We start from the raw sequence: 121,896 nt of genomic DNA on the forward strand, positions 1-121,896 counted from the left end.
GAAACCACACCAGTTGGATTTATTTTTCACGTATCACCCGAATCAGACCAGCAACATCAGTCAAATGACTAATGGCACAAAGATGTCGTGGCTCACATGGATGAACTTCATGGGATATGTCATTATTGTGGAAGCCTGTATAGTGTGCTGTTGGTGCCTACTGCGGAGTATTCTGCATTTTGGCGCCATTTGCATGAACAGAAATGTGCGAGCATTACCTCCTATTCTTTACGCGTATTCCACTCATTGCCATTCTGTTTTATTCTAACATGGTCATCTGAACGTTTTATGATCTACTTCAGTGTGTGTGCTATTTAGTTAAGAAAGCCTGTAAGTGCGCCGCGTGCTGCTGGTGCCAATCATGGTGCATGATATTTGCATTACAAAATACGCAACCCCCCCCCAGTCTGATCGAGCATCTGTGGGGTGTGCTGAGAAAACAAGGCCGATCCATGGAGGGCCCCCCTCACAAGTTACAGGACTTAACGGATCTGCTGCTGACGTCTTGGTGCCAGATACCAGAGGACACCTTCAGAGGTCTTGGGGAGTCCGTGCCTCTAAGGGTCAGAGCTGTTCTGACGGCATGAGGGGGACCTACACAGTATTAGGCAGGCAGGGGTTTTTAATGTTTTGGCTGATTGGTGTTATGTCCATGCAAGCTATTTTATGTTGTATTCTGTGGGACACAAGTTTTCTTACATTAGGATAGAATGCTACCTACTTAAAGCAGCTAATGTCAGCCTTTACACCAGCTTTCCAACTGGAACAAAGCCAATTTAATTACCAATTTGTATCTGGATCGCTAAAAGGACAGTTTTTAGATGGTTTCTAGATGTTTTCTGATATGATCAAGCCGAAGCAGTGGAGAAGGGTCTCTTGTCTTACACATTGCCATCGCCTTGCTGCAAGTGAGGAGGATAAACGTTCCTCAAGGAGAGTTGGATATGGATTTGGTTATACTCTTGGTAGAAAATGATTATGATTTTGAACTAGTTTATTTTGAATGAGTTGGTCATTCATATTTTTTTTAACTTATTTCAGGGCTGTGCAGGGCTTACCTAAAAGCAAACTTAAGGTACAGTATTATCATTGTGTTGGCAAATCATTGAAACAGTACAGATAGATTAATGTAATGTAATTTATTCTAAACCTAACATTAACGTATCTGTCATCGGCCAGTAAATCTTGGCGACTGCAGATATTCAGAATAAATAGTTGTCACAGTATTTGTATGTATTGATATTATTATTGCTATTATTGCACAGTTAAATTTTTTATATTAATCTTAAATCTTCCTTCCTTGCAGGGCTGTGTTTGGGCTTGACACTGTTTCTGGATCAAGCAGAACTGCACTTAGGGTAATATGGAGGGGAATTGGGCTTACAGTCAGCGGAGCAATGTGAGAAGACAAGCAGTGAAAAAAGTTCAAGAACCAATAGAATCAGTAGAAAATGAGTAGGACAGTGCAGAATGTGATGAAAATGTGGAAGAAGGCTTAAATATTGAAGCATCAGGCCGTTGTGAAGAGATGCAAGCTGATGGTGATGGAGAGAGTGATTACGGTCTAAATATGGAGGCAGAACATGGGTTTGATGAGTTTGATGAGATGGATATGGATCATGCCGATGCATGCGGTGAGAGCATTAGTGATTTAAGGGGTTCTCTGGCAGACTAGGCCATTGAGTTTGGCATTTACCTGATTGCTCTATCAGCCCTGCTCTCCATCCTGAAACTTCACCATCCTTTCCTGCCCAAAGATGGATGAACATTACTCAGAACAAAAACAACATTCAAAATTGAGGCTTTAGCAGGTGGAATATTTCACTATTTTGGAAGACTGAATGCATTTCATAAGATTATGGATGTGTAGTCTGTTCTCCCAAATAGACATGCCTTTAGACTACAGCTGAATATTGATGGTCTGCCTCTTTTTAAGAGCACAGGCTAGTAATTAATGAGCGTTGGTGACAGGCACAAGTTTTGGCTCTGACCTGGAATTTTTGTCTCTGATCTTAAAAACCTGTCTGGAGACAGGAAAATCAGGGCTAAAATTGTGTAGTCTGCAGTTGACATTAATGATGAAGCAGAGCTGACCAGAGGAGGCGCTAGTGCAGTGACCAGGACACATACCAACGTCTGGCTTCCCACCCGCAGACACGGCCAATTGTGTCTGTAGGGACGCCGACCAAGCCGGAGGTCATATAGTTCAACAGCCAGTTTAACCTAATAACAGTTAAACTTAATAACAATCATTGCTACACACACACACACACATACAAACACACACACCAGGTTTAACTGGCTTTAGAACTATATATGACCCATGTCTTTAGCCTCTGTCTTTCTGTTGCATGTAACTTCACCATGCCGGCCAAATGTAAATGAATCTGGTGAAACCTCATTAAAACATGTGTCAACTGGGTCGCTCACAGTCACTGGTGTCCCAATGAGAAGCTGTTTCACCAACTGACAAGATGGCATGAAACCTGATTTATTTTTTCCAAGATGGACGCAACACTTACTCAAACCATTTTCATTTGTCATGCAATGTCAATAATTCATGCGAATTAATAATTTACTTGGATCAAAATCTTTTTCCTCAGATGTTAACCTGACAAATACCAATGACACATTTAAAGGCCACACATGAAATTAATAGATGTGTAAAATGTATTTTTTTGTACTATTTTATTATTATTTTATTATTTATCCTAGGATGCCTAACAACATCAGGCAAAGGGACTGCCGATGGAAACTAGCCTTTTAGCTAACTCGGGTACTTTTACATTTGTTTCAAATTTTGATTAATGTACTTTGTCCCTTCCTAAATAAACGTTTAAATGGAAATAAAAAAGTGAGTGGTCCCTCTTTTCTCTGAGCAAAAAAGATCTTTTTAGGGGATTTGGTTGATTTCAATAGAAGGGCTTTTTTGCAGGGTAACACCAGTGACATGAAATTGAGGGACAAGTTTTTTGTTTTTTTTTTGCAAATTGTTCATCCTATTTGACAGTTATTTGATTTTTCTATTTTTTAGATCTTTCACTCATTTTAATGATTTCACTCAATTTTAATGACACATTTTATTCAATTTTGATGTCATGACAATCAGTGAGAATTTTTTTTTTGCATTTGTGCACGTCACTGAAGTGCTAAACATGGCTTGAAGCACATACAGTTTTTTGTACAAACAACATTTGCAATATTGAGAAAAAAATCTAAATCATGAAGGCATCAAACTTGTTTTTTTTACATTTAACAACATAGAAATTAATGCAAAGGTGTGAGTTAAGTGTGGTCATTTGCGAAATTAATATTTTATCACACCTGTAAAGGAATGGAAATTGCCCACATGCTCAGAGAATGGCCAAGCCTGATTCAGAAATCTATATTTTTTTCTTCAAACCTCTTCTACAAGCTAAAGCTAAATAACCCCAGGAGGTTGTAAGAAACACTTGCCATCATCATCGCAAGACTACACTATCAGGTTGCCACACAAGATTTATTTTAACTCTCAGAGCACTTGACATTCATAGTTTCAGTATAAGAAATATAATAAAAAAATACTTCTGAACATACAGGCCACAGGTGTATGCTTTGAATACATATGCCATTTGAATAAACAAAGCAAATGTGTTTTGAATAGTTAGTCTGCCCACGTGAAGGATTTTCACAGGTCTGAGTCATCTTGTTTGTTCAAAATCATTTCCCATCACTGAGAAATTCTCCTGTTGACCCACAAATTTTTAATATTCATAAGGCCCAATCAGAGCTGTTTACTGCCTCTCAGATAAGAACAGGAAATGTAATTGTCTACAACATGATGGCTGTCACAGATAGTAGCTAGCTCTTCTCAGTAGTGCATCCATTTAAGCTTATATCTACTTTTATCAAAGGGTGTTCTTTACTGTAATTATGGATCTGATAATGTCATAACCTGTGCTCATGCAGGATACACCTGCACAAGTGGGTTGACATGGGGTTATCACCAATAGTGTGTGTGTGTGTGTGTGTGTGTGTGTGTGTGTGAGAGAGAGAGAGAGAGAGAGAGAGAGAGAGAGAGAGAGAGAGAGAGAGAGAGAGAGAGAGAGAGAGAGAGAGAGAGAGAGAGAGAGAGAGAGAGAGAGAGAGAGAGCGAGCGAGAGGGGGGGAGAGATGAGGGGGGGGCATGAAAGGCGATCCGATCACTGGAAAACTGGTGTCCAAAGAGCTTCAACATCATGTTTAATGTTGACAACACATGCCAGGACACAGGTATTGCTTATTCAAACAGCAGCTCAGCTTGGCCTCCCTCCAGTCTCCTTTTAAGGCTGTACTGATGAGGCCAGATGCTCGATTATTGAGCCCAGATAGGCTGTGCTCCATCTCCGCTGTTCGCTGTTTCTATTATGATGATGTAGGCATCCCTTGCTGAACTAGGTATGCTTTACCAGAATTGTTAGCATGGTTGCACCATGTCTTTGCTGCTCAATTTGTTTGGCCTGAACTATTTGTTTCACAACACACTACAGTATCAACAAGCTTTCTGTTTCACAGGGACCTGCTGTAAAGATATTGCATGATCTTATCATTACTGATGGATACTAAACCCAAGACTCTTTTTGTGGCCATACAATATGACACCTTCACCAAATAAGCCAAATTTACTAAAATCCTAGTAAAGCACTAGTGATCTCCTTTCAGCATTTGAAACTCTTCTTGAAGTATGATTAAATTAAAGTTTTCAATAATATCCTTTGATATTTACAATTTACAATTTCATTTAGCAGGAGCTTTTATCCAAAGTGACGTACATCTGAGAGCTGATACTACACAAGCAAGGAGCTTAGCAGGAGTGAACCACACGAGTAAGTGCCATAAATAAATTCAAGTCGGATAGTACGTGGGTGCCACAGGCAGTGCACAGAGGCAATGCGATACATTCATGAATTCCCCTTCGGGGATGAATAAGGGTTTTCTTATCTTATCACAGAGTACATAGAATGCATAGAAGCAGATTTTTTTCTTTCTTTTTTCTTTCATTTTTTCAGTCTATCAAGTGCCGAGGTGTTTGTGAAAGAGCTGGGTCTTTAGTCTTTTCTTAAAGATTGAGAGGGACTCTGCCGATCAAACAGAGTTTGGTAACTTGTTCCACTACTGCGGAACTACAGAATCAGGAATCAGGGACATTTATTTGTCATTTCATACACTTGCATCCATGAAATGAAACGAAATATAATTTCCCCCAGCCCACAGCAGTGCAACACAAAGACAAAAATACATATCCAAACTAAAAGAACACATATATCCAAGCTACAAAAAACTTCAAAAACTACAAAACTATAAAAACATATATATCCCACATATCCGGGGGGTAAAAATCGCTGTCCAAGAGAGTGAATGCCAGCCAGGATGACTGTCGGAACTGCCGGTCTGTATGGGCTAGCAGTTAGCTTAGCCTGCCCTGCTTCTGCATCCTGTCAGACTGCCTGCGGTGCTTCCTTATTGGGCACAGCACCAGGCAAGGCCGTGGTCCTTGGGCCCACAGGACGTAGTAGACCAGGCTCCCCCAGCCGATCCAACACCAGCTCTCCCAGCCAGACACTACACTCCACACGACGACTCCAAAAACACAGTCAACACCAGGCGAGGCCGTCGCCAGATTGCCCTCGGTGTTATCGGAACTGCCGGTCTGCATGTGTAGCCTGCTCCACTTCCACATCCTGTCAGAAAGCCCTCAGTGCTTCCTCTTCGGGCACAGATCTGAACAGGGCCGTGATCTCTGGGCCCACAGGACACAGCAGACCAAGCTCTCCCAGCCGATCCAGCGCCAGCTCTCCCAGCCATCAAACGAAGACAACTTAGACACAGACATGGACAAAGACACTGCATGGATGGTACTGGGTGAGGCCACCGCAAACGTAAGTTTGTGCTGCTATCTTCCCACAAGAGTACTGGGTGAGTTCACGTCACCATTTTCCCACACCAGAAGCAGGAGAATGCAGTGAAGAAGAATGAATGAAGCAGAAGAGTCTAGCTAGTGACTTAAGGCCCTGTTGTGATGGTAGTACCAAGGGTCTTTCATTGGTAGAGCGTAGTGAGTGGGACTGAGTGTAGACCTGAATGATGGAGTTCAGATAGGTGGGAGCTGTTTTAGTTGCTGTTTTGTAAGCATGTCAGGGTTTTGATTTGGATGTGGGCAGCGACTGAGAGCCAGTGAAGGGAAATGAACAGTGGGGGGTATGTGCTCTTTTGGGTTGGTTGAGGACCAGATGTGGTGCTGCGTTTTGGATCATCTGCAGAGGTTTGAACATACACATGGGGAGGCCAGCCAGTAAAGAGTTGCAGTAGTCAATGTATGATATTACAAGAGCCTGTACCAGGAGTTGTGCTGCATGCTCAGACAGGTAGGGTGTTATCTTCCTGATGTTGTATAGGGCAAACCGACATGACTGAGCCATTGAGGCCACGTGAACCTTAAATGTTAGTTGGTCATCAATCATGACACCCAAGTTTTGGGCAGACTTTGTGGGCATGAGTTTTGTTGATTCAAGCTGGATTCTGATCTCTTGTTGTAAAGAGGGACTGGCTGAGATGACAAGGAGCTCAGTCTTAGAGAGGTTAAGTTGTTAAGTTGAAGGTGGCATTCTTTCATCCATGCTGATACATCAGCAAGGCATGACGAGATGTGAGCCGAGACTGTGTGGTCTTCCGGTGGGAATGACGAGAAGAGCTGGGTATCATCAGCATAGAAATGGTATGAGAAACAATGGGAGTGGATGATTGCACCAAGTGAGGTGGTGTATACTGAGAAGAAAAGGGGACCGAGCACTGACCCTTGAGGAACCCCTGTAGATAAGCCATGCTGTTTGGACACTTCTCCCTTCCAATTTTTTCTCCCTGTTAAAGGTTTTTTTTTTTTAAGGGAGTTGTTCCTTATCCAATGAGAGGGTCTCAGGACAGGATGTTGTGTTGCTGTTAAGCCCACTGAGGCAAATACGTATGTATTTTGTATAGGCTCCAGCATCCCTGCGACCCCGATTGGGATAAGCGGCTTGGATGATGGATGGATGGATGAATATTGGGCTATACAAATAAAATTGACTTGATTTGACTTGACTTCCAAGATACTCTAAAATATCTCTTTGACAGGAAGGATATGAGCCAATGAAGGGCAGTTCCTAAGATACCAAGCTCAGTGAGTGTGGAGAGGAGGATTTGGTGGTTAACCATGTCAAAGGCAGCTGACAGATCTAGCAGCAATAGAGCTGAGGACTGACCAGCAGCTCTAGCTGAACGCAGTGAATGACAGCCAGCGACAGCGACACAGCAACTAGCTGCAGCCAGCAACAGCGACTAGCTGCAGCCAGCAACAGTGACTTGGTGAGATACAGCGATAAAAGTTGTTGCCGGTGTGAGCGCAGTGTAACGGGAACCTTCAGAGAAATGTAGCGTAGTCAACAGTACAATATTTTTCTTTCAAATGTAGTGGATAAAAGTCCTAAGTTTCCACAAAAAAAAAAAATATAGTGGATAAAAGTCCTAAGTTTCCACAAAAAAAAAAAATACTCAAGTAATGCACAGCTACTTGAAAAATGTACTTAAGTACAGTACTCAAGTAAATGTACTTCGTTACTGTCCACCTCTGGTAGTAAAAGAGGAGCAGCTAGTAGAAGGTTGCTTTTAAGTAAGTTTAGTGTCAAAGTTAAGTAATTTACAGTGTCACATAGAAATCTAGGGTTGTGTTCATTGATATTAATTAAGCGAGAAAAAATGTGCTGATTTAGCTGGCCACGCAAAGTGAAAGACTTCAAGTTTGGATTCATGACATTTACAGTCGACTTTCCTACATGCCAGTTTAAGAGCACGCATCTCATGATTAAACCAAGGTGTTGATTTCATTTGGTGTCTAAATTTGGCAGTTAGGGGTGTCACGGACTCGAAGAGATTAGAAATAGTTGCCTTTAGGTCAAAGTAAATCTGTTGACAGAACCAATAAATACAATGATTGGAGCCAGGACCTCTGGCAATCTATCACCAAGTGCTCCCAGGGTTGATGAGGCAATATGACGGGAGCTGAACACGTCGGTGCCACAGCTGCGACAAGGAAGTGCTGCCTGAAATTTAATATGACCGTGGTCTGACATAACAGATGTAAGAGGAGACAGTCGGATCAGAAACAGCTAAACCATGTGCTAGAATCAGATCAAGAGTGTTGCCACTGTGATAGGTGGCTTGAGTCATTGCCGTTTTAGTTCGTTTTATTGAAATTTGATTTACTTATGAGAAAAAAACCCCTGCTAGAGGACAGTTAAAAGTATGCAGTGGGATCAGACAAGTATGGCCTGCTAGCTAAACGGCACCTACCATCATGATGTTTCTCTTCATCATGATTGTAGCGGCCGAACCCAATTCATATCATAAATCAACAAGCAAATTCAACCAATTATTGAAAAGTAACAACATAGGCTAAATTCTTACCCTTCCCTCTCTTTTGGAAAAATCCAAAAAGATTTTTTTCCCTGCACGCTTTGCCATTTCTCCTCTACTCGTCACTCAGCACTGATCAGACCCCCCCCCCCCACACACACACACACACACAGTTAGTTTAGACTTTAGAGACCTGCATTTATTTTGACAGGCTGTTATGCTACGAAGACTATTGGACATTCACACACGTTTTTGTCGGGCTTCACATAGGTTTAATTTTAAAATTAAGCTACACTCAAAACGTTCGGGGCTTAAAGCCCCAGCAAAATGACCTGGCGACGCCGATGTCCGATGCCTTATTCAGATGGATGTTGGAATCAGCAAGGATTAAGTCATTGTTATCATGAATAAAAAGGTCTGACATGCATTCTGTGAAATCGTCTAAAAATTGGGAAAAGGGCCCACATGGCCAGTAGAGTACAACAAGGTAAAATGAACTTGATTGATTGACTGACAGAAGTCCATTTCCCTGGATGGAGCTGTTCACGGCTGTTGCAGAGGGACACGTGACTAGCACTTCAAAAGGTTCGAATTAAGTGTCAAATTTAGAGGTAAGATTGAAGATGGAGTTATAAATTAGGGCAACTCCCCGCCTTGTTTGGTAGCTCGAGCAGCATGAGCGCTCGTAGAGTCGGGCAGTGAGGCATGATTTAATGGCAGGAAAACATTGGGTTTTAGCCAAGTTTCACATAAGCCAAGCACATAGAAACCATGCTGCAAGATCAAGTCATTTACCAGCACCACTTTGCAAGACAGTGATCTGATATTGATAAAGCCAATTTTCAGGAGTTGTGTAACTGCTAGAGTTTGCTGGGATAAAGAAAACTTGCAAGTGACACAGCAGGGGAGAGAAGCAGTCTCAATCTGGTTCACTACACTACCAATCTGAAAAACTGAGGTGAAGTGAAGCGTGTATGTCATCCTTCACTGATCAGACAAGTAGGCCTAAGCTGACTCAACTCAAGTTGCTGCAAAAGAAGGTGCTTGAAGCAGCACCGGATGCAAAACTATTTATGCTCCCTTAAATTGTTTCCCTGTCAAACTGACAAGACCAATTGAAAAACGACGGCATAATAATTCTAAAATATAGCTTGTCTGATGGGTGCCCTGCCCAAAGAAGTTACAAAAAAAAAAAGCTGTTGTACTTCCCCTCTTTTCCAACAGAAGTCAAGTTATTTCAATTTTATTTGTGTAGCCCTTTGCCACAAATTACAAATTTGCCTCGGTGGACTTTACAGCAACACAACATCCTGTTGGTTAAAGGTTGTCCTTAAAGGTTTCTTTTAGGGAGTTGTTCCTTATGTGATGTGAGAGTCTAACAGAGAGAACTATATATATATATATATATATATATATATATATATGGGAAATCAAAGGCTATATAGGCTTATAGAAGTGACAAAGAACTAGGAAAGTGATGAATCTATTGCAACCTAACAGTTATCCCACTGTACATGAATCCTTCCATCCATTAACCGAACTGCTTATCCTGCTCTCAGGGTCGTGGGGACACTGAGCTTATCCCAGCAGTCATTGGGTGGCAGGTGGGGAGACACCCTGGACAGGCCGCCAGGCCATCAGACAGGGCTGACACACACACACACACACACACACACACACACACACACACACACACACACACACACACACACACACACACACACACACACACACACACACAGCCAGTGATATAGCAGCCAAATAAGAGGTAGGCCTAGTTCAGGGGTGGCTAACCATGTGCGATGCAGAGCCATGTGTATGCAGGTTTTCATTCCAACCCGAATCCACACCAGGTGATTTCGCTGATTAGCAACCCTTCAACCAAAGAGGAAGAATGTATCAGTGAAATCACCTGGCGTGGAGTTGGGTTGGAATGAAAACCTGCATACACATGGCTCTCCATAGCACATGGTTAGCCACCGCTGGTCTGGTTCAACCATGACCTTTCAAATGGTGAATAAGTGTTTGTTAAAAATAAATGAAACATCTAACTCAAGTAGTTCGGCTATTTAAACATCTAACTCAAAATAGATTGGCTATTTAGTGTTATGATGTATTCTATGATAAATCTTGATTAAGACTTACATTAACCTTAAATGGAGGTGTATTGTGTTTGCAAATTTTAAAAAAAGTTGACAAACATGAGTCTTGATTCTGTATTGAGGGGCCTGTCACTCTCTAAATGATGGTAACCCTGCAGTAGGGTTGCCAATCATTCCTTAAAATAAGGAATCGTTCCTTATTATATATAAAATATATATATGAATAATATATACATATGTGTGTATGTGTGTATAGTGTAAGGCACATTATATTTGTTATGCCCGCGCCGCCCCGTCCATCCAACCCCCGTCCCTGCCCCCTGTTCCTTAGTTCCATTTCAAGGAGTTGGCAACTCTGCCCTGCAGGGACCCACTAGAAATGCCACTCACACTATCAAGCAAACTCTATCAAACTGTCTAAGTCAACAGCTGTCAAAATGAACACAAAAAAAATCCACGTTTGCCTAAATGTTGTCCTCTACGTCTATTTCGATGTGCATCTTTTTTACAATTTTCACTGCATCCATTGATTTTTACTTGCACTGTTGTTCCTTTTCAGCGTCATGGGGGATGATTCCTATCTCAGCACACATTCAGCAGAAGGCAGGGAGACATGCTGCATAGGTCGCTAGCCCCATAAGCAGAGATACACCCACTCACATTCCCATTCATACATACATGCGGTTTAAGACTGGACCGTGGCAGGAAACCACCCAGAGGAAAGCGACGCAAATAGGGGGAGAAAATGTCAACTCCACCAAGAAGGCCCATCCGCCTTCAATGTGGGGCAGCAGTGCTAACAACTAAGTCGCTTTGCTGCCTCTTACCTTTTACAGCTGTGGTGTAGTACGACTGCTGTGGAGCTTGCACTGGGGAGTAAGGATGGTCTGCAGAAGGGAAAAGCTGGGCAGATCAGCCCTCAGCCATCTTTGAAGAATAAACCTAATGGAGATGCATGACGGAAAAGTGATTTCCCCCAGAATGAGGTAATGACAGTTGGATAATGAAATCTATGCTTCCGGAGGCCTTCTCATTTTAACCTGTACATCCATCACAACAGCAAAGGAGGCCAGTGGCCTTCTTGAGGCTTGAGTATAACTGATTCATACCCACTTGAAAAATGCCATATGCTATTGTGGCATTTATCCGTGCTGGAGAATAGCTACATCTAGAGGTGATGTTGCATCTGAATCATTTTCCCTATTCGCCAAGGCTACAGAATGAAATACTTGCAGCTTGTTAAACCATAGCTTTTAATTTTTTTAAATCCCTGCAGACGGGACACAAAGAGGTTGATGGAAGGTCTCTTCGACTCACTGAGACATCATTTACCTCACTCGGCCAGCACAGAATCCTGTTCCATATGTTAGTTCACCAATCCAACTGATTGCGTACGATCGGTAGCTTGGCCAAAATGGATGGATAGCAGCGAACAGCGTTTATTGCTTTTGACGCATTTCCTCGCCGAGAGAATAGAGATTAGGGCCATTTCATTTCAAATATGCGGACCGTGAGGATAATACCTGCCATCAGTGGTTCACTGCTGGAAATGTGAAAGTGGTGATGAAGAAGTGAGATGTTCTAAGCCAGCTTTCAGTCCCCAGTGGCCTGGCCTTGCATGTCTCTCTCTCTCTCCTGCATTTCTCTCTCTCTCTCCTTATCTCCTGCCTCTCATTTACCCCTCCTGTCTTTTTCCCTTGCCATGAATATTCAACAGTAGTTCCAGTCTAGACAATTCTGACAGGCTCTGTTAAGACTATCGCTGGCACGGACCTTATATTGTAACCCGGAGCATAGTAAAGAGGAGTGGCCTTTCTCCGTCTTTCTTTCACTCTTTTATTTAGTTATTTATTTATTTATTTTCCTGTACCATTTACTGTCTTTGTCTCTGAGCCAGCCTGTCTCTCCTGCACAGCAAACAAAGCCACCCCTGTTCGGACCCTTGAGATGAGCTCCTTTTTTGAGTCCGCAGAATTTTTCACTGAGATTCAAATTCACAATTTACTTTTTAAGCTAGCTGACACGAGAGCCTCCTCTTTTTTCTTTTTTTTTTTTGAGGGGTGGATCTACTCTCTGTGAACAGGGACTCACCAAATTCTTCTTCCTACAGGCTCCCCGTTAGTGCTCCTCGCCGTGTAGATTAGAATGGGGAAGTCAGCGTTCCCCATCAGCTTTGCCAACACGGCATTGATGCAGGACAATGAGACCCTTTCTGGCACGGTTTACTTTGTCTTTCGCCTAAATAGGCTGTAGCCGTCTACTGGGCCAGGGTATTGCATTTACTTTTGCCTTTGGGTAACAGAATGAGGGAGAGCGAGCGGGCAGAATGGGGAGAGAATGAGAGAGGGAGGCGAAGATGGAGGAACAAGAAGTGTGAGAGAGGATGAGCCTGCCTTGCAGTAAATCACCACCTGAAGCTCGTGTTCAATCTCTCTAAAACTAGAGGGTGCAACCCGTAAAGTGGTCCCATTTTTCTTACCCGAGCGCTTCGTTGTCCCGCTTTCAATCTTTCGGCAATCTTAGCTTCAGCGTTGAACCGCCTGCCTTTTGTTGGGTGGCTATAAAGTTTTGGAATGAAGTTCTTCAATTAGACATGCGGAGGTATTACTTTATTATGCAAATTGTCAAATGCACATGCACATATAACATATCCCATCCCATCCCATCCCACCCCAGCCCAGCACACACACACACACACACACACACACACACACACACACAGAGCCAGTGATATAGTAGCCAAATAAGAGGTAGGCCTAGTTCAGGGGTTGCTAACCATGTGTGATGGAGAGCCATGTGTATGCAGGTTTTCATTCCAACCCGAATCCACACCAGGTGATTTCGCTGATTAGCAATCCCTCAACCAAAGAGGAAGAATGTATTAGTGAAATCACCTGGCGTGGAGTGAAATGAAATGAATGAAAATGAAATGAAAACCTGCATACACATGGCTCTCGATAGCACATGGTTAGCCACCGCTGGCCTGGTTCAACCATGACCTTTCCAATGGTGAATAAGTGTTTGTTAAAAGTAAATGAAACATCTAACTCAAGTAGTTCGGCTATTTAAACATCTAACTCAAAATGCTCACATGTTTCGTATTGATTTATTTTCCCCAGAACAAGGCAAGTAAATGTAATTTAAATGAGGTAAGAATATGTTCCTGTTGTTTCTGATGCTCAATATGCTCCCTCGGCGCTCTAAATGTAGGCCCGCTGCCAGTGTGCCCTAGTGCCATTGTCTTCCAGAATAAACCATTTGCCCCAGTCACCATCTAAGCCCATGTGCCACCCTTGTCTTGGTTTCTATGGAGACCCCTTCCTCCACACCAAGCATGCGGAGGCGACCCCCCCTCCGGCGGAAGGAGGTGGAATAACATTGTGGCAAGGCAATCATATACCAACCTCATTTGCATATCCAAACATGAACCATGGACCGTAATGTACTCTGTTTGCTCGCTAAACCTTTCACATTATTTGATTAAACTGAGCTGGAAAAGTGGTAGGATGTATTATATATTCCACCATGTTAATTCCAGAATACACACTTCAATACAAGGAAACCAGTTTAGAAAAAAATGAAAGAAAACACAAAGTTTTTATGCATGAATAAGTTAAAACTTTATTTTATTTTTTTAGCAGAATTTATTTTTGCACAATACATATCATATTTCTTCATATGCTGGACGCTTGTGCCTTGGTTGATATGGTTTTGCTAGAACTCTTCCAGATGGGGACGCTGTCATAACCAACTGTCAGTCTACAGTAGTGTTGGTCCTGTGGTACTACTAGTCGATGATAAGTCTTACCTCTTCGAGAAGCGTACTGCCGTTAGATGAAGTCTAGTGTCTCTGACCTTGACTGAGCGTTGCCACCACTGAGGCTGCTGTGGTCAGCAATAAAAGAAAATATCATCGCATCACCTCGAGACTGTGAACTCTGTAGCCTCGAGGTAAGAACATAGACAACAGAAAGAGGGACAGGGGTGATTTGGTTGCATGACTGATTCTCATGACAAATAGTGTCAGGGGCTTTTGAACACTTTATAACAATATAACACTTTATAACAATATAACACTTTATAACAATAGCTTTTATTGCTGCACTATTATGATTTTTTGTGCAGCACGGTGGTTAGCACTGTTGCCTCACAACAAGAGAGTCCTGGGTTCGAACCCCAGGCCATCCCATGTCCTTTCTGTGTGGAGTTTGCATGTTCTCCCCGTGTCTGCTGTGGGTTTCCTCCGGGTGCTCCGGTTTCCTCCCACCATCAAAAAGACATGCATGTTAGGGTTAATACTCCTGCCTGTGCCCCTGAGCAAAGCAGTGGAAAGAAGAACTGGAGTTGGTCCCCGGGTGCTGCGGCTGCCCACTGCTCCTATACAATAGGATGGGTTAAATGCAGAAGACAAATTTATTGCAACTGAAAAACTGTACAACGACAAAATAAAGTGGCTTTCTTCTTATGTCCACTCCTTTTAGTAAGCTTGTTTTATATAAATACAGTCAGACTTGACTTTCCTTGAGTGATGGGATTTTCAATTTTTTTTTCTTTCATATATCGTTTGCTTTTCCATTTTGTCTTACTGTTGCTTTTTCTGACGGGACTCCCTTGAAAATTACATGATATCACAAAGGAATGAGCAGATTATGCCTAAATAACAGAGTTTTACAGAAAAGCATCGTTTTCCAAACTGCTTTTTAAGTACAACAGACAAAACAAGAGACTAACTTCAGGTCCTGGCTAGTATAATGTATTCTGACACACAGAAAAATTAACATTTTGCAAGTTACATTATAACAGAAAGAAGGACAGGGCTGACCTTATTACCCCGTGAGGCTAGTCATTGTCATTCTTACGGAGACTGTTGCTATAGTGGTGACTGACTGCCATACGGTCCCTATGCTGTCCCATTATTAAGCTGCATAGCATCAGAAATACCGTGAAGAATCACACCCGAGCAACTCACCAAGTAGGACCTACTTCCAACAATAAGCAGATGTCGAAAAAAAAAATCTTGCCGCTTCTGTAAAACCTGAGGATGTGAGAAACGTGACAGAGAAATCCGTGTTGTCGCTGTCCTCCGGTTGCTTGAAGACATAATGACAAAACTGTCGTTTTTTGGTAAAGCAAGTCATTATTCAAGATCATGTCACTTGTTTAAACATGATGCAGAAATGTAATGTTTCATGCAACATCATTTAATTTGTGACGGTTTGGAGGTCATTTGAGCAGCAGTGGGACTACGCCTGATTTTATCTCATCTCATTTGAATGAACGAAGAAAATATAAGCTTTAGGCCTGAATCAAAGATTAAACGACTTGCTTAGTTATATATACTTTGCAGCACAATGGAGTTGTCCATAGAGCCATTTGCCAACTAATCACATCTAAATTCCCTCCAAAGTTAAAACAAACCCAGTTTGTTTCCAAAGAAGAAGAAGTAAGACCAACTTACCATGGTCTGCCAAGAGAAACTCCGAAAACCTCACACAGCTTGGCTCAAGCCTGACAAGTTTACTATCGTAATTGGCCTCAGTGGGCAGAGCATCAAATGTGCGAATAATTTTTGTCTGGAATCGGCCTATTCTATCTTTGGCTGTCTTGGCCAGCTCTGTTTGGCTTGTTTTTGTTGTGAATAGAAAACAGTCCCCAGTGTAATAGCATCCTGTGATTCCTGGGGGCACATATTGTGTTATCCTGAACATAACTACTTTAAATGTGGTAATGAAATACCAATGCACAATCACAGCACCACAAATCTCTTCACAACGCTTTAAGAAGATTACTGTGATATTTACAGGAAATTGCTGGCAGCTAGTGGCCAGAAAGATACTGTCATTGAGTTCACTGGTATGTTGTGATATAATTACAGTACCATTTGTATTACTGTAATATCTAACACACGTTTGTACTGTACTCTCAAACCAGTAAATCTGTACTGAAAGTGCAGTAAATCCACTGTAAAAAAAAAAATGCTGTGAAATCTGGCATCCGGGTAGTATAGCGGTCTACTCTGTTGCCTACCAACACGGGGATCACCAGTTCGAATCCCCATGTTACCTCCGGCTTGGTCAGGCATCCCTACAGACACAATTGGCTGTGTCTGCGGGTGGGAAGCCGCAGCGCCTCCTCTGGTCAGTCGGGGCACCTGTTCAAAGGGGGGGGTGGAACTGGGGGGAATAGCGTGATCCTCCCACGTGCTACGTCCCCCTGGTGAAACTCCTCACTGTCAGGTGAAAAGATGTGGCTGGTGACTCCACATGTATTGGAGGAGGCATGTGGTAGTCTGCAGCCCCCCCCCCCCCCGGATCGGCAGAGGGGGTGGAGTAGTGACCAGGATGGCTCGGAAGAGTGGGGTAATTGGACGGGTACAACTGGGCAGAAAAAGGGGGGGAAAATCCCCCCAAAAAAATGCTGTGAAATTTACAGCATTTTACTGGTAGCTAGTTGCCAGTAAGTTACTGTAACTATACTTACAGTAGATTACTGTATTTTTAATTACAGTACTGTCATCATTGTTTTGTACAATTTGTTAATTGTTTTTAGAGTTTCTAAAAACCTTCTCTTTTCTTTCTCTCCGTCCTCCTTGTTTTGACTTTCTGCCCTACCTATGGAATTAACATGTGCCATATCCAGTTCTTTCTCCGTGTCTTGTTTATTGTACACATTTTAACAGACGCAGAAAAGCTGCCGTCTTTGGACGTGTGCATTTTTAAAAACAACGGTAACAATGAAATTCATTATCTTTAGATTTATTACCATTACCTATAATCGAAACCTCACCTGCACCTAGTCCTTCTGCCAACTGAAGTCCCTGATAAAGTCCTATATGAAGGAGATGGCACGAGGGTTCATAGCTGAGGTCTTCTGCTGAACCATCCTGCCAGTCTTGTGGCTCATTTGTGCCTTGGCACCGCACTTGCTGGAATCAGGAGTAATCCTGACTGGGAACCCATTAAATATGAGACGTTAATATGAATATGTATAAACACGTATCGTCTTTGGATGTGCACATCGAGATCAGCCACTCGTAGGCTGAGGAACGATAAGCCACTTGATCAGCGCAGGGCCAAACTGGTCTTTTAAAGGCTCGGACCAACACAGAAGTTCTAATATCTATAATAAGGGCGGTATCTCTTCATTTGAAATCTTAACCCTACTGAAGGATGTAAAAATCAACTAAATATTGGTCAGGGACATGTTCACGAGGCCTAATAGGAGGCAAATGCCAACTGTGTGACATCATACCCACCTCATCACATAAGTGGTATGACGTGCATAGTCTCATCTACTCAATGAGAAAAAACAACAACAACAACATTACAAACAAACATAGCTTCCTAATCTGAATTTCAGGCACATTCCACTCTGTTAGGTCTTTGTGCATTCTGGCCTGAAGGTGGGTGAAGTTATTGTGTACTCCCTGAAACGCTTCAGTTAAGGTCTGAATTACACTGGCTGGTAAAAGCATTTTAGCCTGCATTCCAAAAACACAAAACAAAACAAAACAAAACATGGCAAGATTCTTCATGAAATCATTACCGTACGCTTCATCGTTTGAGTTTTTATTCCCATCACCCAAGTCTGTCTCAGATTTAACAAGTTTAACTGTTTATGGAACGACTCACGCCTGTGTTGCAGCAGAAAACAAAAACCCCGCTTTATTTTGTTATTGTACAGGTTAGAGTGAATTTGTTTTCTGCATTTAACCCATCCTATTGTATAGGAGCAGTGGGCAGCTGCAGCGCCCGGGGACCAACTCCAGTTCTTCTTTCCATTGCCTTGCTCAGGGGCACAGACAGGAGTAGTAACCCTAACATGCATGTCTTTTTGATGGTGGGAGGAAACTGGAGCACCCGGAGGAAACCCACACAGACACGGGGAGAACATGCAAACGCCACACAGAAAGGACCTGGGACGGCCTGGGGTTCGAACCCAGGACCTACTTGCTACGAGGCCACCAATGCTAACCCCTGGGCTACCGTGCTGGCAGTGCTACTAGAGGCATGGCGCCCACATGGGGGATAAGGAGATGTGCTTTTGTGCTTCCTGCTCAAGTGTGAGGAAAAATATGATCGTACACGGAAATACTTTGAATACAGGCATGAAGCTTTTCTTCCATCTCTAATATGCCACTGAAAATGCTCATATAAGGTTGAAAAAACTGCCGACACAAAACTACATTCATCAGTTCTGTAGGCCAAGTCAACCCCTTCGATGTGCATTTGGTTTTATGTTACCTGTCCCCTTGTGGGATTGGTACATGTACAACTTAAGTTCACAAAGTGACACACACGTAGTAGGGCATTTTGCTATCCCACATGGAAGTCTAAAGTTTGCAAGATCTCTGTGTATGTTAGCCTATCAAGCAAATTAGAGCTGCATAATAAAAAACATTTTGATAGAGTTTAATGCTGGGTTGCCAATTAACTATCACCAGCTAGCTAACATTAGCTGGATAATTTATGATCAAGGGAGACTATAGAACTCATTCAAAGTTAATGTTATAGTGAAGCAAAGTGGTTTAGCTTGGACTATACAGTACTTACAGATTTCCTGGCTCGCAATGATGTTGGAATACCTTCGTCTGTGCAACACTCAACCCTGATAAGCCGCCGTACGGTGTGCAGGATTCCCCAGGGAGCAGAGCTCTTCCATGCCACGAAAACTGCTGAGGCATGGCAGAGCTGCACTGTACAATAAGTTACTGTCCACAACACAGTAACTTATGGTGGATTTAACAGATATTTGTTACAGTGAACCCTGCATGTCTCAACTGGGGTAACAAATTAAAGATGGGCTCAAGCTTGGGTTTCAGTGCATTCTGGGGATTTTGATTTGAAGGACAAGGTTGCCCATATTAGGGGCAAAATTCGTAACGGGTTACGGTGTCCCGTTGGCTAAATAAGCCTTGTGGTATTTGTTGGAAATATCTTGCATCACACATTTCAGCTTTACCTACAGTATGCCACCTTGATGGTCCACAACGGCCACCCCACAAGCCTTACATAGCAACAGCTGATCACTTTTCTACTTAATTATGCACATGCCTGGGCACCCCAGTAGCTCACCTGGTGGAGCGCGTACCACATATCAAGGCTGAGTCCTTACCGCAGTGGCCTGGGTTGGAATCCAGCCTGGGCTCTTTGCTGCATGTCATCCTCTCTCAGAAATGCCAAAAAATAACCTTTAAAAAGAAAAATGATGCACATACCTACACATACAAGGACCCAAAAAAAAAAAACAGCCTAAATTTACCATCATAGTACTGACACATGCCAATAGTGTGTGGCTAAATTGATCTAAGCTGTTTGCTTTAGGTGGCGGTTGCGTTGTGAGCTGATTGGTGAGCAGCTGGTAGTTTGTGTTCATTATGTCATGGCAGCTGCGGCGAAACACTGGAGAATTGCAGTACAGGAGAATTACAGCAGGACCACAACCATGTAGAATGCAGCAACGCTATTAGCTTTCCAATCCGATCACATGATCCACTGGTCCAGAAATTTGTTTCAATCAGACTACTGGGAAATGCATACCCCGTTTCATTTCATCAGTTCAAATCAATCTCTTTTTCCCCTCAGCATTAAATGAATACACTCGGGGCAAATGACAAGTCACACAGAATGTCATTACCAGAGGAAATCCCTTTATTTTTCACGCCTTTACAATTGTAATGTGTTCCTCCTCATGTGACAGACAATGAAATGCTGTATTGTGACACACTATTCGTTTCGGGGAAGGAAAAAAAAGAAGCTTCTTGATATTCAACAGCCAATTTTTTTAGGGGTTGCAGACACTTCACTCATCCTCTCTGTTTTTGTCGTCAAGCGAAACAGTGGGAAAAGCAAGGGAGATTCAGCAGAGGAAGCACTGGAGGGATTTGAACCTACAACAGGCTGGTTAAGGAGTATGTGTGGCCCCAGAAGCGCCGAGTTAACTATCTAAAAGAATATTTTATACACATTTAAGCAATGCAAGTGATTCAACCTTCAGTGAAGCATATTGAAAATGACTCATGACTTAAACAACAGCCTATATGCTTATTTGCTTGTAAATATCATTTTGCACAAGTATATGACAATTTTTGTATGGCTAGAGTCTAGATTCCTATCTTTTGAAAAACAAGGTAGCAAGCTGTTTTATTGCTACTGCCATATTAAAGTGTAATAAATACCAGCTGTGTTGCACATGTGCATTTCCAGGAGAGGATATTAACTCAGTCTGACCAGCGAAAGCTTGCACCTCTGTATGTTTTTCCTCCCCGGCCCAACATGCACCAGGGTATGCAGGATGTACAGTACACGAGGATGCTGTGGGTGTCAGTGATGCTGCGAGCGCTGTGCAGAGCGAGTCTTTGTCTGCTCCAGGAAGGCTGGGCTCCAGCTGGCTCCCACTATATGTTTGTATGCGAAAGTCAGCAGGTCCCTCAGCACATGGTGCAGGAGGCAAGCTGATTGACTGGGATGCACACACCCCACCCTTTCCTTGTTCACTCCCCCTCCCCTGTTCTTGCTCAGGGAGCACATGGGCCATCCCTGGTCTCCATTTTTATCCAGACCTGCTCTCCCCTCACAAGCATTCATGTGGCCGTGCTGGCCCACGCATGGGTTTGCATACACATTGGTGCCTGTGCATGCTCACAAATGTTTTCTCATCAGCATGTGTAGACACACACATGATATCGATCCTGCTTAGATGGCACAGATGCAGTATCTTTAGTAAATGAACTGTCAAAGCACGCTATTTGTGTGTTAAAATCTGTGCACCGAACGTTTTGTGTTTTTGTTTTTGTTCTTTCTTTCTTCTTCTGTCAACCCCTTGTAAAATTGCTTATTAGAAGGCGGGGTAAGCAACGTTCTGAGTGAATTCTGAGAAAAGGAAAAGGGGGTGTAAGGAACTAAACGTCCTTTTGGGCAGATGCTTTTGTGAGAGGGTTTGCACCACGTCCACTTTCGGGCTGGGGGCTTAAGAGTTTACTGAAAAGCGTGGAGCTGAACAAAAATAAGAGAGGAAGGGGTGTGTTTGCCACAGCTTTTCAGGGCTTCACTCGAAACTTAAAAGCAAACCAAGCCTGTGCCTGGTAAATGTGTGCATGTATGTATGTGTCCGCGAATAAATAAATAAATAAATATACATAGACACACATGTATCTATCTATCTATCTATCTATCTATCTATCTATCTATCTATCTATCTATCTATCTATCTATCTATCTATCTATCTATCTATCTATCTATCTATCTATCTATCTATCTATCTATCTATCTATCTATATATATATATATATATATATATCACACACATATAAATATATATGTGTGTGTGCGCGCGCGACTGCCAGTGCACGCGCATATGCGTAGTGTGTGTGCACGTGCATGTGTGTATCAGAAGCTAACACACACAACATTCGCCCACAACATGGCGATGAAGCGTCGAGAGACACGACAGCTTTCCCCCGAATAATGCGACCTCATTGTTAGGAAACACAGGGGACCACAATCAGAGAGACCCGAACCCTGGAAAAGACTTCTTTACGCACCGGCGGAGACAATAGCGAATTCAGGCATATGCATGTCACTATAACGGTATAGCTGGCTGCACAGACACACGCACACACACGCTGCTTACCCCTCTGGTGGAAATCAAAGGCTTTTCATGGCGGTGGAGAGTACTATCTGGCTGTTCTGTCTACTTTCGCTGGCATACTGTGGTCCGTTCACGCAAGGTAAATCTCCTTTACTTGGCTTTAATACGTCTGCTCGCTTTGCCGAGAAGTGTGCAGGTCGCTCAAGTGAGCGACTTGTTCGCCTATAAAGTGCAGCTAATCCGTACGTGCACCTGGGTCGTGATCGTATAATTGGTGGGATATTCATTTGGGGGAAACGTTCACCTTGCCTCGCTCGGTGCAATATGCTCCCGCATGTGGGTTCACCTTGTGCAGCCCCTCCGGTCCCGGCCGGAGGGGCTGCGAGTCGTTTCTTCTTTGCGGTCATTTTTCGGTCAGGACGCGCTTTGTTTGTAAGTTGCACGGTTATTGCCAAGTGTGGTATCCCGTGCAGCGGTGGAGGCAGCGGCGCATGACCGTTGTTGCAGCGGGGGCGGCCGGAGGTCCTCGAACGGACCGGGGGAAGCGATCCAGCCGGGGGGGACCGGAGACTGTTAAGTGTTGGGGTCTCCTCTTTGTTGTTCTGGTGGAATTGAGTGACCCGCCGCCGGCTCAATTAAAATGTGGTGAATGAAACGTAAGAACTTTTTTTTCTTTTTTTCTTTTTGTAACAGTTAAAACAGCGCAGGCAGATCGCGTGCATATGCATGCAATATATTCTCATTTTTACTAACTGGCTATAAAAACAAACAAACCAATGGGATAAGCCTGTGCAGATACTATATTAAATGTCACCCAGAATTATGCTGGGTTTTTTTGGGACCAGTTATTTATTACCACATGATTGGGACAGACTAGTTGCTGGCCATGTGACCTGGGGGTGAGCTGCGGCTGCTAAAAGCGGTTCAGTCTCACAGACGTTGCGGTGGGCTCTCGGTCCAGAAGGGAAACGGAGACGGCCCACACACAGGCGAAGACGAGTGGGTGAGAGACTACCCACAGCATTTACATGACATAGAGTCTGGGAGACGAGCCGGAGTGTCAGTGTACACTAGGTAGAACACTCTGCCGGAGCCCTCAGGGCAGAGACAGGGTATTTTGCACCGTGTTGAGGCGATTTAGGCTCTTGTTAGTCTATCAAGAGCCAACATACGTTGTACATACATAGGATAAATAAGATGTATGCAGAAGTTATGGGTGGCTTGTCTTTGCATATGATCTCTCTGTGGTAATAAGTTGGAATCTGTCAACATATAGTATGCGGCCACATCTTGATTTGTTCTCTAGATGCAAAACACTGGTAAATACACCAAGCTTCATCACTGCATTAACATACTGGTATTTATCAAGTGTAATTACTTGACCGTGACTGCTATTTTCATTATCATTTTCTGAAGGCTATAAAACAAGACTATGGGAAGTCACTGTGTGTGTGTGTGTGTGTTAGCGAGAGCGAGAGGGAGAGAGAGAGAGAGAGAGAGAGAGAGAGAGAGAGAGAGAGAGAGAGAGAGAGAGAGAGAGAGAGAGAGAGAGAGAGAGAGAGAGAGAGAGAGAGAGAGAGAGAGAGAGAGAGAGAGAGAGAGAGAGAGAGATGAAGAAAGTGTGTGCTGGAAGGTATGGAAATTGAGAGAGAGAGAGACCGAGAGAGAGAGCGAGACGGAGAGAGAAGGGGGGAAGAGAGAGAGAGAGAGAGAGAGAGAGAGAGAGAGAGAGAGAGAGAGAGAGAGAGAGAGAGAGAGAGAGAGATAGAGAGAGAGAGAGAGAGAGAGAGAGAGAGAGAGAGAGAGAGAGAGAGAGACCGTGACTCCACCCACCAGCTCCTGACCACCAGCCCCTCCTCCTCTGCCTCAGCAGGGGCCCGGGCCTCTGCACAACTGCCCACCTTAGAGGCCCCCTCCTCCCCTACCACAATGACGACTCTCTCCATCCTGGAGAGGGACGTTAACAGGCTGTTCAAGAGACATAACCCTCGCAAAGCAGCTGGACCAGACCCTGTCTCCCCCTCCATCCTGAAGCACTGTGCCGATCAGCTGTCTCCGGTGTTCACAGACATTTTTAACACCTCACTGGAGACATACCACATACCAGCCTGCTTCAAGACCTCTAGCGTCATCCCCCCCCAAAAAAAACAAGGACCACAGGAGTCAATGACTACAGACCTGTTGCGCTGACCTCTGTGGTGATTAAGTCTTTTGAGCGCTTTGTACTGTCCCACCTTAAAACCATCACTGACCCACTCCTGGACCCGCCGCAGATCACCTCCTGAGCCAACGGGTCTCTGGATGATGCAGTAAGCATGGTGCTCCACTTCATCCTCCAGTACCTGAACTCTGCAGGAACCAAAAGCAGATTATTGTTTTTGAATTTCAGCACTGCCTTCAGCACCATCATCCGGATCTGCTGCAGGATAAACTCTCCCAGCTGCATGTGCCTGACTCCACCTGCAGGTGGATTATCGACTTCCTATCTGACAGGAAGCAGCACAAGAAGCTGGGGAAACATGTCTCTGACTCCGGGACCATCAGCACTGGTTCCCGTCAAGGCTGTGTCCTTTTCCACTCTACTCTTCTCCCCGTGTACAAACAGCTATACCCCGAGTCACCAGTCAGTCAAGCTCCTGAAGTTTGCTGATGACACCACCTTCACTGGGCTCATTTCTGGTAGGGATGAGTCTGCCTACAGGTGGGAGACTGACCATCTGGTGTCCTGGTGCAGCCAAAACAACTTTGAGTTCAATGCTCTAAAGACAATGGAGATGGTTGTGAACTTCAGAAAGAACTTAGCCCCACCCACCCCCATCACCCTGTGTGTCTCTGCAGTTGACACTTTGGAAACCTTCAGCTTCCTGGGCACCATCAACACCCAGGACCTCAAGTGGGAGTTGAACATCAGCTCCCTCACCAAGAAGTAACAGCAGAGGTTGTACTTCCTGCGGCAGCTGAAGAAGTTCAACCTGCCAGAACCAATGATGGTGCAATTTCACACTCTCCTCCTCCATCACTATCTGGTATGCTGCTGCCACTGCCAAGGATAAGGGCAGACTACAGCACATCATTCACTCTGCTGAGATGCTGCAACCTGCTAACCCTCCAGGACCTGTACGCCTCAAGGACACTGAGGCGAGCAGGAAAGATCATGGTCGACTCTTCCTAGCCAGGTCACGGTCTCTTCAAAAAACTCCCCTCTGGCAAGAGGCTAAGGTCTATAAAAAACCACAACCTCGCGCCACAAGAACAGCTTCTTCCCTACAGCAGTAGGCCTTTCCAACAAGCCCCCAGACACCCACAGATACTCACACTGCCCCCCCTCACCCCCTTTGTTCCTCTCTCCACATCACACCAAAACATGACACACACTTACACACATGCACACACGCTCACATGCACAAACAGTGCAATATAAATATCTATATCCATCTGCCCTTTTGTGCCCTTTGTACATGGACACTTCTGCATAAAGCCCGCACTACTCTGTAAATAATTCTTATTCCACCAATGACTTTATTCTGTAGATAAATTATTATTTAAAATTCTCATTTAACATTTTGTAGAGTACTTGTCATATTCCTAGTGTTTCCCCATTATTGCACCTTATTGCACCTTATTTTTATTTATTTTTTATTTTATCTTGTACAGATATTTTACCATTCTTTTAACTTTTATCTTTACTATATACCATTAATTTTCCCTCTTGCACCAACATACCAAGAACAATTCCTATCTTCTTGAACTACTTGGCAATAAATTTGAATCTGATTTTGAGAGAGAGAGAGAGAGAGAGAGAGAGAGAGAGAGAGAGAGAGAGAGAGAGAGAGAGAGAGAGAGAGAGAGAGAGAGAGAGAGAGAGAGAGAGAGAGAGAGAGAGAGTGAGTGTATGTATGTGTGTGTGTCTAGGACAGGAGGAAAACTTTTGTCATTAGTCTATTTGATTATCATCTCCATATCATCTTCATCATATCCTCTTTTGTGATTTTTGCAAGGTTGCATTCAAATTGTCATTTCAAATTCAAATGGCCTCTTGAGGACAATGTGGCACTAGACTGACCTCAAAAGAAGATGAATTGTAGGAAAGCAATTTGTGTGTGTGTGTGTGTTGCTCATTTGGTGTATACTCAGGCATTCTTTTGTGCATTTTTAGCACTCGCTAATATCAAGGACCTCAATGAGTCTCCTTCTGCTGCCTACTGTGGAGTAGGCTAGTGTTGAGTTTACACAGAACAAGCCATGAGTTATGCGTCAGTTGGTAGAAGTGGGTGTGTTTCATGAGAAGTGTTGCAAATTGTGTCTGACATGCACAAATAGAATATGTCATATCTGTTGGGATAGCTTTCAAGGTATTTTTACCAGGACTTTTTTTTAATCATTTTAAAAGGATTTACAAATAAATAAAATGGATAACCATGGAGCTAATAGTCATGACAAGGTAGCGCATGTAAGGTCGAGCGTGTTAACACCGTGCTAACCCTGAATAGCCATAATGGCATGTTGTGTTATACATAAACAAAAATAGAAACAATGCCCCTGCAGAAGTGGGCCCTCCCTTCCCTTTGCATATGTGTTACTACACAAATAGGTAGGTGCATGCAACAGCAACTCCATTTTCCCACTTGCTGAAAGGGTAATAGAGAATGGGTTTAAAGCATGATGTAACCAAATTTGAAAAAGGCATGATTGTGGGTGCTAGAGAGCGGGATTGAAGCATTGCCAAGACTGAAGGGTTGCTGGGCTTTCTGAAGGCAGCAATCTCAAAGGTGTACAATGAATGGATAATAGCACTAGACACTCAGGCATTTGCAGCGGGCTAAGAAACATCGCTTGACTGTTGATCACTGGAAAAAGGCTGTCTGGTCTGATGGATCGTGGTTCCAACACTACCACGATGATGGTAGACTCGGGGTATGGCGTGAACAACATGAGGCGATCATGGCCCATCATCCAGAGGTGGAGGTGTAATAGATTGGGGGGGGGGCACTCAGCTAGCATACACTGGGGCCATTAATACATGTAGATTGATGCCTTGATACTAGATTATACCTTAGCATCATAGCACAGCAGATTCATCCATTCATGGCCATCATGTACCCCCAAAGAGTTGAGTATTTTCAAGAAGATCTTGCTCCTTCTTATCATGCAAGAATCATCATGTAATGCCTCAAGGAACATTCAGATGAAATTACATTAATGACCTGGCCCTACAGTCTCAGATATCAGTCCCACTGAGCACCTTTGAGATGAACTCGAGCACAGCAGTTGCAGAAGGCATTATCAACAGTCCGTGTACATAGGCGCCTTAATACAAAATCCCCTATTTGGGATGGAACCGGTATGTGGAAGGACCTAAATGAAGTAATTTGTCATCTTTGCAAACGAAAGATTCTAACACTGCCAATTTGCCCGTGTATTAATGTGAAAATCTAATTTCTGAAACAATAAAGCCTATAGGCTACTCTTCTTCAATTAAACAAAATAAATCACCTTGAGATCTTTTCTAAGCAATACGCTGCAAAGACAGGCTGAACTGCTGCCTGACACGATGTGACAAAAAAAAGAAAAGAAAAATCTGATTGTGCCAGAGAGGAACGCCTCCGCTTGCAGCCTCCAAATGAACAAACAGGTGCTATGCTATTAAATGATCAGGGTGCACAACTGCACATACAGTTTTGAGTTCTAGTTCTCTTATGATTTATGAATTTATGTTGTTTTTCAGCACCAATCGATCGGACAGCAACCACTAAAGATGTCTTAATTGTCATTTAGTCATTGCCCTGTTTTATGAAACTTGTCTGAAATCAGTGCAACAAGAACATGCATATGACCCAACTCCATCTGCCAGTTCCTATTTGTACTTGCTTTGAATTGCGCTTCGCAGGTTATTATTTACCGAGTTGAATTTCCAAGGACGCAGACCATTATCATTAGCAGAATAAAAAGGACGAAAATTGCACCAAAAAAAAAGCCCCAAAAAACCACCTGCTGATTGGACTCAGCCGTGTAAAAGCACATCACCAAGCGGGCTCTGACAACCCACTTGGGAAAACGTGTCTCGTGAGGTCCTTGGTCCTTGGTCAGAGCCCGGGGCCCGGGGACTTAAGCCCGTGCATTAAGGCTCCCATATCCGTGTATAAAATGATCATACAAAATGTGTTTGGTGAAGAGAACTGAATTTTTTTCTAACATAGAGATATTCGGGGTTTTTTTTCTCTCAGTTTTTCAGGCTTCAATTGAAAAATACATGTCAATGTCAACTGCTGATTGACAGCTGATTAGAGCTGGCTGACATGATGGAAAGAAGAAAGGTAGGCATACTGTGTGTGCAAGAGACCAGGTGGAAGGGGAGTAAGGCCAGGAGTATCGGAGGTGGGTTCAAACTCTTCTACCATGGTGTGAATGGGAGGAGAAATGGGGTAGGGGTAATTCTGAAGGAAGAGTATGTCAAGAGCGTGCTGGAGGTGAAGAGAGTGTCAGACAGAGTGATGAGTATGAAGTATGAGAGATGAAGAAAGTAGACAGGAGTACAAGGAGATGCAGCGTAAAGCAAAGAGAGAGGTGGCAAAGGCAAAGGAAAATGCGTATGGTGAGTTGTATGACAGATTAGACACTAAGGAAGGAGAAAAGGACTTGTACCGATTGGCTAGACAGAGGGACCAAGCTGCAAAGGATGTGCAGCAAGTTAGGGCGATCAAGGATAGAGATGGAAAAGTGCTGACAAGCGAGGAGAGTGTGCTAAGAAGGTGGAAGGAATACTTTGAGGGGCTGATGAATGAAGAAAATGAGAGAGAGAGAAGGTTGGATGATGTAGGGATAGTGAATCAGGAAGTTCAGCGGATTAGCAAGGAGGAAGTGAGGGCAGCTATGAAGAGGATGAAGAATGGAAAGGCAGTTGGTCCTGATGACATACCTGTGGAGGCATGGAGATGTTTAGGAGAGATGGCAGTGGAGTTTCTAACTAGATTGTTTAACACAATCCTGGAAAGTGAGAGGATGCCTGAGGAGTGGAGAAGAAGCATACTGGTACCGATTTTCAAGAACAAGGGCGACGTGCAGAACTGTAACAACTACAGAGGTATAAAGTTGATCAGCCACAGCATGAAGATTTGGGAAAGAGTAATAGAAGCTAGGTTAAGAGGAGAGGTGACGATCAGCGAGCAGCAGTATGGTTTCATGCCACGAAAGAGCACCACAGATGCGATGTTTGCTTTGAGAATGTTGATTGAGAAGTATAGAGAAGGCCAGAAAGAGTTGCATTGTGTCTTTGTAGATTTAGAGAAAGCTTATGACAGAGTACCGAGAGAGGAGGTGTGGTATTGTATGAGGAAGTCAGGAGTTGCAGAGAAGTATGTAGGAGTGGTGCAGGATACGTATGAGGGAAGTGTGACAATGGTGAGGTGTGCGGTTGGAATGACGGATGGGTTCAAGGTGGAGGTGGGATTACATCAAGGATCGGCTCTTAGCCCTTTCTTGTTTGCAATGGTGATGGACAGGTTGACGGACAAGATCAGGCAGGAGTCTCCATGGACGATGATGTTCGCGGATGACATTGTGATCTGTAGTGAGAGTAGGGTGCAGGTTGAGGAGAGCCTGGAGAGGTGGAGGTATGCACTAGAGAGAAGAGGAATGAAAGTCAGTAGGAGCAAGACGGAATACCTATGCGTGAATGAGAGAGAGGACAGTGGAATGGTCAGGATGCAAGGAGTGGAGGTGACAAAGACATCTGAGTTTAAATACTTGGGGTCAACTGTCCAAAGTAACGGGGAGTGCAGTAGAGAGGTGAAAAAGAGAGTGCAGGCAGGTTGGAGTGGGTGGAGAAGTGTGTCAGGAGTGATTTGCGACAGAAGGGTACCAGCAAGAGTTAAAGGGAAGGTTTACAAGATGGTTGTGAGACCAGCTATGTTATATGGTTTGGAGACAGTGGCACTGACGAAAAGACAGGAGGCGGAGCTGGAGGTGGCAGAGTTGAAGATGCTAAGATTTTCACTGGGAGTAACGAAGAAGGACAGGATTAGGAACGATTATATTAGAGGGACCGCTCAGGTTGGACGGTTTGGAGACAAAGCAAGAGAGGCAAGATTGAGATGGCTTGGACATGTGTGGAGGAGAGATGCTGAGTATATTGGGAGAAGGATGCTGAATATGGAGCTGCCAGGGAAGAGGAGAAGAGGAAGGCCAAAGAGGAGGTTTATGGATGTGGTGAGGGAAGACATGCAGGTGGCTGGTGTGACAGAGGAAGACGCAGAAGACAGGAAGAAATGGAAACGGATGATCCGCTGTGGCGACCCCTAACGGGAGCAGCCGAAAGTAGTAGTAGATAAACCCAGCCCAAGGATGCAGAAAGTCTACTTAAGAGAATCCCAAATTGGTAAGTTGTTTAGGCTTACTCAGTCTTACCCATTATCACTGGGCAGCTAATGTATTCAAATTTACCAATTGGATCTCTATGTTCAGTAAAAATAGGGGCCCAGCATGGAATCGTAGGAGGTAGGTTATGCCCACTTCTAGAATACACCAATTTCTATACTGAGCTTTCCACTACCCATGGGTTTGAGTGTCCATATCTCGAACCATATTGTGAAACTTTCCGGCTGAATTTGCTTTCAATTCATTAAATATGTTGCCCTTGATTAGGAAAGTGGTCTCCTTCCATTAACATGTAACCACCTGTTCATCTCAAAGTAGTGCACCATTCCCATAATGGCTTAAAAGTGGATTTGGTATTCTGCTCTAAAAATGATATTTGTGGCGTCCCACAGGGGTCTATTCTTGGATCCCTATTGTTTAATATTGATATGCTTCCTCTCAGTAATATTATCAGGGTGCAACTTTACATCTCCTTATCTCTTAGTATCTGAATCTTATGGACTCAGTGTATTGAGGATATAAATTCAGGAATGTCTGAAACATTTTTTCTAAGTCAGAAGTGATAACACTGAAATGCAACACTGAAGGACTAAGAACACATAGACAGAAAACCCCTGCATTTGTTGAGCCTAACTTCGAAGAGCAATGCTCAGGTCAGAAATCCTGGGGTGATCATAGATGCAATCTGACATTCAGGGGGCATATTTATATAAATAAAAGAGAAATGTTCTGTTTCCTTGTAAGTATATAATAAGACATTTTCTGTCTGTCTGACTCAGAAATAACATTGCATGCCTTCATTTCAATGAAATTGGATGATTATATCCACTTTTCTCTTGTTCTTCATTACAATCCATCAGACAATTAACATGTGGTCAGAACATAGCAGCTCATATATGTGTATGTATTTACACTTGACATCTTTATCACATCACTCCAGACCTTAAAAGCCTCCATTGGTTACCAGTTAGTTCCAGAATTGATTTCAACGTGTATATTTTATGTTGATGTTATCCTGTATGTCTGTGTGAGTGTTAGCCTATATTTGTGTCTGCTCAAGCTTTTCAAATAAAAGCTAAAATAATGTATGTTGTTACAAAGCTGATATTTGGCTATGATGAGAGGTACATTGAAATAAGTTTCTACAATGAGCTAAGATTTGCTTTGACATTTTAATTACTGCAATTTGGCACTACACATAGTCATTCAGTTTGTACCTTAAAAGCACAAGGCCATGCCTGTTTGTACCAGTTTTACTGGGTGAAAGGACACCTTGTATCCAACAACTGTCACCCTGCAGTATCAAATCAAAATATAACAATACATTATTTGAGTTGATAAAACTTTTTCTCTGAACTTTGCTGTAAAAGAATATCCACATCTTAAGTAATTCCTTAGTTGTTGATAGTTGAAGTGGAACTGAGCATCAGATTAAAAAAAAAGATGTTTTCATGTAGTATCACCTGTTATTATTTACCTATTATTAACTTACCATAAAGGTTATCAATCAAAGCCAGACAATGAGGGTGACCATCTGACTGTGCGAGTGTGTGTATGTGCGTGTATGGGTCTGTGTGTGTGTGTTTTATGTAAGGTTCAGAAAGTGGAACAGGAATGTTGTGGGTGGTGGTGGTTGTGGGGTTATTGTGGGAACTAAAGCTGGTGAGTGGGGGCTGGGCGTTGCACTGGGACAGGGACGAATTGACGGGAGAGTTGGTGGAGAGGATTTGAGGTCAAGGGGCATCGCTGCATCAGATCCACAAACAAAGAGCTTTTTTTTCCCATTCCAAAGATCAAATGAAAATATGTCAACTTCAGTGAGCCCATCGCGATCAAATGAATGCTGAGAAAGTGTGAGTGTCTCTGTGTGTGTTTGTACAAGCATGCTGCCTAGTTTTTAATGGACAAGCAAAAAAGAACAAAAGAAATATCTCTGCTCCTACAGCACTTCATCACCTAAATGAATAAAATGTTACTTTATCTCATCATTAGTGGCTTTAATGTTAGCCCATAAAATTATATATATGTGCTATCACTGATGAAGCAAAAGCAGTTTCCATGTGAAAGAGTGAAGAAACTGCATGCATTTCCAGTTGCTGTCAGTGCAGTGTCACACAAACTGCAGGTCATTTGGAGACTTTTTGAAACACTACACTACATACCGATCACAGTCTTGTTCATTCCATTTCCTTTTTTCTTTTTTTTCTTTAACTGACGCTAATTTGCTTCCATTTACAGCGATAGGGTCAGATTCCCGACCCCTGGCTTAACTTGATATCTTATTTTCTATATTCGGTTGTGACATTATGAGGCTAGTAGTATGAACATGATTTGTTCACTAACATACTAGCTAGCAAGCCCCTCTGCATTTCAGCAGCGAAAAGAGTGCATACTAGTATATGTATGTATAAATTGCTCAAACTCATTTATTTTTTCATAACATTGACATGTCTTTACAATTGTTCGGGTCAGACAAGGTCGTTTCAGTTTGGCTATTGTGAAATAATATTCATGTTAAACTCGTCGAAAACTGCGCCATAGTTACAAGAGGGCAATGTTTATTGGGGGGGTTTTTTTATTAGTAAAAAAGATATAGTGTCTGAGCATTCAGTAAAGTCAACCATTTATTCCTCGCACATTTCCAGTGTGCCCCTGGGCAAAGTCTATTTCACAGGTTAAATAAAACAGATGTAAAGATATGTAAGAATTTGCATTAATGATTCGTATTGCCTGAGAGGAAGATCAGTCATTTTATACAAATTTAAACAAGTAAATGTGCACTCAACGTATCTTTGATTTACTTAAAGTTAAGTTGCCTGAATACTTCCAGTAGGACGATCTGAGATCGGAGGGGACAGCGGCAACATTAGACATGTTTCAATATCAGTTTTGAGCCATTATGAATAGACAAAGGACTGTTTTTTTGCTGGACATGTCATTCGTGAGTCATGTTCTCTGTTCAGTTAATTTCAATTTTCTTAATTAATTGTTTGATTAACTGCAAATGACTCCCGCAAATGCCCCTTCAAGTTAGTGGTGAATTTTGTGTTAATGTGCTCTGCATTCATTAATGGCAGGCTTCAAACACTGCCTTCTTCTTTGCACAGTATGATATAGGTACCTTATATTTTGATGCTTATCCTAAGATGTTACTCTACTCTGGACCGGTCCAGTGTTATGCACCTGCGATTTCAGCATCAGTTTTCAGGTGTATGGCACCAGTTATTTTCCAGCTGCCCCCCTGCCTGGTGCTGCCTAATGTTTGCGTCTCAATGAGTGTCCCTTTACTTCTCCAGTCAGGTCCCATTGTCTATGTGTCATTTGTTTAAGTCTGTATAGCAAAACTCTACTGTAGCTTGTCAACATCTCTTCATGGAAGCCACCAAGACAAGTACCTAAGCATTCATTATACTACGTGATTAGAGGTAGGGTGATGTCATAATTCTCTGTATTCCCTCATGGACCCCCTGGTCCTGACATAATCTCTCAATAGCCTACTATAGGCTTTTCCGCTTCCAACCCTCCCCATCTTAGCTATGCACTAATGCATATTTGTTCGCTGAGAGATATTCTGCACCCGTGCCTTTTGTAAGCAGGTCCTCCTTTATGGGCTACTCCTCTTGCATTATCATTCCCTTAATGAGTTTTATTGTAAATGATATATTCATGCAAATATTATTCTGCAAATCACTTTGCTCCGAGATGGAGTCATTAGCATTGTTTAAAATGTGTCTCAGCCCAAATTTCTGGGGATCTATTTTCTAAATTATAATTTCTATGAGCCAGCTTTTATGATCCCAAAAGAGAGAGAGGGGGGGGGGGTCCTCCTCTCAGTTCCTGATGCCTGGCTGCTGCTATATGCACAGTTCTCATTCACTTTGTACAAGTATTTGCTACAAAGCAGTGCCAGTGGAAAACTGCTCATACACATCAGTGGTAAATTAAACATGTGTGTTTAAATGTACAATACATGGTGTTGTACATATACACCTTGCAAACAGGCTCACGTTGTCCAAGCGAGGGTGTTTTGGATCTTTGTTTGTGAACATGTTGATTCTTTAAATTGAACTAAATCAAATAAGCAGTTTCATAGTGATAGTTTGGGGGGGGGGGGTCTTGACCTTGTTAAAACTGAAAGTCCTCTATTTTCTCTCAGGTCTGCTTTTAAATCCATTTCAATTAATCATTTGCTCTCTGTATATGTTTACGTTATTGCACAGATTAGTTTTTCTTTTTGGTGTCTCCTGGTTTGCAAAATTCATGGCCTCAAAGATTTCCTGATCTTTACCCTTTGCGAGCTTTGTGTTTGACTTTGGTGAGTTTGTTTGTTTATATCCAAGTCAGGGTAAAACGGAAGTGCCAGTCAGAGCTCATCCTGTCTGTCCTGTAAGCTTGTCTCCCCAGTAGGAATATACTCTAAAAGATATGGGCAGACCCGCAGCGTATTCATTCTAGTATTAATTAGTAGAGGAACATTAAGGTTGAAGTCATCAGGGTCTTTAAGCAAAGAAAACAACCGTACAATAAGACACCTTTACCTCAGGAAATTAAAGATATAAGACTAAAATGGACATTTCCTAGCCCTTGCCCCGGGGATTTTTGTGGTGGCGTCGGTGGCCCTGCAACAAGTAAACACTTAAATACTGATCAATCACGCTGGATCAATAATTTGTGTGATAAGCTTGTCAAAAGCTCAGAGGGAGGAAAGCACTTAGCTGGCTGTCACAGTAACACCGGGTGTCCTGCAAGTTGTGAAACCTGCTGTTGCAGCTTTGCATGGCTGTATGCTTGTGTGTGTGTGTGTGTGTGTGTGTGTGTGTGTGTGTGTGTGTTGCATTAATGCATGCTTGGCTGATGTGCGCACCCCTGTATACGTCTGAAGCTGCGGTCTCTCCCCGGCGGTGCTCATTCGGTAACGTGACATGCGATCACATTCCTTCCATTCCACAATGCTGTCCGCTCACATCACATGACCAGGGAAGAGTAGCATGGGAGCTGGCCATGGAGAATGGGGCAGTAAAGGGGGAGGGGGAAAGGTCGCTGCATGTGGGGCGAAGGCGGTCTGAGAGTAGGTGGACGCGGTGCAGAGAAATGGCCCTGTTGCTCAAGCCACAAACACAACATGTCTGAATGGGTGGAATGGATCGGGGCCCATGTGAGCTTCGGCTAAGCACGAGACGCATTAGTAGAAAAGACTTGACTGAATGGAGCCTCGGCGTAAGAGGATCTGCAAATTTTGACATTTACAGCTCTGTTTATTTGTATATAGTTGTTCCACACAGAGATACAGAGTCTCATTCATCATTCTGGCCTCTCGTGTCATGTGCCTGAAGTCTTGTTGTCTTGTGCTGTTGTCCTTGTACCGTGTGTGTGTGTGTGTGTGTGTGTGTGTTGTCAAACTCCCAATGTCATTATTACCCCGCAGCTCTGATTTCACCACTTGCTAACTACTGTACGTTTATTGTGCTGGGTTATTCTGAGTCGGAGCACCAGAGCACCTATGTTGATTTTGTTGCTAGCTTTGTTAACCCGTGGATGTGGCCCTGGGGCTTGACATAGACATGCGGAGGCCCCTAACCCCATGCTGCTGAGAGGCCCTGTGCATAGCATACAGGAACACGGCTCTGTGATTGGAGGAGGCCAGACTTTGGATGAATGAGAACTGTACATAGAGCAGCAGGCATCAGAAACTGGGAGGGGGACCTCCCGACCTCTCTTGCTCTCCCTCTCCCCCCCTCTCGCTCCCTCTCTCTCTCTCTCTCTCTCTCTCTCTCACTCTCTCTCTCTCACTCTCCCTCTCGCTCCCTCTCTCTCTCTCTCTCTCTCTCTCTCTCTCTCTCTCTTTCTCTAGAGGCCAGGATAAGAGTCAAGGCCAGGATAAGAGTAGATTTAGATTATTACAAAGCAGTGAAAGATGTGGACACATTCACAGCGTTGTGGGGTTATGAAGGGCTGCTGTGTTCCACCATGAAGGATGAGCTGGTCTTTGCTGCAGAGCTCGGATAAAAGGGGTCTTCCCTGTTTTTTATGCCTTGAGTTGTTGTTGAATGATGGTTTTTGGGATAGTTAAAAGATACATGTTGAGTGTTTGTAATTTGACAAATATTGTTTATATGTTTAGAAAGACTTCAAGTCTGTTTTTTTGATAATTTTTTCTGTTAAATAAAGTCTTGTTTTAAAATTTATAAAATGCTCTCTCCCTCTCTCTCTGTCTGTCTGTCTCTCTCTGACTGTCTGTCTGTCTGTCTGTCTGTCTGTCTGTCTGTCTGTCTGTCTGTCTGTCTGTCTGTCTGTCTGTCTGTCTGTCTCTCGCTCACTCGCTCGCTCATTCTCATTTATGCACATATGTAGCAACACTGTTTTTCTCCCCCTCCTCGCTCCCTTTTAATCTTTAATTTTGTCTACCTTTTGTTGCTCTGCTGATTGTGGGAAAAGGATCAGAGTGTGATCTTTCCAAGAACTCAACGGTTATGTGTGACTGTGACTGACTGACTGTGTGTGTTTTCACTCATAACACGCCACTAAGAGTCCTTTAGGAGCTTTAGGAATGTACAAACTGAAACATTTTCCCCAAATTTCAACTTGACCTGCAGGCCAGGGGTCATACACAGCACCAGAACCAGAACACCCGGTCAGAGAGCTGTCTGAGTCGCCCTTCCCTACAAGCAAAAATGACAAATATTTGCAATTTGGAAATAGCAGTTATCAATATTGCAACGTGAATACTTTTTTCTTCTTCTCCATTGGGCATGCAGCTGTAGTCTGCATGTGGGTGTCGGGGTCCGTCTGTTAGTGCATTTGTAAAATCGGTCCTCTCTTCACTCCCCAGACACATGATGAAGAATAAATTGATTCATGACAGAGTAAGTGACGGTGGTGCGAGTACTGTATGTGCATGTGTCCGGATAAGGGCTCTGTGAGCACTGTGCAGTTAAATGGCTGGGTGCAAGAGACACTGCTGCAGGCTTTGAGGAGGGAACACAGCTGGAATGGTGAACATCTGACACGGCAGCTGTTGACATGCTAGAATGACTCACAGCAGCGCTGGAGATGGAATAACAACACGTCTTAGAACTCTGCAGAACCTTTATCACCGCTGACCGCGTGGAGCACTTTATAAACTTGGAAAAGTTAACAAGAAAAAGTTTTAAAAACTTTAAAAAAAGGCAAGGCTCCTGGAGATGTATTATTGTACAGTGGAGCACACATCCCAGTAAAAAAAATTATTATGGATTTTTCCTAACAGTTTGAGTGTCTTTTTGTGCGTTTTTGTGTGTTAGTGACTGTGTATTAGTGTGTATGTAAATACATGCATCTGCATGTGCAAACACATACAAGTGTGTCGGCAACTATGCATGTGTGTGTGTGTGTGTATGGTGGGTGAAAAGGGTCAAAATTAAATGTGGACGAGTAAGATAACGTGTACACATGTATTCTAACATGTTAATTAGTGTACACATATTAACATGTGACATGACATGCTCACATGTAAGAGCTTTTGCCTGTCTGATAACACAACATGTTATGTGTTAACATTTAGCCGCTGGGAATGAATGAGAGTTTTAACAAGTATACGAGGCACAGGCTTTGCGGCATTGACCCTCTCCCTGGTCCATATAGGCGTGAGTTTGACCCTCTCCCAGGTCCGCATAGGCGTGAGTTTGACCCTCTCCCTGGTCCGTATAGGCGTGAGTTTGACCCTCTCCCCGGTCCGCATAGGCGTGAGTTTGACCCTCTCCCAGGTCCGCATAGGCGTGAGTTTGACCCTCTCCCCGGTCCGTATAGGCGTGAGTTTGACCCTCTCCCCGGTCCGCATAGGCGTGAGTTTGACCCTCTCCCTGGTCCTTATAGGCGTGAGTTTGACCCTCTCCCCGGTCCGCATAGGCGTGAGTTTGACCCTCTCCCTGGTCCGTATAGGCGTGAGTTTGACCCTCTCCCCGGTCCGCATAGGCGTGAGTTTGACCCTCTCCCCGGTCCATATAGGCGTGAGTTTGACCCTCTCCCTGGTCCTTGTAGGCGTGAGTTTGACCCTCTCCCTGGTCCGTATAGGCGTGAGTTTGACCCTCTCCCTGGTCCGTATAGGCGTGAGTTTGACCCTCTCCCCGGTCCGCATAGGCGTGAGTTTGACCCTCTCCCTGGTCCGTATAGGCGTGAGTTTGACCCTCTCCCCGGTCCGCATAGGCGTGAGTTTGACCCTCTCCCTGGTCCGTATAGGCGTGAGTTTGACCCTCTCCCCGGTCCGTATAGGCGTGAGTTTGACCCTCTCCCTGGTCCGTATAGGCGTGAGTTTGACCCTCTCCCTGGTCCTTATAGGCGTGAGTTTGACCCTCTCCCTGGTCCGTATAGGCGTGAGTTTGACCCTCTCCCCGGTCCGCATTGGCGTGAGTTTGACCCTCTCCCCGGTCCATATAGGCGTGAGTTTGACCCTCTCCCTGGTCCTTATAGGCGTGAGTTTGACCCTCTCCCCGGTCCGCATAGGCGTGAGTTTGACCCTCTCCCTGGTCCGTATAGGCGTGAGTTTGACCCTCTCCCTGGTCCGTATAGGCGTGAGTTTGACCCTCTCCCCGGTCCGCATAGGCGTGAGTTTGACCCTCTCCCTGGTCCGTATAGGCGTGAGTTTGACCCTCTCCCCGGTCCGTATAGGCGTGAGTTTGACCCTCTCCCTGGTCCGCATAGGCGTGAGTTTGACCCTCTCCCTGGTCCTTATAGGCGTGAGTTTGACCCTCTCCCCGGTCCGTATAGGCGTGAGTTTGACCCTCTCCCTGGTCCGTATAGGCGTGAGTTTGACCCTCTCCCTGGTCCTTATAGGCGTGAGTTTGACCCTCTCCCTGGTCCGTATAGGCGTGAGTTTGACCCTCTCCCTGGTCCGTATAGGCGTGAGTTTGACCCTCTCCCTGAGTGTATAGGCGTGAGTTTGACCCTCTCCCTGGTCCGTATAGGCGTGAGTTTGACCCTCTCCCTGGTCCGTATAGGCGTGAGTTTGACCCTCTCCCTGGTCTGTATAGGCGTGAGTTTGACCCTCTCCCCGGTCCGTATAGGCGTGAGTTTGACCCTCTCCCCGGTCCGTATAGGCGTGAGTTTGACCCTCTCCCTGGTCCGTATAGGCGTGAGTATGACCCTCTCCCTGAGTGTATAGGCGTGAGTTTGACCCTCTCCCTGGTCCGTATAGGCGTGAGTTTGACCCTCTCCCTGGTCCGTATAGGCGTGAGTTTGACCCTCTCCCTGGTCCGTATAGGCGTGAGTTTGACCCTCTCCCTGGTCCGTATAGGCCCGGTCCGTTTGACCCTCTCCCCGGTCCGTATAGGCGTGAGTTTGACCCTCTCCCTGGTCCGTATAGGCGTGAGTTTGACCCTCTCCCTGGTCCGTATAGGCGTGAGTTTGACCCTCTCCCTGGTCCGTATAGGCCCGGTCAGATTGACCCTCTCCTTGCTCCGTATAGGCCTGGTCCGTTTGACCCTCTCCCTGGTCCGTATAGGCGTGAGTTTGACCCTCTCCCGGGGAGGAGAGGGACAGCAGCTGTGTGTGTAAGCGTAAACCAGCGGTGATCCCGTATGTGGCGGGAGCGTCGGAACAGTTGAGACGCGTATTTTCCAAACATCGCGTCTCAGTTGCTTTCAAACCCCAAAACGGAAATTTGTCCGCCCCAAGGATCGAGTCCCCCCCGGCACAAACAGTGCACGCTGTTAAGTTGTTTGATTTTTTTTTCTTCTTTGATTGTGAGCTACTTTACTGATCCCCGTGGGGAAACCGCGCTCCACATTAGCTGTGTAGCTAGGAGCAGCGCCCGGGGACCAGCTCCAGTTCGTTCGTCCCGCCCTGCCCTGCCTCGGTCTGGGGCACAGACAGGAGTATTAACCCTAACACGTGTCTTTTTGATGGTGGGGGAAACCGGAAACAACCCACCGCAGACACGGGGGAGAACATGCAAACTCCACACAGAGGACGACCCCCTCCCCCCAAAGGTTGTACAACCCCGGGGCTCGAACCCAGGACCTTCCTGCTGCGAGGTGACAGCACTGACCACTGCGCCACCGTGTCGCCCAGAAGTGCCAGGAGGATCGCCGTGACATTGGGGAAAACCAAACAGACGCTGGCCAAGAGGATGAGGATGTGCACATCCTTGATAGGGAGGAACGCTGGTTTGAACGGGGAGTCAAACAGGCCATCTATGTGACGAGGGAACGAGCATCCCTGAACCGAAGGGGGGGGGGTACGTCTGTCACCATCTTACTATGCTGTGATTGAAGCTATTACCCAATCCTCTGTGAATAGTACACATGGCCATTGTAACTCTAGTTAATGGTCACGGCAATTTGCATATGAAACCGATCGCTGGTTTGGGTCGTTATGCCACTGTGTTGTTTATAAGGGTGGGGACGCCTGCAGTCAGCTGAGACGGAAGAGGTCACCTAGATGAGCGACGAAACGTTTCTCTCAGTAATCACCGTGTCCAGATGAACTGGTTCAACTTTCTGTGACAACTTCCACCCATCCCAGTGCGTGTACACGCACGTCCATAGGCGTTTCTAGCCCATTTTTGGGGGTGCTCAGCACCCCTAAAGCTCTGATCCTAGAATCGCCCCTGCGCACGTCCTTTTCTTCACATCCACTTCAGACTGCTGACGGAGCACCATAAAGAGCATAGATAAAGTGCATATTGTAAGATGTGGTTTTTATACCCAGAAATATTTCTGTCTGGATTATAATGGCATTGGCTTTGCAATGCATTGATTTGTCCAACGGCTGAATCGTTTTTGGTCAAATTTTTAGTAAGAGGGCGCCCCCCCCCCCCATCAGGTCTTGAAACAAATCGTCAAATTAATGATGACACCGTTATTCATTAACTAAGGGCAACTGTTTGACAACAGGGGAAGCTGATGTGATAAAGTACTCAATTACACAAAAAAAGTATGCTGCATTTAATTATTTATTTGATGAAAAGGTAGGGGGTGCATGAGCATGCAGTAAGTCATGCATTACCTCTTTTTGATGATGCTGGACCTGACAAAGACACACACACACACACACACACACACACACACACACACACACACACACACACACACACACACACACACACACACACACACACACAACACACACTCCCATAGGTACACAAACACGTTCTTTTCCTGGTGAGCTTGACAATACCTCAGCGGTATCACACCATCTGTCTGCGTTCACCCAGTCTGCAGTGGTGCAGTGTGCACAGTGATGTCCTAACCCTTTTTTTCTTAAGACGAGTACGTTCGACACACTCAAGCACAACACAACTGCTAACATCACTCAGACACAGCTCATAGCAATTATTGACTGCCGCTGTATCAATTCAGGGGAAGTACAAAGTAATCTAATTATCAGTGCTTTTGAATGCTTTCATGGTCCCTCTTCACAACAACATCTCTAATCATTTTGCTGTGCTCTTTTGAGAGAGAAAACAAAGAAAGTCACATGTGCACTGATGTCATCTGCAATGCTGTTTCTTCCCCCAGTCTTTCTCTCTTTCCTTGTCCCTCTCGTTCTCTGCCAAACTTTGGCTCAACTTTCTCCCCCCTCTAATGCTTTCAACCTTCTTTTTTTTTTGACTTCCTCCACGCTGCATGCAGAGCCTATTCCAAATCTTTCCAGATTTGGAATCAGACCCACCCGATACTTACAGGGCACAGAAACGAGACAGTGGTGTTGCTTTCTCGCCATGCCTGATACACATAAAATCATTAACTCTTGCTATTTACCATTGAAAGGGGAGACAGCCAAATATGTCAAAGCCAAAACGGCTAACATTTGTGGATGTATTTTTTTATCGTAACCCTGCCTGTCCCTGGGCATGCATCTCATGTGTGTACAACATAACCAAGGCTCAAGGTCTGGTGGTCAAAAGTATAGCTTAGTAATCAATGTAATATTTATTTTGTGGTATAAGATTAGATATCTCGGTTATTGTATCATTTAAATGTTGTCATCCCCCGGCCTTAAAGGCTGCATTAAAGTAAAGTTACACAATTTTATGAACTTCGAATTAGAATGGAGCAAATGCAGACAGGTTGAATGAGGAGGCTTTGATAGTCAAAACACAAATAACAGTAAGTCTGTGGAGAATGAATCTGAAAGAGTCAAACAAAGTCCAAAAAGGGAAAAGGTAGGCAGGTCAAAAACAGGCTGAAGGTCTAAACCACAGGATCAGGCAAGAACAGAAGCTTCAGGCACAGGAAAACAGGGGCATCAGAATAGCAGCTTTGCTGCGGAGGTGATCAGAATCATGTTTATTGGCCATGTAGGTTTGCACATACTTGGAATCTGACTCCGGTTTCGTGGCTCTCTGTGTACCTAACATAGATCAACAACAACAGGTGATAAGGTGCAAATAATGTATCAGAGATGCTGAAATAGATGTTAGCAGGCTACTTCCATACATGCTTGAAGTAGATGGACATGACAGTGTACCAGTATATGTACAATAGATACAAAATGGTTGGATTTATTGACAGCGTTAAGTGTTTATTTGAATGACAGCCTGTGGAAAGAAACTGTTTTTATATCTGGTTGTTTTTTTTTGGGTACAGTGCCCTGTAGTGCCTGCTAGAGGGGAAGAGTTGGAACAGGTTTTGATGGGTCTGCAGTGATGTTGCCTACCCGTTTCCTGAGTCTAGAGATGTGCAAGTCCTGAATGGAGGGCAGTACTGAGGAATTGTTGAGGGAATGGGCAGCAGGTGCACAGGTGGATGTGGTAGACAGGAAAGAAGTCGAGAGCGTCTGATAGACAGGTGGAGAAATGGCAAAGACTAGAGTAGAGAGTGCTGAAGGCAGGGGCAAAGACAGAAAGGGCAAGGGAATCACACATGGCCTAAGCAGTAATTGTGACAGTAGCCCCCCCTCCAAAAAAAACCCAAAACCAAAAACAGGGGACAGCTCCCAGATGTCCCTTCAGGCTGATCAGGGCAGGGAGGTCAAACTGACAAGGGGAAGTGGAGGGGGTCTGGTGGCAGGATTCAGGATTCAGGGAGCAGAACCAAGACTATGGATGACTTGACCACTGGAGAAGAATGGGGCAGGAGAATTCAAGCTGTTTGCCTGAGGACAGGACAGGGGCAGAGCAATCCTCAGGTGGATTGCCAGGGGGCTTGAAACCATGACTGGTAGACAGGACAGATGGATGGGGTCACTCTGGAGATTGGCTGAGATGGTCAGGGCAGAGAACTTGAGGACCAAGGCATGGATAAAGCCACTTAGAAGGGCAGCCAAGAGGCAGGAGGTCGGCAGAAATGGCCAACTGCTGAAGGTCTGGCAGGCGAGGCCGACCACTGATGATCTGGTAGGGCATAAGCAAGGGTGGCCGACTACTCAGTAACGGGTTGGATGTCGGCAAAGGTGAGTACAGGCTGGGACATCTGCAAAGGCGGACGTCAGCTCGGGAATAGACTGGGCGTCAGCAAAGGTGGCCAATGGCTCAGGAACAGGCTGGGCATCAGCAAAGGTGGCCGGTGGCTCAGGAATAGGCTGGGCATCAGCAAAGGCAAAGGCAGCCGACGGCTCAGGAACAGGCTAAGTGTCGGCAAAGGGGACCGACGGCTCAAGAACAGGCTGGGCATCGGCAGGGAAGGCTGATGGTTCAGGATCTGGCTGGGCATCAGCAGTGGCACGGGAGAGCGGAGAATCTGACAAGCTGGGTAGCGGAAAAAGATGGGCTTGGGAGGAATTGAATTCAACTGGAATTTCCACCTGAAGAAAGCCACTTCTTGGGCAAAGTCAGGGTTCCGCTTCCAGGTAGCAGTGAGGAGCTTAAAGAAGCCTGGCTCTTAAAGTGTCCTCCGACACACCAAAATCCTCCCAAGTATACAACAGGCTGAGCAGATCTGCTGGGTCCATACTGGCCAATTCGTACTGTTAAAAGTGATAACAGCAGACAGGTGGAGGACCTAAATGCAGACTCGGCAGACAGACAGATTGAATGAGGAGGCTTTTATGCTAAAAACACAAATGAAAGACTTCCAGTAAGTCAGTGGGGAATGAGTTTGAAACAGGCAAACAAAGTCCAAAAAGGGAAAAGGCAGACAGGTCAAAAATAGGCTGAAGGTCTAAACCACAGGATCAGGAAGGAACAGAAGCTTCAGCCGCAGGAAAACACAGAGGCACCTCACCGTGGGGGAGCTCAGAACAGACAGGATCAGGTTGGCGAAAATGAAAGTAACTGACCCACTGGCAGGGGATGGATGATAGAGACTGGTATCAGTACTGAGGAACTGATGAGGGAATGGGCAGCAGGTGTGCAGGTGAGTGTGGTAAACAGGAAGGAAAGGGGCATCTGGTTGACATGTGGAGAAATGTCAGACTACAGTAGAGAGTGCTGAAGGCAAGGACAAAGACAGAACAAGCAAGGGAAATACACACAGGGTCTAAGCAGGAATTGTGACAGTTTTAGCTAAGTGAAATGAACAAGCTATGCCTCTACCAGCTTAGTCATCATATCCACACTATTAAAAATCATTTTGAAAAAATATTGTGTGAAAATATCTTATGAAAGCTAATAGGCATCACCAAAATATTGTCGCGTTGTCAATGTTGAGGTACTGTAATTTTGTGATTTTGTCAATATCGCCCAGCCTTGGTCAAGTGGTCCCCCATCTACGGCTCGCAATATTTACCCCCGGCATATGATTAAACGTTTTATTGCCATTGTCCTCCCCTCTGTTCCCTTTCACCCTAATAAAGAATAAAAATACCAAAGCTAAGTGGACTGCCCACTGTCCTCTACAAAGCCTGATGTATGAGATCTTGTATAGCCTAACAAAAGGCTCTAGAAACCTGAGCTGTTTGCTGCCGGGCCTCAGGGCCACAGGGGTGTCCTATCTGAAACTGAGCTCAGCCAGGTGTAACATCGGCTTTGCTAGGTCACTTTCTCTCCTCCTCTAATTGCAGCCCTTGTGAATAGCTGAGCCCTTTACAGACTAGATGGGTCGAACAGGTGTTGACAGCTTCAGGAGCACTATCTTCTTTACTTGAGTTGGATAGTATGAGGATACATGCTGTGCAATGGTATATATTTATTCACCGGTAGAGATTTGGCTTTATTTCCATGGCAATAAGCCTTTCCCTTTAGTATGCCTCGTTCTGTGTTGCAAATCTGTAGGCAGGGCTGCTTCATGGTAATGTTAGCGTTACGTGATTGGGGTGGAAGTGTTATACATGATTTCCACATGAGAGTGACACGGAGGATGAGCGCGAAGTTGTAAATGCAGAACAGGACATCTCTCAAAAAAACAAAACAAGATGATGGAGAAGAACTAGTTACTAAACAAGGTGCCACTTCCATTGTGTGGACATTATTCAGGTTGACAAAATCTGACAGAAAAATATACTCTGCAATCTGTGTTGCATGACAGTCGCCTTTGGTGGTGGAAATATGAGCAACATCTTATACCACCTAAAGATGAAACAGTAAAGCATTTCTTTTTTTTCTTCCCCCCCCCCACACTTTTATTTATTCAATTTTACACAGAATATTTACAGCAACAAGATGGTTGTCACAATCAGTATGGTGTCATGAACTAATTATAAAACAGAATAATAAAAATGCAAAATAAAATAACAATACTAGCAGCAACATATTGATAAGAATTATATCAAATATTACATCAAGAAGGGACAGGGAAAGAAAAGAAAAAGACAAGGGGGAAAAGAAAGGGAAATAAAGAAATAAATAAGTTAGAAAAATTAATTTAGCAGTAAAGCGTTTCATAATTGAACCTCCATAAAAATTACTATATATACCATCACCAGGATATAAAATTACATATACCGTGATAAAAGATTTTGAACATATCACCTACTCCGCAATGATTTTCTAAACCTCCTTTAAGATGGGTACCTACAAGAAGATAATCAGGCCCCAGATATTTGCCCCAGATTTGAGCCTATCTGGTAAGAAGAAAAATCCCAATGAATAGGTTTGGCTCGGCCTGATGGTCAGCGTACATTATCTGGTAGTGTGAGGATATTCAGTCTAAATCAACTGATTCCGATACACCTGCCAATGGATCTGGACTGGGTAGTAAATTTCAAACAGCTTGATATACTATATAACCTGACATCTGCGTAGGACATCTTAGCAAGTACTGTAGCAGCTCATTCCTAGAGCAGAGACCATCAACAGCCACTGAAAGCTAAGGTCATGCTTGAGTCGATTGCCTGAGTCCGTACCTGAGATTGTCTAAATTTTTCATTATCGCTGATTTGTTTCCACACTGAAAATTCTACTAAACTGTGGGGCGTTTGCAGTATTGGAAATCCTCGTCGCATTCACTTTTCACTCCCAATAACCATTTCTATACATCCTGTTCTTGGTTTTCCTCATGGCAAAGTGCCACTACCATAATATGGACCATAATGAAAGGCCTTGGTGCATCACATGGCCCAGCAATGATGAGACGTGTTTTTGCTTCTAAACTTGCAGAGAATTCACGTATGGCAGTAAGGAGAGCCACAACACACACAACCCCAGTGGTCCCTTGCCACTTATTTCATGCGAAATAGTGGGTGTGTGCAACATTCAAACACATTTCATGTAATCAATAGATATTTACTTCCTCAAATTCGACCAGATTGCTTTCATACCAGCCGCAAACCATACTGCAGTTAACATGAAGCAGACCCCAGAACCGTTTATAAGTGAACTTGAGACTACTTCTATGGTGTGCAAATTCCCAGACAGCTCTTACACTAAACATGCCACAATCTTGTAAATGGTCCCGGGACTGGAAAACCCCTCATTGACTCAAGTGTAAAGCCTTGCACAATGTACAGTGAGGGAAATGAAGAGAAGTGAAGAGATGAATTCATGCATGAAGGGACAACACACAAGAACAACATGAATTTAGTGCTTAAAAAAAACCTGCTCGTATTTATTTTCTTCAGTACAGCTAGATGAGCCTGGCTACCCAAAATTATTTCACTGTTCATTGTACTTGAACTTGACGCATGCTTTGAATAAACCTTTTGACTCTTGAATCATTATCATTATTCCGACTGATGTCAAGTTTGGCCGTGCAAGTACATATGAAACCGGAGGCCTTGACATCAGTGTTGTGTGAAGAGCCAGTCAGCAGGAAAATTTCAGTCATATTAAGTGTGTGAAACCATGGCCCTGCCCAGTCAGCTGTGTGAATGCATTAATGCCAGAGGAAAAAACTGTGAAATCTCTTGTTAAAGAGAAATTTAGCTTTTATGTTGTGAATGTTACTGTATGCCAATGTTGACTGAATTTATAGAAGCAAAAACAAAAGAAACAAACAAAAAAACAAACAAAAAATTAATTCATTCATTATCCAAACCGCTTATCCTCGCTCCTCGCTGGCTACGTCACGAAATTTTCGCGCAATGCAGCCTGGGATCGAAAAGCGGACAAACAAGCCAAACAACCACGCGCAACGCGCCCTGCTGTCATACATTGCAACACACGAACTGACGATCTAGAGGAATTCCGTCGTTTCAATCCCGTGAGTGGTTTATTTCAGCAATTTGGAAGTTTTCTGGCAAGCGTATTTCTTAACATGGAATTAGACTCTTCAATTAGCGATCCTTCAGTTCAAACACGGCCAGTAGTAATTTAGTTTTTTCCAGTAGTAATTCAGGCTCAAGTCGCTCCTTTTGCCTTTAGAAGGGCCCACAACACGGCTTTCCCGGGCTTGCTTCGTTCTTAATCGTTCAGCACGAAGAGCACGACCCTCCATTTCTTTCTCGATAAGAGTGGCAACAATAGGGCCAGGATGGTCCTCCGTAGGACCCTTCCCCCGAAGAAATGTAAACTGCATATGTAAGTGTCCTTCTTAATGTCCGAAAGACGGCAGAAGTCTTTCCTTCCACATGCATGAAGCCACCTCTTTGCTTTTTCTGTCTTCTCCAGTTCGCGTTTCTTTTCCCACCCTGTTTGGCCATCTTTAATGGTTCCTGGCTTTGGGAGTCTCAAAAATTCTGTTCCTTCAGGCAGCCTTTCTCTATATCGTGAATCCGATCTTCAAGTTCCCCAGCAGCAATGCTTTGTGGCACCTTTTCTAGATTGTTTGGCTCCCTTACCAGCCATCGTAAACACACGTCTTGTGCAAGACCACTTTCGCACACTACGGATCGAGGAGCAGTTTGTCCTCAAATCAATCCCATGATTCAGTGCGCGCTCAAGCCTGTTCTATTTTTAGAATTTGCCCTTAATAGGCAAAAGGCAGTAACTTCCAAGAATGTGAAACTGAGAAAAAAATGGCGTCAAATTTTTTCCACTTGTAGGCCAAAACCTTTTAAAATCCCTTCTAAATTTAGTTATTTGTTCACAAAACGATGCCTACATTTAATCCAAAATAATTTCTAGCCTTTTGATGACCTTTCACTCTTGTACAGAAGGTACTGTTTTTTTTTTTTACCTTTGCCTCAGACCATTTGCATTAACCTGACCAACCCCATGCCTACCCAGTATTCCACTCCATACACAATTGCTCTTTCCTACCCTAGCATTAAAGTCTCCCAGAAGAAGGATCTTTTCCTTTTTTGGGGATACGATGAAGGGCCTCATCTAGTTGCTGGCAGAAGCTGTCCTTCACACCATTGCCAAATGGTAGTGTTGGTGCATATGCAGTTAACAGAGTGGCATAGCATGCCTTTGCTAGGGGGATACAGAGGGTCATTAGCCTCTCACTTAGTCTGGTGGGTGTTTCAATGAAGCTGGGCAGAATGCTGTTTGCCAGAATGCTGTTTGCCTGATTGCCAGTCCAACACCATACTGATGTTGTCCGCCAAAGGGATAGCCTCTCCAGAAAAAGGTGTACCCTCCTCCTTCCTCTCTCAGGGAATCTTCACCCAGGAGCCTGGTTTCACTGAGAGCAGCAATGTTCCCATTGTAGCATCTCAGTTCCTCAGCATCAGCGCGGTCCTTCGATTTGGCCTGTTGCTGTCATTATCCAGGAGAGTCCTCACATTCTATGTTGCCAATTCGAATGGGATCATTTTCTTGTTTTTACCGCAGGAGGAATTCCCAGTAGGTGTGGTAACCTACCCAGGAGGTTGGTTGAGTGGGCAATTTTTAGGCCACCTTTTCCAGGCCCCTCCCCAATTGGGGTGAGCAATGTAGTCCCTAAATAGGGCTGCTCAGTCACATGGGGGTCTGCCAAAATCAGCTGCCACTCAATCCCAGCTGCTAGCGACCATAATACCCCATGCCGCTGATGTGCAGAACTCTGACTCGGAGCTCCCAAGCCAATTCTACCCTGCTCCCATCGCCATACACCCCGACGCCACCAGACTTCAACCAGCTATAAGGCCAGATATTGTACTCCATTGTCAGAGGTGGAGATCTATGTAAGGAGGTTTTTAGAGTGCCACAGGGAGTGTGCAGTCCTCAGTAGCACTGTCTTTGCTATGACAGGTTGGTCCTGGTGGCAAGGGCTTATATCCAGGAGTCAACCAGTCACCCATCATGACTGCAGGAGGCTGCCGGAAGCCTCACTTCTTTTTTTTTGTTGGCATTTTAGCCTTATTTAACAAGACAGTAAAGGATTGCAGGAAATGGGGTAAAGGACAACACGCGACAAAGATCGCGAGCCAAATTCAAATCCGGGATGCTTTGAAAACTGAGTTGATTATTATAATAAAAAAAGTTATTTATTCCCAAATTTTATCTGTAAGAGTTACAGATGTAATCTTTCCTTTTATCCATAAATATAATCCAGGATATTGTTCAAGTCGCATCGGAGCCAAACTGGAATGTGGTAGTTTGTCTCGAAGCATATCAGCTCAAAGGCAAAAAACAGTCAAGTAAAGTTACGGTGATCTGCCTTGAATTTTATGTTACATTTTCAAGTCATTGCAGTCAGAAATTGTGATTTTTCTCTTCAAAGCAACCTAAAAGTCACAAAATACTTTGTAATAAGACAAACAATAATCCCAGAAAGACAAAAATACTTCTTTTCTTTTTTTTTACAAGATTGGACATGACTGTCTGTTGTCTTCGCACGGCAGCAACATTTGCAGAGAAATATAGTTTTTCTGCTAACAGTCACATTCTGACTATAGATTCAGCCGTTCAAACAATACCCAGAATTCATTGTGAATGCTGCGGTCTGAGATCCACCCATAAAACAATAATTAAAAGAAAAATGATGCGATGCTCTGGCTTTGCAGAAGCATTTAGGATTCTTTTTTTTTAAAGTTTTCTTGTTAGTGCCGAGCTGGAGTTTAATTTTTATGTAATATCTACCCCCCCAACACACAAAACATGATTTTGTCACTCTCAAATTTTGTTATTTTTCCGCAAAATGTATTCTTTTCCCTTTCTTCTTGACCTCCATCTCTGTTTGTTTCCCGCTGTCTTTCAATATTGCCATGTATGTAAGGCTCTCTTCAGCTCTCACTTTCTCTGTATGTTTTGTCTGTTAATTTCTACCTCTTCTCTCTCTCTCTCTCTCTCTCTCTCTCTCTCTCTCTCTCTCTCTCTCTCTCTCTCTCTCTCTATGTGAACCATGGTGTTTCTGTACTTCCATTGAGTAAGCTGTGATTTGCTTGGCATTGTGCCACTCTGATCCATTCAGCACAGCTCAGTGTGAACAGCAGTGATCTGTGAGAGTAAAGCCTTTCCCCTCCAGGCCGATCCCACTTGAACAGGGAAATGGCAAAATGGCAATTTTTTTAAACCCTCTTACTGCATTGTTTTCTCATTGGATATCGACAGTATGTGTGTGTGTGTGTGGGGGGGGGGGCATGTACATGGCAATTATCCAGGACCACCATCTAGGACAGGTTATTGTCTGAGTACGCATGATTATGGAGTGTTTTACTCCCAAATGAGATATGTACCATTTGAAAAATGTGATGTCTGCTCTTACATTTTAAATGATAGTCGGTCATTAGCTGAGAAAGATTATACAAGCATAGTTGAATCATATCTCCAGAGATGAAATGCAAAATTGAGTGTCCGGGACGAGAAAAACAAAACACTCTGTCACGCAACAGCGGTTTCCGGAAAGGCGTGATCTTTTTTTTCTTCCTTTTTTTTTAGATCTCAGTTTTATTTTTCCAATACAGAGAACATCTCCCTATCGTCTGATAAACATAATACCCTATTCATCTCTAACACGAAGAGACTCCTGTTTTCCTGCAGTTGTTTTCCCTTTTTTATGTTTGTTTGTTCCTTAGCACACCCACTCTCCTAGATTTGTATGGCATAATAGCCCCGGTATCCAACGCACAATGATTCACAGACCTCGCCAACTCCAACCAGTGGCAGTGAGCTAGGAAATAGCTGCTAACATTTTAATGACTTAATAAGACCCAATTAGCGTAAATGGCAGAGAGAGAGAGGAAGAAAAGAGCTGTGGGGGTGATTGGTACGTGGGGTCCATATGCCTCTGGTGGTTCCACGTGTGGCACGTATGTGTGTACAAGTATTCTCATATGTATTTTGTGTACATGTATATGGTCTTGGTGGCAGGTGCAGCTTTTAAGAGCATTGCCTACTTCTCCAGGAAGCAGTGCTGAGGGCTCAGGCATCATTTAATCAAGGGGGAAAAAATCCATTCCCCATTAACTTAATTAATCCAACACCAGAGAGGCTCAAGGAACACCCCCCCGCCCCCCACCTCACCTCCAGTGTGTGTGTGTGTGTGTGTGTGTGTGTGTGTGTGTGTGTGTGTGTGGTGGAAAGTAGATGCATTTATTCGTAGGTTGTTTTTTTTGTGTGTGTGTGTTTTTAATGCATAAAGTTTGAAATATGTGTTTATTTGGCACTTCATCATGGTTGTCTTCATAAATAGATAAAACATTTCACATTTATGACAAGGTGAATTTTGTTTTAAACTTCTAATGATCTGTGAAGGTTTTCTAGAGGAAAAAAAAAGCATTTGTTTGCCAGCATTCGACAAGTAATTTAGATCCAAACACATTGATTTAGATGATTAGGCACAAGGCTTAGAAATAGGACAGAACACACAAAACACTAATAATTCAGTGCAATAACAAAAAAAACCAATAATAATTTTAGTAATAGTGATAATGATGAAAACAATCACCCCAAACAAAAACAAATATAACAAAAGACTTGCAAAGGTCTACTAAAGACTGCTTTGAGAATGTATCTTGATTTATGTTGAGTTTTAGTCCTTTATTTCCCTCACATAATGTTTTAAATGTGAAGCAAGCACGGTCAGGTTAGATGACATGTTCCACGGGAGCCCTTCCCTCCACACAAGACCCCTGATTTAAACCTTAATTAAAAATGGTTGCTTACAAAAATGGGAATTTATAAATATTTGAAAAATCTAAAAAGCCTAGTTATGATTCCAGCCTAAATGGATTAAAAGTAATAATTATTTCTTCATCGTCCTAACATTTGCACCAGTAGGTGCAAAGCTTAACTTCCTGAAAGAGGTTGTATTTGCACTTGCTGTGTGGCAATCGTATTGATCCAAGGAGAGCTCTCTGAATCCAACACAGAAATAATTACTATAGCTTTGCATTGATATAGCTTTGCATTTAGCACTACTATGTTAATTAACATGATTCTTAACAGTGCAATAATCTCACATGAATATTCATCCGTGATGCACTATTTGCAAATGTTACATATTTGTTATCTTAGTTACCACTAAGAACCACTGATGGTTGTGAATTGGCTCTGTCAGAAGTTTGACAATTTGGGCGTCCAGAGAGCATGACAGTCTATTCCGTTGCCTTCCAACACAGGGATCGCCGGTTCGAATCCCTATGTTACCTCTGGCTATGTCGGGCGTCTCTACAGACACAACTGGCTGGGTCTGTGGGTGGGAAGCTGGATGTGGGTATGTGTCCTGGTCACTGCACCTCGCCTCCTCTGGTCGGTCGGGGTGCCTGTTCGGGGGGGGGGGGAACTGGGGGGAATAGCGTGATCCTCCCACGTGCTACGGCCCCCTGGTGAAACTCCTCACTGTCTGGTGAAAAGAAGTGGCTGGTGACTCCACATGTATCAGAGGAGACATGGTAGTCTGCAGCCCTCCCTGGATCAACACGGGGTGAAGCGGTGACCGGGATGGCTTGGAAAATAGGGTAATTGGCCAACTACAATTGGGAAGAAAAAGGGGGAAAACTAAAAAAAAAAAACAGTGCAATATTCTCACATGAATATTCATTAGTGATGCACTATTAACAAATGTTACGTATTTGCTTGCTTAGTTACTCTAGCTGTTGAACCACTGATGGTTGTGAATCAGCTCTATCAGAAGTTTGACAATTTGGTGGAGAGTAAGAGAAATAACCTGCATTTTGAGACTTTCCAAGGGGGAAAAAAGTCTTTAATTTGAAAAAAAAAATTAATCCTTGAGCTCCTAAGCATCAACTTCTCAATAGGACTTGTCGTTGAAAGAGCTCATCAAACATTGGGAACCAAAGGAAGCGAGGGTCGACCTATGGGGTGCAATTATAGACAAGATGTTATTTTATTCAAAGTGATGGGTCAGGGGTTCAAAGTCTATCCAAATTATGTATAAGCCGTGGAGACCCAGTGAGGAAAAAGAATCCAAAAATGCAAAAAAAAGAAACTACTTAATTGTCAAGTCAAAGTTTCCTTCATTTATCTTAATGAATCTTTGACATAGGTGGAAGTGAAGAAGACCTCACTGGCCAACAGAAGGCCTTACAAAGCATAATCTCTATGTAAATGTACAGTACCTAGCAAACTACTGGAATCAAATCACAGGCATACTTTGTTGTTCAGCTGGCATTTAATGAATGTCATGACATCAAGATGAGTTGACATTACGCAGCCCCGCAATGTGGATTAATCAAATCGTGAGCTCCAGTCCCAAAAGTCCCCAAAGGCTGACGTGTATGCATTCGCTTGTAATTGACTGTCGGTTTTAGTTTTCACTGGCTGAACACTAAATGACCCCAAATCAATTCAATGCTCAAATCATGGGTGTGCACCAGAATTGTTGTTGTTTTTTTTGTTTTTTTTATGGAATCCTTTATCCTTCCATAGAACCCCATTGCAATAATTGCAGATCAATATTTGGTCTCAGATCATGTGCATAGGTGACTGTTTGCTTACTCGCTATTATGAAAACAAACATCCCATTGGTGAAGACTGAATTCAAGCTTACTGCCGTAACTAAAGCTGATACATGCAAAAACAATTGGGGTAAGCTGATCCAGGTTAAATATAAATTCTACTCATTTAAATCAAATTTCTTGGGCTCAACAAAAGTTCTTGAAGGTAAGGAGACTGTTGGCCGACTGCATTAAAGACAGAAACCCATCGTTGTCTCTGCATTCAGGCATCACAAGGGCAGAATGCAAGTCGACGCAGTGATTTAAGCAAAACATTCAAGGAGTCAAGCATTTGCTTATATAAGTGAATTTCTTTCATCCAGACAACAGATACCTCCTTGTACTGAATACCTCATTTCCCAGATTGAGTCTCCAAACAAATCAACGAATCAAAAGAAACCATTTAAAGGCGTGATGTGTGTAATGCTTTCCTAGAGTATAAAAGCTTCCCTACAGCGCTAAATGTGACCTACTCATTCCTCACCGCTATGTTTTTCATGCTAAGATCTGTCATTTTACTAAGGAGTTAGTCTGAAACTGTCCTCATTCTTTCAGTTTTTTCTGTCGCCCTTTTATCTCTCGCTCATCTCTCAGCCTTTTCATTACTTTTCCCTTTCTTCTTGGAACCCTCGTTCTCCGCCGCAGAACTTCAGACTGTATTGTCTGCACTCGTAGAAATATCAGAATAGAGGAAAAAGAAGCAGTTGTACAGCTGAAATAGGGATTGCAAAAACTTCTCATCTCAAAAAGAGAAACATTCAAGATGATGAATAACAGTGAGCAGCAGTATGCAGACTTGGGGGGGGGGGACTATAGCTGTCTTTAGAACAATCAATGAGGAGCAAAGTATAACAAATGCCTTCTCTATGCTCTGTCCTCTGTAGAGAAACCTCTGTCGGTGGAGCTGAGCTGTGGGGCCGGGCCTGTCCATGTGGTGTTGGAGCCGGGAACACCCCTCCTGCTTGATTGCAACCTGGGGGCTAGTGACCCGCCCTTCAACGTCACCTGGCTACGCAATGGCCAGCCCCTGCACCTGGATGGGCGGGACTTCCTGCAGCATTTATCAAATGGATCACTCCTCCTGTTGCCCACCTTTATGGATGGGCATGCTTCCCCGGGCCTTGAGGGCAGCTACAGCTGTGTGAGTGCCAGTGCCCTGGGAGCTCTGACCAGCCGGACCATCACCGTGCTCTTGGCAAGTAGGTGTCAAGCAAAATTTTAAAGGCTATATTTACACGGCAGGTCTTGATGCCCAGTTGTGATTTTCGGTCTATATTTGATTTTTTTTTTCAAATATAATATTCTTCAATGTCAAATCAGAAAATATTTGATTCCATGTGCTTTTTTTCATGGTTACAAAGTCATAACACATATCTGCCACATGTAAGCAAAAAATCAGAATTGGGCCACTTGTGCCAGGCAGTCTAAATGTAGTCTAATATTGGACAGAGGCATTACTGAAGGCCTATTTAGGGTTCCTTGGGGGATGGGATTTGTGTGTGTATGTGTGTGTGTGTGTGTGGAGGGGGGGGGAGTTAAGGGATCCTTTCACTGTTTTACAACGTGGGTCTTATTGTTGTACTTTTTGCCATGGTGCATATCGGGTTATATTTTACTGACCGGTCTCATTGTTGCTGTGGCAAGTCTGAGCCATAGCCGGGCTCCTCCAGCACAAAGCCATGTACAGAGATGGATGCTGAAGGAGCATCAGCCCATTTATTAGAAGCAAAGACTGTTAAAAACACCAGAGATAAAACCATTTAAAACAAAGCCTGAAATCAGACGTCTCTCTTTAAAAAGAGATCTATGCAGCAGCTTCAGCTCTCTCCCAGTCTCTGGTATGTCTTCATTTGGGGTGTGGAGCCATTTTATCAACCAATCTATACTGTCTAACTGAGGTGCTAGGATTTATTTATTTATTTTGAGGCTTTTGTTCAGTTGTCCGGTAAGATGCTGTTGTAAACTGTGAATTATAAAATGACAACGGGGAGTTCAACTTTTTCTCTTTGATTCTGATTCTGATTCTCCAGGATGTAAAGGGAACCCAATACAGCGCAGGCACATGTCTCAGTGAACTGAAGTCTTACACTCCTTACAGTATCTTGCTTGTTTAATGTACTGTCTGCAGTCTGCAGATGACGATAAACCAAATCCATTACACCAACTCATGGGGAACGTACCACACAACAACTTTCGTAGTCAGGGGTCACAAACGAATTATTCTAGAGCAAAACTGAATAAATATCTGGTATAATGGCATATGTCTTTAAGTGCAGTCTTCTTTGTAACTCATCTCTTTGCTACTAGGTCCTGCCTACTCACTGTCCTCCTCCTGCCTGCTCACTGTCCGCCTGACCTCCTTCTACTTCCTTAATACAACAGCACATAAATGTAAAACTCGCCATCACCCATGCTGTCTTGCTCAGTATTAAGCCTGCATGACAACCACAGAAAATACAAGCTGCATTCTCATCTAAGTCCTAATTCTTACAAGTTTTAACTTATTCTTCTTTAGCACCAAAAAATGCCAGATTTCTCTCCTCTTGCACATGTTTCTCTGAATAAAATCTAATCTAAGTTCATTAAGTAGTGATACAATTGAACTAATACAATAACCCAACCAGGTAAAACTCCTGCATTTCTGAGTGAAAACAAAAGGGGAACCTATTATAAACGCTAATATCAAAAAGGCAAAACACTTGAACCACCACAGCTACACAAAATACTATTAAATTGAAATAATAAACTCTATGTTGGTGTCGAAATGGACCTCTACAACAACTAACCCTCCACTGTCTCACTACTCATGACTGAGCACCAGTGTTAGCAAACATTAGATAATATATTGTGGAAATTGTGAGAAAACAGAGATGAACAACTTCTCTCTTTGACTACACCAATGCGTGTCATTTATTGCTGCACTATCCATCCATCCATTATCCAAACCGCTTATCCTGCTCTCAGGGTTGGGGGGATGCTGGAGCCTATCCCAGCAGCCACTGGGCGGCAGGCGGGGAGACACCCTGGACAGGCCGCCAGGCCATCACAGGGCCACTAACAACCCCAAAAACACAATGGGGCTGCCCACACAGCAAAACACCGAAAACCTGACAATAGCCATGATCCCTTATCTACATCAGCCAAATGTGCATGTGCAGATTGTGAGGCAAAAAGGGGCCACGAGTCTTGTTTTTGTAAACATTACTACGTTCATTTCGAAGAGATCATCACAGAGAAATTGATTTAAAACGAAACGTCTCACAGTTGTTGTGTTGTCAGTTGTACAAATCGCAAATATAGTAAAAACAAGCATCTGCATTTGTATCGCATGCCGAAAGGGAAAACTCCAATCAAAAAATGAAGAAGACAGGTGTGGATTCATTTAATCCGTTGGGACGACTGGAAGACGTGGTCAGAAGAGCAAATATCAAACACGAAGATTTGTGGAGAACATTTCATATCTGATATAGGCCACATTGTCCTTCTTAATAACTCTGTGACTGTGTGAACATTAAAGCAGCTGTCAGGTGTGCCGCGCCAAGGTAAATTGTGCCCTCCTCCAAAAAAAAAAAAATTGTTAGCACCAGCCGACACTACCTTACACAAATAAGTATTGTGATTGAACATACGTACTGAGTAACAGCTCTAAACGTGATGCTGTCCTAGTAGAGCAACTACCAAACCAAAGTTTGAGTTGTTAATGCTTAGCCTCCCTGAAGTTTGACCACGATTCCATCAGCTTTCTTGTGTCGTATGTTTGAGGTCATAATTTGACTCCAGCCTCGAGCTCATAATCATACAAACAATTAAATTTTTGCTGAATACAAACAATTCAGCTGTACAAACAAACTGCGAGGGCTTACCTTTGATTTGATGAAGCAAAACTAGTTTTCCTTCAGTAGCAGTCTTGGACATGTCCACCAACAAAGTAATCGTATGCTTCTAAAGACCTGTATGCCTTCATTGAGTCTTTGGTAAATATGCTTGGCGTGTCTATGAGGTATTCAGTCACATCCCTCCAGCCTATGTTTGGCAACTCCATGATATCACTTGTCCCCTGAGCTTCAGCAAGCATAAACGGATCGGGAAGTTTTTCACCAGTGCTTAGCGTAAGTTTCAACTTGTAATGCTTTCTGTCTTCCTTGCTTAGACCTTCAACATATTCTGAGATTTCCATTTTGTCAAATTTCTAACTTTTCTCCATTTAATTTTAGATTTCATATGCTTTCATCTGTGAGTTTCATAGGTACGTTCATAGAGGTAGAGTGTTTCTCGGCCATGTTTTGCCACACGTTCTGCGCACGCATCTTGTTTACAACGCGGCTTTTACGTCACTTGACAACAGTATAACCAAATTACCCATAATGTCGCCATGTTACCATGGCTACGCACTGAGCTCTTAAAGTGAGCGAGTCAACACAAGAAGTCATGTAACCGTACATGTTGGGGGAAAAAAACGTACATGTTGAGCAACACAATGAACGACGGTATGGTGAATTATGTCCATAAAGACATTACGTGTCAACCACAATATGACATTTTACATTGGTAATGAAATGCCAAGCCATAGGCACAGCTAACTAGCTAGTTATTCAGCCAAGATTGGAAATGAAAGGATGTGCTATCAGCTAGCTAGCATTAGTTAGCTAATGGTAGGTAAGGCAAACGTTAGTTTTAATCTGTAATTTAAGGCAAAAGTTAGAAACTACCTAATGTTAACATTCATCCATAGACACTTGACACAATCTAATTCAGAAACTCTGAAGGTAAGAAAGTGTATTAAACTAGCAAGATAGCTATCTTCTTACATTAACTACATCATCTCCATCGGCTTGCGCGACGCACGCTAGCATAGATTTTGATGTGGACCCAAACCACTGCAATGAGGCAGGCAGACGAGACGTTCAACTAACGTCAAGGTTAAGAAATGGTATGGTCCACTGTAGGGGTTTCTGAAATCATATTACAAGATTCTTCCAGGCATGAATATGGGAAATATATTGTAATATTTACAATTACAGATAAGAACGATATATAAATGTTTTAAACCCTCCGACCGGTTGTTTTTTCCTCTTTTGGGTGGGTCCAAGTCTTAATGGGGGGGGGGGTCAGATCCCCCTCATCCCCCACTGTAATCTGAACCATAGTTATCAAACTGTGTCTAGCAGTGGTGTCGTGTCCAAAATCTCTAAAATGAAAGCTTCATAATCAATATTCATGATGGCGAAAAACTGCAAAAATCAGACCCAGGTTGGGAACAAAAAAACAAAACCCCAGAAGTATCCTTTAAAAAGCCTTTGTGCTCATGCTCTTTAAGGCACTCTAAATAAGAGCAACAGTGAAATATAAATGTAATCTGAATGGATTTGTCCTTCGCTGCTATACACACACATGCATACACAGACACATACAATGATACATTCCTCAAGGGGATTTTCTTGCATGGCTGGAGATGAACTCGGTTCTTGTCTGGCTATACAGGGGACCAGTTGTCTGGTACTGGTGAGTTTCTTGGGAAGAGGTACTCTATTAAGTCCCATTATGCTAGAAACACCGAGATAAGGAAGGGAGAGAAAGAATCAGGGAATGAGGCTCTGGCTTTTTGTCGCTCCCTCAAGAAACCCTCGTTCTATTTCGTGCTCTTAAATGGCAGTCTTTATTCATTCATTAGCTTTGTGTAAAATGAGGCATTATCCTGAGTGGATGTCCTCTCTTTGTCAGCTGTCACATACTTATTTATGAGGGTGGCTGGTTTAATGGACATTGGGACAATGAGCAGGAAAAAAAGGAGATAGAGAAAGGTTACAGGGTAAGGGGTGGCGAAGGTTGGGTGGTAGAGGTGGGAAGATTTTTGGTGGGGCATACTTAAGAGACTAAGTTTGTCCTTCAATGTGTGTGTGTGTGTGTGTGTGTGTGTGTGTGTGTGTGTGTGTGTGTGTGTGTGTGTGTGTGTGTGTGTGTGAAGAAGATCTAATCAGTGGTGAGAGGCTGTTGTGGTCACTGTGCAGACCGAGCCTGGGGGCTAGAGCAGAACAATTCTGACACTGAGCACATGCTCTTATCTCCTACAGTATATTAACAACCGCCCATTAGGGTGAATGATGGCAAAGATGGCATATCTGGGAAAACAATTATATGAAAGTGACTGGGACCGATGTCATGCATGTTTCTTTATCCAACAGCATATGGACTGCTGAGAGAGAGCAGGCTGCATTTAGACCAACTCTAGATCAATATAAAAATATATAATAAAAAAAAAGAAGTTTAGATTTTTTTCATATTCCATTGCACGTCACAGGCAAAATATGTTTAATTTCTTGTAACAATTCAGTTTGCACACTTGAGCAAATGATAATGATGGTCAAAATGCAGCTGAAACACAATCAATTAAGAACAAATCTCCCTCAATCTGCCTTTAACACTGCAGCACTTTACAATGTTTTTCTTTTCGCCGGTAATAACAACATTTTCAGTTTATGAGCTATTTACATAACAATGATAAATGCGCTTTTCTCTCTTTGTAAATTCATGTTTTCATCATGTTTTTGTCGTCATGTTATCAAGTTCATGTTAGTGTTATGCACTTACCTGCTTATCAAAGCAATTCATTATCAAATCTCATTTCAGATTCTTATCAAAGGGTATGGGGAAGTGATCTAAATATTTACAATCAAAAACAATCTCAGTATAGATATTAAGGTTCATGGGGTGGGCCATCTCCTTGCAATATTGAACTCAAACGACTACATTATTCTTCAGAATTCAAACTTAAATTAAACTATCATCAAAATATTGTGAAATAACTTCTCAATATCAATAAATGCCCCATAAATAGAAGGGTGTCAGTCATGCATTTGTCTGAAGGAGACTCAACATTTTAGGAATTGTTGGGCAGAATATTGACTAAATTTTCTAGATACTTTGCAATGCTCAATGAGTTTCACTTGTTTTGTGAACACAGCTACAACTATACTACTCCCAGGATTCGATAAACTGAGCCAAAACCTGGTTTTGGAATCTAGTCCAATGTGGAATTGTTAGAAAAGTTAAAAGTTAGAACCAGCTTTCAATACCCAACCCCTAAAATTAAGTTATACTTTGTAGTCCATATTTTTTAACAGAAATGTATGCATTCTGTTGCCCAGACTGGGAGCAGCACAGGATCAGCAGAGCTGTCTGGGACAGTTTTGGAGTGACATGCCTTGCCCGAGAGCACAAAAAGTCCCACATCTGGAATTCTGATACAAGCTTGCCATCCAGCTGTGAGCCATAGCCAAACAAGATAACTTGGGATTCAAACCAGCCACCCTCGTTACTTAACTGGCTTGCTTCTTTGTCCACTAGGTTACAACTGCTTCCGAATTCTTTTGGGTATTTTCATGATAGTATAACTTGACATACATCACAGAAAGTTGAATCAGTTCATCTGGACACAACGTTTATTGAGAAAAATGTTTCATCACTCATCTAAGTGACCTCTTCAGTGTAAACTGACTGCAGGTACCCCCACCCTTATAACAAATACAGTGGCATAACGACCATAACAATGATATGCAAATTACCGTGACCATTAACTAGAGTTACAGTGGCCATGTGTACTATTCACAGAGGATTTGGGAATGTTTGTAATCACAGCATTGTAAGATGGCGACAGATGTACTCTTAGCCCCCCTCTCGGTTCAGGGATGGTCATTCCCCCTTCATTTATGCCCCTTTTCCACTGCATGGTACTGGCTCAACTTGACTCTACTCTATTTGACTCTACTCACTTTACTTTTTGGGATTTCGTTTTCCACTGCAGATAGTATCCCCTCACACCGAAGCCCTGCTCGTCATTTGTGGGCGTGTTGACTAGATTTTTTTAAAAGATTTTATTTATATTTAAATAAATAAACATATATTTATATTTATTTATATCCATCCATCCATCCATTATCCGAACCGCTTATCCTGCTCTCAGGGTCACGGGGATGCTGGAGCCTATCCCAGCAGTCTTTGGGCAGCAGGTGGGGTGGGGTGGGGGGGGGGGGACACCCTGAACAGGCCGCCAAGCCATCACAGGGCATATTTATTTATATCTAAATTTCATTTCATTTCATTTCATTCATTCATTCATTTATTTATAGTGGTATTTTCATGTCACCTTTTAGTATCAGCTCAGCTCACTTGGAACCTCGACGAAGGTAGTACCAAAAAAAGTACCCAGTACCAGGTACTATCCCTAACTTTTGCCCAATGGAAAACCAAAAAAGCGAGTAAAGTTGAGTTGAGTCGAGCCGGTACCATGCAGTGGAAAAGGAGTGTATAGATGACCTCTTTGACTCCCTGTTCAAACCAGCATTCCTCGCTATCAAGGATGTGCACATCCTCATCCTTGAAAGAGTGGCCACTGGCCTGTAGATGGGTGTAGACTGCAGAGTCCTGGCCTCTTATGTTAGCTCTCCTGTGTTGCATCACCTTCTTCACCAGCACTTGTTTGGGTTCCCCAATGTACAAGTCACGGCAATCCTCCTGGCACTGAACAATGTACACTATATTGCTCTGTTTGTGCTGGGGGACCCAATCCTTGGGATGGACCATTTCCTGGTGCAGAGAGGTTGGAAGCATTGCGTCCAGATGAGCTTATTCAACTTTCTGTGATTTTCTTACCTGGATTATTGAGCATGAATAAAGACTACTTGACATACAACTTTTCATTCAAATGAGAGCTAGATGGATTGCACTAGTAAATAACAAAGAGGCCTATCTCATTTTCATGACGATGTACAACCAATACGCACTTTTTTTGCCAACATCAGCGGAGGGACACACACACAAAAAAAGAAGAAGAGTGGAACAGAACACACATGGTATTATCGGCATTAGGAATTGACTGGGTTACTCTTCTGCACTGCATGCCAAATCTGACCGAGGTGGCTGCATCGACTCTAGTTTTTAAGGTTATTGTGTTGCGGTGAGATGTGAGTATGTGAAAATGTGTCTGTAAATAATGATCAAAAATATGTTGGGACAGATAGTGTGCTTGCTGGGATTCACTTTGGGACCAGGCCTGAGAGTAAGGCAGGGAGCGTGTCGGGGTGGAGTTATCTGCGAGCACAAGGAGAGAGGGGGGAAAAACTGCAGTCTGATAGCTGCGGGGCCAAAGAATGGGACATAGATAGAGGGGTGGATGTAGACAAAGCGAAAGAAAAGGGAAAGTCAAGGGCAGCGGGGAGAGAGCGAGAGCAATGGGGGGGGGGGGGCAGTAGAGAGAGAAAAAAAAGAGGGAGGTAAGTGAAGGAAGTGGCTTTCTCTTAAACCCATGCGGGACTTGAGGCAGCAACCTTTTGGGCAGCAATCCCAGAGGTGCTGCCTCAGTGCTGTTTCTCTGATCACTTGTAGATATTGTGTTGCCAGGAATCATCTGAATCACTTGCTGCCGCTGCACCTTACTGGATAACTTTTCCTGAGACTGTTCCCCGTCTGCACTAGCCAAAAACCAAGCTGGCTGGTCACCACGCGTAAGGAGGGAGCAAGAAAAAGTCTTCGTCATTCAGCTGTGTGCATGTGTGTGTGTGTGTGTGTATATGTGTGTGGGTTTGTGTTCTTGTCAACCTTGCAAAGTGTGAGCTCACTTCATCATGTCACCCGGAGCCACCATGGAATTCTGTAGCAGGCCAGGGGAAGGGCACGGAAACTCTAGGGAGAGGGCTAATATTATTATGCCCCTTCTCCATGAATGCGTTGACAGAGCAGAGGTTGGAGCCCCAGCCAGTCTCCATTGTTCCCTCCCAGCATGGTCGAAGTGTCTTCTCTGTTCACCCTCCGTCCTCTTCATATTAATTTCAGCTAATGTGCATGTGCACTCTCCTTGCACATCAGCCATTAATCGGCACGTGCACACACACACACGCGCGCGCATGCACGCACATATTCACGCACACATGCATGCACACACACGTATTACGCACACACAAACAGATATGCATGTATAAATAATTACTAACACACAGAGGCACTCACACACACACACACACACACACACACACACACACACACACACACACACACACACACACACACACACACAAACACACACACACACACATGCGCGTGGTGCATCTGGCGCTGCTTCAAGGCCTCCCTGGAAGTGTTAAAGGTGATGTGTTACATGCGTGTCTCATGCTGCGTAATGGCTGGTAGTGGAAGGGGTTAATCATCAACCCTGCTCACCATGACGGCCACGCACCAGCCTTGTTCTCCAGGGTTGGATCAAATATAGCGTGCTCCCACTGACAAGCTCGAGTCCGCCTCTGTGTAATCGATGAGAAACTTTGAAGCCGTTTGTTGTCCTACCTCACAGTTAGTGAGCTGGGGCGATGTTTGCAAGCGTGGTGGTATATGCAATAGATGGTTTTAACGTGCAGCAATACTACTGGCCCTCACCAGAAGGTCTGCTTCTATATAGACGTGGCATCTCAATTAATATAAACCAGGTTGGGCATGATCCCAATTGATAAAACTCTGCCTTTTTTGTTTTTTTGTTTTTTGTTTTCAATCAACCAGTCACTTCTTTCATCAACTCATGTCCCTCCACCGACAGGTGGACTGGTCACGAAGCTGAAGCGTGAGCAATAACACATTCTGTACACGTGGCCTTCCTGTATAGTTCAAGTTCACTTTATCATCATATAGATATAAAAAGTACCATGTACCTTCAAATGCAATGGAATTCACGTGCCCCAGAATAAATAAGAAATCAGAAATCCCACAAAGTAAAAAATTGATGAAAGTTATGTGAGGGGCCTACTGTTTGTTCATTATTCTGACCGCCTGGGGGTAAAAACTGTTTGAGGCGGCTGATCTGAGCTCTGATGCGCTGTAAGCGTTGTCCTGAGGGAAGGAGAGCAGACCATGTGCTGGGTGGATGGTGTCCTCCATCATACTTACAGCCTTCCTTCTGCAGCAGGTGGTGTCTTTTTTTGGGGGGGGGGGTCCCCCCTTTTTTTCCTCCCCATTTCTATCCGGCCAATTACCCCGCTCTTCCAAGCTGTCCCAGTCGCTGCTCCACCCCCTCTGCCAATCCTGTATACTACCACATGTCTCCTCTGATACATGTGGAGTCACCAGCCGCTTCTTTTCACCTGACAGTGAGGAGTTTCACCAGGGGGACGTAGCGCGTGGGGGATCACGCTATTCCCCCCAGTTCCCCCTCCCCCCTGAACAGGCTCCCTGATCGACCAGAGGAGATGCTAGTGCAGTGACCAGGACACATACCCACATCCGGTTTCCCACCCGCAGACATGGCTGATAGTGTCTGTAGGGACGCCCGACCTAGCTGGCGGTAACATGGGGATTCGAACCGCCAATCTCCGTGTTGGTAGGCAACGGAATAGACCATCACACTACCCGGATGCCCGCAGGTGGTATCTTTGCTACAGGTTATTAATGTTTATAACATCCCCCTGTGCCTACCCTGAAACGTTCCGCCCCCTGTACTGCAGCATATTTTTTTCTGAATTATTTGTAGACTGCCCTGAATAGACATAACACCACCCTAATCTTTTGAACATCTCGCCATACCAGAATTTGCCCTTTGTAAGTGTTGAAAATGAGACCAAATTCGAATTTTAGAGAAAAAAAAAGTCTCTCATTGGTGGATCAAAAGTCAAGCATTACTGCAGCAAGATTGCAAAAAGAGGTGTAATTTCTTCAAGAATAACCTCAGAAAAGTCCTTGCACTCTGAGCGGTAAGTAGAATCACACATTTTTAGGTTATAGAAAAATATCTTTTCAATCGTGAAAGCGTAAAAATGTGTTCACACATAGGTTGTTGTTTTTTTTTGACATGATAATCATTTTACATTTACAATTTCTCATTAGCAGAAGCATGTATACAAATCAACTTAAAAGAGAGTCAACAATTAACCAGTGTATTTGATCAAGCTACAGGCGCGTTAGAGCACCAAATAGTATTCATTTCATAAACGAGAGGAAATGTCTTGTCAAATGTAATTCATGTATGTTCCCAAAATGTGGATCATCAATAGTGACGCCAGTAGTCAGGTTCCGCTCTGGAAATGTAGTGGCGGTGGTCATGAATGCAGCCGTGCTAGAGTATTATTTTTATATTTTTACTAATTCCACAAATGTTCTCTGAAACAAAATTTGGTTGGTTGCATATTGAGTTCTGCTGTTAGTGTGGATCACTGAGACTAGAGGGAATGGTTCATTATAATGAACATATGATATAATAATAATAATGATGAGTTGGTGATGTTTTGTATTTATTCAGAATATTTGTCAAAGATAGAATTTAATTGCACCAAATCCAGACGTGTTTTTGAGACATTGACTGATTGGCTGTGGGTTTTGTTTTGTTTTTTTATCTGCAATGTGGCGGTGTCACCCACTTCTGTCATCTCAGGGTCAGAGGTTAAAGGCCTTGCTGTTTACAGCACTGCTGCCCTCTGCTGTTCAGTCACTTTGAATTCCTCTGAATCTAAATTCTTTGCTCGCCTGCTGGTCAACCTGGATATCACAGAACTTAAGGTTCCTTTTTAATCTTTGGGCTCGACAGGTAAATACGTGTGCAAGCACTTATTTCAATAAAACATAATTTCTGAGAATGCACTTGCACTGCAGTTGCCTTCACTGCATTTTGGTGCAATGTAAAATGATGATTATCCAATTTCTATGGCTACGCAGACCGCTTGTCTGCAGAACACAATAGGAGAAGTGGGTCCTCGTATTATATTCATATCACATATGCGCCAGGACACACATGCATGCCACAAGCACAGAGCGTATTACATATTTCTGCAGACATAAAACACAAAGAAAAAGAAGACAGCAACCTGTTGACTGGAAGAGATGAAGCTTGTTTCACTTGGTTTCATGCAATTTCACAGTTGGTGGCTTTAATATGCCACATGCACCGATAAAGAGAGAAGAAGATCACAAGCTAATGCAAAGAATACAGCTTTCAAAATACATCAAATAAGTCTTTGCGAATGTTTTATGAGGTAGGAGATGTATTACACATGTTTGTTAGACCTTAAGGACATGCACGATGTGTTTTGGTGAGAAATTCTTATTGCAAGCAAAACTGAGTCGCTTGCAAGGAAAACTCCATCGGATTCCTGTAAAGAGGCCGTTTCAAGTTTAAACTAAACACATACTTATATTCTCATTAGTGTTTAACAAGCAATTCCTTCTGCGTTAGTTGGCTTTGTCAATGGCTAATCTTAATATGCTTAACCCCCTCCCTGAGAGGGTCTTATTCTCACTGCAAGGTTAGATTAGTCCTTCTGGTTAGCAGCAAATTGAAGAGATTCCCATCCTGCCAGTGGCAGTCTGTACCCGTCAGTGAAAGCTTTTGCACCCGTCTTTTTTTTCCCTGCATAATAGGTGTGAGCATATGAATACCTGTTGTGTATCTGGGCTCTCTCTTTCATACTTTCTTATCAGAACTCACGGAAAGTGTGGTGATGGGAGAGATGAGGCTTCTGTCTGTACTGCACCCTTTGTTCCCATTGACATGGGACTTGACTTGATAAAGACTCTCGTCTGCCTTTGTCCTTTGTTCATGACCAATTCATCATTCGTGACATTATATTTCATATGACCTTGATGTGATCTTATTATATGCTGCTGTGTATACTATATGTAACTGGTGCTAAAGCATGTGATGCAAAACACATTTTGTCCATGTGAATGGACAATACATTTTTATCTTATCTTATCACATTGTCTACCTTGGATGTATGTATTTGCAAGGCTTTCTGTCCTGGAAGAGGGATCGCCCCTCTGATGCTCCCTCTGAGGTTTCTTTTTTTTTTCCCAGGAAAAAAGGGTCTAACAATAGGGTCTTGAGGATCTTAGGATAGATGGTGTTGTCCATTTTTCTTTGCTGTATAGTATACCTGCTTTTTGCTGTATGAATTTAAAACCCTCTGAGACTAACTGTGATTTAGGGCTGTACAAACAGACTTACCTTGAATCAGTAACTAACATTATATTACTGCTAACATGGACTAACACAGAGTAAGGGTTTCTTGGTAAGTCGTATGTATGCCACATTTATTGGGAAAGGTAGCTATTGATAAGGTATGCATGTCTTTCAGTAAGGCAACACTAACTGCATGGCTCTGGCAGTGTGAGCGTTTGAGGGCACTTCAACCTCAACGAGGTGAAACCAGAGATTTCTTGGTTCCATTAGGGGGGGCAGTCTAGAGTTCAGTGAAGTGGACTTGACAGGTGGGTCATCAATTATAATTCTGTGACAGGTTGGAAATATATGGTTGTGAAAAGCCTGTGAATTGCAGCCCACTGCCAAAAAAAAAGAGCCCAACTGAGACCCAACTGAGTGACACTGAGCAAGACAAAGGAAGGGTAAAGAGCGTATGTGCTCAGTTTACGCTCACAAGGTTTGTATCTGAATTGTGAAAGCTATTTGATGTGATCCATCTCCTCACTCTCTCCACCCAGGCCTATCGCCGTTCCATCAGGACCCAGCATCTCAAGTAGTACCCGTTGGGGGTGCTGCCCGCTTTGAGTGCCAGATTGAAGGTGTGCCTACACCCGTTATTACCTGGGAGAAGGACCAAGCGGCGATCCCTGCAGAGACACGGTGAGTTGCCCTTCTGTTAATGTTATGACATGTTTTTTTGTTTTCTTTTTCATTCAAGACAGTATGTATAAAGGGACGGTGTGGTAATCCAGGTGTCTTTCATGAGTTTGGTTTTCAGTTAATTGGAATTCAGTTCAATTTCAATGAATTTTTACTTCAAGTTATTATTTTTTCAGCTCATGATGTTGTCCTGGCTACCTTCGTGTCAAGTGTTGAATCAGTCTTGCATTGCTCACGTGCAACTCTTGCTCTTTCATGCAAGTTGCAAAAAGCATAAATGTATGAAGCACATAGTAAGCAGAAGACATATAGAGCATGGTTTTTTTTGTAAGTTGTACAGCATTTTTTTTTTCTGTGTGAATTACTTTGGTTAACAAATGTGCACAGGTAAACAAGTTGATTATAGTCAATATCTCATATAACACAAAAAAATTGTTACTTTTTGAGTACCAGTGTATGCACCACTAGAATGAAACCCGACGGATTACAGTGGATATTTAAAGTAATTTTGTAGAGGCTCCACTTGTGACGACGGGGTAGTGTAGTGAGTAGCGAGGCTGTCTTTCACACAGGCTCATGCCCCTCCATTGGCATTCTTCCATCCCGGGAAAGCCCCCCCCCCGCCCCCCCCCCCGAACAAGACACTGGACAGCTCTGTAGCTGACAATGCACTTTGACCTTCTGTTGCATTGACGTCCTTTATGCATTGAGCGTGCATAAAGACACTTTGACCTCCTGTTGCGAGAAGGAAGAGTTTCCCTACAGAGTTCAGTAGCATAACATATGTTCTCATGTTTAGGAGAGCCTAAAACAGATGTAATCACCTTTTGATATCAAATGATAAAAATGGTTACTAACACACTTGCTGTTTCAATGGGATTTTATAGTATCTCATTACCCCAGGAGGTTTTAAGTTGCACTGTGTTTAGACATTGCTAAATCAATGTTTCCTGCTATCAGATTACTGTACAGCAGTACACCAACCACATTTGCATTATGACTGAAATTCCGGGGATGGAAAAGAGAAGTTGGAAAAATAATATAGATACAGTATTCAAATTAATAATCCAGGTGTAGGATTACAGAAAAGCTGAATCAGTACACGTGGCCATTGTAACTCTAATTAATGGTCACTGCAATCTCCATATGAAACCGGTGTTAGATGGACAGTTTCGGCCGTTATGCAACTGTGCTGTTTTGCAAATCGAGGTTGACCATCTAGACACGAGCTCAGCTGAGACTGACTAAGTCACTTAGATAAGTGATGAAATGTTTCTCCCACTAAACCCTGTGTCCAGATCAACTGATTCAACTTTTCTGGGAAAATAATGACAGTCATGTTGCAGGAATCTACACGCCCACTACAGAAAACTAATTCCATTTATGTAAGCAATGTGTAGGCTACTAAAGATGTAATGCATATCAGGAATCAGGAACAATTTATTGTCATTTCTTTCATGTACTTGCGTACACAAAAGAGACAACACTCCGTTTCCCCCAGCCCACAGCAGTGCGGCGCAGAAAACAAAAACACACATCCTAAATTTCCTAAAAACGACATCACCAAAAACATACAAAAACAGAGAGAACAAAAAAAAAAAAAAACAAAAAAACCCCACATGAACAGTTAACAACACAGTCCACTCAGTGCAACAGTCCAAAAATTCCACTGTCCAGAGAACAAACGCCAGCCAGGATGACAAAACAGCCGGTCTGCATGGCTAGCAGTTAGCTTAGCCTGCCCCGGTTCCGCGTCCGGATGCAGCAGACCAGGCTCCCCCAGCCGATCCAACGCCAGCTCTCCCAGCCAGACACCTTCGACACACTTCCCCACCCTCCAGACAACGACACTAAAACACAGTCAACGCTAGACGAGGCCGCCACCAGACCGCCCTTGGTGTTATTGGAACTGCCGGTCTACATGGGCTAGCAGTTAGTTTAGCCTGCCCCGCGTCCTGTCAGACCGCCCTTGGTGTTACCTCCTCCGGCCCAGCTCCAATCAGGGCCGTGGTCCCTGGGCCCACAGGATGCAGCAGACCAAGCTCTCCCAGCTGATCCAGCGCCAGCTCTCCCAGCCATCAAACGAAGACAAAACAAACTTAGACGTGGACAAAGACACTGCATGGGCAGTACTGAGTGAGGCCGCTGCAAACATGAATTCGCGCCGCCATCTTCACATATAACATATAACATAAAAGCCCCTCTCTCTCTCTCGCTCTCTCTCTCTCATTCACACACACACACACACACACACACACACTATCATCCCCCTTGAATTCCAACACAGAGTTGACCTATATTGAGTACTATGTTAACTCAGGTGAATGTTTGATTTGAGGTGTTTGCTTTAAAGCATTTGCTTTTCTCAGGGTTTGTTTTCCTTTGTTGTATATAATAATAATTACATTTATATAGCGCTTTTCAAGACACCCAAAACGCTTGTAATGAATCTATCTTATTAGGATTCGAGAATAACAAATCAATAACAAATATACAAACTTTAATAAAAAATGGCTTCTGACAAGCTGGACAAGGCACTGAAGTGGTTGAAAGCTGCTCTAGCTAGACGCAGCATACCTTTGGATTTCCCAACTGGGCTACAGTGGAGCCAAAGGGACCTTTTTTTTCCTTTTTCTCTATCCATCTAAGGCACTTATAGATGCACAAATTTCCCCACAGGGAGGTCAGAGTCCAAGACTGGCTGAGAGCAAGACTCTCTCTCCAGTCATCAAGGCACCATGCTACACAAAAAAGAGGAAAGGATGTGACAGTTTAATATGTTGCTGCTTACTACACGATGGAATGCTGTCATTTGTTTAATAAGAAATAAGAATTTACATATGTCAGGATCAGAATCATCTTTATTTGGCCATGTATGTTTGCACATAATGGAATTTGACTCCAGTTTAGTGGCTCTCAATGTACTTATATATAGAATAACAGCACAAATCTTCAGGAATATATACAAGCAATGACTATATACAGGTGAAACAGGAAGACAATAGTGCAATGGTGCAGAATGCAAATATTCTGGAATATACATGTTAGCAGGTTACTTGTATACATGAAGTAGGTGGACATGACAGAATATGCATGTATACGTACAATATACAGTATATACAGCCTGCTTAGAGTTATTATGACAATGTTAAGTGTTCATCAGACAGCCTGCGAAAAGAAACGCCTACCAGAGAGGAGGAGTTGGAACAGGTTGTGACCAGGGTGTGATGGGTCTGCAGTGATATTGCCTGCCCAATTCCTGACTCTGGAGATGCATATAAATCCTGAATGGAGGACAGGTTGATACCAGTGATTTTCTCTGCAGTCCTGACTGTCCGTTGTAGTGTGTTCCTGTCCTGTTTGGTGGCCAATCCAAACCAGACAGTGATGGATGTGCAGAGAACACATTGGATTATTGCAGAGTAGAACTAAATCATCAATTCCTGAAGCAGGTTAAACTTCCTGAGCTGATGGAGAAAGTTCATCCTCTGCTGGGCCTTTTTGATGATTGTGTCTGTGTTGGACGCCCACCTTAGTTCCTGAGAGATTGTGGACCCCAGAAACCTGGAGGTTTTTACAGCAGACAGTGCTATTGAGTATGGTGAGGGGGGGGCTCCTCCAGATGTACACTGTCATATCCATATTTTTGAGTGTGTTCAGGTCCAGGTTGTTATAACCAAACCAGAGGGCCAGCTGTTCAACCTCCCCTCTGTATGCAGACTCATCACCGTCCCGGATGAGGCCAATGATCGTTGTGTCATCTGCAAACTTCAGGAGTTCAACAGATGGGTCTCCTGAGATGCAATCATTTGTGTAGAGGGAGAAGAGCAGAGGGGAGAGCATGTATCCCTGGGGGGCGCCAGTGCTGATTGTCTTGGTGCTGGATGTAATTTTCTCCAGCCTCACCTGCTGTCTCCTGTCTGTAAGGACGTTTTTGATCCACTGACAGGTGGAGGCTGGTACAGGGAGCTGGGTGAGTTTGTAGTGGAGGATGTCTGGGATAATGGTGTTGAATGCTGAGCTGAACTCCACAAACAGGACCCTTGCATATTTCCCTGGGGAGCAGAAGTGTTGCAAGATGTAGTGCAGTCCCATGATGACTGCATCATCCTATCATACAACATAACGGGCAACCTGTTTGCCCATTAGGCAAATTGCAGGGGGTCCAGTAGGGGGCCTGTGATGTCCTTCAGGTGGGCCAACACCAGTCTCTCAAAGGATTTCATGACGTCAGGGCGACTGGCCTGTGGTCATTTAATCCTGAGATACAGGGTTTCTTGGGGACTGGGATAATAGTTGAACTTTTGAAACAGGAGGGTACTTCACACAGCTCCAGTGATTTGTTGAAGATCAGTGTGCAGATAGGGGCCAGGTGGTCAGCACAGACTTTCAGGCAGGAGGGATGTACACCACCCGGGCCTGGTGCCGTCCTGATCTTCTGTCTCTGGAAGAGCTGACACATCCTCTTCACAGATCCTGAGTGCAGGTGGGGGGTCAGTGGGGAGGGGGGAGGGGCTGGCAGGGGTGCAGTTGGTTGTGTGATGTGGCTGGAGAGGGTAAGGGGAGTGAGAGTGGGCTTATCAAACTTGCAGCAGTGTTGGGGGGATTGGCTCCTGTAGTTGATGATGTCCTGCAGGCCTCTCCACAGAGATGCAGGATCTTTTTTTTGGCTACTCTGATCTCAGGAACCAGAAATCAGAAAGAATTCAGAAACACTTTATTTCATTTCATGCACTTGCGCACATGCAATGAAACAAAACATCGTTTCCCCCAGCCCACAGCAGTGCAACACAAAGAAAAAAACACATCCAAAAACTACAAGAACTAAAAGAACACATATATCCAAACTAATACATATATCTAAACAAACAAAAAAATCACTGTCCAGGAGAACGAACACCAGCCAGGATGACTGTCGGAACTGTCGGTCTGTGTGGGCTAGCAGTTAGCTTAGTCTGCCCTGCTTCTGCATCCTGTCAGGCCGCCCTCAGTGTTTCGTCTTCAGGCGCAGCTCCAGGCAGGGCTGTGGTCCTTGGGCCTACAGGACCCAGCAGACCAAGCTCCCTCAGCCGATCCAATGCTAGCTCTCCCAGCCAGACACCTTCGACACACCTCCTCGCACGCCACACGACAACACTAAAAACACAGTCAAGGCTAGGCAAGGCTGCCGCCAGACCGCCCTTGGTATTATCAAAACTGCCATTCTGCATGGGCTAGCAGTTAGCTTAGCCTGCCCCGCTGCGTCCTGTCAGACCGCCCTTGGTGTTACCTCTTTGGCCATAGCTCCAGGCAGGGCTGTGGTCCCTGGGCCCACAGGACACAGTAGACCAAGCTCTCCTAGCCGATCCAGCATCAGCTCTCCCAGCCATCAAATGAAGACAAACTTAAATGCAGATGTTCACAAAGACACTGTATGGATGGTACTGAGTGAGGCTGTTGTAAATGTGAATTCGCGCCGACATCTTCCCACATCGGAAGATGATCTCCTTTGTCAGTGTGTTTCTGGCTTTATTTTACAGGATCCTATATCCACTCTTGTAGGCCTCTTCCTTGCTCTGAACCAGGGCTTATTGTTATTGAAGTTGCAGAAAGTTTTGGTTGGCACGCACACACACACACCTCACAAAAGCTGATGTAAGATGTCACAGTGTCAGTAAGTTCGTCCAGGTCTGTAGATGCAGCCTCAAAACACTCCATCAAATCAGTGCAATCAAAGCAGGCCTGAAGCTCCAGTTTTTACCCATTGGTCCGTCTCACATTTTTAACCCCAGGCTTTGCAGATTTTAGTTTTTGTTTGTGGGAAAAGATGAACCAGACATTGATCAGAGTCCCAAGGCTGCACAGGGGACATAGCAATTGGTGTCCTTTGATATTGCGTAGCGATGTTCCAGTGTATTTTTGTCCCTGGTGGAACACTTAACATGCTGTCTGCATTCTGGCAGTTCATGGCTGAGGTTTGCTCTGTTAAAATCCCCAAGAATAATCAGAAGGGAGTCTGGATCTTTGTGCTCCATGTTTATTGTCTGGTCAGCCAGGTGCTGTAACGCCTCACTAAAACAGGCCTGGGGTGGAATATAGACACCAGCCATGAAGAAAACTCCCACGGTGAATAAAATGGTTTACAGCCAATGAAAATGGTCTATAAGTGAGGGCTGCATGATTTCTTCAACACTGTGACAACTGTTCACCAGCCTTTGTTTATATAAAAGCAGATTCCGCCCCTCAGTTTTTTTCCCCCGTTAGCTCCATTTCATGGTCCAGAGAAGGAGTTGCAAGTGCGGCAGATGGAGTGAACTGTCCGGAATATGCTCACCAAGCCAGGTTTCAGTGAGGCACAGGGCGGCATGTCCATGTTTGTTCTATTGAGGAGCAGCAGTTTGTCCATTTTTTTGGCCAGAGAGCAGACATTCGCCAGGTGGGTTGATGGTGGCACAGTTCGAAATCCCCGCTGTCGCAGTTTTAATGAGCGTTCCGGCTCGTTTCCCCTGTCGTCGGCTCCAGCAAGCCCACATATTGCTGCTGCTCCTCCAACGAAAAGCTCGGTAAAACTTTCCGGTTCAGTGAAAAACGGTAAAAAAAGTTTGACCAGTTTAAGTCGGAGGTTTAAATGTTATTTCCTGCTGAATGTGATCAGAGAGTGAGAGCTGGAAACTAAAAAAAACAAAAACAGAAAAAGTACTAGAGAGCGCAGAACCAAGACTGCCATCAGGGGCGCCATCTTGATATACTTATATGACTTCTTAATCCATGCTGACCAGGTAGTATATTGATGGTTACCACTAACTATGATAAGTAGTAGCCCCTGTCTATAGGGTTAGTGGTTGTGTCAGGGAGGGCATCTGATGTAAAATTTTGCCAAATCGGTATGTGGATTAAAAAGACCATACCGGATCGGTTGAGGCCCGGGTTAACAACGGCCGCAGTCAGTTCTGTGCCCTCACAGGGTACCGGTGGAAACTGTAAGATCTGCTGTGGCGACCCCTGAGAAACAGGGAACAAGCCGAAAGAAGAACGGAACCACTAACTATGATTAAGTATAGGCTGATCGTTCCTGCAAGATGAACCAGGAAGTAGCTCAGCAATGGGATTGACCTTTGATGATATTAGACATTATGTGTAATAACATTTAACTTGCAGTTTCATTATCATCTCCAAATAGGTAGTTTAGATGACTGGGTGAGACTGGACTTGTTGAGATATATTTGACACTTGTGTCAAAGATGCCATTGTAAAGCTAAGTCCTGTGTTCAAAACCTCCATATTGAAGCCAGTGAGTAAAATATCATAACTGATATGTATGATGGAAAAATTGTGAAAATAAGACCCAGGTTGTAAAATATGGAATCATCCTTTAGGCTTAAATGAATTCATTATGAAGCTTCAAAGACATTGGGGAAACATTCTGTAATTACAAACCCACATTCTTCCATAGCCTTGAATATGTGAAAGATATTGACCCCGAAGGCTCTACAGATCTCGGCGCCTTGAATTTGTCACTGGATTTATTGCACATGCCTAATAGCTATGCACAGAAAGCCACAGACTTTATAAGCAGTGACCCTCAAAGGGCTCACTGCTTATAAAGCGATATTGTTGGGATGTGGCTCTCCTACACCCATAGGCGCCTTACTACTTTAGGGCCTGGGGCTACGGATGTTTTGGAGCCCCCCCAGATAAAGAATCCTTGTTCTGTGCATAAACGCACATCACCAAGCGTGTTAGCATGCTCCGACATCCCGCCTCTCGGAACAAGCCCAGTTCGATTCATTTTTATTCATAAAACTTAATCATCAAGCTGGTTAAATAATCTGACATCCTGACCTGTAAACCATCCTGACTTGTAAACCATCCTGTTTCTATTCAGTTTTTATACGGAAAAGTGCATCACCAAGCGGGTAACATGTACCAACATCCTGCCTTGAAAAATAACTCTTGTTCTATTCATTTTGTGTCCGTAAAAGCTCATCACCAAGCGTGTTAGCATGCTTTGACATCCTGCCTTATCAATGCACACGGTTCTGTTCATTCTGTAAGTGTGACAACAGCATAGTGAGTTGACATGCTCAGACATCCTGCCTTGTAAACAAGTCCAGTTTGATTAATTTTTTACACATAAAAGCGCATCACCAATAAGGTTAAAGTATTAAAATACTCCGACATCCCGCCTGGGAAAACATGTCTCATGGGGCCCCTGGTCCTCGGTTGGAGCCCGGGGCTCAAGCCTCGGTAAGCCCGTGCACGAAGGCGTCCATGCCCACATGTTGATAGCCCTCTCAAAAAAAATGAACAGTAGTTTCACAGATGAATCAATAGCCCCCCCCCCATCTTTCTCTTTTCTTCTCTCTGTTTATCAGTCTCATTGGCTTTCTGTATTCTCTCACTGTCATTCTTGTATTGTCTTTCTATCTGTTTGTCTTTCTCTTGCTGTTTTTGCTCCTCTTTCCTCTCTCCACCTCACTGAAATCCAGTATTCTCTAGTCCTCCTCTCTCCATCTCTGTTTAACTTGCATCCCGTATCCCATTCTTTTCCTCTGGTCTTTTGTTTTTCCCTCTGCCCTGAATGCCTTTCCTCTCCATCTCTCTCTCTCTCTCTCTCTCTCTCTCTCTCTCTCTCTCTCTCTCTCTCTCTCTCTCTCTCTCTCTCTCTCTCTCTCTCTCTCTCTCTCTCTCTCTCTCCTACTTCCCTCCCCATCTCTTGTCTCTTTCCCTCTCACTCTCTCTTCCTCCTTCCCCCAGGGCTACCACTGATCATATTTCGATGGGATTAATAGGCCATGATAGCAGTAAGAGGTTGCTGAATGGTGGTTGAATGCCTGGGCCCTGGGGTACATGCCTCCAGACCAAGACTGATTCAGTGTCCGGGACTTGACCTGTCCTCTGAAGAGAAGTTAGAGAGCGAGAGAGTAAGAGAGAGAAGAGGGTGGGATGGATACCATATAATAAAGTTTGCTCGCAATACATGAGAAAGTGACACAGAAGAAATTGTGAATCTCTACTGTAAAAATCTGGCAAAATTGGGTGGAGCAAAAATATACATGAGAAGCCTTAAATTAAGCCTTTTTTATGGGGAAATCACTTTTTTTTAAAAATTCATTGTTTTGGCATTTTAGCTCAAGTGACAGTATAGTGTATGAGAGGAAACACAGAGTAGTGGATAACATGGGACAAAGCCACAAGCCGGTGTCAAACGTGGGACAAAACAATAAGGCCTGACGCTATGCAGTATGCGGTTTACCAGCTGAGCCATTGGGATGCCCCATGAAACCAGTTTTGGAACTTAGTAATGCGTAGCTTTGACTTTGTCCTTCTCCGACTCAAACTGAGAGGTCATCTTTGCTCGGAAAAGAACCTTTTTCCTTCTTTCATTTAATTTCAGTCCATTTATTTGAACATAGAATTTTAAGTGTGTGTCCTAGTGGTTACTAATATTGGTAAACCTCCTGTTAAATGAAGGAGTAAGAGCTTTTTGAAGCTAAAGCAGAAAGCAAAGTTTCTCATTGAAATATCAGATGCATCACAGCTCTGAAACCTCTTTCTCTGCCTTTCATTGACCTTCATTTTTTCCATCTCTCTCTTGTCTCTCCACGTCCATTCTTCGCTGATATGTCACAGGTTTATATCCCTCCCTAATGGGGTGCTCCAGATTCTGGAGGTTACCAGGGGGGATGAGGGTGCCTATCGCTGTGTTGCCTCCAATTCTGCCAAGACGCGTCTGAGTCTTGAAGCCAGCCTCACCATCACTACAGGTAGGCCCCATCACAATGTTTTCTGCAGCCTTTGGACGGCAAGAATTGGGCTACCCTGCTGAGAACAGTTCAGTTCATCTTCATCGTCAGTTCACCTCACACAGGTTTTCAAGTGGTCATAGCAATACAACAGTGCACTGAAAAATGGCAGGTGAAGTATAAAGTATCAGGAATTCTGTAGTAAGAGTATAAATAGAGCAGTTTTAACAGCATACCTTGCTAAGGAAAGAGCAAAGTAAGAAGTCTGTTGCAAAGTTATTGCATATATTTCAGCGTTTACAAATCTAGATCAATAAATGGCAAAATACTTTTCATTTGAAGTCAGTTTTCTACAGGCTGTCACTCTGTATGTGGCAGGGGTCAAAATATATTTCACGGTTAGAGTAGATGCAGATGTCAGATAACTCACCAGGACTTTTTTTTTTGACACTGTTTTCAAAGAGCACATTTCACAGTCCAAAGTGAGACCTCTGCTCACACATGTTTTTAAAAATCTTTCTTATAATACAACTTAAGCTCCCCTTTACATTTTGTATGTAAAGAAAAAAATCTTTTCCCTGAGTGTCTTCTTTTTTGTGCAGAAAGGATGTGATGACTTCATGTACAGATGCGTTTATGCATAGCTGTTATCTTTGCTGTTCTAGCTGGATGAGAGTGGTCTCTGTTGGCAGGCTGCACTAGGCTGTTCGTCATTGCCACTGTTCTGGTTTGGTTGTGGAGTCTGCGCTGATGGGGGTTAAGGGCCAGATAGACATTAAGCCTCAAGGCATCAGCTTATTTACTTCAGAAATAAAGCTATTTAAAGTAAAACCAGAGCTGAAAATGTTGCAGCATAATAGTGTGTCTGGGTTGTTTGTCTGGGCAGGGTGCATCTGGGTGTGGGTTGTTTCTGCTGTTGGGGGCTGAGCCTGTGTTAGTAGGAGTAATTTTTATCTTCTGAGTGGGTATCCACATGACATCTGCTGTGATGGGACATGGCGGGGCTTGATGCTTGATGGATGCATCCTTCAAGGTCAATTAAAAGGAAGTAACTGCTTCTTTTTGGACATGCATTTACTTTACACATAAAATTATCAGAAAAATGGGGCCACAGTTGGAAACCTTTCCAAAGTGTAACATATCTTTACGTGCTGCAGCTTTGTAACCTTCACTACAAGTTGCTAGAAGCTTTTTCCATGCCACATTTTTCTATACTGGACCCATTAGGGCATTGATGGAAGTTTCTATCATGATGTGGATTGGAGATCCCAGGTGATTAGTGAAAACAGAGCCCCAAAGTGTGTTGTATTGAACATCATATTCAATATAGGTTGATATTAACAACTTCAAAATACTGGAAATAAATATTTCAAGGCAAGGCTGTCATGCTGCATCACTGAAATACCCCAATTAATTTCCAAATATTTTTTTTTCTGAATATATTTTGACTAAAAAGATAGCGGTAACAAAATAAAAGTTTTTTTTTCTATGTATAGTCATTGGAAATCTGAAATAAGGGTAAACTTTCTTAAATCAGATTCTGAGAGAAAGCTAAATTTACAGGAATTTACAGGAACAATGCATTTATTGTGTACCAGAACATGAAAGAAAGGAAAATATATGATAGACCTTGAATATAGGGGCCTCGTTGATAAGCATAAAATGTTTTTCACTTCCACTTGAACACTTTTTCAATGCTGTTCATTATAGCACCTTTTCATTCGCCGCATTACTTTGGTGATGTACACGTCGTCTATATGTCGATAAAGGGGGAGAGCGAGTTTCTGTTGAGTGTCGCGTGGAGAATTGCCTACTGCAGTTTATTTTCCTCTTTTGTGTTTCTTTGTTTGTTTTTTTTTTGAACGAAATGGTGCAGCAACTTATTAAACAAGGTCAAAGGAGGTTGAATCAGTTCATGTGGATCCACATGAACTGATTCAACCTCCTTTGACCTTGTAATAATGTCTCATACGGTAAGAAAATCAAAGAAGGTTGAATGATTCAACTGATTCAACCTTCTTTGATTTTCTTACCTTATGAGACACTATTAAACAAGGGGATCTAGAAATAAATTTAAAAAAATAACAATTTGAATTTAAAAGGTAAGAAATGTCGAATTTTTCCAAAATTGTGCCTCTGTTTCAACTAGATATGTTATGTATTTGTGTTTTTGAGAGCTGAAACGCGTTTTGACCTTGCGTTGTGTGTTTTCTTTTAAATCTCTGGTGTGCAGAGCACAGGACATTGTTCTCAGTAGGGGTTCCTCTGTAAAAGTAAACATGTCAAATAATATCACATCAAATATTGCGCGTAAAGGCACTTCTGTTCCTGTGGGGCATACAATATTCATGACTTCTCTCAAAGATATGTTATTTCTGTTAAGTACTTTATTTAGGGGCAGTGGAGCATGGACCTCATCACCTTCCTTCTGAACGCTCATAATATCCTTCCCCCCAACTCCCAGCTTTGCTCGGCTTTAAAACATGTAATGTTAACATTACAGGACATTTAAATATTATACACACATGTTCTTCAAACAAGGATACCTACGGATATACCAGACAGGTTGGTTGATAAATGTAAAATATAACATTTAAAAAAAATATTGAAGCTCATTCTGACAGTCCCTTCATATATCTACAATTGTTTCTTGATTATTTCAAATAGCCTTGAAAAAATGAAATAATTTGGCAGGCCACCCAAGGTAGGTGTACTGGGCATACATAGAAAAAGACAGAAAATGAAAACATTTATTGAGCAGACTATTGAAATATGATGGCATAGGATCTCAAGTGATGCGAGTCTTTTGGGTGACCCTGTCATGGACTATTTGAGCATAGGTGGCTTAATTGTATATATATATATATATATATATATATATATATATATATATATAATGTTCTATTCATACAGGATCATAAAGAGAGCTAAGTGAGATAAAGACAAGAGCTTTTATTTAACATGGATATACATATATTGTCTCCTGGACCTCTACCGTGACTGCTACTGCACATGGCTGCACATATAAATCAAAAGCCTGAGTCTTGAATACATTGACCCAAACTGTAAATCTACTATCATCTACTTTGGATGAATCCATGGCGGTGTGACTGTATTATAGTGGGTACAGAGAACATTTGATTATATTAAAACAAGCTAAAGCACCATGTGTTGTAGTATTAGGAATTTGTGATATTAGTACTATTGTGGCGGACACTAGGGGCTATGCCTCTCACCCAGCAGGACTGTGAGCTGGGGGCGTGGTTTACGTTCCCGGGCTCGCCGGGGCAGGGTTGTTCCTGCTGCAGTTGGCTTTTGGAGTTGAGGAATAAACATCAAACTCGCCTTGGTCTCCTGTGTTTTTCCTCATTCCTGCAACATTGGTGACCCCGAATTGAACATGTTTGGAGCAGAAGAGGAGTGTGAATCCACTTCGGCCACGCCGCCCCAACTCTCACAGCCGGCCGTTCTCGCCGCGGCTGTGAAGCTCCCAGAGTTCTGGCAGAGCGACCCGGCCTCGTGGTTCCAGCATGTCGAGGCGCTGTTCCACCTGCGTGGAATCTCCGCGGACGACTCCAGATACTATTTGGTCGTCGCTGCGCTGGACCAGCAGTCCACACGCCGGGCCATGCAGCTGTTGCGCGCCCCTCCGCAACACGATAAATACGTCGCCCTCAAACATCTTCTGCTCCGGAGGTACAGCCTATCTACCGCAGAGAGGGCAGATAGAATCCTTTCTCTATCCGGTTTGGGCGACGGGACGGCTGTGGATCTCATGGACAATATGCTGTCGCTGCTAGGCTCAGACGAAGGTGGGTTCCTTTTCCCGCACGTTTTCCTGCGCCAGCTCCCGTCTCCTGTGCGCGCGGCTTTGGCTAACTCCCCGTGTCTGGCCGCTGGTGACTGCCGAGGTTTGGCTGAGGAGGCCGATCGGGTCCTGCTGGCTACCAGACGGTTCTCTGTGCAGAGTGTGGCATCGGAGCCTCTGCAGCCGACGTCGGAGGACACGGACCCGGCAGTGGTGGCTGAAGTGACTGCCCGGAGACGGCGCGGGAGAGGCCTCTGTTTCTTCCACCAGCGGTTCGGCGGCAAAGCGAGGCGCTGCGTCCCTCCGTGCACGTTTGAGGCGGCGGGAAACTCCCGGGCAGCGCCCAGTAGCAGCTGTGGGCGCTGGCGGACGTAGTGAGCTGCTCTTCATTAAGGACACGATGCCAGGAAGACGGTTTCTGGTGCTCGCAAAAGAGCCTACTCCCTCCTGCTAAGACAGACAGGTCGGCCGAAGGCGGCGGCCCACAGTTGAGTGCAGCTAACGGTTCATTCATTGCGACGTTTGGCACAAGGTTGGTGACTGTTTGCTTCCACGGGCGCCATTTTGAGTGGGACTTTTGTAGTGGCCGCCATTACGGTTCGTATTATCGGCGCGGATTTTCTGTGTGCTAATGGTCTGCTGGTTGATGTTGCCAACCGCCGTTTAATTGATGCTGTGTCTTTCGCCACTGTTCCGTGCGAGACGGGGAGCCGGGCCGTTAACACACGCTAACTTTTTAGCATTAGGGGATGTTTTTCAGCGTTTGCTGGCGGATTTTCCATCGGTGACTACACCTGCCTTTTCCACCGCGGTTACTAAACACGGGATAGAACATTTCATTCCCACTCTGGGACCGCCAGTTTTTGCGCGCGCGCGGCGCCTCGACGCGGTAAAATTGGCTACAGCTAAGGAGGAGTTCGCCATCATGGAGCGTCTGGGTATAGTGAGGCGTTCCAACAGCCCGTGGGCCTCGCCGCTTCACATGGTGCCCAAGGCGGATGGGTCGTGGCGGCCTTGCGGCGATTTTCGCCGCCTGAACAACGTCACCACCAATGACCGCTATCCCATCCCACACATACAGGACTTTTCCATACGCCTGGCAGGTACCGCTATTTTCTCTAAGGTGGACCTGGTGCGCGCAGAGGACGTGCCCAAGACCGCAGTGATCACCCCGTTTGGGCTTTTTGAGTTCATGCGCATGCCTTTTGGCTTGAAGGGGGCAGCGCAAACCTTTCAGAAGCTGATGGACTCGGTGTTGCGTGACCTTGCTTTCGTGTTCGTTTATCTCGACGACTTATTAGTGGCCAGTCCGTCAGCTGAAGAGCACCTGGCGCACCTGAAACAGGTTTTCCGTCGTCTGGACGAACACGGCCTGATAGTCAACCCGGCCAAGTGTCAGTTTGGACTGCTGGTGATTGACTTCTTGGGTCACCGCATTTCGCCGCAAGGCGCGGTCCCGTTGCCTTCTAAGGTGCAAGCGGTGGCGGAATTTCCCCGCCCGGTCTCTGTTAAGGCATTGCAGGAATTCTTGGGCATGGTGAATTTCTATAACCGTTTCCTCCCTCGCGCTGCCCACCTCCTTCAGCCACTTTACGAAGCCCTGCGGCTTAAGAAGGCTAACGACCCTGTCGACTGGACTCCCGAACAGGTCCAGGCCTTTGACGGAGCTAAGTGCGCCCTGGCTAACGCTGCCCTCCTCGCCCATCCCACACCCACGGCGTCCATAGCTTTAACAACCGATGCGTCTGACATAGCCGTGGGGGCTGTGGTTGAACAGCGTGTGGCGAATGCGTGGCAGCCACTCGCATTTTTTAGCCGCAAACTGCGGGATAGCGAGCGCAAGTACAGCATTTTTGACCGGGAGTTGCTGGCACTGCACCTTGCAACCCGGCATTTCCGCTTCCTGCCGGAGGGTCGCCCATTCACGGCTTATGTGGATCATAAGCCGCTGACTTTTGCGACGTCCAAGGTGACAGCCGTGGTCTGCTCGTCAACAGCGCCACCTAGCGGCGATCTCCGAGTTCACAACGGACATTCAGCATGTGGCTGGGAAGTCCAACCCTGTTGCTGATTGTCTGTCGCGTGTGCTTGTGTGTCCTGTGCACCTCGGTGTGGATTTCTCCGCTATGGCTGCCGACCAGCCCAGCGACCCGGACGTCCTTGCCCTTAGGTCAACGCGTACCGGTCTCAAGCTAGAGGACGCTGTGATGCAGGAAGGCAATCCTGCCCTCCTCTGCGATGTCTCCACCGGCCGTCCCCGCCCCGTTGTTCCAGTGGCCTGGCGCCGTCGAGTTTTCGATTCGATTCAGTCCCTCTCGCACCCTGGAGTTCGGGCGTCGGTGAAGTTGGTCGGTTCCAAGTTCGTCTGGCCTGGCCTCCGCAAGGACGTCAAGGGGTGGGCAGCTGCATGTGTAGCGTGCCAGCGCGCTAAGGTCAACCAGCACACTAAATCGCCCCTCGAACCGTTTCCGATCCCGGCCAGACGTTTCGACCACGTGCATGTGGACCTGGTGGGCCCTCTACCTTCTTCACAGGGTTTTACGCACCTGCTCACAATGGTAGATCGGACCACCAGGTGGCCAGAGGCTGTTCCTCTATCCTCCACAACATCCTCGGATGTTGCACGCGCTTTTCTTTCCTCCTGGGTCGCCTGTTTCGGCACTCCGTCAGATATCACCTCAGACAGGGGCCCCCAGTTATCAGAGCTCTGGTCGGCACTTGCGTGATCCTTGGGTGTGCAGGTACACCGCACTACCGCATATCACCCTCAGGCTAACGGGTTGTGTGAACGTTTTCACCGGTCGCTCAAGGCAGCGCTGCGCTCTCGGATGGTAACTGGGTGGATCATTTACCTTGGGTTATGCTCGGGTTGCGTTCGGCTCCTAAGGAGGACCTCGACGTGTCACCCGCTGAGCTGGTGCTCGGTCAGCCGCTCCGCGTCCCTGGGGAATTTTTGCCTGGGAGTTCCGCTCCTCCACCCCGTCCGGCCGTTTATCCTTTTTCGTCCGACAGCACTCGGGTTCCAGGCCCCGTTCACCAATGTTTTCCGCGGTCGTTCGTGCCTGCGGAGCTCATGTCGGCTCGTTTTGTTTTTGTACGGCATGATGCTCACCGCTCGCCCCTCCAACCTCCATACGATGGCCCATTTCGGGTTCTTGAGACGGGTCCTAAGGGTTTTGTGCTAGATATGGGTGGGCGTAGGGAGCGTTTCACGCTTGATAGTCTTAAACTGGCGCACAGGGTGGCAGGCGAAGTTGTGTTTCCGGCCCAGGTTCCCCATCGGGGTCGTCCTCCTTCCAGGACCCCGACAGTGTCTTCACGGGTTCAGCGTTCTGCTTCTCAGCCGGCTTTGGACTGTGTTTCACCTACTGTTTTGGCTGAGGGACGGCGCAGCCGTTATGGCAGGCTGCTTAAGCCTCCAGTGAGACACTAATTTTCTTTCCAGGAGTCCCTTCTGGGTGTTCGGGGGGGGGACTGTGTGGCGGATACTAGGGGCTATGCCTCTCACCCAGCAGGACTGTGAGCTGGGGGCGTGGTTTACATTCCCGGGCTCGCCGGTGCAGGGTTGTTCCTGCTGCAGTTGGTTTTTGGAGTTTAATAAACATCAAACTTGCCTTGGTCTCCTGTGTTTTTCCTCATTCCTGCCACACTATTGACTTTTACAGTAAGTGGGTTTTTTAAGTGTCAAATTCTGACCTTCAGATTTAATTGAAGGGTGTTTTTTTAGGTTCGAGATCTTGCAAGGTAAAATCTGTCAAATAGAAATCTTCTGTTAATGGTGACTGGATGATTAGATGCCTCCTTTGTGGAAGTCAGGTATTTCAAGGATGCAAATTCCTCCCCTAAAAATCAAAAATCGTTTATCACGCTGATCCCTAGATAATTAAAACTTCAACTAGATAAAAGAAAGTCAACGTTTATATTTTAATTAAAGTTAAAATTCACCTAAAGAGTAAGCAATCACTTGCTTTTAGCCTTGTCTCTGCCTACTCACATTTATAAAAAGGATACGCATGGGGTGTAGATGTAGAGGACAGTTATGGAGGTGTGAGTTAGCCTGAAGGTGGCAGTGTTGTGGTAGACCATCTTGCCCTAGCTTCTCACAAGTCCACCCAGAGAGTTTAGTTGGCTAACGTCAGCGTGTCGGCTTTCTTCTTGCTTCATATTTTATTGGTCGCCACGCATTGTGTCACATTTATCATAGTGTGTATTTGATCTCCCCATGTTAAGTAGGCAGCTCAGAAAGAAAAAGCAGAGATTTTGTTTTCCTTCCAATTGTCCATGTGATGTGTCTCGCTTATTGTTGAATCCGTCATGAGGGCAATCAGTTTTGCCATCTAAGGGCCATACCAACATTTTGTTTCAGCTAACTAAAATGTAGAAAAAATTGACTACCTCTTTAAAATGCATTATCCTATGAAATTATATGCAGGGTATGCAATCAGTATGATAAAAAATGGTAAATGAAATTAATGAATGAAAAACGTAAAAAAGACAGTAAACAGTTGACTATTTTCCAACGTCACAGAACTCGCATAACTTCTCAACAGCTCTGACAGCAGAGCTTTGCTTTCCGAATTTTCTTTTTCCTTCTTAGATCTTTTTTCTTCGACATTTCCCGGTGTATATGTATAACCTGATTAGCTGTCTAGATACCTCTAATCTCTATTAACAGATCATATATGCGTGTGTGTGTGTGTGTGTGTGTGTGTGTGTGTGTGTGTGTATATATACAGTGCATCCGGAAAGTATTCACACCCCTTCACTTTCCCCACATTTTGTTATGTTACAGCCTTATTACAAAATTGATTAAATTCCTTTTTGTTCTCATCAATCTACACACAATACCCCATAAGGACAAAGTGAAAAAGGTTTTGTAGAAATTTTTGCAAATTTTTTAAAAATAAAAAACTGAAATATTGCATGTACATAAGTATTCACACCCTTTGCTATGACACTCAAAATTGAGCTCAGGTTCATCCTGTTTCCACTGATCATCCTTGATGTTTCTACATCTTGACTGTGGTCCACCTCTAGTAAATTCAATTGATTGGACATGATTTGGAAAGGCACACACCTGTCTATATAAGGTCCCACTGTTGACAATGCATGTCAGAGCAGAAACCAAGCCATGAAGTCAAAGGAATTGTCTGTGGACCTCCGAGACAGGATTGCATCGAGGCACAGATCTGGGAAAGGGTACAAAAAAATGTCGACAGCTTTGAAGGTCCCGAAGAGCACAGTGGTCTCCATCATTCGTAAATGGAAGACGTTTGGATCCACCAGGACTCTTCCCAGAGCTGGCCGCCCAGCCAAACTGAGCAATCGGGGGAGAAGGGCCTTGGTCAGGGAGGTGACCAAGAACCAGATGGTCACTCTGACAGAGCTCCAGTGTTCCTCTGTGGAGATGGGAGAACCTTCCAGAAGGACAACCATCTCTGCAGCACTCCACCAATCAGGCCTTTATTGTAGAGGGGCCAGACGGAAGCCTATGCTCAGTAAAAAGCACATGACAGCCTGCTTGGAGTTTGCCAGAAAGCACCTAAAGGACTCGCAGACCATGAGAAACAAGATTCTATGGTCTGATGACACCAAGATTGAACTCTGGCCTGAATGCCAAGCGTCACGTCTGGAGGAAACCAGGCACCTCTCATCACCTTGCTAATACCATCCCTACAGTGAAGCATGGTGGTGGCAGCATCATGCTGTGGGGATTTTCTTCAGCGGCAGGAACTGGGGGACTAGTCAGGATCGAGGGAAAGATGAATGGAGCGAAGTACAGAGAGATCCTTGATGAAAACCTGCTCCAGAGCGCTCAGGACTTCAGACTGGGGCGGAGGTTTACCTTTGAACACGACAACGATGCTAAGCACACAGCCAAGACAACGAAGGAGTGGCTTCGGGACAAGTCTGTGAATGTTCCATTGAACATCTCTGGAAAGATCTGAAAATAGCTGTGCAGCAACGCTCCCCATCTAACCTTACAGAGCTCGAGAGGATCTGCAGAGAAGAATGGGAGAAATACCCCAAATATAGGTGTGCCAAGCTTGTAGCTTCATACCCAAGAAGACTTCAGGCTGTAATCTCTGCCAAGGGTGCCTCAACCAAGTACTGAGTAAAGTGTGTGAATACTTATGTACATGCAATATTTCAGTTTTTTATTTTTAAAAAATTTGCAAAAATTTCTACAAAACCTTTTTCGCTTTGTCATTATGGGGTATTGTATGTAGATTGATGAGGGAAAAAAAAGGAATTTAATCCATTTTGGAATAAGGCTGTAACATAACACAATGTGGGGAAAGTGAAGGGGTGTGAATACTTTCCGGATATATATATATATCGCGTCCCTGCGCTTCAGCATGCATGCTCCCTCTGGGTGCACACGGTGATGGCTTCACGGTCTCACCATCCCACTTCTGACACCACTGTAGCGAATTCAGGGGGCAGCCGGGAATCCACTGCAGCTGGGACGTGAACTCGGGTCTCCCGCATCACAGGCGACTACGTTAATCAATTGACTAAAGGGTCCGACCCGTTAGCCAAGGGCTAGCGAGTCTATATCCGTGGCCATTACAGTATTATAGCCCCCACTTATACGACCTATGTAACGTGACTTGTTTCCAGATTGGATGCAGATGAAATTCATATGACGTTTACGCTCGTAATCAGAAATGCATCTCTGCTAAACAAATGGAAATATGATCGCACACACTTCAGACTTTTAACATGCTATACGAAAATCAGCTCAGCTCAAATCCAGTACAGCACACTGTTTCTCTCTGACTGATGTTGTTGGGGCCGTGGTATTTTGAACGGAGCGGGGAGATGGCACCTTGGACAGACAGTTCCATTTACACATAGTGAACCTGCAGCTACAACGTGCCTCCCGCGGATGTTTTTGAGCAATCCCTAATACATCTCGAGTGCATTTACATCTGGATTCCTATGCAGTAAGTGGCTGATGTCCGTGGGTGCATCTAAGTGCTGTTTGAACATGGGTGTCTGTAAGGGTTTATGGACGGGTCCTTCGGGTTAGTACTTGGCCGTGTAAAAGAGAAGAGGTACTAATAAAGCTAGATTTCCAGGGCCTTTGCCAATCTGTGTTGCTGCAGTCGAGTGCTTTCAAAAGTGTTCTTCCTCCTCAGCAGGGCTAATGGAAGAGACAGTTTTAAACTGTTGAATTTTATAATGTTTCCCTTAAAGAAAGTCAGAGGAGCACAAATAACAGATACCTTTCATGTCAGTGGCATCAACTGATGAAGTCTAGGGCAGCGTTTCCCAACCCAGTTCTCGAGGAACCCCTATCCTGCAGATTTTCATTGTTACCCTGCATAGGTATCGCTGCTTGTACTTACTCAACCAATCATCTCACAGCACTTAATTATGCAAGGTGTGCAACATCTGACATAATTTATTGCTGATTGGTTGAATAACTACAAACAGGTACCTATTCAGGGTTGCAAAGAAAATCAGCAGGACATGGGTTCCTTGAGGACTGGGTTGGGAAACACTGGTCTAGGGACCAATATGGATTTGTGGGATAATTTTAGATGCAAACCTACATTGTAGTTGATAAGCCAAAAGTTGCCCATCTTTCCTCCATATGCATATGTAATTCATATGATAATCTGTGAATTAACTAAATGCTTCTTATGTTTAACTATTACAAGAAATCTATACTAGCTTTCACACTATTTAGAATTTTCTTTTAAAACGCATTGAAGGGAAAAGTAAAATATAAAACAGTTGATATAGATTTATTTTAGAACTAAGGTGCTCTTATTACTTTTCTTCCCGGGTACGACGTTAAACTGCAACCGTCGGGTCGTCGGCGACTAAACCGGCACCCCCATTTCAGCCCTTGGGTTGTTGTGAGGAGGGTATGTGGACACCCAGCAGGACTAAAAACGAAACCTGTCAAAGGGCGGATGAGTTCCTCTGTGAACCAACATCCATCCATACCTGGAGAGGCGATAGGGACCACCAGGTACTCCCCCTACTGAAACACAATGATGACTCAACCAAACTCAATCGCCATACCGGATCAGTCGAGGCCCAGGTTAGTAACGGCCGCCGTGTAGAGCTGTGATGGATAGGGAACGGTGGAAGAGACTTGTTGCGGCATCAGCTGTGCTCCTACGACCTCCATAGGTCACGGAACTAATGATGATGATGATGATTAGCTTATGCCTATAGCTCATGTTCAGGCTTAACCTCATCACCCCCCAAAATAGACATGTAGGTATTTTAAGGGAGCAGCCAATCTCAGCACCTATAGTACAGTAAACAATATCTGATCTCTATAATGTCACTGTCATCACGTTCACATGCGGAGAAATCCAACAACACATCTTTATAAGTACATCTGAGGTTGTCATCTGGACTTTACAGTAGGGGGTGTCCAGCGGTAGGGTGGAGATAAAAATAATGAAACGGTTAGAAAGATGCCGTGTATTAGGCCTTAAACAAAGCGGTGAATCTGTCAGGCTGGGTCAGACTTGTACTTAAACAGCATTAGCTATATTTTACTAGCGCGTCATCAGGCAGCTCACTGCAGAAGTAAGAGAAGCTCATCGAGGCGTTTTATCTTGTTGTAGGACTCATAATGCTCATTTCAAGATATTGCTTGTGAAATTTCATTATCCTGTTGGCCGTTTTTTTTTTTTGCTTGTTTCAAGAAAGTGCACTTGTTTCATGACAGCAGGACTCATTTCAAGACATTTATTCTAGAAAAGAAAGATTATCACAATCACGTTTGTTTTTAGTCTTCACCTGTTTGGTGAAAATTCCTTACAGCAAGTTTTGAAATGATGAAACGGGCACACTTTCTTGAAACAAGGAAAAAAAATCTGCCAATAGGATAGTGATAATAATAATAATTAATGATAATAATAATAACTTTAATTATATAGCACTTTTCTAAAACAATGTCACAAAATGGTTTACAAAGGAATAAAACCAGACTAGGCAAAAAATAAGAGTAAGACCAAATAAGTAAGAATAAATAAATAAAAACAAATATCAAATATTTGTAAAAGCTTTCATAAAAAGAAAAGTTTTAAGTTTTTTTTTTAAGAAAAGGATAAGAAAATTTCACAAGCAATGTCTTGAAATAAGCATTATGACACTTAAAACAAGGTTCATGCCTTGTTATATTCTGATTTTCAGTTGCAGACATGAAGAAGAGCACTGCATCATTTAGCAGAATAAGTAGGCAGGAGAAACGGGGAGTGAGGGGGTAGGAATTCATTTTAGGAAAAGATTCCTCAGCATAAGCTTCCAAACTACGGAAGCTTATTTTTATGTGGAATACATTTTTTTCACAGGACTCGCTGAATCCATAGCCGACAAAATGCAAGCGCTGCATGACTGGGTAGACACACACACACACACACACACACACACACACACACACACACACACACACACACACACACACACACACACACACACAGAGCTGGTTGATAATGGGGGAGAGGAAGATACAGGCTCATAAAAAGGGTATGCATATCCTGATAATATTGATGGTTATAAGAACACGGAGTTAAGACTGTAAATATTTACATCATAAATTTTTATTAGATATGAGATGGAGATCAAGACTCGAGAGAGGATTTAAGACTGTGTCGAGTACTGCAGCTTGATCGTGAACGCCTATGATATTAACGTGTTCGTTTTTTGCATCATAAAATATTCCTATCTACGCTTTGCTGCTCAGGTGCCCATAAAAGCCGGTCAAAATCCTGACGCTATTAAATAATTTACGTATTTTCAAGTTTTTATGCTTGGTCTTACACTACAATCTTTTTTTTTTCTTTTTTTTTTGCTCTTAACAAGGGTCACTGTCACGGCAAACTGTATTTTAAAGACTGAGCGTGTCGTATGCTGTGCACAGTTTAGTGCACACATGGGGTGTAGTGTAGACATGGTGTAGACACGGTCTGCCACTATGCTTGATCCTTGAACCTTGAGACATTTCTGCATTGCCTCGCTGATGAATAACAGCAGTAGTCTCACCAACTGCCCTTCCCTGTCCTTATAAAATATATTTTCTGGGTATAAGCAGTGTCAAATGGTGTAAATTACACTACCTTTCCCCTTGGTACCAGCGTGGCTGTATTATGTTGTGCAAAGAACGTTCTGTGTTGATGTTGTTTTGTTGGCAACATTAAATTAATTTGTCGACAACATTGAATTAATATCAAATCTGTGCATGAGTGACAACATATTATCTTGGCAAATGTACGCAGCGTAGCAGTCAAAACCCCATTTCTTTTTAACAGAAAATGTGCTTCATAAAAGACTGCTTTAACGGAAGGGTGATGCTTGAGTTTGGGCATCCTGTCAGGATTGACGGGTTGTATTTCCCTTCATCTTATTTGGGAGATGAGTACAGACAGTATGCGAGGTTGTCCTTGATCGAGCCGGAAAAAAAAAAGGCGTAATGTACACGCTCGAGTTGGGCTTGGCCATTATTTCCTTATCTTCTTGCAGCATCTAAAGTGATAAAGTTGATTAGGTTCTGGCCATCTCCACGACCCACGTGCAAGAAGGATACGTGAGACTTTTTTTAAGATCTTCATCCAAACGATGAGCCGTTCTGGCCAGGAACGCTTTAATGGTGATTTCAGCTGTAGCCAGTCTCCCATAATGTTAGACTGCCAGAGATCTTGCAGAAGTAAAATGGCTTAACACACTCATGTTGGGTGTCTCACACACTGCATATTTTTTTACACATATACTATATATATAAGTCGCTTATAGCTGAAAGGAATCTATGCTTGTTCATGGTTTCTCGAACCACGTTGGAAAAGTGTCTCTGCACACCAACGGTGCTGCAGCAGAGGACCATACTCTGCACACTAAAGGTGAGCAACAGTACCAGATGTGATGTCATCATTAGGTATGATGTGTCAAGGACACACAGCATTATCAGTCTGTCTCGCCGGTTACAGGAGAAATCAATCGTCCAATTTGCTGCTGAGCGAAATCATTGTGTATTTCATAAAAGCAAGAAACGAGATGGGGTGAATATAAAGAAAGTGAGATGGACATGATGATGTTGAGATCCACTGACAGACATATATATATATATATATATATATATATATATATATATATATATACACTACCGTTCAAAAGTTTGGGATCACCCAAACAATTTTGTGTTTTCCATGAAAAGTCACACTTATTCACCACCATATGTTGTGAAATGAATAGAAAATAGAGTCAAGACATTGACAAGGTTAGAAATAATGATTTGTATTTGAAATAAGATTTTTTTTACATCAAACTTTGCTTTCGTCAAAGAATCCTCCATTTGCAGCAATTACAGCATTGCAGACCTTTGGCATTCTAGCTGTTAATTTGTTGAGGTAATCTGGAGAAATTGCACCCCACGCTTCCAGAAGCAGCTCCCACAAGTTGGATTGGTTGGATGGGCACTTCTTTGAGCAGATTGAGTTTCTGGAGCATCACATTTGTGGGGTCAATTAAACGCTCAAAATGGCCAGAAAAAGAGAACTTTCATCTGAAACTCGACAGTCTATTCTTGTTCTTAGAAATGAAGGCTATTCCATGCGAGAAATTGCTAAGAAATTGAAGATTTCCTACACCGGTGTGTACTACTCCCTTCAGAGGACAGCACAAACAGGCTCTAACAGGTACTATTTAATGAAGATGCCAGTTGGGGACCTGTGAGGCGTCTGTTTCTCAAACTAGAGACTCTAATGTACTTATCTTCTTGCTCAGTTGTGCAACGCGGCCTCCCACTTCTTTTTCTACTCTGGTTAGAGCCTGTTTGTGCTGTCCTCTGAAGGGAGTAGTACACACCGGTGTAGGAAATCTTCAATTTCTTAGCAATTTCTCGCATGGAATAGCCTTCATTTCTAAGAACAAGAATAGACTGTCGAGTTTCAGATGAAAGTTCTCTTTTTCTGGCCATTTTGAGCGTTTAATTGACCCCACAAATGTGATGCTCCAGAAACTCAATCTGCTCAAAGAAGTGCCCATCCAACCAATCCAACTTGTGGGAGCTGCTTCTGGAAGCGTGGGGTGCAATTTCTCCAGATTACCTCAACAAATTAACAGCTAGAATGCCAAAGGTCTGCAATGCTGTAATTGCTGCAAATGGAGGATTCTTTGACGAAAGCAAAGTTTGATGTAAAAAAAATCTTATTTCAAATACAAATCATTATTTCTAACCTTGTCAATGTCTTGACTCTATTTTCTATTCATTTCACAACATATGGTGGTGAATAAGTGTGACTTTTCATGGAAAACACAAAATTGTTTGGGTGATCCCAAACTTTTGAACGGTAGTGTATATATACGTATATATATACGTATATATACGTATATATATACATATGTATATATATATATGTATATGTATATATATATGTGTATATATATACGTATATACGTATATACATATATATACGTATATATATATATATATATATATATATATATATATATATATCTGGTGAGACAGGGCCATACATACAGGGGAAGAGAGATTGAGAGAGGCCTGTGTTTAAATAATACACCTTGGTTGTATGTACTCATCACTATACCATTGAAATTTACAAGACTTGTCAACAGAGACTTACAGCCATCCGTAAACTAAATCACCTGTCTGTCCAACCCCATCATCTTCTTCTCCTGTACCCTAGCATTATTGAGCCAGTTGTTGTGTATGGTGTCATGTTTATTTGTTTCCATATGCAATATAGTCACCAATAAAATCACTGTATTTTGTCATTGTACAATTGTTCAGTTACAATGAATTTGTTCTCTGCATTTAACCCATCCTATTGTATAGGAGCAGTGGGCAGCTGCAGCACCCGGGGGAAACCCACGCAGACACAAGTAGAACATGCAAACTCCACAAAGAAAGGACCTGGGACGGCCTGGGGTTTGAACCCAGGACCTTCTTGCTGTGAGGCAACAGTGCTAACCACTGGGCCACTGGGCCGCCAATAAGAATATACTCTTACAGATAACTCATTTAGCCAGCAAATTTATTGGTATTCCCACCCCCCGAATTATCCATTTATGTCACCTCATCCCTGATCTGCAAAGCACTCACAATCGCCCATGACCCAGACCACCCACTCTGAACAAGTAACCTCCTCTTAGGTTACAAGAAATCCACTCTGTGGTGTGTAGCGTGTCGATCTATGTCTTTGTCTCTGTTGTGTGACCCTTGTGTTCCTGTGAACCCAGTAGTTTAATTCTGTATAATTCTGTATGTCTTACTTGTTTGTGCTATATTTGCACCTCCTGTGGAAAAGAATTTCCTCTTTGAGGACAAATAAACTATCTATCTATCTATCTATCTATCTATCTATCTATCTATCTATCTATCTATCTATCTAATCTATCTATCTATCTGTCTGTCTGTCTGTCTGTCTGTTTAATGTTATCACCTCGAAGCTAAGCTAGACTGAGTCAAAATGGCTTTACACAGTGGACGGGGCAAGGAAAACTAGATGAAGATTTATCTTCGACTTCACAGGCTTCGTACACACAAATCACACACATGCAAGTACACACAAATGTGCCTTTGCATAAATCACTGTATTCACACACACACACACACACACACACACACACACACACACACACACACACACACACACACACACACACACACACACATAAACAATGGGCATGCAACTGTGATGGACACAAGGCAGTCTAAGTACACACTCTGAAATTAAGTCAAGAAAGAAGCTAGTATTTTATAATACTTTTCGCACCACAGGTGAAAAGGGAGGGTGGTAGCCTCATCTGTTTACCCGTGGTAGTCTTGCTGCTGCCACAGAACCCTGGGAGGAAGCCACTCAAGGCTCTTTTATGAACCATTACATGAAACAGATGTCAGATCCAATGCCATCACTTCACACGCCTACACTATAGAGCGCTATGAATAGAGGGGTTCAACCTGTGGCGAAGCTCTGACAGAATGATGCTGAGGGCATCGAGTTCACTTCCTCAACTCGGGAACATAAACTATAAAACATTCAGTTGCCTTAAAGGCCCTATCCATGATTCTCCCCCCCCCAGCCCCTCTCTGCACCCCCGTCTCTGTTTGTTTATTTATTTATTTATTTTTTAACATGCACTACACGCCGCTCGCACACCCACACAAGAAACCTACGAGGGCGCACCCTGCTGTGTAGTCTTTGCAAAGGCAGACTGACCCACTTAAAGCTTCATGCATAACCAAGCAGTGCTGTATGTAATCTCAGTGATTAATTTATAATGTGCTTACTGAGTCCCAGCTGCATTCTGGGGATCATTAACATAATGTGCTGCTGACAGCCCGGATTGAAATGGGCTGCAGTGGTGCAAATCCCTTGGACATCATTTGTACTTTGGGGACAGACGCACAGAAATGACTGCGTCGTCTCTCTCTCTTCACCCCCCGAAGTATTCTGTTCTTCCAAGAAAAAGGGAAAAAATCAACACTGTTCTTTAGTGTGCAGCGGCGAGCTGCCCCGTCCCTCAGGTGACGCTCGCAATCCATGAAATTCTGCCTCTCTCACCCTCCTTCCATCACTCTTGCATCTTCCTCCTTTTTTTCCTTTACTCTTTTTATCCTTTCTTCCTGGTGTATCCTTGTTACTTTGTAACACGGTCTCCTTCTGACTCCTTCTTTACATTTTGTCCTGCCATTGAGGTTTTTTCCTCTCAGTCCTCCAAGTGTGTTTGTGTAAAGGGAACTTTGATTTAAGTCGAGCGGCTTTTCTTTTTCTTGCAGCCTTTCTTTCTGCCAGCCTGTCTTCTCTTTGGCCCACAACAAAGAACACACACTTAGAGGTAAACCCAGTTCTAGTGGGCGTGCGGGTGGTGTAGCGGTCTATCCCGTTGCCTACCAACACGGGGATCGCCGGTTCAGATCCCCGTGTTGCCTCCGGCTTGGTCGGGCGTCCCTACAGACACAATTGGCCGTGTCTGCGGGTGGGAAGCCGGATGTGGGTATGTGTCCTGGTTGCTGCACTAGCGCCTCCTCTGGTTGGTCGGGGCGCCTGTTCAGGGTGGAGGAGGAACTGAAGGGAATAGCGTGATCCACCCATGTGCTACGCCCCCCTGGCGAAACTCCTCACTGTCAGGTGAAAAGAAGCAGCTGGCGACTCCACATGTATCGGAGGAGGCACGTGGTAGTCTGCAGCCCCCCCCCGGATCGGCAGAGGAGGTGGAGCAGCAACTGGGAGAACTCGGAAGAGTGGGGTAATTGGCCAGGTACAAAAAAGAAGAAAAAACAAAAGATGAAGTAGACCCACTTCAGAATATAGCTGGTCAAATGTAGCCCACTTGTATGCAAGCTATTTAAGTGATTATTGCATTATCAAGTATGGGCCAAACGAATTTAACTGTCAAAGGTGCACGACGCAAGTCCGTATGTTGTGCTACGATACTTTTTTTTTTTGTGTGTGTTTTGGTCGTACCAGTGGCTATTTAGCTTTCCAGTCAAGAAATGTAGACGTCTTGTACACTTTTGCTTTCCAACCAAATGTAGTTTTAATCTACACCCTGCATAGCATTTTGTCATCTTTTAGAAGTTAAATCAGCGTAAAATTGCTTAGTCGGCAGGAGAGACTTTTAGGGGGATGAATAATTCAAGTCATTTTGCCAATACTAGTTCTGAAAAATCTAACACAGACACACACACGCGCGCGCACGTGTACTGAATTTTATGAGTGGTGTTGTACGGAGCAGTGTGTGTGTGTGTGTGTGTGTGTGTGTGTGTGTGTGTGTGTGTCTACCGGTGATTCGATATAGGTGATTTTTTTTTCCAGATTTGCTGAGCCTTATCTCCTCTGCTGATCCATCTCCACTGCCGCGTTGTCGCAAACACACTCCACTCAGATCCTCGGATCATGTTTTGTGTCTAGGAAAATGGATCTGCTGGTGTTTGCGTCAGCTTGTGTGTCTGAAAAGCCGTTTCTGCTCACCTGCAGAGGGATGAGATGATTCGTGTAGGGTCAGGGTAACACACAAAAGGATGAGATTTTACAGGGTTTGCTACTGTCTCACGCTGGCCGCCTTTTGTGAAGCGAGTGAATATCGAGTTTTCATCCAGTCCGATTCGCCGGGGCCTCGCTCACCAATGGTTAAAGAAAATATTGTGTTCAGAAAGGGGCAGGTCATGGTTATTGGTCTACATAGCCAAACCGCTGGGAATGCCTTGTAAAACATCAGCCATCAAATATGGTCGTCTGCAGGAGTTTCACTCTTTTCACCTCCTGGATCTGATTTGTCATCAAGACTCAGGTTGAAATGTGTGCGATAATGATTGTTAGTTTGTGCTGTGGAAGTTCTGCAGTTAACAGCCAGAGGGAAAACACAAGTCTTTCTTTCAGTTGTGTAGTCTTAACACATTTTTTTTTTGGCACGTTGTGTTTTTCAGCAGCTTGGTCAGCTGACTAGAGATACACTGACTAGATAACTGACTCTGTCATGACGAGTTTTCACCAGGACAGATAGTTAATAAAGGTGTTGCTTATAGCAGGTTGTGCTAACAGCAGGACTGCATTTGTTCTTCATTTGCCCTCGTGTTTTTGCCGTAATTTTTTTGAGACAAGGGATTTGCTGAACACATGGGAGACACCCTGTCCTCAGTTACGAATAGGATATTAAGACGTTGTAGTCATCTCAGCTATGTGGGTCTCAGTTTATACATAGTGGTAGATGTTCTGGTTTTTTGTTTTGTTTTTTTACCTTTTTCAGTGTCTGTGTGTGTTTGTCGACAAATCACCCTCAACCAATTCCTAGTATGTGTAAATGTACTTGGCTATCTGTGGGCGGCACATTGGCCCAGTGGTTAGCACTGTTGCCTCACAGCAAGAAGGTCCTGGGTTCAAACCCCAGGCCATCCCAGGTCCTTTCTGTGTGGAGTTTGCATGTTCTGCCCGTGTCTGCGTGGGTTTCCTCCGGGTGCTCCGGTTTCCTCCCACTATCAAAAAGACATGCATGTTAGGGTTAATACTCCTGTCTGTGCCCCTGAGCAAGGCAGTGGAAGGAAGAACTGGAGTAGGTCCCCGGGAGCAGCAGCTGCCCACTGCTCCTATACAATAGGATGGGTTAAATGCAGGGAACACATTTCATTGCAACCTGTACAATGACAAGAATAAAGTGGCTTTCTTAAACCTCGAACATCTGCTGTTGACCTTTGCTGCTCACTCCATTGGGCCAGTATGGCTGACTGCGTGTTAGTTTTAGCCGGCAAGGGAAGGGATAGCGTTCCTCCTACAACACATAAAGCCAGTCAAGGGATTCGAACCTGCCACTTGATAGTTCAGAGCCCAACGTTTTGCACACTCGGGTTACGCTATAACAAAATGGATTGTTTTTGTGTCGGCAGGCTCTACACAAGCCCTTAACAAAGTCGAAATAGTGGCGCCACCTCAGAACGCCACGGTGGTGCTGGGCCGTCCTGCTGTGATGGAGTGCATGGCACAAGGCCAGCCGAAACCTCTGGTATCCTGGAGCAGGCAAGGTAAGGTTACCTACCACCCGCTCTCGCTCGCTTTCATTCATTGCTCTCACTGTCACTCTCTGTCTCTTTGTCTCTCCCGCTTTTTATTTTTCTAACATTTCTGCATGATCACTCTTTCTCTCCTCGACACAAACAGAGCGCCGGTCCTGTTGCATCAGATTTCCACATTTGTAGCCATTAATATGGCCTTTAAGGTAGAGAGGTAATAGCTGTATCTTGTCAGCCATTCCCCCCCATTAGCTTTTAGTGCCGTTCAGAGTGATAGCCGTGAATAACATAAGTGTTATTCCTGCAACAGTGATAAGTGATTATGTTGAGTTTGCAAAGTCTGTTCTGCAGCAACTCCCAAGCGTCATTGTGTAAGTTTTAAAAGGCTATTACACACACACTACACACGCACACACATGCACACACACACACATAACAACACAGAGGTAGTGAGAATACCATGTGAAACTAGAATTCCCCTCTGCAAGGAGAGGCTCGCCGAGAGAGCAGCATCCCCATACCCAGACCGAAACATCAGTCACCTGCTGGTCAGGCGGTAGGAGTACAGGCCGTATTACTTACTGCTTCTTTCCTTTGTGTCTGCGGTTTCTTGGGCAACTGAAAGTCTGTGAAATAAGGATATCTTCAAGGCCGACGTTATTTCATTAATGGCTATTTCTGATCTGTAGTACTTTGTGCTTTATTCCTCTCCTTTCTGATCAGACGGAAAGCCCATCTCCACTGATGTGGTTGTCCTGGCAACGAACCTGGTGATCCGGGACACGAGACGCCACCACGCAGGTGTCTACGTCTGCCGGGCCAATAAGCCCAAGACCAGAGAGTTTGTCATTGCCGCTGCTGAACTGCATGTGCCTGGTAAGATCAACATTGTCGGTGAGGTATGTCTCAGATTGGTTTGCTCTTACAGTAAGCCGCATTCCAGTCCTCCTGGTGCTGGAAAGCTGCCAGCCAACCTTGAAAACGAGTTTCCTGATTGCAGAAGTCCCTTGGCATAGTTGTCTGTTTAACACCCTTAGATACTGAGAAATGGTGTTCATGTCTCAAAAAGAGTCGTGATAACAACAGGGAGACCAGATATGTGGTCATCGCACACAATCGCAGATGTCGTCACGCTTTGAGGTTACTCTAGACTACGTGTGTGTGTGCGGTGTTTGTGTGTGCTTTAATTTAGCTACACTCATTAGGGACTTGATGTCCTCACAAGGATACTAAAAGACCAGGCTATCTACTTCCTTGGGACCTAAAATGGTCCCTACAAGGAACAGGATTTTTTTCTGGGCTAGAGGTTAGGTTTAGGATTAGCGTTACAGTTGGAATTACGGTAAGGCTATTTCATTGTCTACCAACACAGGGAACACCGGTTCGAATCCCCGTGTTACCTCCAGCTTGGTTGGGCGTCCCTACAGACACAGTTGGCCGTGTCTGCGGGTGGGAAGCCGGATGTGGGTATGTGTCCTGGTCACTGCACTAGCACCTCCTCTGGTCAGTCGGGGCGCCTGTTCAGGGGGGAGGGGGAACTGGGGGGAGTACCGTGATCCTCCCACGCACTACATCCCCCTGGCAAAACTCCTCACTGTCAGGTGAAAAGAAGCGGCTGGCAACTCCATATGTATCGGAGGAGGCATGTGGTGGTCTGCAGCCCTCCCGGATCAGCAGAGGGGGTGGAGCAGAGATCAGGATGGCTTGGAAGAGTGGGGTAATTGGCCAGACACAATTGGGGAGAAAAAAAGGGGAGGGAAAATAGTTTAAGAAAAAAAAAAGGAATTACGGTAAGGCTCAGGTGTAGTATTTAAGCTAGGCATTAGAATTAGCCTCCGGGTTAAAGTTAGGTTACATTTTGTGGTGTTTTGGGGTAATTTTAGGATTGGGGTTTAGGGTATGGGTTAGGGTTCGTTTCAGGGTTTGGGTTTGAAAACTAGGATTTTTTTAAATTCCTCTCCATGAGGATATATAACCAAATATGTGTATGAGCATGTGTGTGTAAGGGGGGGGGGGGATTTTCTATGCCAAGCGACAAAACAAGATAAGCACGCATGTTGAGCTGTTTACTCTGCTCTTTTACCAGCCCCTCCGGTGATCCTCCAGCCCCCCGAGACTGTGTCCCTCTCCCGGGGAAACACAGCTAGATTTGTGTGCAACAGCTCTGGGGAGCCTCCCCCAGTGTTGTATTGGCTGAAGAACGGCCAGCCCATCCGATCGCTGAGAAGGGTGAAGACCCAGGGCCCTGGGGTCCTGCTCATCAACCAGCTGGCACTGGAGGATGCTGGCTACTACCAGTGTATAGCAGACAACAGCCTGGGAACAGCCTGTGCCACTGCTAAGCTAACAGTCATTGTGAGGGAGGGTCTGCCCAGCCCTCCTCGCCACTTATCCGTCACGCCCCACGCCAGCACCGCTGCCCTCCTCACCTGGGAGAAACCCGAACACAATTCTGACCAGATCATTGGCTACTCTGTGCACTACCAACGCACTGCAGGAGGTACAGTATGTGTACCTGTGTGGACTTTTACACCTGCTCATTTATTGTGTTTTGCATGCCTGCATGTTGCCATGATAGAGGTGGTGCCCCAGTATGGTCCCTGGTGACTAGACATTGTCCTAGAATATGTTTTTCTATCGTTCCTAGGCTCAGATAATGTGGAGTATCAGTTTGCAATGAACAACGACACCACGGAGTACCACGTGAAGGAGCTCCTTCCCCACACAGCATACACCTTCTACGTAGTGGCTTACTCCCCAATGGGCGCCAGCCGCCCGTCCATACCGGTCACAGTGGAGATGCTGGAAGATGGTGAGTAGTTAAACGTTGAAACTCCCTTAACTTTTTAAAGAGAGCGCAACTCATTTGTATCTTATGTAATCTAATATTACGTGGTTCATTTACTCTGTAACTGTTAAGTTTTTTTTTCTTACATAACTTTTAGACACAATTTTTCATGCCATTTTCTCTTATTACATCATCCTTTTTTAAAGTATAATTGTTAGGCCACTGGCGCAGTATCTTGGCCTTTTCCTGTCGTTCACAAAGAACCCTTAACATCAAGAAAACTATACCTATAAGGAAATCGGAGGTGTATTTACCACCCATATACTGTGTACTGTACGTGATGTAGTTACCAGGTCTACACAACAGGTCAAGTCTGAGGACCTCTATCTCTGCTTACTTTTTTTTGTAATGAAGAAAGCATCTGGCTTTGTATGTTATAGAGTGTTGTGGTTAATAATGACTTCTATTAATCGGTGTGTAAAGGTTTCAGGGACCATACATATCTACAAGGAAAGAAAGCCATTGCATCAGTATGCCATCTTTAATGTCCTGTTGTGTTCCTCTCCAGTGCCCAGCACACCTCCTCAGCTGTCGATAGCAAGCACCTCTCCCACAGACATCCGCCTCATGTGGCATCCGCTGTCCTCCCAGCACAGCAGAGGAGCTGTCACCCGCTACCGGATTGAGTACAGCACTCTGGATCAGGGTGAGCAAAGCCTGCTGGCCACACCGATGTACCACCCTTATAGAAAGCACGTGTTAAGTGCTGGAAATATGCTGAAGCAGAGTTAATTTTGTTGACAAAGATTACAGCGGGGGGAAAAACTTAATTATTCCTACAAAAGAAACAATTAATCTTTTTTTTGGGGGGGGGTCTCCCCTTTTTTCTCCCCAATTGTATCTGGCCAATTACCCCACTCAGGGAGGGTTGCAGACTACCACATGTCTCCTCCGATACATATGGTGTCGCCGGCCGCTTCTTTTCACCTGACAGTGAGGAGTTTCACCAGGGGGACGTAGTGCGTGGGAGGATCACACTATTCCCCCTAGTTCCCCCTCCCCCCTGAACAGGTGCCCCGACTGACCAGAGGAGGTGCTAGTGCAGCGACCAGGACACATTACCCACATCCGGCTTCCCACCCACAGACACGGCCAACTGTGTCTGTAGGGACGCCCAACCAAGCTGGAGGTAACACGGGGATTCGAACTGGTGTTCCCCGTGTTGGTAGGCAACAGAATAGACCGCTACGGTACCCAGGCGCCCACCAAAATTCATCATCGCTAGCAAAACTATGATGACAGTAATGAAATGAATCCATTGACAAGTATTTTTCATTTTAGATTTTTGCTCAAGAGCATTGGTCAACCAACCAACGTTAGTCAAGAAAACTTGACACCATGAAGAGATGAAGTGTCTACACCCAAGTTTTTTTTTTTTCCTATTTGATAAACTATTCGGGGGACATTCTTCCCCTGAATGTATGAATTCATTTTTATTTTCATAAGACATTATGGGGACATTTTCCCTGAATGACTTATCAAATAGAAGAAATAAACCCCAGCAGGCTGTCCTTCGGGGGCGGTAATAGAGTCAAACCATTACGCAAGGTTAATAATTATTATTAGTTATACCGTGGTCACAGAGAATGCTGTTTTCTGATTGGCTGGAGGGTGTGAGTATGGCTCAAGTTTAATCGCTGTTCTATATCCATACATTGACCACAAATTTACCATGCAAATAGCAACACGCTGAATCGGTAGCGAGCCAGTGAACATTAAAAGTTAGCTTAGCGGCTCTTTTGCTTCATAACCTATTAATTCTGAGTTAAAAACGTTCAATGAAAAATAAGCCAATGCTTTTCTTTTAATTATTTGGCAAGTGGCCATGGTATAAGCAGGATAATCCACTCCAAGGTGTGCATTAAAGGATTTTAACACACTCTGTGGAGGCAGTGTTTGCCTTCGCATCATGTGTTAAAATCCTTCAGCGTACACCTTGTCGCGGATTATCCCTTACTTTTATATTATTTCCATGGGTGAAAATATTCAGGCAGCAACATGCACTTTCCTCACCTGAGATAAACGGTGAATCATCAGATTATATGTGAAATAATTGGCACACTGAGTGCCTGTGACACCGTGCACGCAAAATGGTCCTTTCAAATTTTTGTATAATGCGTTTGTATATTTATGTGTATCCGCAGCGGACCAAGTGTTCTCTGTGGAAGTGGCGGGTAATGAGACCCAGTTCACCTTAAGAGAGCTGCAGCCCAACCACACCTACCGACTGAGGATGGCCGCCGGCACAGGAGCAGGATTCGGCATGCCGTCAGAGTGGACACACCACCACACACTAGCCCACTACAACAACACTATGGGTAGGAAAGACAAAAGTCATGGATCACACAGAATTTCCAAGTTAAAATTTTACCTATGTGCTAAGTTGTCAAATGGGTCACATTTTTTCCACAGGACAGTGAGTCCCAACCCATCTAAATGGTCCTGATTGCACAAGGCAAACCGTCTGGTACATTTTCAAACGCAAAACAATAATTATTTGACAACGCTATCACGGTGTTCAAGACAACTTGAAATATGGATATCTTCAAGTTTGAAATTTCCAGCTCTCAACATCACATTTATCACATGTTCACAATGTTAACTTGGTTTACTTGGGGTTGGGGGGGGTGCAAAATCAAAACATGGATGCTGTCAGATGTCTTATTTCATCTGCAGCATTTTTGAAGACGCTAACAATAACTTGCTAAGCTACCCAGCGAAAAGTGTAACCTTTTCATTCCCTACAACAGCCGTGTGTCCTGTCAAGAAATTGCATGTTCCAGTTCTCTCTCGATAACCATCTGCAAGAGACCTAAAATGACAGTTTACTTTAGCAAATTTACCCATTTACAATACCCAGGATCAGCTTGAATAGCAGTGAAAACGGTATTGTGAACACAGTAATACTCTTCGCCTCTACAAAATCGTTGGTTTTTATCCCGGTAAATATTTAATGTGTTTTTAGACACGTTCAGAATCACTGTAACAAAATAAATGCATTACGAAATAAAATTTTAAAGTCAACACAACAATAATGCTTCTTTCTCTTTCCATTGGCAAGTATGTTAAAACACACAGGATGTAGTGTTCAAAATGTTCCCTAATCACCAACATGTTTTTAAAACAGTAATTTCATCACCATAGGATACAGACACTTAGATTTTTTTTTTATTGAAGGAATCATAGGAAGAAACTAAATGTTTTTAATCTGTTTAAGAACTTGAAAAAAACCGACTTAAAATCCGAATTGACATATTTTTATAAAAAAAATTATAAAATTTTATAAAAAATTATAAAATGTATGAGATTTCATTAATATAATGCACACTTCAATAGCTTGTTTTTTTTATTCCAGTTGCTGAAAGAAATGTCAGCAAAGAAAGACATTATTTCAATCTTCCAACATTCAGTTCAGACAAAATGTAAGACACAAGCTGCAATCAGTGTGACTCAGCTCATTGTGTGTCTTTAGTGTACTTGGCCCAAAAAGATTCAAAGGCCACACTGATGATGTAGCTGGCACTGGCGGTGGGATCAATAATCTGAATTTAGGTTGATACCAAACTTTCTCATCACATTATTTCTGCTGAAAAAAAAAAAAAAGAAGATTTTTTTTTCCGGACTGCGGTCCCTGCTTTTATCTGTAGAAAGTAAATCAATATGACAGCTGCAATAGGCTATATCAGCAGAACACTTTTGCTGAAAATTAGTCAGAGGATGGGTACTGATAAGAATCACATGCCTCATAGATCAGGATTCATATCACATGACGGATTATTTCAATGCTACCACCCTTAATCTGTTTCCCATTTACTTTTCATTGCAGCATATTCTTTACTGTATTTGTATTATATGATGTGCGCATGCATGTGTATATGTTTATTTGTTGTGTGTGTGTGTGTGTGTGTGTGTGTGTGTGTGTGTGTGTTTTGGGCAGGTAGAGGGAGGGGTTTAAGTGTGTATAGAGAGTGATACTCGCTTTATCAAATATTTCAACCCTCTCTTCTTCTGGCATAGCTTTCCATTTCCTCCCCTGTGTTGAACTCAGGCGGCTCTAAAATACTGCACAGCTTCTCTCTGCTTGCTCATGTTCCAGGTGCAGGGCTGAGGAGACCGGGTAGTAGGTCTAGTTTAATAGGAAAAGTCATGAGGCTGAGAAGGGCATCGCTGCAGTTTAACGGGTCTCTCTCTGTGGAGTACTATAAGATCAAAAGCGCAGCCTTTTTCTTGTTCCTGCAGCATCTCAACTTCCTTTTCAGTATCAATAGATAGCATTGTTAGTCAGGGAACAACTGATAATAAAACTATAAAAAACACTCCATAAACGGAAAAAATGTGCCATCTACCAAAACATCATTGCAGACCAAGTACACTCCTTCATGGCAATGGTATTCGCAGATGGCAGTGACCTCAAGTGGTTTTAATGCTTTGGCTGATTGGTGTATACATTATGTGCATATATGTGTATATATACATTATGTGCATATATGGTCCTGGGTACAATGTTAAACTGCAACCGTCGGGTCGTCGGCGACTAAACCGGCAGCCCCACTTCAACCCTTGGGTTGTTGTGAGGAGGGTGTGTGGATGAGTTCCTCTGTGAACCAACGGCCATCCATACCTGGAGAGGAGATAGGGACCACCAGGTACTTCCCATACTGAAACACAAAGATGACTCAACCTGTTGAGGCATCAGCTGTGCTCCTACGACCTCAAAAAAGGTTACGGAACTGATGATGATGATGATGATGATGCATATATGTGTGTGTTTGTCTAATAATTCCTCCAGGATTTTGTTGGCGGTGTGCGAGAGTTCTGCAGTCATTTGATATAGTGTTCTTACTCATTATTGCACTGTAACCTACCAGGCACCCTCACAACACTTGTGCCTGTTGTGCTTCTCTCCACTGACTGCTGTGTTGTCTTTACAAGTGGCAGAAACTCCCAATAGTAGTGATCAGAACTAACTGAACAACAAGCCTGAGGATGAATGTCATTCTGCTTTATTAATATGAAACAATTAACAATAAAAATGAAGGACTTAAAAAAGAGGGGAAGGGTGAAAGGCAGAATGAGGGAACTGGATAGAATGGGCTGAGGCTGATATTAAGTTAAACACTGAGTGTTGGGCACAAAATGATGGGCGGTTTACAGTAAACAATCCTTGTTCATGTGCCGTTTCCCCCCTCTGGTCTCTCTTAGTGATTTTTGCCCCGACTGAGCTGAAAGTCAAAGCCAAAATGAACACCCTCAACATCACATGGCAGCCTTCACCCAATCACACACAGATCTCTGGCTATAAGCTGTCATGCAGAGAGGTGGAGGCTGAGGAGCAGGTCAGCGGGCAGAGGACACCACTGACCCACATCATCCGGCTACGCAAGAAGGCCCGGCATCATCTAATCACTGACCTAGGTAAGATAGTGGTCTCAGATTTGCCATCATATACTTCATCGTACGCCATATATCTCTTGCTTTCTTTCACCTGCTCTGTTCTGGACCCCTCATTGGCCATTTTAGGACCCAGTTGTTTCTTCTTTTTTTTTTTGCTAAGCTTTGGTTAAATAGTGGGATTTAATCAGGGCTTTGTCTAAGATGCCGCTATGTGTGAACTCATACAGCAGGCTGGAGCCTGCAAGAACAAAATGTCTTGTTACCCAGATGGACAAATAGTTTCAAGTTTAAACCCTATAGCTGCAGCTTTGTCTCCAATCCCTCTCTTTCATCCTCCGTTTCAGTCTCATCCCTCCTACTGTCTCTGTAAAGAGAAAATACTATCTGGCGGAGACACCCCAGTGTCAGATTAATAGAAGCAAAGTTTGCAGTACATTATAAACCTGCTTTCAGGCTCACACAGAAGCAGATTTTCCCTTTGTGAGCTTGATACAGGCAAACGTTTTCATTAAGCACACCGCCGCAGCGTATGTTGGGAAAATAACATGTATAATTCAGTGTCTCATCGAATGATAAGCTGATTTTGCATTTTGATGTTGACTATTGCATATCAAAAGCGCCCATTTTTTCAGACAACAGTCATTTTTAAAATCAATGTAGCACGAGCAGAAATGGAGTCACTGTATATAGATCAGAAGTACAACATTTAGGGGCGTCCGGGTAGCGTAGTGGTCTGTTCCGTTGCCTACCAACACGGGATCGCCGGGTCGAATCCCCGTGTTACCTCCGGCTTGGTCGGGCGTCGCTACAGACACAATTGGCCGTGTCTGCGGGTGGGAAGTCGGATGTGGGTATTTGTCCTGGTCGCTGCACTAGCGCCTCCTCTGGTCGGTCGGGGCACTCCCCAGATCAGTAGAGAGGGGGTGGAGCAGCAACCGGGACGGCTCGGGGTAATTGGCCAGATACAACTGGGGAGAAAAAATCTAAAGAGCCTTGTATAATTTGTTAAATGACTAATCACTGAAGTATTGGCCTCGTTTTGATGACAAAATCGAGAACTTGTTAGCTTGGCACAGTGCATGGTTGCAGATAGGATTCTGAGTTTGTTTGTCTGTCCTTTTTATCCCTGAATTGTTTATATACACCCTGTTGGACTGTGTATTTGTGCACTCCAGTCTCTGATCAACAGTATGAGGTGAGGGTGTGGGCCTTTAACAAGCTGACAGAGGGCTCTGCTGCTGTGTGGAAGGGCAGGACGGAAAAAGTCCGCGACGCAAGTAAGACTTCTTTTTATTGTGTGTGTGCATGCCTGCAAAACTCATGACAGCTTTTGCAAATACAAATTGCCAAACTGTGTGGCAGCGACACGCAATCTAATAACAGTTACGTGTTTGGATTATGTATTTGGAAGCAAAAATAGAGTTGCCTATGGTGAGCCCCCTTCCATTGCCGCCAAGTGGCGTCCAAGCTACAGCCAACAGCTCAACCTCCATCTGGCTGCGCTGGGAGAAGCCCCGCTTCAGCAACTTGCGCATCATCAACTACACGGTGCGCTGCAGCCCGGCAGGCATCACCAACGCCTCACTCGTCACCTACCACACCAGGTTAGAGCCGAGCAATCAAAATGTCTGTTACTGCGAATGGAATTTTTTATTATTACTTGGGTCATTATTAACAGCACTTTGTAATTTCGTTTTGGAAAGTACTGTACAGCAATACTACTGCTATCCCCCACTACTACTACTACTACTACTACTACTACTACTACTACTACTACTCCCACAACTACTACTACTACTACTACTATTATTTCTTGTCCTACTACAACTACAACTACTAAGGACAATAATGATTTTTAAATCAGAATAATCATAGTCATAACACTAATAGTAAAAATCAATGATAATGTAAGTAGTAGCCGAAAAATAATGATGCAAAATATAAATGTGGACAACAATGGAAATATTCCAGATTACAACATATGTGCAGACGAAGTTTAAAAAGCCAAAATTACAACTGTAGACTGTTTTTTTTAATTTCATGGATACCTTTGGGGAAATCCATTAAGCTTCATCCAATCAAATCAAATGCATGAATTGGATGAGTAGCTCGGTTCACTGGAGGTTCAGTAGGAATACCCTGCTTCAGCATCTCTATTAGCTGTCTGAGTCTGCAGTCGTTGTAGCAGAGGGCATTGTGCAGTCTGATGGCAATTTATCTCAACACAGCACTTGAGTTGTTCTGTGGTGTATGTACCCTGGGGGGTCTGAAATATGGTGGGGCTTCATACTATAGCTGCATTACCTCAGCACAGAGAGGGTGGGAGGAATTATCTAAAATAGGACTCGATGTAATCCTAAGCCTCACCTTTGCTGCTGCCTTAAGGGATTTGTTGCTCAGTCTTATTACAGAGTTAGTATTTCTCGCCAGCGTGCAGCATGTTGAGCCTACCTCAATGCTGCCTGTCCTCCCCTGCACACCGTTGCAGATCACAGCACTGGCCACCACCGATCTGTATTCTGCACAATGCATTGAGCAGAAGACCACTTCATACATTGAAGGATTTGAACCTCCTCAGGTCCACGTGGTCTGATCAGTGCAGGTTATAGACAGGCACCCCAAACTTACCAACTTAATCTTGTTGTATCATACCATATTTATCTTATCGACCTGTATATGGACAGGTGTCTGTTGCTTTTACTATATAAGAAATCCATTTCCAGCTCTTATGTCTCTCCCCCATCTCATAATGACACTGCTGTCCTTTTACTGCTGAGTTTCTCTGTGTCCACATGCTGTTTACATAGCAGCAATACAGTGAGGCAGCGGAATTACAGTCACTTCACATATAAAGTACAAAGATGCAATGTAGACAAATGTGTGGTGATGCCATCTCTGATACAATATTTTGACAATTCGTGCAGTGATGCAAGACCACACACACACACACACACACACACACACACACACACATGCACAAACACCAGGACAACAGCAAATTACAGTCGGCAGTGGGGACGGCAGTGGACATTCAATGGGCAGTCGTCATACGCGTCACGTAACACATACAGATTCAGCATTCACACACCACATGCTCAAGAGCTGTTTCATTCTGCTGTAAATATGCGGATTAAAACGTGTTTGTACCTTGCAGCTCTGCACAGGAAATTCTGTTGGGGGCATTGAAGCCCTTCACCCTCTACGAGCTGGCGGTGCAGTCCAATGGAGTGGACGAGGTGGGACCCTTCAGCGGCAAGGTGGAGGAGTCTACTCTGGCTGACAGTAAGCTCAAACCATTCATGATATTCATACAACGTTACCTTTTTCAGTTGGTCTGGTTTGCCTTCAAGTGGTCAACATGAGGCAAACCAACAAGAATCATGTGCTCGCTAATATCTCTCTTCTAGCAAGTAACGAATCAAAAGTCATCCCACACCAGGTAGACCCTGACAACCATGCGTCGTAGTTGTTGTTTTTTGCATTTATGGAAGTTATTCGAAGGGTATTTATGAAAATGGATGTGAACGACTGTAATATCTGAACATCACACTACATAAAGTCCAAAGAAGATGTGCTGCCATCAGACACATGTGAGTGCAAAAGGCTGGAAATGTTGTGAATAAATGTCAAATATCATGACTTCTTCGGTGCTTTACCTGAAAAACTCCTGCAGTTTCAGAACTGAGCCACGTAGAAATGTTTGACTCCATGGAGACTTACAGTTGCTTTATTTTTAACTAGGCTATTTTTTGCACATTCAGAACTTGCTAATAAGTAAAGGTAAATATAAAAACAAAATGCCTTAATGTCACAGGAAAGATTGACACATCAATAGAGATTATGCAGCAAAGGGACGAGACTAGCTTTTTTTTTTAAATTCCTGCCAAAAGTATAAGAGACTTGTCAACCCTTAATCTTTGTATTGACATAGCACGGATTACGTTTATGTAGCACTTTATCTAGACACCCAAAGTGCTTCACATTGAAGGGGGAAACTCACTTCAACCACCATCAATGTGTAGCACCCACCTGGGTGATGCACGGCAGCCATTTTGCACCAGAACGCTCACCACACATCAGCTTGAGGTGGAGAGGGAGGAATCATTGAGCCAATTACATTGGAGGGGATGATTAGGTGGCCAGATGGAGAGAGCCAGGTTGGGAATTTTTGCCAGGATGCCGGGGGGCCCCCTACTCTTTGTGATAAGTGCCATGGGATCTCTAATGACCACAGTGAGCCAGGACCTCGGGTTTTAATGTCTCATCTGAAGGACAGCATCTCCTACAGCACAGTGTCCCCATCACTGCACTGGGATTGTTTTTTGTTGTTTATTAGGACCAAAGGGAAGACTGCCCCCTACTGGCCCACCAACACCACCTCCAGCAGCAACTCAGTTTTCCCAGGGATCTCCCATCCAAGTACTAGCCCAGCCCACACCTGCTTAGCTTTTGTCATTCAGCAGAACCAGGGTACATGTTGGTATGGCTGCCGGCACAGAGAACGTATAACCACTTAAAACCAGCAAATAGCAATGCAACTCAGTCACATTTTGACAGAAGCTGGCTCCTACTGTTCCTGACAGTGATATCATATTTTGGCCCATCTGTAGACAGTTTAAAGTAGAATAGATATAATCATTCATAATAATGTATAGGCAGAAGCAAACATTTGTGACATATAATGCACAAAGTTGGTGTGAATGGCTTTCTCACTTGAGGTGAACCGCTTGGAAGTGCTCAGAGATCTCTTCTTCCATGCAGGCCAGGCTGCAGATACCTGGTGAGCGCCTGAGTTGGACTGGTTCATTCTCACCTAGCCAAACAAACCGCACCAAGGAGGACACCACTCCAGTTTGATTTAACTAAACTAAACATGGCAGGTGTGAAAGTGACCTATAAGTTATAAGTTTCCATCAGGTTTTCACTTACGTTTGCCATTTGGGGTGAGGACAGAGCCTGAAACAAGGGGAAAATATTGGCTGGAAGGTGGCAGCAAGGATAAGATGTTCAGCCTCGGTGTTTTATGCCAATTTAATCATATTAATAGAGACAAAATGCCACGTTCTCATTAAAAGAGATTCTATATTGACTTGTTTTCCTCCATATTCAAATGTAAAATGTCCTGAGTCCGCGGTGGCGTAGCGGTCTAAGCATCGGCTTGGAGTCGATGCAGTTGCCCACTGGGGACTGGGGTTCGCGCCCCGGTCTCGTCAGATCCGACTATGGCCGGACTCGATGAAGCAGCAATCATTGGCAACGCTGTCTTCGGGAGGGGGGCGGAGTCGGCTTGTGTTCGTCATGTGAATGCGTCTCTGTGTGTGCCGGAAAAACAGTGGTTCGGCTTGGATTCGCCTTGTCACGAAAGTGGGGAGGCGCTTTCCTTCGAGACTGCCGGCCGGAGAGATGCAGTTGGCGAACGCATGCAATACGAGGGTGGGTGTTTGAATTAAAATAGGGATCAATTGGCCACTAAATTGGGAGAAAAAAGGAAAAAATCAGAAATAAATTTATAGAAATGTAAAATGTCCTTCAAAGTTTACATGGTCATTAGCAGCTGACTTTGTGCAGGGATCGCAGACACTATGACCTGTTCACAAGAAAACGAAGAGTATTGAAATTTTTTTTAAATTCATGCCGAGGCATTTAAAGAAAAGAAAGGATCATTTCATCGTATTTCAGTTGAACCGAACAGCCAGTTACGATTATATATTCACAAACGATGGGTCCTTATCCACCTTTTATTCATAAATGAGAAACCATCTTACATGAAATAACCGCCGCTGTGGAGGTGCGCTGGAGTGACACTTATCCTTCAGCTGCGGAGGTGGAGCTGCACCGTGATGTGTGTGGTAGCACTCCACACATCCTGCTTCTGACTGTGTGAAGCTCCGCAGGCACCAGACACTGGCTCAGACAATTCTCACTGAATAAATAAAGGTTATATATGCCGATGCACTGTAGCAATAACGTATTAATCAGTTGTGTGCTTGTGTGTGTTGTATGTGCGCGCTTGTGTTGTGCATGTTGCCAGGGGTGTGTGTCTATTTGTGTGATCACTCGCGCGTGCTGGCAAGCCTTTTCGGTGAGCGGGATCACGGCCCGGCGGCGGGCAGGGGGATTAATATTTGACATCACTGTCAGATAATTGGCTCTCATTAAAAAAAAAAAACCAGATGAGGAGGCAGCTCTCATTTTGACCTCTCCGTCCTTTGGCCAAGTCGGCCGAGCAAAGACAAGACAAGTCTGGCATGTGCCTCTTTTAATGACATTATTACCACCAGCAGCCCAACTCACACCGCCCAACCACCCTGCACCATCACCTGAGCCCCAGCCCATTTCCCCTTATGCTGCTTGTTTCCCCTCTCTTGTACTCAGGTGACCGGGGCAGAAGACTCCAGATGGGGGGCACATGACACGTCACATACAATACACCCCAGAACGAGGCCAGTAAATGTGCCTCAGCTGTATTGTAGTGCTTCAATTTATGGCTCTAATTGACCCCAGTCCTTTCTTCCCCAAGGGCCGTCTACACCCCCAGAGGAGCTGCAGCTGAGTGCTTTGGACTCGTCCTCTGTGCTGGTGAGCTGGCGCCCTCCGCTGGAGCCCAATGGTATTATTATCAGCTACCGGATTCTGTACAGTGGCAACCTCAGCCAGCCTGATCAGCTGTGGGCCAGCCTGTCTCAGGATGGTGGGTGCATGACACACCTTTTCTGTGTTGCAGGAACAAAAATATTCATCTAACAAGTCATACAAATGCAAGCTTTTGATAGGCCTTGCCTCTGGTATGAACCACATACAGAAACCCACAACACGGTTGCAATGTCTCTCTCTCTCTCTCTCTCTCTCTCTCTCTCTCTCTCTCTCTCTCTCTCTCTCTCTCTCTCTCTCTCTCTGTCTCTCTCTCTCTTCTCTCTCTCTCTCTCTCTCTCTCTCTCTCTCTCTCTCTCTCTCTCTCTCTCTCTCTCTCTCTCTCTCTCTCTCTCTCTCTCTCTCTCTCTCTCTCTCTCTCTCTCTCTCTCTCTCTCTCTCTCTCTCTCTCTCTCTCTCTCTCTCTCTCTCCCTCTCTCCCCCTCCCTCCCAGGGACCATTACCAGTACAGAGATTCAGGGCTTGGCCAGTGGTACCCGTTACTTCTTCAAAATGGGAGCGTCCACTGAGGTGGGGCAGGGGCCTTACTCGCCGATCAAGGACGTACACACTCCCCCTCAAAAATATGGTACGTGTCAGATTGTGCACCAGGAACAGGTTGGAGCAATAGTAACAGGAGTATTAGACAGTAATAATAACAGTAATATTAGTGGATGTAGTAGTTGTATGAGAAGCAGTATTGTGGGAGTACTAGGCTGTAGTGTGTTGTAGGAGTAAAGGCAGGGATGTGTAATGTGAATAATCACACTATAGTAACAGTAACAATAGATGTAGTAGCAGTAAATACACTGTGGTTGAAGCTGCGGTGTTAGATGTCATTATTGTGATTAAAAAATCAGAAGCAGCAGTAGTTGTGGTAATTGTGGTGTAGTACTTGTGAGTTTTGTAGTTGCTGTAGTCATAATCTTTGTAGCTGTGCTACTGTAGTAGTATGGTTGTTGTAGTCATCGTTGTCACAGTAGTAGTCACTGTAGTTGTTATTGTTTTTATTCAGAGGTTTTTTTAAAGGGTCCATGCACAGTTGAAACATAAATCCATAGAAATATGATACGCTGTACATAAAATATTAAGATAAGTTTTATCTGCAATTCCAGGCCAGGGGAAGCATACTAAGAAACAATATATAATTAAAAACAAAACAAAACAATAGCTATCTTAGACACAAGAAAGGTGATAAAACAATAACAGATGGTTTTATCAGTGGTTCTGATCACTGATAAAAGCGTCACAGACGGGAAAGAGCCATAACACAAAGAAAAATCTAGGAGGCTTCAAAAGAGGATTTTCTGATGTACCTGAAGGTTGCAAGGCTAGATCTCACAGTGTTGGCGATTTTTTAACATGCTATAAAAGTTAAAATATTAAAGTGAAAAGAGTAGGGTCCAGCCAGGGCAATGAAAAAGATATGAATACTCGCTGCGGTCGCTATTTACTGGCATTAGTAATTCTGGCAGTGGTAGATGTAGCAGTCACAGTGGTAGTAGCACGTTGTTGGCCCCGTTTCCTTAAAAAGTGAAGTTTCTTAAAAAAAAAAATCTTCCAACATTACAAATGATGTAGTATCACATAGAGCAAGGTAAAACCAGGACCCTGCACACATAGCTAAGAGACTAACAGTACAGTGATTTTCCTGTCCTTCACATTCTTGCGTTTTTCTTTCATTTCATACATATACACACATACATACACAGTATACACATAGTACACTCTACACTCATACCAAAGTGGGTACTTTGTCCTTGCCGGTTGGAGACAGCTAGGTCTGCAGCATTTCCCTCTTCCCTTTTTGAGTCTTTTGAGGAGAATATCAAGTGTGCATATCAATGGGGCTGTCTCATCAGTTATCCCCCGAGACATCAATGAAATCCTGTTCTCTGTAGCTCGCAGACCTGCTGGGAATAGTGCTCTCTTAGCCGCAATATCACTCACTATCTGAGGCAATTTCATCTATCAGCATTCTACCATCAGCTTTAATCATTAGATGTATATCTCCCAATACAGAGTCTCACGCCAGGGGAACGTGTTTAAAAGACCGCTTTTTTTTTTTGGATTCCCCCCCCCCTCTTTTTTTTTCTCCCCAATTGTACACAGCCAATTACCCCACTCTTCCGAGCCGCCCTGGCCACAGCTCCACCCCCTCTGCCAATCTGGGCAGGGCTGCAGACTACCACATGCCTCCTCTGATACATGTGGCGTCGCCAGCCGCTTCTTTTCACCTGACAGTGAGGCGTTTCACCAGGGGGACGTAGCGCGTGGGAGGATCATGCTATTCCCCCCCAGTTCCCCCTCCTCCCTGAATAGGCGCCCCGACCGACCAGAGGAGGCGCTAGTGCAGCGACCAGGACACATACACACATCAGGCTTCCCACCCGAAGACGCGACCTAGGGATGCCCAAACAAGCCGGAGGTAACACTGGGATTCGAACCGGCGATCCCCGTTTTGGTAGGCAACGGAATAGACTGCTACACTACCCGGACGTCAAAGACCACTTTTAATAGTAATCTGTGACTGACCACTTACTTGACGCTCCCCGGATTATCCCAAGGTTGTAAACCCCAGCTACTTACAATGAAACTCCAAAGCGGCTTACAACAAATGTTAAAAATGCTTGCCACAGTGTGCATCACACACAAGCTGGAACCATATTCTGCCTGGCAGGGAGTCTTCCTCGCATTGCAGGTCCCAGACCACGTGCCATGAAAACGACAGTGTAACAGGTTTATTTTGGACACATCAGCTGTGCTAGCACTTCCACCGCACGGTGTGAATGAGAGTGAGGTGTCCTGTGGGTGGGTGCGAGTTCTCACCATCTGTTTCTCTTCTCCACAGCTAGACTGCCAAAGATAACCCTCATAACAATATCCATGAATAATTAAAATTTGGTCCCTGTAGTAAAATGTTGCACCGTACCTCCTTGCTGTTCACTGTCTTAAATGAAAGACTCAGTACACGGTGCAATAGTGTCCTTATGTCAGGCTGGGGTCAAACAGTCGTCAAATTGAATAATGAAGAGCGCTTGTTAACCTTCTCAGTGTAACAGATGGGGTTTGCCACATAGGGCATGCAATTAATGGCAATCCGGACACATATTTGAAAGTTAACATGATGTAATTTTCTGGGATGATTTATTTGGAGCTATCTGGACCATCCGGATGTGATAAAGTCCACTTATCTGAAACCAGTTTGGACAAATGCTGCCAGTTAATTTTTCATGACATGCTGACAGCTTACGAGTATATACTTCTGCATCCAATAGTGTGCTGTCCCGTCGGTTATATTTCTTGTTTCTTACTCTCTCTCCTCTGCTCCCTGTTGTCTGATGTCTTCACAGAGCTGGACATCCATGCAGTGACCGGCATCATAGTTGGTGTGTGTTTAGGGCTGCTGTGCATCCTCCTGTGTATGTGTTTCAGCTTCCGCAATGGTAAATCCAGGTATGGTAACTACACTGCTCGATATTAGGTGTGGGTGTGTTAGCCAAGCTTGTTTCTCAATATAACACTTATAGCGACCTACCTTATATGTAAGGCTCAGTGTTTTCAGTTTTTACCAATTTTTGCCGAAAAATACCCAGATTTTTTGAAAGGAGCAGATCGGTTTAAACTGATTTTCACCCGGATTTTATGTTTCCACGGGTCCAAAAGTTGTTCCTGTTCATGTGAGGTTATGTAACAGTGTCCTCTTGTGGCGAAATTCGGCATGCTGGACGGCTTTGAAAAATAAAAACCGAAAACGCTGAGCCTTGTTTATATGTCAATGTTTTCCTCTTCTAAGTACTTGTATAGTATCTGCCTACCTGTCTACCACCTTATTCAGCGACTTAAACACAACCCGCATTTGTATTGTCAAAGCTTTCTCAACATTACTCTTCCATGATAGTCGTATGCTCCCAAGAGGATTTCAAGACCCACTAAGACCCTGTTGGTTGCTTGTGATGTTTGTGATCTAAGAGCCCCCGTGTGACTGAGTAGAACTGTGCTTACCTACAGCATCAGTGTGTTTCCCAAAATTAAAGCTAACGATCGCAATCCAAGCAAGCTGTTTGGGCTTCATTCTCTTATCCAGTCCTCTGTTTCCCCCAACTCCTCTGTTTCCCCTCCATCCTCTCCACTGAACAGGGAGGTATCTGGAGGGCTGAACTCTGCAGCTCTGACCCCCGAGTACAGGAGAGGGGGGCGGCCTGTGCCCACTAGCGTGCCGGAGCGCAATGATTGCCATGAACTGGAGACGCTGATGCCCCCGGGCAGACAGGAGCCCGGCCAGCAAATGTCAGCTACCCCTGAGGAGCAAAGCCTGATGTCTAGTGTTGGTCTAGGAGCAGCAGAGGATCCCCTTACACCTGAGACCAAGGTCTTAATGGAAAGGCGGGTGGGGTTAGGGAGTGCGTGTTAGTTGGTGTGTATGTGTGTGTGTGTGTGTGTGTGTGTGTGTGTGTGTGTGTGTGTGTGTGTGTGTGTGTGTGTGTGTGTGTGTGTGTGTGTGTGTGTGTGTGTGTGTGTGTGTGTGTGTGTGTGTGTGTGTGTGTGTGTGTGTGTGTGTGTGTGCAGTGGAGTGAATACATCTCAGTCCCAGTTAGAGACCAGGACTATTTTCATTTTACACACTGGCTTCATTGTAGAGATTTTGGGCACGGGGCCAGCATCTAATGGGGTAACTGAGCACAAGTCTTAAACCTTTCCTCTTAATAAAAAAAACAACAAAAAACAAATAGCTCAGTTAGACTGTATACATGATTTCAGATTATCCATGACTTCTCAGTCGTGATGGCTGTGTAGTTAGCTGATGGGTACTACTACCCATGGTAAGTACAGGCTGCTCATTCCTACAAGTTGAACCAGGAAGTACCTCAGCAATATGATCGACCATTGATAATTTTTGGCATTTTGGGCGATAACTTCTAACTTGCATTCTCAATTTCACTTCCAAATAGGTGGTTGAGATAATTGGGTTAAATTAAACTTGTTGTTGGGCGTCCAGGTAGCATAGCGGTCTATTCCGTTGCCTACCAACATGGGGATTGCTAGTTCAAATCCCCGTGTTACCTCCGGCTTGGTCGGGCGTCCCTACAGACGCAATTGGCTGTGTCTGCGGGTGAGAGGCCGGATGTGGGTATGTGTCCTGGTCGGTGCACTAGCACCTCCTCTTGTCGGTTGGGGCGCCTGTTCGGGGGGGAGGGGGAACTGGGGGGTATAGTGTGATCCTCCTGCGCGCTGCGTCCTCACTGTCAGGTGAAAAGAAGCGGCTGGCGTGGCGACTCCACATGTATTGGAGGAGGCATGTGGTAGTCTGCAGCCCTCCCCCGGATCAGCAGAGGGGGTGGAGCAGCGACCGGGATGGCTCAGAAGAGTGGGGTAATTGGCCAGATACAATTGGGAGAAAAAGGAAAAAATCCCAAAAAAGAAAAAAAAATGTAACTAGTCGAAACGTGTTGTCCACTCATGTTCGGTTGCTCCATAAGACACCATTGTAAAGTTGTGTCTAGTAGTGATCCTGTGTCCAAAATCTCCACAATGAAGCTGGTGAGTAAAATAAAACATGCATGGTGGCAAAAACTATTAAAATAAGAACCAGGTTGTAAAAACACTGAACCATCCGTTAGTATTTTATGTTTTGTTTTGTTTTTTCACATCTGTTAATGGTGAAATAACAGTCATCGTTTTAATGCATACTGGTTTTTGTGCTGCTTTTTTCTGTCCCCCTGTTAAGGTGGCCACTCCAAACCTCTTATAGTTTCTGGTCCCTCCATGTTGTTCTCCCTGCAGGCTGCATGGAATGGCTCTGTGAGTCGAAACTGGGCCAACAGGATCACCAGGTACAGGGACACCATAACAGAGGACTCGCCTACACTCATCAATGGAGCGCTCAACATATTAAAAAATGATGACGGCAAGGTAAATAAATTTACTGAACGCGGTTCTTTGTCCGATAGTCGACCAACCGGCAGCTGATTTGATACGCCAGCATCTGGTTCAGCTGACTTTGCTGATGGTGACCTGACTTCCAGCAGCTGATGTGACACAAGTAATTTTTTCTGTTGCAGGAATTAGAGGAGCATCTGTTCTCCTCCCTGTGCAGTAACCAGGTCGAGGCGGAGGTAATCGTTCACTCAGAGCTGTCCGATCCGGGGAGGGAGAAAGGAGAGGTGGGGTGCAATGGGGAAGAAGAGTCTGACGGCACCAGGGGACTTTCATTTTCTGAGGTCGGACACTCCCCTCTCAGCCGCTCTACCCAGCCGGGACGGGAGGAGCCTATATTACCATCGCCATTTGCCCAAACCCCCATGGATTCCTCCTTCCCCGTAAAGTTTGTGTCAAATCACAATGGGGAGCTTGAAGGGGTGACAGCCCAGCGTACTGCAGATCTCCAGCTATACCAGGATGTGGGGCTGACCAACGGCTTCCATTCGCCCAAAGCCCTGCAGTCACAGCTGAGGCCGGAGCCCCTGGAGAATGGGGACTCCAGACACTGCCTCCCAGCCCTGGGCAAGTCCATCCCCTCTGGGCTGCCTTTGTCCCCATCCCCATTTGTCAGCTCCGGCCTTGTCCATGCTACCTCAACAGCACACCTGTGACCATAGCCTGAGCAGGACAACAACCCTTATACAGAAACATACACAGACATACACTAGACTAGACTGATATACTTTATTTTATTTACCCAGGAAAACGCCCTAAGGATTATTTTTATGCACCTCATTATTTTTTTTCTGTTCCTTGCAAAGTTTTTATAGGTACTTTGAGTCCATTGTTTCATACGCGTGTATATTCAGAATATTAGGGCTAGTGTATATGGGTATGCATTATTTTGCATTGCATTAGTACTTTCCTGTGGTTTTT

General features: G+C 44.2%; 1 protein-coding gene across 1 annotated transcript; it reads left to right on the top strand.

Moving 5' to 3' along the window:
* Positions 1-22,167: 22,167 nt before the first annotated feature.
* igdcc4 (immunoglobulin superfamily, DCC subclass, member 4) lies at positions 22,168-121,631 on the top strand. The gene is made up of 20 exons (XM_056279287.1): positions 22,168-22,237; positions 55,410-55,724; positions 68,995-69,136; positions 78,749-78,882; positions 100,044-100,178; positions 100,890-101,042; positions 102,253-102,666; positions 102,814-102,978; positions 103,523-103,660; positions 105,159-105,332; positions 108,217-108,429; positions 109,584-109,685; positions 109,829-110,012; positions 111,563-111,690; positions 114,929-115,099; positions 115,493-115,627; positions 118,392-118,494; positions 119,179-119,365; positions 120,823-120,951; positions 121,101-121,631. The coding sequence occupies exons 1-20, from the start codon at positions 22,168-22,170 to the stop codon at positions 121,629-121,631; spliced, it is 3,723 nt and encodes a 1,240-aa protein (XP_056135262.1).
* The last annotated feature ends 265 nt before the right edge of the window (positions 121,632-121,896 follow it).

Source organism: Lampris incognitus, chromosome 4 (assembly GCF_029633865.1).
Source record: "Lampris incognitus isolate fLamInc1 chromosome 4, fLamInc1.hap2, whole genome shotgun sequence".
Lineage (NCBI taxonomy): Eukaryota > Metazoa > Chordata > Actinopteri > Lampriformes > Lampridae > Lampris > Lampris incognitus.

Coding starts and splice junctions, on each gene's coding strand:
- igdcc4 (XM_056279287.1), top strand. CDS start 22,168: ATGGCGGTGGAGAGTACTATCTGGCTGTTCTGTCTACTTTCGCTGGCA. Junction 100,179..100,889: donor GGTATCCTGGAGCAGGCAAG/GTAAGGTTACCT, acceptor CTTTCTGATCAG/ACGGAAAGCCCATCTCCACT. Junction 109,686..109,828: donor GGAAAAAGTCCGCGACGCAA/GTAAGACTTCTT, acceptor AAGCAAAAATAG/AGTTGCCTATGGTGAGCCCC.